General features: G+C 42.2%; 2 protein-coding genes across 3 annotated transcripts; one reads left to right on the plus strand and one right to left on the minus strand.

Annotated features, from left to right (window-relative positions):
* Positions 1-26,080: 26,080 nt before the first annotated feature.
* Positions 26,081-97,113, plus strand: gucy2g (guanylate cyclase 2g). The gene is made up of 22 exons (XM_065008035.1): positions 26,081-26,362; positions 46,236-46,584; positions 55,272-55,396; positions 60,448-60,630; positions 63,661-63,805; positions 64,483-64,618; positions 64,777-64,880; positions 66,558-66,724; positions 66,882-67,025; positions 67,364-67,447; positions 73,454-73,558; positions 74,657-74,728; positions 74,824-74,992; positions 75,475-75,630; positions 75,843-76,020; positions 83,063-83,203; positions 83,400-83,592; positions 86,529-86,703; positions 89,385-89,483; positions 90,232-90,323; positions 94,185-94,292; positions 96,330-97,113. The coding sequence occupies exons 1-22, from the start codon at positions 26,090-26,092 to the stop codon at positions 96,405-96,407; spliced, it is 3,276 nt and encodes a 1,091-aa protein (XP_064864107.1). The 5' UTR covers positions 26,081-26,089; the 3' UTR covers positions 96,408-97,113.
* On the minus strand, positions 96,806-113,763 carry tectb (tectorin beta). 2 transcript variants are annotated; one of them, XM_029629644.2, is made up of 11 exons: positions 113,666-113,763; positions 113,025-113,100; positions 112,722-112,912; positions 112,418-112,569; positions 112,237-112,309; positions 111,842-111,945; positions 103,107-103,190; positions 102,768-102,930; positions 99,276-99,354; positions 98,930-98,962; positions 96,806-98,752 (listed from the first exon to the last, which is right to left on the minus strand). In XM_029629644.2, exons 1-11 carry the CDS (start codon positions 113,666-113,668, stop codon positions 98,679-98,681), a joined length of 1,032 nt encoding a protein of 343 aa, XP_029485504.1. In that variant the 5' UTR covers positions 113,669-113,763; the 3' UTR covers positions 96,806-98,678. The 2 variants fall into 2 exon arrangements, with proteins under 2 accessions (XP_029485504.1, XP_029485503.1); XM_029629643.2 differs by having other exon boundaries at positions 112,237-112,339.
* Positions 113,764-143,765: the final 30,002 nt, after the last annotated feature.

Consider the following 143,765-nt stretch of genomic DNA (forward strand, 5'->3'; position numbering starts at 1 on the left):
TTGGTGACAAAACGGATTGCACTGTGATAGACTGCATCCAATTTGTTGAGTAGGGTATTGGAGGCTATTTTGTAAATGACATCGCCAAAGTCGAGGATTGGTAGGATGGTCAGTTTTACAAGAGTATGTTTGGCAGCATGAGTGAAGGATGCTTTGTTGCAAAATAGGAAGCCAATTCTAGATTTAACTTTGGATTGGAGATGTTTGATATGGGTCTGGAAGGAGAGTTTACAGTCTAACCAGACACCTAAGTATTTGTAGTCAGAGCCGTCCAGAGTAGTGATGTTGGACAGGCGGGTAGGTGCAGGTAGCGATCGGTTGAAGAGCATGCATTTAGTTTTACTTGTATTTAAGAGCAATTGGAGGCCACGGAAGGAGAGTTGTATGGCATTGAAGCTTGCCTGGAGGGTTGTTAACACAGTGTCCAAAGAAGGGCCGGAAGTATACAGAATGGTGTCGTCTGCGTAGAGGTGGATTAGAGACTCACCAGCAGCAAGAGCGACCTCATTGATGTATACAGAGAAGAGAGTCGGTCCAAGAATTGAACCCTGTGGCACCCCCATAGAGACTGCCAGAGGTCCGGACAGCAGACCCTCCGATTTGACACACTGAACTCTATCAGAAAAGTAGTTGGTGAACCAGGCGAGGCAATCATTTGAGAAACCAAGGCTGTAGAGTCTGCCGATGAGGATGTGGTGATTGACAGAGTAGAAAGCCTTGGCCAGATCAATGAATATGGCTGCACAGTAATGTTTCTTATCGATGGCGGTTAAGATATCATTTAGGACCTTGAGCGTGGCTGAGGTGCACCCATGACCAGCTCTGAAACCAGATTGCATAGCAGAGAAGGTATGGTGAGATTCGAAATGGTTGGTAATCTGTTTGTTGACTTGGCTTTCGAAGACCTTAGAAAGGCATGGTAGGATAGATATAGGTCTGTAGCAGTTTGGGTCAAGAGTGTCCCCCCCTTTGAAGAGGGGGATGACCGCAGCAGCTTTCCAATCTTTGGGAAACTCAGACGATAACGTCGGCAGTCCATGTGTCGGCATCGAGTAATTGTCTCTGGCCCCCTCGCAGTTAGGGGGAGTGATGAGCTCTACAGCAGAGTCTCACAACTCAATCGCTGGTTGAAAATTGATATCTGCCCCTGATGAATTTACTGTGTTAAATGAGGCCTCACCTCCTGGCTACACTAAATCAAATCAAATTTATTTATATAGCCCTTCGTACATCAGCGGATATCTCAAAGTGCTGTACAGAAACCCAGCCTAAAACCCCAAACAGCAAGCAATGCAGGTGTAGAAGCACGGTGGCTAGGAAAAACTCCCTAGAAAGGCCAAAACCTAGGAAGAAACCTAGAGAGGAACCAGGGTATGTGGGGTGGCCAGTCCTCTTCTGGCTGTGCCGGGTGGAGATTATAACAGAACATGGCCAAGATGTTCAAATGTTCATAAATGACCAGCATGGTCGAATAATAATAAGGCAGAACAGTTGAAACTGGAGCAGCAGCACAGTCAGGTGGACTGGGGACAGCAAGGAGTCATCATGTCAGGTAGTCCTGGGGCACGGTCCTAGGGCTCAGGTCCTCCGAGAGAGAGAAAGAAAGAGAGAATTAGAGAGAGCATGTGTGGGGTGGCCCGTCCTCTTCTGGCTGTGCCGGGTGGAGATTATAACAGAACATGGCCAAGATGTTCAAATGTTCATAAATGACCAGCATGGTCGAATAATAGTAAGGCAGAAAAGTTGAAACTGGAGCAGCAGCACGGCCAGGTGGACTGGGGACAGCAAGAGTCATCATGTCAGGTAGTCCTGGGGCATGGTCCTAGGGCTCAGGTCAGTTGAAACTGGAGCAGCAGCATGGCCAGGTGGACTGGGGACAGCAAGGAGTCATCATGTCAGGTAGTCCTGGGGCATGGTCCTAGGGCTCAGGTCCTCCGAGAGAGAGAAAGAAAGAGAGAAGGAGAGAATTAGAGAACGCACACTTAGATTCACACAGGACACCGAATAGGACAGGAGAAGTACTCCAGATATAACAAACTGACCCCAGGACCCCGACACATAAACTACTGCAGCATAAATACTGGAGGCTGAGACAGGAGGGGTCAGGAGACACTGTGGCCCCATCCGAGGACACCCCAGGACAGGGCCAAACAGGAAGGGTATAACCCCACCCACTTTGCCAAAGCACAGCCCCCACACCACTAGAGGGATATCTTCAACCACCAACTTACCATCCTGAGACAAGGCTGAGTATAGCCCACAAAGATCTCCGCCACGGCACAACCCAAGGGGGGCGCCAACCCAGATAGGATGACCACAACAGTGAATCAACCCACTCAGGTGACACACCCCCTCCAGGGACGGCATGAGAGAGCCCCAGCAAGCAAGTGACTCAGCCCCTGTAATAGGGTTAGAGGCAGAGAATCCCAGTGGAAAGAGGGGAACCGGCCAGGCAGAGACAGCAAGGACGGTTCGTTGCTCCAGAGCCTTTCCGTTCACCTTCCCACTCCTGGGCCAGACTACACTCAATCATATGACCCACTGAAGAGATGAGTCTTCTGTAAAGACTTAAAGGTTGAGACCGAGTTTGCGTCTCTGACATGGGTAGGCAGACCGTTCCATAAAAATTGAGCTCTATAGGAGAAAGCCCTGCCTCCAGCTGTTTGCTTAGAAATTCTAGGGACAATTAGGAGGCCTGCGTCTTGTGACCGTAGCGTACGTGTAGGTATGTACGGCAGGACCAAATCAGAGAGATAGGTAGGAGCAAGCCCATGTAATGCTTTGTAGGTTAGCAGTAAAACCTTGAAATCAGCCCTTGCTTTAACAGGAAGCCAGTGTAGAGAGGCTAGCACTGGAGTAATATGATCACATTTTTTGGTTCTAGTCAGGATTCTAGTAGCCGTATTTAGCACTAACTGAAGTTTATTTAGTGCTTTATCCGGGTAGCCGGAAAATAGAGCATTGCAGTAGTCTAACCTAGAAGTGACAAAAGCATGGATTAATTTTTCTGCATCATTTTTGGACAGAAAGTTTCAGATTTTTGCAATGTTACGTAGATGGAAAAAAGCTGTCCTCGAAATGGTCTTGATATGTTCTTCAAAAGAGAGATCAGGGTCCAGAGTAACGCCGAGGTCCTTCACAGTTTTATTTGAGACGACTGTACAACCATTAAGATTAATTGTCAGATTCAACAGAAGATCTCTTTGTTTCTTGGGACCTAGAACAAGCATCTCTGTTTTGTCCGAGTTTAATAGTAGAAAGTTTGCAGCCATCCACTTCCTTATGTCTGAAACACATGCTTCTAGCGAGGGCAATTTTGGGGCTTCACCATGTTTCATTGAAATGTACAGCTGTGTGTCATCCGCATAGCAGTGAAAGTTTACATTATGCTTTCGAATAACATCCCCAAGAGGTAAAATATATAGTGAAAACAATGGTGGTCCTAAAACGGAACCTTGAGGAACACCGAAATTTACAGTTGATTTGTCAGAGGACAAACCATCCACAGAGATAAACTGATATCTTTCTGACAGAATAGATCTATACCAGGCCAGAACTTGTCCGTGTAGACCAATTTAGGTTTCCAATCTCTCCAAAAGAATGTGGTGATCGATGGTATCAAAAGCAGCACTAAGGTCTAGGAGCATGAGAACAGATGCAGAGTCTTGGTCCGACGCCATTGAAATGTAATTTACCACCTTCGAGTGCAGTCTCACTGCCATGATCGGGTCTAAAACGAGACTGAAGTGTTTCGTATACATTGTTTGCCTTCAGGAAGGCAGTGAGTTGCTGCACAAAAAACTTTTTCAACATTTTGAGAGGAATGGGAGATTCGATATAGGCCGCTATTTAAAAAAAAAAATTCCGTGTCAAGGTTTGGCTTTTTCAAGGGAGGCTTTATTTTGTACATTTTTATCTCACCTTTATTTAACCAGGTAGGCAAGTTGAGAACAAGTTCTCATTTACAATTGCGACCTGACCAAGATAAAAGCAGTTCGACACATACAACACAGGGTTACACATGGAGTAAAACAAACATACAGTCAATAATACAGTAGAAAGAAGTCTTTATACTATGTCGAAAGCCTTGGCCAGGTCAATGAATATGGCTCAACAGTATTGTTTCTTATTGATGGCGGTTAAGATATCGTTTAGGACCTTGAGCGTGGCGGAGGTGCGCCCATGACCAGCTCTGAAACCAGATTGCATAGCGGAGAAGGTGTAGTGGATTTCAAAATGTTCGGTAATCTATTTGTTGACTTGGCTTTCGAAGTCCTTAGAAAGGTAGGGTAGGATAGATATAGGTCTGTAGCAGTTTGGGTCAAGAGTTTCCCCCCTTTGAAGAGGGGGATGACCACAGCTGCTTTCCAATCTTTGGGAATCTCAGACGACAACGAAAGAGAGGTTGGCAGATCTTTTGTTGGCAGATCATTTTAGAAAGAAATCAAATGTATTTATATAGCCCTTCGTACATCAGCGGATATCTCAAAGTGCTGTACAGAAACCCAGCCTAAAACCCCAAACAGCAAGCAATGCAGGTGTAGAAGCACGGTGGCTAGGAAAAACTCCCTAGAAAGGCCAAAACCTAGGAAGAAACCTAGAGAGGAACCAGGCTATGTGGGGTGGCCAGTCCTCTTCTGGCTGTGCCGGGTGGAGATTATAACAGAACATGGCCAAGATGTTCAAATGTTCATAAATGACCAGCATGGTCAAATAATAATAAGGCAGAACAGTTGAAACTGGAGCAGCAGCACGGTCAGGTGGACTGGGGACAGCAAGGAGTCAGCATGTCAGGTAGTCCTGGGGCATGGTCCTAGGGCTCAGGTCCTCCGAGAGAGAGAAAGAAAGAGAGAAGGAGAGAATTAGAGAACGCACACTTAGATTCACACAGGACACCGAATAGGACAGGAGAAGTACTCCAGATATAACAAACTGACCCTAGCCCCCCGACACATAAACTACTGCAGTATAAATACTGGAGGCTGAGACAGGAGGGGTCAGGAGACACTGTGGCCCCATCCGAGGACACCACCGGACAGGGCCAAACAGGAAGGATCCAGATAGGTCTAGCCCGGCTGATTTGTAGGGGTCCAGATTTTGCAGCTCTTTCAGAACATCAGCTGACTGGATTTGGGAGAAGGAGAAATGGGGAAGGCTTGGGCGAGTTGCAGTGGGCGGTACAGTGCTGTTGACTAGGGTAGGGGTAGCCAGGTGGAAAGCATAGCCAGCTGGAGAAAAATGCTTATTGAAAGTCTCAATTATATTGGATTTATCAGTGGTGACAGAGTTTCCTATCCTCAGTTCAGTGTGAAGCTGGGAGGAGGTGTTCTTATTCTCCATTGACTTTACGGTGTCCCGGAACTTTGAGTTTGTGTTGCAGGAAGCAAATTTCTGCTTGAAAAAGTAAGCCTTGGCTTTTCTAACACAGAAAATGTGCATATCACAGGGGGCTGTTCGATGCTAATGCAGAACGCCATAGGATGTTTTTGTGTTGGTTAATGGCAGTCAGGTTTGAAGAGAAACAACGGCTATATCTGTTCCTGGTTCTAAATTTTGTCAATGGGGCATGGATATTTAAGATGGTGAGGAAGGCATTTTAAAATAAATAACCAAGCATCCTCTGACGGGATGAGGTCAATATCCTTCCAGGATACCCGGGCCAGGTCGATTAGAAAGGCCTGCTCGCTAAAGTGTTTCAGAGAGCGTTTGACAGTGATGAGTGGAGGTCGCTTGACCGCTGACCCATTACGGATGCAGGCAATGAGGCAGTGATTGCTGAGATCTTGGTTGAAAACAGCAGAGGTGTATTTAGAGGGCAAGTTGGTTAGGATGATATCTATGAGGGTGCCCGTGTTTACGGCTTTGGGGTGGTACCTGGTAGGTTCATTGATAATTTGTGTGAGATTGAGGGCATCAAGCTTAGATTGTAGAATGGCTGGGGTGTTAAACATGTTCCAGTTTAGGTCACCTAGCAGCACGAGCTCTGAAGATAGCTGGGCGGCAATCAGTTCACATATGGTGTCCAGATCACAGCTTGGGGCAGAGGGTGGTCTATAGCAGGCAGCAATGGTGAGAGACTTGTTTTTAGAGGAAGTGAAAAGTAGATGTTCAAATTGTTTGGGTACAGACCTGGATAGTAGGACAGAACTCTGCAGGCTATGTCTGCAGTAGATTGCAACACCGCCCCCTTTGGCCGTTCTATCTTGTCTGAAAATGTTGTAGTTAGGGATGGAGATTTTAGAGTTTTTGGTGGTCTTCCTACGCCAGGATTCAGACACCGCTAGGACATCCGGGTTGGCATAGTGTGCTAAAGCAGTGAATAAAACAATCTTAGGGAGGAGGCTTCTAATGTTAACCTTTTGCGTGTAGGGGGCAGTATTTTCGTTTTTGGCAAAAAAAACGTACCCATTTGAAACTGCCCATTTCTCAGCCCCAGAAACTAGAATATGCATATAATTGTCAGATTAGTATAGAAAACTCTCAAATTTCCAAAACTGTAAAAATATTGTCTGTGAGTATAACATAACTGATATTGCAGGCGAAAACCTGAGGAAAATCCAATCAGCAAGTGCCTCTTATTTTGAAACCTCTGATCCTTTGCATGCCTATCCTCCATTTAAAGGGATATCAACCAGATTCCTTTTTCTATGGCTTCCCTATAAGGTGTCAGTCTTCAGACATAGTTTCAGGCTTTTATTTTGAAAAATGTGTGAAAGATCACATTGCGTAAGTGGATAGGTGGGGGCTCTCAGAGTGAGTTTTGCGCTACAGAGTAAAGCGGCCATTGTTTCTCCCGGTGTTATTGAAAAACCTACACACCCAGTTGATATATTATCTAATATATATTTTAAAAACAACCCGAGGATTGATTATAAAAACGTTTGACATGTTTCTGTGGACATTATGGATATTATTTGGAATATACGTCTGCGTTGTCGTGACCGCTCTTTCCTGTGGATTTCTGAACATAACGTGACAAACAAACGGAGGTATTTTGGGTATAAATATATCTTTATGGAACAAAAGGAATATTAGTTGTGTAACTGAGGGTCTTGTGAGTGAAAACATCCGAAGATCAAAGGTAAACGATTAATTTGATTGCTTTTCTGATTTGTGACCTAGCTACTTAAATGCTTAGTGTACATAATGTGTTCCTATGCTATCGATAAACTTACAAACGCTTGGATTGCTTTCGCTGTAAAGCATCATTTCAAAATCTGAGACGACAGGTGGATTAACAAAAGGCTAAGCTGTGTTTTGCAATATTGCACTTGTGATTTCATGAATATGAATATTCTTTAGTAATATTATTTGACTGTGGCGCTATGCTATTCAGCGGTTGCTGACGAAAATCATCCCGCTAATGGGATGGGTAGCGTCAAGAAAATAACTAGCATGAAACTAAGGCTATTACGGTTACAGAAGTCATCAAAAGAGAGCGCCTGGGAAATAGGAGTGGAGCTAGGCAATGCAGGGCCTGGATTTACCTCTACATCAGAGGAACAGAGGAGTAGGATAAGGGTACGGCTAAAAGCTATGAGAATTGGTCTTCTAGGACGTCCGGAACAGAGAGTAAAAGGAGGTTTCTGGGGGGCGACAAAATAGCTTCAAGGTATAATGTACAGACAAAGGTATGGTAGGATGTGAATACAGTGGAGGTAAACATAGGCATTGAGTGATGAGATATTGTCTCTAGAAACAATTGAAACCAGGTGATGTCATCACATGTGTGGGTGGTGGAACTGAAAGGTTGGATAAGGTATAATGAGCAGGGCTAGAAGCTCTACAGTGAAATAAGCCAATAAACATTAACCAGAACAGCAATGGACAAGGCATATTGACATTAAGGCGAGGCATGCTTAGCCGAGTGATCATAAGGGTCGAGTGAGTGGTGAGGTTGGTTGGGGGCCACTTTTAGTGAGTTTGGTACACTTCCGGTGGCTAGGGAGCCGTTTATTATTTGCAACATAGGAGGGCCAAGCACAGGAAGCAGCTCTTTCAGTAGTTTAGTTGGAATAGGGTCCAGTATGCAGCTTGAAGGTTTAGAGGCCATGACTATTTTCATCAATATGTCAAGAGATAGTATAAAAAAAAAAACTTGAGTGTCTCGCTTTATCCTAGGTCCTGGTTGTGTTGTGCAGACTCAGGACAACTGAGCTTTGGAGAAATACGCAGATTTAAAGAATCCGTCATTTGCTTTCTAATGATCATGATCTTTCCATCAAAGTTCATGAATTTATCACAGAAGTGAAAGCCATCCTCTTTTTTTTTTTTTTTTTTACCTTTATTTAACTAGGCAAGTCAGTTAAGAACAAATTCTTATTTTCAATGACGGCCTAGGCACAGTGGGTTAACTGCCTGTTCAGGGGCAGAATGACAGATTTGTACCTTGTCAGCTTGGGGGTTTGAACTTGCAACCTTCCGGTTACTAGTCCAACGCTCTAACCACTAGGCTACCCTGCCGGGGAATGCTGCTTTTTAGTTAGCTTTGCGATCGTATCAAAAATAAATGTTGGATTGTTCTAATTCTCCTCAATTAAGTTGGAAAAATAGGATGATCGAGCTGCAGTGAGGGCTCTTCGATACTGCACGGTACTGTCTTTCCAAGCTAGTCGAAAGACTTCAAGTTTGGTGTAGCCCCACTTCCGTTCCAATTTTCTGGAAGCTTGCTTCAGGGCTCAGGTATTTTCTGTATACCAGGGAGCTAGTTTCTTATGACAAATGTTTTTTGTTTTTAGGGGAGCGACTGCATCTAGGGTATTACAAAGTTACATTTAGTTTCTCAGTTAGGTGGTTAACTGATTTTTGTACTCTGATGTCCTTGGGCAGGTGGAGGGAGTCTGGAATGGCATCTAGGAATCTTTGGGTTGTTTGAGAATAATAGCATGGCTTTTCATGATCCTTGGTTGGGGTCTGAGCAGATTATTTGTTACGATTGCAAACTTTATAAAAGGGTGGTCCGATAGTCCAGGATTATGAGGAAAAACATTAAGAGCCACAATATTTGTTCCACGGGACAAAACTACGTCCAGAGTATGACTGAGGCAGTGAGAAGGTCCAGAGACATGTTGGACAAAACCCACTGAGTTGATGTCTCCGAAAGCCTTTTGGAGTGAGTCTGTGGACTTTTCCATGTGAATATTAAAGTCACCAAAAATGTGAAAAAGATTCAATAGGTATTCAGGGAACTGAATACGGCCCAGGAGGCATGTAAAACAGTAGCTATAAAAAGTGATTGAAGCTCAAAAGACGTGATTGAAGCTCAAGAGATGAAAACGCAGTCATTTCTTTTATGTAAATTTACCATTGCTATCGTAAATGTTAGCAACACCGCCGCCTTTGCGGGATGTGCAGGGGAGTAGTATAGTCACTATTGTAACCAGGAGGAGAGGCCTCATTTAAACACAGTAAATTCATCAGGTTTAAGCCATGTTTCAGTCAGGCCAATCACATCAAGATTATGATCGGTGATTAGTTCATTGACCATAACTGCCTTGGAAGTGAGGGATCTAACATTAAGTAGCCCTATTTTGAGATATCACAATCTCTTTCAATAATGACAGAAATGGAGGAGGTCTTTATTCCAGTGAGATTGCTAAGGCAAACACGGCCGTGTTTAGTTTTGCCCAACCTAGATTGAGGCACAGACATGGTCTCAATGGGGATTGAAGGCGGTTCACCTAGGGGTCATGATAGGGGCTGTACTAAATGGTTGATGTATTGTAGTAACTGATTATGCTTATGTTGTATTAATAGAAGGGGAGGGGTTATAAGACCCCTCCCTCTTCACATTTATAGGGTCCTAGACTACAGATTAACAATATATATATACACATGAGGTTTAATGTTGTTTCTCAGTACTTTTCTAGGCTCTCTGCCTCTAATGAACAAACTGTCTGAGAAATGTGTGACTGTGAAGACAGAACTCTACCGGGGAGTGTGAGAGATAAGTGATTAGTCAGACATTCCACTATAAATCAACTTGAACATTTACTGCTAAGCTTTTAGATAGCTATATAAACAAGAATTTTAGTGTTGAGTAGGCATGGTTTTGGTCTCAGGAGTAGAAGATAATGACGTACGCAGAGACATCACTGGGGCTGGACTTCGGGTTTAATAAAATAACTTGGGACCTTTTCTTTGATGCAGAGCTTACTCGGAAACATGGGTGCTATGTTCCTGGTGTCAACTTCTGTCTGCAATTGCATTAATAAAGGTTTTTGAATTATTTAATTAAAGACGTTGTCATAATGCTAATTTCACCAATGATTGACAAGGAACAAGGAAACAAACCCCAACAGGATAGCTGAGCTGACTACACTGACTGTGCTAGTGGCAGACTCCACTAAGCTGGCAGGCTGGCTAACAGCCTGCTGCCTGGCCTACACCCCATCTCATTGTGGAGCTAGGGGAGTTAGAGCCCTGTCTATGTTCATAAATAAGATGAGCACCATTCCAGGTAGGATGGAGTCAGTCACTCCTCAGCAGGCCAGGCTTTGTCCTGTTTGTGGGTGAGTCCCAGAAAGAGATCTTTTGGGAAGGGCAGAAAACAGGTTTCAACCAGCAATTGAGTTATGAGACTCTGCTGTAGAGCTCATCACTTCCCCTAACTGGGAGGTGCCCAGAGACAATTACTCGATGCCGACACATCCTTCTAGCTGATTTACACTCTGAAGCTATATTGCGCTTGGTGACTGTTTCAGCCTAACATCGTTGGTGCTGACGTGGATAATAATATCCCTATACTCTCTACACCGGCCACTTTTAGCCTTAGCCAGCACCATCTTCAGATTAGCCTTAACGTCTGTAGCCTTGCCCCCTGGTAAACAGTTTATGATCAATGGATGATTCTTTTTAAGTCTAATACTGCGGGTAATGAAGTCGCCAATGACTAGGGTTTTCAATGTGTCAGAGCTAATGGTGGGAAGCTTCGGCGTCTCAGACCCCGTAACGGGTGGAGGAGAGACCAGAGAAGGCTCGGCCTCTGACTCTGACTCGTTGCTTTAATGGGGAGAACCGGTTGAATATTTATGATGGCTGAATGCGCAACAACGGTTGAATATTTCTACAGCATTTCCTTCCATAAGCAATGAGAAAATGGTCAGGCTGCGGGGACCGTGCGAGGGATTTATACTACTATCTGTACTTATTGGTGGCACAGACGCTGTTTCATCCTTTCTTACACTTACATTACCCTTGCCTAATGATTACGTCTGAAGCTGGGCTTGCAGCACGGCTATCCTAACCGTAAGGCAATCGTTCCCCTGTATATTACAAGTACAGCGACTGTAATTAGAAGGCATAATGTTACTTAGCTTTGGCTGGTGGAGGTCCTGTAGAACCATGTCCCGATAAAGCGTCTGAGGTGAAAAAGTAATTAAAAAAGTGACCGGATTACTTGGGCTGTAATCCGTCAAACCTGAGGTTGGTGTGTTGTCGGTAAGTTTTTTTTGTATGATTATATTTCTCTTTTTTTCATTAGTAATGTAAAATTAACAGCTGTACAGAACTACAAAATTACAGAGGAGGAACTTCTTGATGCAATTAAAGCCTTTAAGTCCAGGAAAACTCCAGAGCTGGATGGCATACCAGGCCCATTCAGCATCGTTCACACCCTCTTAAGCTTTAGCCCCACCCATCTCTTTAAGGGTTGATCCGAGCATTCTATACTAACAGCAATCAAGCACCCAGGCAAACTTGCTAGCTACTTCCAGACACAAATGAGAGAAAAGTTCACTGAACATTACTCGCCCTAGCAGAGCTGGTTAGGCTGTTATATTATCAAGAGCGTTGGGGACAGCAACTGTGGTGTCAGATTGTCCATTTATAAATTCAGAGCGTTTCGCTCTTGTTCAGAGCGCACACTGGAAGCTCTGGCCAATGAGTAGGGTTGATCCGAACGTTTTGACCTCACAATTTAATAAATTTTTGGGCGATGTTTACTGACACTGGCCATATTCAACGGGTGTTGAGCGTTCATAAATTCACTAGTTATTCTGCCCTCTGGTACACTCAGACGAGAGTCTTTTGTTTAGACATGTAGCTAGCTAAACAATTAACCATAATCCCAACTTTAACTTGAAATTATAAGACTTTACGTCTAAATTAGAAACAAATCACTGCAACAACCTATCAACATTACCTAGACATAATGACGAGCTCAAATAAACAGAAGCGTGCTATATGGCAGACCAAGCCAAACTAGTCTCTCGGCATGTCCAGCCCACTCATTATCTCAGCCAATCATGGCTAGCAGGAAGGTTGCCCCTCTTTCTGTGGCTAAACCAACTAGGCTCGTAATTGAACAATTTAATTAGTATTTACAGATGGCATACACTTTTGTTATTAAGGCATATTAAAGTTCACATGTTCGATAAGACATTTCTTCCAACAGTGACCCGCGACATATGCCTAATTTCCTGAAACGGGTCACAAATAAGGCAAGTACTGGAAACAATGCAACACTATGACACATTTGGGAAACCAGGCCTGCTATTCATAACGGACTTTGAAAATGCTTTTGATGAAGTACGACTGGAGTTTATATATAAATACCTGGAACATTTCAATTTTGGAGAATCTCTTATAAAATTGGGGGAAAAATCATGTAAATAATGGCTACTTCTCAGAAAGATTTAAACTGTCAAGATTGTCCACTATCGGCATATCTATTTATTATGGCCATCGAAATGTTAGCTATTAAAGTCAGATCCAAAAATAATAAGGCATTAGGAGTCCAGGGCTTAAAAACAGAGGTGTCATTGTACACTGATGATACATGTTCTTTTAAATCCACAATTTGGATTATTCCACAGCCTCAGAGGGTTGGCAGGGTAGCCTAGTGGTTAGAGCGTTGGACTAGTAACCGGAAGGTTGCAAGGTCAAACCCCCGAGCTGACAAGGTACGAATCTGTTGTTCTGCCCCTGAACAGGAAGTTAACCTACTGTTCCTAGGCCATCATTGAAAATAAGAATTTGTTCTTAACTGACTTGCCTAGTTAAATAAAAGGTAAAATAAGAGGATCTAGATAATTTCTAACCTCTCTGGATTACAACCAAATTAATCCAGAAAAATACAACTTTTACATTACCATGTTGTAACAATCTTCATCTGAGGAGGAGTATGAAAGATCTGACCAAAACACAGCGTGGTAAGTGTCCATTTTAATGAAATATAACTGAACACTGAATATAAAATAACCAAAGTGAACCAATGAAAATCGAAACAGTTCTGTATGGTGAAACACAGAAAACAACTACTCACAACCCATAGTGGGAAAACAGGCTGCCTAAGTATGGTTCTCAATCAGAGACAATGACAGACAGCTGTCCCTGATTGAGAACCATACCCGCCAAAAACACAGAAATACAAAACATAGAAAAAAAGAACATGGAACCCTAGTCACACCCTGGCCTAACCAAAATAGAGAATAAAAAGCCTCTCTATGGCCAGGGCATGACACATGTAGTTTACCAATAAAATTGTCTGATGGGGATGTGGATATACTCGATATACATATCCCAAAATAAATAAATGATCTCACTCAAATACATTTTAATAGAAAGTTGCTACCATGGAATGGTGAATACCTGTCTATTTGTGGAAAAATACCCATGATTAACTCTTTAGTCATATCCCAGTTAACCTATTTGTATATGGTCTTACCTACAGCTAGCGAACAGTTTTTTAAATTATATGAGAAAAAAAAGATTAAATTTGATTTGGAACGGCAATCCAGACAAAATTAAATGTACCTATTTATATAAGGAATATGAATTTGGAGGGCAGAAATGATTAAATATTAAAGCATTAGACCTCTCACTAAAGGCTTCAGTCATTCAAAAGTTATACTTAAATCGGAACTGGTTCTCTAGAATATTAGTAAGAATGTCTCAACCTATGTTCAAGAATGTCCTTTTATCCTTTATTCAGATTACAACCTCTCACTTTCAGTTATTTGAAAAGGAAATCCTCTCCCAAATATCACAATTTGTAAAACAAGCCATAGAAAGTTGGTTACAATTTCAATTTAATCCAGCAGAAAAGACAGAACAAATAATGCAATAAATATTGTGGTTAAACTCAAATATACTAATTGATAAAAAAAACATTTATTTAGTTTTTTTGTTTAAAAAGGTTATAATCTTCGTAAATGATGTCAGAAATAGGACTGGTGGAATTATGTCACACATGCAGCTAACAAAAACTTATGGAAATATCTGCTCCACCCAAAATTACAACCAACTAATTGCAGCATTACCGCAAAAATGGAAGAGGAAAGCGGAAGGGGGAAAAAGTAAGGAACTTGTCTGTCGAACCTGCATTGAAGACCATAAATGGTTAAAGATAATTGTGATTAATATAAATGTATACCAGTTTAATCTAAGGACCAAAGAATTGACAGACGTGCCACAAAGATTGCAAAATAGCTGGGAAGAGATTTTTGACGTATCGATTACATGGCACATGGTTTATGAACTGATGCGCAAAACCACGGCAGATTCAAAACTTCACATTTTTTCAATTTGAATTATTATACTAAATTCTTGCAACCAATATCATTTTATGTACAGTTGAAGTCGGAAGTTTACAAACACCTTGTCCAAATACATTTAAACTCAGAATTTCACAATTCCTGACATTTAATCCTAGTAAAAATTCCCTGTTTTAGGTCAGTTAGGATCACCACTTTATTTTAAGAATGTGAAATGCCAGAATAATAGTAGAGAGAGTGATTTATTTCAGCTTTTATTTATTTCATCACATTCCCGGTGGGTCAGAAGTTTACATACTCTCAATTAGTATTTGGTAGCATTGCCTTTAAAAAGTTGAACTTGGGTCAAACGTATCGGGTAGCCTTCCACAACCTTCCCACAGTAAGATGGGTGAATTTTGTCCCATTCCTCCTGACAGAGCTTGTGTAACTGAGTCAAGTTTGTTAGGCCTCCTTGCTCGCACACGCTTTTTCAGTTCTGCCCACAAATGTTCTGTGGGATTGAGGTCAGGGCTTTGTGATGGCCACTCCAATACCTTGACCGTTGTCCTTAAGCCATTTTGCCACAACTTTGAACGTATGCTTGGGGTCAATGTCCATTTGGAAGGCCCATTTGCAACCAAGCTTTAACTTCCTGACTGATGTCTTGAGATGTTGCTTCAATATATCCACATAATTTTCTTCCCTCATGATGTCATCTATTTTGTGAAGTGCACCAGCTCCTCAAATCAAATCAAATGTATTTATATAGCTCTTCTTACATCAGCTGATATCTCAAAGTGCTGTACAGATATGGGTGCTGCCACCCCCGTGCTTCACGGTTGGGAGGGTGTTTTTTGGCTTGCAAGCCTCCCCCTTTTTACTCCAAACATATAGATGGTCAGTTCTATTTTTGTTTCATCAGACCAGAAGACATTTCTCCAAAAAGTACGATCTTTGTCTGTCCCCATGTGCAGTTGCAAATCGTAGTCTGTCTTTTATATGGCGGTTTTGGAGCAGTGGCTTCTTCCTTGCTGAGCGGCCTTTCAGGTTATGTTGATATAGGACTTGTTTTACTGTGGATATAGATACTTTTGTACCTGTTTCCTCCAGCATCTTCACAAGGTCCTTTGCTTTTGTTCTGGGATTGATTTGCACTCACCAATATACGTTAATTTCTAGGAGACAGAGCACACCGCCTTCCTGAGCGATATGATGGCTGCGTGTTCTCATGGTGGTTATACTTGCATACTATTATTTCTACAGATGATCGTGGTACCTTCAGGCATTTGGAAATTTCTCCCAAGGATGAACCAGATTTATGGAGGTCAACTATTTATTTTCTGAGGTCTTGGCTGATTTCTTTTGATTTTCCCATGATGTCAAGCAAAGAGGCACGGAATTTGAAGGTAGACCTTCATGATGTCAATGATGTCAATTAGCCTATCAGAAGCTTCTAAAGGCCATAACATAATTTTCTGGAATTTTCCAAGCTAGGCACAGTCAACTTAGTGTATGTAGACTTCTGACCCACCGGAATTGTGATACAGTGAATTATAAGTGAAATAATCTTTCTGTAAACAATTGTCGGAAGAATTGTCCTAACCGACTTGCAAACTATAGTTTGTTAACAAAGAATTTGTGGATTGGTTGAAAAATGAGTTTAAATGACTTCAACCTAAGTGTATGTAAACTTCTGACTTCAACAGTATATGGGAAATACAACCTTCCCAGCTCTGCTGATTTTTCTGCGATGAGATCATTTGTTTTGGTTCTGTCCATATGTAAATAGTTTTTGGTCACAGGTCCAGGAATGGCTGAATTATTGCAATATTTACCTGGAGCTAACCCTGCAGATAGCACTACTGGATGATCTGAAAAGTCATAGTCAATCGATCAATAATACCTTTAGAAAAAATATATATTTTCAATTTACAATCTGTAGAAACAATGAGAATAGAAAGATTCAGAAATGTTGTGAAACATCACAGCACAGTTGAAAATTATATGGCATTTAGAAATCCAATATGGATGGGGTTAAGAGATAGATGGGAGGGGTTGAATGGAGCTCAAGGTTGTGACTAATAACAACTCATCGCTGCTCTGGCCCCCCAATGGTGGAACAAACTCCCCCACGACGCCAGGACAGCGGAGTCAATCACCACCTTCCGGAGACACCTGAAACCCCACCTCTTTAAGGAATACCTAGGATAGGATAAAGTAATCCTTCTCACCCCCCCTTAAAAGACTTAGATGCACTATTGTAAAGTGGCTGTTCCACTGGATGTCATAAGGTGAAAGCACCAATTTGTAAGTCGCTCTGGATAAGAGCGTCTGCTAAATGACTTAAATGTAAATGTAAATGTCATGTAAACATACTGTGTCCGCAAAACGTATATAGGTTAAGAACTTTTGTGAAAGAGCACAGTTTGAAAGCTATGGCAAATAGAAATCAAACCGGATGCACATCAAAAATGGATGTGAGAGGTTAAGGGTAGAGGAAGCAGAGAAGTAAAAATATAACTATTGTAAAATAGGTTGTGTCCATAAAATGTATATAGTATGTATAAGCTGGAAGTAGAGGCCAAAGTGTTGTTGTTCAGTAGTTTACTCTGAATTAGGGGAGGGGTGGTTGGGTTAGAAAGTAATAACCCATCAGTTAGACCCATCAGTTGTGTTGTGGCAAGGTAGGGGTGGTATACAGAAGATAGCCCTATTTGGTACAAGACCAAGTCCATATTATGGCAAGAACGGCTCAAATAAGCAAAGCGAAATGACAGTCCATCACTACTTTAAGACATGAAGGCCAGTCAGTGCAGAACATTTCAAGAACCTTAAATGTTTCTTTGAGTGCAGTCGCAAAAACCATCAAGCGCTATAATGTAACTGGATCTCATGAGGACCACCACTGAAAAGGAAGACCTAGAGATACCTCTGCTGCAGAGGATAAGTTCATTAGATTTAACTTCACCTCGGATTGCAGCCCAAATAAATGCTTCACAGAGTTCAAGTAACAGACACATGTGAACATCAACTGTTCAGAGGAGACTGCGTGAATCAAGTCTTCATGTTCAAATTGCTGCAAAGAAACCACTACTAAAGGACACCAATAATAAGAAGAGACTTGCTTGAGCCAAGAAACACGAGCAGTGGACATTAGACCGGTGGAAATCTGTCCTTTGGTCTGATGAGTCCAAATTTGAGATTTTTGGATCCAACCACTGTGTCTTTGTGAGACGCAGAGTAGGTAAATGGATTGATCTCTTCATGTGTGGTTCCCACCGTGAAGCATGGAGGCGGAGATGTGATGTGGTGGGGTGCTTTGCTGTTTATACTGTCTGTAATTTATTTAGAATTCAAGGCACACTTAACCAGCAAAGATACCACACTATTCTGCAGCGATATGTGGGACTATCATTTGTTTTTCAAAAGGACAATGACCCAAAACATACCTCCAGGCTGTGTAAGGGCAATTTGACCAAGAAGGAGAGTGATGGAGTCCTGCATCAGATGACCTAGCCTCCACAATCACCCAATCTCTCAACCCAATTGAGATGGTTTGGGATGAGTTGGACCACAGAGTGAAGGAAAAGCAGCCAACAAGTGCTCAGCATTTGTGACTGACCGGCTCAAATCATTCTCATGTAGCAAAATTTGAAACTGGGTTTTTTACATTGGATAAAGGTAGAGACTCAGAGCTAGAAAATGGTTTACCATACAATGCATTTTTGAGGAACAATGGGAAAGTAATTCTGCTTTGAAAGTTGATAAACTTGTAAACTCACTTTTAACCTCTCTTGGGTAGGGGGCAGTATTTTCACATCTGGATGAAAAGCGTGCCCAAAGTAAACTGTCTGTTACTCAGGCCCAGAAGCTAAGATATGCATATAATTGATAGATTTTGAAAGAAAACACTTGAAAGTTTCTTAACCTCTCTAGGGTATGTGCAAATTGACCAAGAAGGAGAGTGATGGAGTGCTGCATCAGATGACCTGGCCTCCACAATCACCCAATCTCAACCCAATTGAGATGGTTTGGGATGAGTTGGACCACAGAGTGAAGGAATGAAGAAAAAGCAGCCAACAAGTGCTCACCATATGTGACTGACCGGCTCAAATCATTCTCATGTAGCAAGCTAGCGTCCCACATACCCTAGAGAGGTTAATAAACTTTAGAGTGTTTTCTATCAAAATCTATCAATTATATGCATATCTTAGCTTCTGGGCCTGAGTAACAGACAGTTTACTTTGGGCACGCTTTTCATCCAGACGTGAAAATACTGCCTCCTACCCTGGCCAACATCCAGTGAGATTGCAGTGCGGCAAATTCAAATACAGAAATACTAAATTAATTCAAGATGAACTTCTTGTGAATCCAACCACAGTGTCAGATTTCAAAAATGCTTTACGGCGAAAGCATACCTTACAATTATTTGAGAACATAGCCCAGCAGACAAATCATTACAAACAGCAACCAGCCAAGTAGAAGAGTTACACAAGTCAGAAATAGAGATAAAATGAATCACTTACCTTTGATGATCTTCATATGATTACACTCAGAAGACATTCATTTATTCAAAAAATGTTCCTTTTGTTCAATAAAGTCTCCCTTTATATCCGAAAATCTCCATTTTGTTCACGTGTTTTCTTCAGTAATCCACAGGCTCAAACGCAGTCACAACAGGCAGACAAAAAAAATCCAAATCGTATCCGTAAAGTTCATAGAAACATGTCAAACGATGTTTCTAATCAATCCTCAGGTTGTTTTTAGCCTAAATAATCGATAATATTTCAACCGGACAATAATGTAATATAATAATAATAGAAAAGGTAAACAATAAAGGCACTCTCTCGGTCGCACGCATGAAAAAGCTCTGTGATGGCAGGGTCCACTCATTCAGACTGCTCTTACTCCCTCATTTTTCAGAATACAAGCCTGGAACAATTTCTAAAGACTGTTGACATCTAGTGGAAGGCACAGGAACTGCAATTTGAGTCCTAAGTCAATGGATACTGTAATGGCATTGAAAACAAACAAAACAAAAAATCTAACTTCCTGAATGGATTTTTCTCCGGTTTTTGCCTGCCAAATCAGTTATACTCACAGACATTATTTTAACAGTTTTGGAAACTTTAGAGTGTTTTATCCAAATCTACTAATTATATGCATATCCTATCTTCTGGACCTGAATAGAAGGCAGTTTAATTTGGGCAATCTTTTCATCCAAATTCCAAATGCTGCCCCCTACCCTAGAGAAGTTAAACTGTTAAAATGTCTGTGAGTATAACAGAACTGATATGGCAGGCAAAACCCTGAGGACAAACCAACCCCCCCAAAAAATTCAGCCTACCACTGTTTTCAATGGATGTCACTTTTATTATAAGGCTAAATTCTCCCATATTGCAGTTCCTAGAACTTCCACTAGATGTCAACAGACTTTAGAAAGAGTGTCATGCTGGTTTTTGGAAAAATGAGCCAGAAATGGTACTTTTTCTAGGTGGCTCCCATTTTGGCTGTAGTGTTTCCCATCGCGTGGAAGAGAGTGCGTTCTTTGGTATTTTTCTTCGGTAAAGACAATAACGATTCTCCGTCTTAAATTTTATTGTTTACTTACGTATTAGGGTACCTAAGGTTTGATTATAAACGTTGTTTTACTTGTTTGGATTAATTTTGTATGCATTTTGATGAAGGGAAACTGGGTGGATTATTGACTTAAGCACGCCAGCTAAACATTATCGAACAAAAGGACCATTTGTGATGTATCTGGGACCTTTTGGAGTGCCACCAGAAGAAGATCAAAGGTAAGGCATTTTTATATCGCTATTTCTGACTTTCGTGGCGCACCTGCCTGGTATGAAATATGTTTTTCATGCTTTTGTATGCAGGGCACTGTCCTCAGATAATCACATGGTGTGCTTTCGCCATAAAGCCTTTTGAAATCTGACACAGCGGCTGGATTTACAAGAAGTTAAGCTTTATTTTGATGTATTACACTTGAGATTTTATGAAAGTTAAATATTTATAATTCTGTAGTTTATATTTCATGCTCTCCAATTTCACCGGATATTGGCCAGGTGGGACGGCCCATAAGAAGTTTTAAGAAAAGGGCATTTGAATGTTTTGGTACCTACTGGAGAGCTCTCCTTTGTCTACAGACATTCAGCATTGTTCACACCCTCTTAAACCAGCCCCACCCATCTCTTTAAGGATTCACAAAACAGTAAGTAGTGTAGTAAAGACTAAAAGTGGTAGTAGCCTACAATAGGTAAAAATTCCAGGTAAACAGAAAGTGTCCAGATAAAAATATTTTATAAATATTAGATGACGCTTACCCAGACACACTTGTCTAAATTGATGGGTCATGTGAAAGAAATGCTATAACCCCCAGCCACATCCAGTGGTGGAGAAAGTACTACATTGTCATACTTGAGGAAATGTATAGTTAATTTAAAAATTCTTATGTTAAACTAGATGGTTCAATATTGACGGATAGCCAGGGGCACACTCCAACACTCAGACATAATTTACAAAGCATTTGTGTATAGTGAGATGGGATGACCAGGGTTGTTCGGGTTAGTGTGATTTGGACATTTTTCCTGTCAAAATGTAACGAGTACTTTTTGGTGTCAGGGAAAATGTAAAAAGTAGTAAAAGTCAAAAGCCAAAAACATAAATAGTAAAGTAATGTACAGATACCCCCCAAAAATACTTAAGTAGTATTTTAAAGTATTTTTACTAAAGTTCTTTACACCACTGCCCAAATGTCTTCACACCAGTACATTAGCATACTTTATATTGTGGCGTATAGCAGGTCAGCAACCAGGTGGAGACTCACCGTTGCCTGGGGACAGAGTCTACATCATGAGGCGATGCCACATGGGGGAAGGGACTGGGGGAAGAGAAGTTATCAGTCCCAGGGATAATGGAGGGAGTTCAGTTTTGTTCCCCACAGGATACAGCAAGACCCGGAGCCCAGAAGTCTCCTGTGGAGACCTACGAGACAACGAGCGCCTACTGAATCGCATTCAAACCATTTTTTTTATCAAGCTAACGGAAGACGATAACATCGAAACATACCTCTGCATGTTTGAACAGACAGCATGAATGGCCAAGGCCGAAGTGGGCAAGTCTGCTGGCCCCGTTCCTCTCTGGGAACGCCCAAAAGGCTTATTGCGACCCTGACGACAAACAGGCGGCTTAACTACGACGGACTCAAACAGGAGATACTCAGCCGCCAAGGGTACAGCCTGGCCCATCGGGCCCAACTGTTCCACAACCAGAGGTTCGTGGCCGACGCACCCCCCCGAGCCCAGATGAGCGACCTACTGCACGTCACCAGGGCATGGCTCCTAACCGTCGTATCCACCCTCTCTATCCTAGACAAAGTGGTCCTGGATCACTTCTTAAGGGCGCAACCCCATAACATGAAGAGGACAGTGAGTCTATGTGTGTCGCAGACCTTGGAGGACCTCCTGGGATTAGTGGAGACACATCAGAACACTGAGGTCCTGCTGAGTGGGAGTCGAGTGGAGTCGTGGACCCGTCCGAGTGGACAGACGGACAGCCCCCCCGCTGTATACCCCAAACCGACGGTCGGCAGGGCCAAAGGGCCGCAGACCTGTGGAGAGACGGCTGGGGGAGAGCCGACCCGCCACCAACAACCCCAGGTAAATGGTAAATGGACACTAAAGGAGGTGTTTTGAGTGTGGCGCCCGGGGGAACCTTGCCTGGAATTTCCCAGCTCACGAGGAGTCAATGCCATGAGCAAGCCCCGGAGGCAAGGTGGGCTATGCAGTGAACTACGTTATTTCTTGTTGGACGACCCGTCGCCTGCACGGCCCGGAAGCAAGCGGTTGACAAACCCGTATCTATGGGTCCGGAGTAGGAGTCGGAGAGGGAGCCGGAACCCGACCCCACTGGTGAACCACTAGAGAAGGAGCCCATCCTCCCCCTCCTTGATTTCGAAGGGACCAGTCGAGACACCCGATGGGGGCCAACTGAGGGGACAATTCGGGACTGCCTAGTGGGAGGATCCGAACATGAAATCCGCCGCAGCCCGAGTGATAGCGTTGGATGGACAGCTACTTCCAGGGGTGAGTGAATTGCAATACCCCCATTTCCAAATCAAGTATAACTTTTTGTATCAGGTGTCGCGCCAGCAGGGGTAACTTTGACAGGTACTGTTGCTGCCCCGACGGTACATGGGAACTGTTCCACCCAGTATCCCGAGGCCATTCCACTACAGGCGGCAGTATCCAATGGAATCCAGGAGCTGTTCCACCTCTTTAGCTGGGTGGGAATCCCGAACTAGATCATGAAAGACCAAGGTACGGAGTTTATGTCCCGTCTAATGAAAGATTTGTGTGCTGTCCTGCAAATCAAACAGACCTGGACTTCCTTCTTTCACCCACAGAGAGATGGGCTCCTCGAGCGGTTAAATAAAATGCTCAAACAAATGCTGCAGAAGGTCATCGAGCAGGACGGGAAGCACTGGGACCAGCTACTACCCCACCAAATGTTCTTGATCCGAGAAGTACCCCAGTTCTCCACAAGTTTTTCCCCTTTTGATCTTGAACCCAGCCCAGAAGCAAACGCTCAGGGAGCTTGTCGATCGGAACACGGCGTTGTTCTCCGAGAAGCTAGGCCGCACGACCCTCATTGAACACAACGTCCGCATCTGGCACGGGAAATGGTACGAAAGTGGCCATATCTGATTCCCGAGGCCCGAAGGAAGGCTGTGAAGCAGGAAGTGGAGGCTATGTTGAGGATGGGGGTCGTCGAAGAGTCCCACAGCACATGGTGCAGGCCTATCAGGTTGGGACCCAAACCGGACGGTAACCTGCGCTTCTGTAATGATTACTGGGGTGTGAACGACATCAGCTTGTTCGACGCCTACCCAATGCCGAGGATGGACGAGCTCATTGACCGATTGGGAAAGTCCTGCTACATCAGTACCCTCGACCTGACAAAAGGATATTGGCAGGTACCGTTGGCAGCCTCCTCCCGGCCGGGAGAACACTGTTTTTCACACCAGACGGATTAACTATAGAGTACTAGCAATACAAACTGATTGTCATAGCTAGTTAAAGTTATAACTAGCCATGCGAAATGGCATTCTGAGAAAACATCACTAACGTTACACACAGTTCATACACGCTGATCGCCGTTTCATCCTCATCACTGTCCTCAGAAGACTCTACAATGTCTTCTTCAATGAACATGTTTTTAACTAAATCAGGGATTTCCTCATCGTCTGATTCATTTTTCAGAGTCAGAGAGACTCAGCATGGTATGATCGTCTTCCAGAAAGTAGTTCATCACAACTTTTTCCCACTGAAATTTGTCGATAGCGCCTGATAAATTCAGGGCAGCAATGTTATTGAGAGCAGTAGGACCATATTTGTTGTTCTCCATGATTAACGTTATATCTTTAAAAAAAACTGCAGTAGAAAGGATTATGTATGAATAACGAGCAGCTCATTTTATAGACACAAGATGCTACACCGCAGACCAATCTGAAACTCATCTCTCAGCATGTCCAGCCCACTCATTATCTCAGCCAATCATGGCTAGCAGCATGGTTCCTGTCTTTTCCTTAGGCTAAACCAACTAGGCTCATAAATTAACAACTTTATTCATATTTACAGATGGCATAAAAGTTTGTTATTATGGCACATGAAAATAGTAAAAATAAAGAAAAACCCTTGAATGAATAGGTGAGTCCAAACTTTTGACAAGTACTGTATGTACAGTGTAAGTGTGTAAATATGTGTATCTATGTATGTGTATCTACTAAAACTGTTTCAAGTTTTGAGGGAGCGTGCAATTGGTATGTTGACTGGAGGAATATCCACCAGAGCTGTTGCCAGATAATTGTATGTTAATTTCTCTACCATAAGCTGCCTCCAAAGTCATTTTAGAGAATTTGGCAGTACATCCAACAGGCCTCACAACTGCAGACCATGTGTAACAGTGTGAGTCCAGGACCTCCACATCCAGCTTCTTCTGAGACCAACCGAAGTCAGAGAAGCTCATTTGCGTAAGCTACAGAAAACAAACACAATTGGATTTTATCGATGGCAATTTGAATTCACAGAGATACTGTGACAAGATCCTGAGGCCCATTGTTGTGCCCTTCATCCGCCGCCATCACCTCATTTTCAGCATGATATTGGATGGCCCCATGTTGCAAGGATCTGTACACAATTCCTGGAAGCTGAAAATGTCCCAGTTCTTCCATGGCCTGCACACACACCAGACATGTCCCCCATTGACTGTGTTTGGGATGCTATTGATCAACGTCTACGACAGCATGTTTCAGGTCCTGCCAATATCCAGCAGCTTCGCACAGCCATTGAAGAGGAGTGGGACAACATTCCACAGGCCACAATTAACAGCCTGATCAACTCTATGCAAAGGGGATGTGTTGCGCTGCATGAGGCAAATGGAGGTCACACCAGATACTGACTGGTTTTCTGATCCACGCCCCTACCTTTTTCTTTAAGGTACAGTATCTGTGACCAACAGATGCATATCTGTATTCCCAGTCATGTGAAATCCATAGATTAGGGCTTACACTCTTCGAGAAAAAGGTGCTATCTAGAACATAAAAGGGTTCTTTGGCTGTCCCCATACAGTAGGAGAACTCTTTGTAACTCAGTCAAATCTTTTAAATTGTTGCATGTTGCGTTTTATATTTCTGTTCAGTGTATATTACCAGGGCCTGTATTCATAAAGCGTCTCAGAGTGTGAGTATAGGCAATCAATGTGAATAGGAAAGCAGTTTGTTATTTAAAAAGTTTGGTAACAACAATTCCTATGAATACCCTCCCCATAATGCATAGTAAAAGCATTTCTAAACCCTTATCTGCTTTCCATGATGCGTTATAATGCATAACATAGGCTCTAAACGGCTTATTAATGGCTTATTGATGTCTATAACTACATTATGTACATTATGCATGCTGCATACAGTTGTAAGAGTTACTATGTATTCAGCAATGTGGACTTACTGTAATTTCACCCTATACAGGTTTACACGATACATGGCTATGTAACTACTAGTTATTATAGGGATACTTATTGTAGCACAACCTGACATGACTGCAATGTTGTTTTGTGTGTAACCAACAATGGGAGAGAAAAAAAATGTAACCTTACTGTGCAACCTCAGTTTTCCATCATTCATTGAAAAGTCAGGAAGGAAAGGAAATGGGAGGAGAAAACAATTATGGCTAGAAGCATTTTGCACACTGAGATGTTTCATTTATATGAAATAAAAAGTAACATTTTTTTGGCTGCTCATTGGGATATAAACAACAGGTCAAAGTGTGTACATTGAGTGCTAACGACTCCCTCTTCACAGGTACTCTGAGAGGGTTCATCATTATTCCCCCTGTGAAGGTAGAGGAGCAATGTCAGAGGAGCGTCAGGGGTATTTAAACCTCTCACCATACAAGAGAGCATACTCTGCTTGTCCTAGAAGGACTAGGAGGATGACAGGGAGAATGCACACCCGTTTGCCTTTACCTCTCTGCAGCCTGAGCCATAGCTCCCTGTATTTGTCTCTGCTGCTGCTGCTGCTCATAGCTACTACCCCAGTTCTCTGCAATGGCATGAATGGGACCAACTCTTACCGGCTACTGATTGGCTTCCAGGCTCCCTGGAACGTGTCCTATCCCTTCAGTGCCCGCCGGTTAGGCTCCGCAATACAGATTGCTGTGGAAAAGGTCAATAGCAACCCATCATTTCTGGGGAACTACAGCCTGGATTTTGTATACGTGGACTCCGAGTGCGACGCCAAGGTTTCCATAAGAGCCTTCATTCAGCAGGTGTGGAAAGAAAACGTGTCGGCGGTCTTTGGTCCGGCTTGTCCCGAGGAGGCGGAGGTACAATTCAAATCAATTCAGTTCAGTTTAATAAATGTTATTTCATTTCAATGTACTTAAAAAACATTTTTTTGGTGATTATTTTATTAATTTGAATGCATATTTAGAGCTTACGTGTGCAAATTGGTAACACTTTGCTATTTAAGATTAATTTACAATTTACTATTATATAATATTACTATGTAGCGGACCATAGATATAATAAGTGAATACTTTTACATGCAGATATATGATAAGATAGATCATTATGATGGCCAAATAAAACAAAAAAATACTGTGTTAAAGGGACATTTAAATCAAAGTTTGTTTAAAATGTTCCGACCTCAATTATGGTTTTATATTAAGATAAGTCCACAGCCTAGGTCATTGTGTGTGTTGTGTATATCCAGCTACCCTAAATGACTGGAAAGGATAAGCACCACATCTCTTAGATCGTATTTGGTGCTTTCTTCCCGAAATTAATTTAAGGTCGACTCATTTCAACGAATCTACACAATCGTTGGTGTGAGACGTGGTTTAATCTTGAGATGTAGGCTATTTTTGAGGGGGGAGGGGGGGGGGGGGGGGTGATTGTGGAATTAATTTAAGATAATGATTACCACTATAGTAAATGTATTTTCACACCAAGTCCGATGCGTTTTCTCCCCACCTTTCAGAAATATTCATACATCAACAAACTAACCGTTGCTGCTGTGCTCATTCTCCTGCCTATTAGAAGGCAGTGTCAATGTAATATGTTGTTCAACGTGGCTAGAGAGGACGCTGTAATGATAGATTATTTATCTATGTTACTGAGTATATTACAAAATTGAAATCACGACAGGAGCATTTGCTTTAGTTGCGTCCCATTTAAGGTTGATACGAAATGCAAAACTGACACCTGTCGTCATTCCTTGCACATAAACTGTTCAACTGTTGTTTTTACAACAACTTATTGGCAGCCAGATACCTGTACGTTATCGTACAAAAATACGCAGTATATTACCATACAGTATTTTACAGTATCCAATACTGTTACTGTTATTAATTTACGGTACAACTAATAATACCTTAAGTCTTTTTACTACCAAATACTCCCACTGTAATCTATTGTATGGTACTAACACTGTTACTGTACTCTATTGTACATACTAATACAGTTACTGTAATATATTATATGGTACAAACAGTTACTGTTATCTCTTGTATGGTACTAACACAGTTACTGGTCATCTATTACCACTGCTGCGACTGTAGTCTATTTACAGTAACAGATCAATTACTTTGAGGAAAAGATGCCTTGAGTCAATCACAGAAGACAAGAGTCCCAATCCTTTTTCAAAAGATGCATTTATTATTCTCTGTACAAAGAACAAGAAGGGCTCCAGAGTGCGATCATTTAGTCCGGTCAAACAGTAGCATTAATATCCTGATTCCTGCATGAAAGTGTCTGCCCTGCCTTGCGCCTGTTTCTCACTGAGCCCTCCGAGAGGGAGAGAAGGAGAGGGAGAGAAGAATGCACAACATTTCAAAATGCAATCGCGGGAAAGACACATTTTTAGCCAATGTGATATTTGTACACAAAAATATGTATGCAAATGAATCTCTACTGAACAAAATAAATATTTTGAGAGTAAAATGTAGCACATAGCCTCATTATCAACCCAAATTCATGACAATCACTGGTTTAGGTAGCACATCAAAATATCTTGATCATGCTTGGACATGTTGGATGAAACTTATTTCTTGAAGCATACCATCTCAGTAGCACTGTGAATAACGATTAGTGAAAATGTAAAGTGCGCCCAGGGGAAAAGTTAGCCTGAACACGAGTCTGGACACTGACCCCTAAAAATAAAAGTGAATGATAGTCATCAATCAAAATACAGAAAGAGAGAGAAACAAGAGTGTGTATGAGGGAGAGGTGTGTGTGTGTGAGAAAGGGTATATTACTAGAAACATTTCAAGTTTACCAGCAAACTACCGGAAATTTGGTGTCTTTCAAGGATTTTATGTAATCTATAACAAGACAACTAGCGGCCCTTTGGGTACTTTAGATTATCACAGGTGTCTGTAATCATCTCTAGCCCTCCGTGTGGTCTTATCACAGGTAAAATACATGGAGTAAACCAAACATTAGGAACACTATATTAGGAACACCAAACATTAGGAACACAACTCAGTATTGAGTTGCAAGGCAGACCCCCATTTTGCTCTCAGAACAGCCTCAATTTGCCGGCGCATGGACTCCACAGGGATGCTGGCCCATGTTGACTCCAATGCTTCCCACAGTTGTGTCAAGTTGACTGTCCTTTGGGTGGTGGACCAATCTTGATACACATGGGAAATTGATGAGTGTGAATAACCCAGCAGCGTTGCAGTTCTTGACACAAACCATTATCACTAGTACATACAGTGGGGCAAAAAAGTATTTAGTCAGCCACCAATTGTGCAAGTTCTCCCACTTAAAAAGATGAGAGAGGCCTGTAATGTTCATCATAGATACACTTCAACTATGACAGACAAAATGAGAAAATAAAATCCAGAAAATCACATTGTAGGATTTTTAATGAATTTATTTGCAAATTACAGTGGAAAATAAGTATTTATGTAGGTCTGTCTACATAGCCTTGGTCTCCGGACCTAACAGAGAGTACAGTCGTCCCCGTGGCGGAGTGGTGCCTTGGAGAAGGTCAATCCCGCAGTCATAGGGTCAGTGCGGCGGAAGCGAAGTGGCCCGGGCCTTACTGAACACCTCCCGGAGGTCCTGGTGTTCCGTTTTAATAGCAGAGAGGTCCGGAGCAACTTCCGAGTCCCCAGGAAGACGTCCCGGGGCAGGCTGTGTCCCGAGCTCCATCCCATGATGGCACCAGCAGTCCAGTCTATGATGGGATTGTGTCGCTGGAGCCAAGAGAATCTCCATACCATGGGAACCTGAGGAGACTTAATGAGCGGCAATTGGACCGTCTGTGTTTCTCTGACACACAAAGGTTGATGGGATGGTATTGTGGGTGACCCAGCCTATAGAGCGCCCGTCCAGTGCTCTAATGTCCATGGGAATGGAAAGGAGCCGAGTGGGGATGCCCAGCTCGGACACCAGGGTAGCGTCCATAAAGCTCTCATCGACCCCAGAGTCGATGAGTGCCCAGAGAGATTTTGATTGGTTCCCCCACAGCAAAATGACATGAAAAGGGGTGTGAATAAGGGGAGAGGAAAAGTTCTCCATATGGCCCACCAGAGTACTCGCTCCTACCGGTGAGCCTGGTCTTTTAGTGGACAGGTGAAGACGAAATGACTAGTAGTCCTGCAATACAGGCAACTGTGAAGCCTGTATAACCGTTCGGCTGGAGACAGCCAAGCTCTGCCTAGTTGCATTGGCTCGGGAAGAGGTGAATCGGCAGACTTCATAGACTCTCGGGGGAGCTTGGGTAACCTCGGGTTCTCTCAGCAACAGAGCCGTCTGGGACTTCCGGCATGCCTCGGAGGCGAGGTGGAAACCTTGGGCGGGAAATCTCCTCTCCTTCCTTCGTTCCTGTAGTCGCCCATCAATACAAATGGTAAAGTCGATGAGCGAGTCGAGATCCGTCGGTAGTTCCTGGGCTGCGTCCTTTACTTCCTCAAAACTCTGTGCAGGAACATGTGAAATAGCGCTTCCGGGTTCTAAGCACTCTCAGCTGCCGACGTCCGGCAATCCACGGCATAGTCTGCCACACTGAGCGAGTCTTGCCGAAGCTAGAGTAACTTCCTGCCTCTCTTGGAGCATCAAAACTTTATTTGTCTCCGCCACAAACTCGTCCAGACTGAGGCATACTGTTGTTCCCATACGGCCGTTGCCCAGGCGAGAGCCCTCCCCGACATTAGCGTGATGAGGTATGCTATCTTAGAGCGGTTCGAGGAGAAGGAGGAGGGCAACCGCTCGATGATGAGGGAACACCGAGAGAAACGCCCAACAGGTGCCCGACTATCCATCGAAGCGCTCCGGGGAGGTAAGCAGGGTGGCCGGGGAGGCGGTAATGCTAACAGCCGGGTTACTGAGGGGTTTGGAGGTTGGTAGGCTGCCTAACAGACAACCACAGAATTGCTGTTCAATGCTCTGGCATGGAGTATGGTCAAGGTCTGGAACCCTTCCATAATACCACGAAGCAACTCCTTGTGCCTTCCAATGGTGGCTCCTTAGGAGGAGATGGCGTTGCGGAGTTTGTCCTAGTCTGCTGGGTCAGTCATGGCAAGTTCGTACTATCACGTTTTAGGGAAGTCCAAGATACAGACAGTATCGAAGTAACAAACGTTTGTTACTAGAACAGGGGGCAGGCAATACGACAGGTCAAGGGCAGGCAGAGGTCGGTAATCCAGTGTGATGTGACAAGGTACAGAATGGCAGGCAGGCTCAGGCTCAGGCTCAGGGTCAGGGCAGGCAGAATGGTTAAAACCGGGAAAACTAGAAAACAGGAAATAGAAACAGACAAGTGCAAGGGGAAAATGCTGGTAGGCTTGACAAACGAAATTAAATGGCAACAGAAAAACAGAGAACACAGGTATAAATACTCTGGGGAATAATGGGGAAGATGGGCGACTCAAGTAAAAGTCAGTCACAGTAAAATACTACTTGAGTAAAAGTCTAAAAGTATTTGTTTTTAAATATACTTAAGTATCAAAAGTAAACGCAAAAGTACAAATAATTTCATACTCCTTACATATATTAAGCAAACCAGATGGCACCATCCAACACATAGATATAATTTACAAACAAAGCGTGTGTATTTAGTGAGTCCGTCAGATCAGAGGCAGTAGGGATGACCAGGGATGTTCTCTTGATAAGCGCGTGAATTGGACCCTTTTCCTGTCCTGCTAAGCATTAGAAATGTAACGAGTACTTTTGTTTGTCAGGGAAAATGTATGGAGTAAAAAGTAAATTATTTTCATTAGGTATGTAGTGAAGTAAAAGTTGCCATAATAACAAAGCAATTTTAATAAAAAACAAAAAACATGATACCTTATTTACATAAGTATTCAGACCCTTTGCTATGAGACGCGAAATTGAGCTCAGGTACAACCTCTTTCCATTGATCATCCTTGAGATGTTTTTACAACTTCATTGGAGTCCACCTGTGGTAAAATAAATTGATTGGACATGATTTGGAAAGGCACCCACCTGTCTATATAAGGTCCCACAGTTGACAGTGCATGTCAGAGCAAAAACCAAGCCATGAGGTTGAAGGTATTGTCCCTGGAGCTACAAGACAGGATTGTGTCGTAGGCACAGATCTGGGGAAGGGTACCAAAAATGTTCCGCAGCATTGAAGGTCCCCAAGAACACAGTGTCCTCCAGGATCGAGGCAAAGATAAACGGATCAAAGTATAGAGAGTTCCTTGATGAAAACCTGCTCCAAAGCGCTCAGGACCTCAGACTGGGGCGAAGGTTCATCTTCCAACAGGACAATGACCCACAGCCAAGACCATGCAGGAGTGGCTTTGGGACAAGTCTCTGAATGTCTTTGAGTGGCCCAGCCAGAGCCCGGACTTGAACCCGATCGAACATCTCTAGAGAAACCTGAAAATAGCTATGATGCGTTGATCCCCATCCAATCTGACAGAGCTTGAGAAGATCTGCAGAGAAGAATGGGAGAAACTCCCCAAATACCGGTGTGCCAAGCTTGTAGCGTCATACCCAAGAAAGGCCATAGCTTTTTGAGTTCTTCTAAGCTCGGTGAAGGGCTTCCATTTATTGTGCAGTGCTGCTGTGCATATCTGCTGCTCAGACCACTGCACCATCGCAGTTCACTCTGTTGTGCATACGTGATCTGCATGAGCTCCTCCACTCTTTGGTCCGCACTTTTGGGGCGCCTCTCGTGAAAAGATATTGACCATCTCCATCCTCTTCCATGGTGTCAGACGTCTCTTCATAAGTCTGCCAGTTAATGCAGCCATACTGTAGCTGTCCTTTTAGGCACAATTTGAAGGTTTGGGCTAGATATCTTTAGTGTTAGTGCGCTTTTTTCTTTGGAGACGGGCAACCATATTAGTTCTGTTTTTGTTCTCTACTCATTTATTTTTTTGCATAAACAAAACCAATTCCCCCTCTTCTGTTTTGTCCTGAAAGCTGTCAGGGTGCTTTAGTATAATTGCCTTGGTAACTACTGCACACTGGTTGCGTGTAGGGTTCAAGCAAACCTTTTGGATTCCATTTACAATAACTCTAATCATGTGTAGTCTATCTTGCTTCTCTGGTCTTTACCCATTGTTATCCTGTCCCACGGGACATTGAAACTGTCCACCAACCAGACAGCAGCCTTGGGGAATAGATTGTGCCTGAGGCTGTCTGAGACAGCAGGGGATTACACACGGGGAGTTGGCTGCTGGCTTTCTTGAGCACCATTATCTAGAAAATAAGGGAAGTAGTAACAGGTCATAAAATATGAGGGAGCACAAACAGCAACTTCACAGGCTGTTTGTACCCCTCTGGTCTGGGCACAGAGTTCCAAAGTATTAAGTCCCAGACTATCAGGTTCAGAGTTCAGCCTATTCCCACATATAGTAGTGCACACAAATATTTGTGTACAACGGCAGTATTTGCTACTCTGACTTATTTATTTTACTTCTATCGCAAGCCTTTCCCTTGAAGGCATGGATCATTTAACTACAGTGAATTGGTGAGCTAATGCTTTTGATGTCCTCCTCTTAACAGAATACAGACCTTGTGGCTCTTCCACTCCAACTTTAGTTAGTTAATTTAATAAAGTCTGCAGTGACTCCTCCAGTTTTGGCAGCACCCTCTGTATGGCATTTTCAACAGTCTCCATTTCACCATGATATTTGTGCGTCTAACTTTCTCACTCATCATTCAGGACTATCTGTAATCATGGTAGCATCCACATTAATGTAGAAATGTTTAGAAACATATTCTATTCTTATTTACAATAAAAGTGACACAATACATTATTTGCTATTCATTTCTATTGGGCACAACATTATCTAAAACACATCCAAAACAAACAGCAAATGTGAGCAACAAGTTTGTAGAGTCACAAGCTTGATGTAATCATTGGGTGCTAGGAATATGGGACCAAATACTACACTTTTGACTACTTTAATACACATTTTGTACCAATACTTTTGGTCTCCTAAAATGGGGAGACCATGTACAAAAAGTGCTGTAATTTAAAAAATAAAAATATTGATCCCCGTTATTTTGTTTCAGTAGATTCTCTTTTGATAAGTCATTCATGATTTGTCTGATATCATTGTCTGAAGTGTTTGGTTTAGTCACTTTTTATAGTGCATGCCATACCAACATTATTTATTGGAACTCCTATATTATTGTTTGAATGGTGGTGGCCGATAACAGCATTTTAGCTTGTATTCTATGATTTAAATGATGATTCAAATATTCCTCATTGTCAAAGGAAACAAATGTGTCTTTTATCTCTACACCTGCACCCTCACAACTGTGCTTAGGCATGGTCTCAGTGTGATGCGGATTACCGCTACCTGTGGGCCTACCTCTATCCCCATAGTCAGGGTGCTCCACCAAGTATTTATGTTTTCTGCACAAATGTGATGTGAAAGATTTTTTGTCACATCCCTGATATGCCATTTCAGTGCTGGCAAAACATTGACAAAGTTGGGAGATATGAAAGTACACCCATCAAGTTGACATGTCAGATTCACATCCTCCATTTTTTCTCTATTTTGTGTTGTTATTGCTAGCTTGTGGTATCGACACACATGGGTTTTAAAGAGGCAAAGTTTTTAAAAGTGCAGAGGCTCTCAGACACCCCACAGACAAATATTTGTGTTTCTTCACATGCTTTATAAATGCCGGGGTAGAGTCTGTGGAGAAACCACACTGTTTGCACATCTGCAAAATTGTGGCAAGGCAAGGAGGCTGAAGACGTACGTATTTTCCAGACGTTGAAATCAGGCACATTTTTGGTTCTGAATGAAAGTTCGAAAGTAGACGTCTATGTTTGGGCCAAATCAAGGCTGGTCCAGACTGGACAAAATCTGAACCAAACATAGACAACTATGATTTGTTCAGATTTGGTCTGGACCAAACCAAAATAACACATATAGAATCATGTAGTAACCAAAAAAGTCTTAAACAAATCAAATATATTTTATATTTGAGATTCTTCAATGGCTATTTTCTGTTTACCATCCCTACCTTGTCACAACACAACTGATTGGCTCAAACGCATTAAAAAAGAATGAAATTCCACAAATTAAATTTTAACAAGGCACACCTGTTAATTGAAATGCATTCCAGGTGACTACCTCATGAAGCATGAATGCCAAGAGTGCAAAGCTGTTATCAAGTCCAGACCAAGTCCACCCTTTGCCTTGATGACAGCTTTGCACACTCTTGGCATTCTCTCAACCAGCTTCATGCTTCATGACCCTTGGTATCACATGAACACAAATAAGACATGGCAAAAAGTGTAGAATTGCAGGAAAAGAGCATTTAAAACTGTAAAATGTTCTCTCTTCCAACAACAGGGGTGTATAGTTTGGGATCACATGGGTTGCGTGGTGATGGTTTGTTACTATGCCAATAAACAACATTATCCATTCAGACCTTTGCCAGTTGTGAGTCGCACAGCTATTTTGTCATACAGTGGAGCATATTGTAAAATCTAAAAGCGTTACATTTTCCAAAGAATCCTAAGAATTTCACAGTTGTAAGAATGAAGAGGGAGAACAAGGGAGGCCTGCCTCTTACTGAAGGCCTCCTGGAGGTCGAAGTATTCGGGAGGGAGAGCAGAAAAGTCTTGGTCTTCAATGGATGCAGGAGGACACGGCGAGGCTCTTGGTGGGGTTCTTCTACATTTAGTCTGGCAGTCCTTACCCCAGTCCTAGTAGGTGTCCTGTGGACCAGGAAACTAGCGGGTTATGTAGTGCTAGCCAGGGGTACCCTAGGATAAGGGGGTTCCCGGAAGTAGTGATCAACAGAAAACGAGGAGTCTCTGAGTGGTTCAACACAACCTGCAGTAGAATGGGCTTGGTCTGATATTCCACCTGACCGGAGCCAATGGGGCATCCATCGAGGGCTTGAATCTGCAAAGGGATGGGACATTTCACGCAGGGGATCTGTAACTCTCTGGCGAAGTCTTGATCAATGAAATTATCCGCAGCCCCGGAGTCTACAAAGGTTTAAATCTGGTTCTGATGGTTGTCCCATTTGAGGGTTGCGGGTAGTAACAGACGGTGATTGTGTAGCCGGGAGGTAACTGCACAGCTCGTCAGGGTCTCCCCCTTTCCTGGTGAGCCCTGGCGTTTCCCGTCAGCTCTGGGCATGTAGAACGGAGATGGCCGAGACCTCCGCCGTAGAGGAAGCTACCTTCGAGCATTTGCCTGTCACTTTCCAGTGGACTCAGACGTATGCGACCCAGCTGCATGGGATCCTCCATGCTGGGCTCGGTGGACTTGCGGTGCTCAGGAAACTGGAATGCTGGAATGCTGTCTCACCCGTTCCCAGATGAGGTTGTCAACCTGATTTTCAGCGTTTTCAGGGACTAAAGGTCCTCTCACAGTTCCCAAGTGGCCAGTTCATCTTTGATGGAGTTAGACAGGCCCTGGTGGAAAGCGGTAACCAGTTCTTCCGTATTCCACCCACTTTCGGCGGCAAGGGTGCAGAACTCAACAGTGAAGTCAGCCAATGTTCTAGCTTCTCGTGCGCCGACTGGGTGGTCGAAGACGCATCGCAGCTCGGCAGTGACAGCTACTATGGATCTGCAAGATGGTGGCTGCTGTTCCCACACCGCCGTTTCCCACACCAGGGCCTTACCCAAGAGTAGAGAGATGATGTAGGCGATCATGGCCCGATCGGTGTGGAACGAGGAGGACTGTAGCTCGAACACCAGAGAACACTGAGTGATGAACCACTTGCATCCTCCCGGTTGGCCGTCATACCGCTTGGGGGCTGGTATCTTGGGTTCCCGGTGTTAGTTCCCTGTAGGAACCACAATAACGTCTGTAGCACTGGATGATGAGACCTGGGCATTGGCTCCTCCTGGGTTGGGGGCGTGCTGTAGTTGGAGGGACTCGGCAAGTTCCCGAAGGGTCCCGGGGATTTGGGAGTGCTGTTCTTGCTGCCGTCCTAACAGTGGGCTACCACATTCTGGACCTGGGTGATCTCTTCTGGGTCCATGTTGTGGCAGAAGCTTGCTGTGACATGGTATGGTTGGACCCAGGTGCAGAGAAGAGACCAGACGAGGAATCAGTGGTTAAGGATAAACATAATACTTTACTGAGATACGGTAGCCGCAGAATCACAGTATATGTGAAAAAACAGCAAACACTAAGTCTAGAAAACGAATTCAGGAAACGAATGCACACAGCTAACAATTCAAGCTTCTGCAAAGGACCAGAGAAAACACACCTCTTTTAACAGGGACACAATCATGAAATAAGACACACCTGAGGTCTCTGCTGCCCTCTGGTGAAAGGAGGAACCATGACAAAAGTTAATGAGTAAAAATGTGGTTATCAAGTCACATAATAAGTTGCATCGACTTACTCTGTGTGAAATAATGTCTAACATGACTTTTTAATGACTACCTCATCTCTGTATCCCCCACATACAATTATCTGACTTTGACTTCCGGCGCCGACAGAGATGGCCCGACAGAGATGGCCGCCTCGCTTCGCGTTCCTAGGAAACTATGCAGTTTTTTGTTTTTTTACGTGTTATTTCTTACATTGGTACCCCAGGTCATCTTAGGTTTCATTACATACAGCCGACAGCCGAGAAGAACTACTGAACATAAGAGCAGTGTCAACTCACCATCAGTACGACCAAGAATATGACTTTCGCGAAGCGGATCCTGCGTTCTGCCTTTCACCCAGGACAACGGAATGGATCCCAGCCGGTGACCCCAAAAAACGACTTCGAAAAAGTTGAAAACGAAGCGTTCTTCTGGTCAGACTCCGGAGACGGGCACATCGTGCACCACTCCCTAGCATTCTCCTCGCCAATGTCCAGTCTCTTGAAAACAAGGTTGATGAAATCCGAGCAAGGGTAGCATTCCAGAGGGACATCAGAGACTGTAACGTTCTTTGCTTCCCGGAAACATGGCTCACTGGAGAGACGCTATCGGAGACGGTGCAGCCAGCTGGTTTCTCCACGCATCACGCCGACAGAAACAAACATCTCTCTGGTAAGAAGAGGGGCGGGGGCGTATGCTTTATGGTTAACTTCTTGCGTGGAGCCATGCCGGATCCGGTAGCGTAATCATAGCCCCAAGCTCAATACCATAACGCAACGTTAACTATTCATGAAAATCGCAAATGAAATGAAATTAATCTATTTGCTCTCATGCTTAGCCTTTTGTTAACAACACTGTCATCTCAGATTTTCAAAAATATGCTTCTCAAGCATAGCAAACTAGCAAATGTGTAACAGTACTGATAGCTAGCGTATCATTTAGCGTTAGCATCAGCAGGAAACATTTTCACAAAAACCAGCAAAAACATTCAAATAAATCATTTACCTTTGAAGAACTTTGGATGTTTTCAATGAGGAGACTCTCAGTTAGATAGCAATGTTCAGTTTTTCCTGAAAGATTTTTTGTGCAGGAGAAATCGGTCCGTTTGGTGCATCACGTTTGGCTACCAAAAAAACACGAAAATTCAGTTATCCAAACGCCAAACTTTTTTCCAAATTAACTCCATAATATCGACTGAAACATGGCAAACGTTGTTTAGAACCAATCCTCAAGGTGTTTTTCACATATCTCTTCAATGATGCACACTTCCAGGAACGATACCTCTCTGTCTGTATCGCATGGTAAAATTATTGCCACTGAGAGTTACGCACCAACGTAGACAGAGGACACCGAACGGGCCCCTGGCAAATGTAGTCTCTTATGGCCAATCTTCCAATGATATGCCTACAAATACGCCACAATGCTGCAGACATCTTGGATGAACGGCAGAGCGCATAAGCTCGTTCACAGCATATTCACAGCCATATAAGGACACGTTAGTAAACACAGCGTCAAAAATCCTGTTCATTTCCTGTTTGATGTTTCATCTTGGTTTCGCCTGTATCATTAGTTCTGGGGCACTCACAGATAATATCTTTGCAGTTTTGGAGACGTCAGAGTTTTGTCTTTCCAAGGCTGTCAATTCCATGCATAGTCGAGCATCTTTTCGTGACAAAATATTGCGTTTTTTATCCAATAATGAAATAGCGCCCCCCTAGCTTCAACTGGTTAACGTGACGTGGTGTGGCCACAACAACATACAGGAACTCAAGTCCTTCTGTTCACCTGATTTAGAATTCCTCACAATCAAATGTAGACCGCATTATCTACCAAGGGAATTCTCTTCGATTATAATCACAGCCGTATATATTCCCCCCCAAGGAGACACATCGATGGCTCTGAACGAACTTTATTTGACTCTTTGCAAACTGGAATCCATATATCCAGAGGCTACATTCATTGTAGCTGGGGATTTTAATAAGGCTAATCTGAAAACAAGACTCCCTAAATTTTATCAGCATATCGATTGCGCAACCAGGGCTGGAAAAACCTTGGATCATTGCTATTCCAACTTCCGCGACGCATATAAGGCCCTGCCCCGCCCTCCTTTCGGAAAAGCTGACCACGACTCCATTTTGTTGATCCCCGCCTACAGACAGAAACTAAAACAAGAAGCTCCCGCTCTGAGGTCTGTTCAACGCTGGTCCGACCAATCTGATTCCACATTCCAAGACTGCTTCCATCACGTGGATTGGGATATGTTCCGTATTGCGTCAGACGACAACATTGACGAATACGCTGATTCGGTGTGCAAGTTCATTAGAACATGCGTTGAATATGTCGTTCCCATAGCAACGATTAAAACATTCCCAAACCAGAAACCGTGGATTGATGGCAGCATTCGCGTGAAACTGAAAGCGCGAACCACTGCTTTTAATCAGGGCAAGGTGACTGGAAACTTGACCTCAATTCAACGGCTCAGACACAAGAGGTATATGGCAGGCTCTACAGTCAATCACGGATTACAAAAAGAAAACCAGCACCGTCACGGACCAGGATGTCTTGCTCCCAGGCAGACTAAATAACTTTTTTGCCCGCTTTGAGGACAATACAATGCCACTGACACTGCCCGCAACTAAAACATGCGGACTCTCCTTCACTGCAGCCGACGTGAGGAAAACATTTAAACGTGTCAACCCTCGCAAGGCTGCAGGCCCAGACGGCATCCCCAGCCGCGCCCTCAGAGCATGCGCAGACCAGCTGGCTGGTGTGTTTACGGACATATTCAATCAATCCCTATCCCAGTCTGTTGTTCCCACATGCTTCAAGAGGGCCACCATTGTTCCTGTTCCCAAGAAAGCTAAGGTTACTGAGCTAAATGAGCACTCACTTCCGTCATCATGAAGTGCTTTGAGAGACTAGTCAAGGACCATATCACCTCCACCCTACCTGACACCCTAGACCCACTCCAATTTGCTTACCGCCCAAATAGGTCCACAGACGATGCAATCTCAACCACACTGCACACTGCCCTAACCCATCTGGACAAGAGGAATTCCTACGTGAGAATGCTGTTCATCGACTACAGCTCGGCATTTAACACCATAGTGCTCGTCATCAAGCTCGAGACCCTGGGTCTCGACCCCGCCCTGTGCAACTGGGTACTGGACTTCCTGACGGGCCGCCCCCAGGTGGTGAGGGTAGGCAACAACATCTCCACCCCGCTTCTCCTCAACACTGGGGCCCCACAAGGGTGCGTTCTGAGCCCTCTCCTGTACTCCCTGTTCACCCACGACTGCGTGGCCACGCACGCCTCCAACTCAATCATCAAGTTTGCGGACGACACAACAGTGGTAGGCTTGATTACCAACAACGACGAGACGGCCTACAGGGAGGAGGTGAGGGCCCTCGGAGTGTGGTGTCAGGAAAATAACCTCACACTCAATGTCAACAAAACTAAGGAGATGATTGTGGACATCAGGAAACAGCAGAGGGAACACCCCCCTATCCACATCGATGGCACAGTAGTGGAGAGGGTAGTAAGTTTTAAGTTCCTCGGCGTACACATCACAGACAAACTGAATTGGTCCACCCACACAGACAGCATCGTGAAGAAGGCGCAGCAGCGCCTCTTCAACCTCAGGAGGCTGAAGAAATTCGGCTTGTCACCAAAAGCACTCACAAACTTCTACAGATGCACAATCGAGAGCATCCTGTCGGGCTGTATCACCGCCTGGTACGGCAACTGCTCCGCCCACAACCGTAAGACTCTCCAGAGGGTAGTGAGGTCTGCACAACGCATCACTGGGGGAAAACTACCTGCCCTCCAGGACACCTACACCACCCGATGTCACAGGAAGGCCATAAAGATCATCAAGGACAACAACCACCCGAGCCACTACTTGTTCACCCCGCTATCATCCAGAAGGCGAGGTCAGTACAGGTGCATCAAAGCTGGCACCGAGAGACTGAAAAACAGCTTCTATCTCAAGGCCATCAGACTGTTAAATAGCCACCACTAACATTGAGTGGCTGCTGCCAACACACTGACTCAACTCCAGCCACTTTAATAATGGGAATTGATGGGAAATGATGTAAAATATATCACTAGCCACTTTAAACAATGCTACCTAATATAATGTTTACATACCCTACATTATTCATCTCATATGTATACGTATATACTGTACTCTATATCATCTACTGCATCCTTATGTAATACATGTATCACTAGCCACTTTAACTATGCCACTTTGTTTACATACTCATCTCATATGTATATACTGCACTCAATACCATCTACTGTATCTTGCCTATGCCGCTCTGTACCATCACTCATTCATATATCTTTATGTACATATTCTTTATCCCCTTACACTTGTGTCTATAAGATAGTAGTTTTTGGAATTGTTAGCTAGATGACTTGTTGGTTATTACTGCATTGTCGGATCTAGAAGCACAAGCATTTCGCTACACTCGCACTAACATCTGCTAACCATGAGTATGTGACAAATCAAATTTGATTTGATTTGATCTGTAAGTTCCCTCAGTTGAGCAGTACATTTAAAACACAGATTCAACCACAAATACAAGGGACGTTTTCCAATGCCTCGCAAAGAAGGGCACTTAGTGGTAGATGGGTAAAAATAATAAAAGCAGACATTTAATATCCCTTTGAGCATGGTGAAGTTATTAATTACACGTTGGCTGGTGTATTTATACACCCAGTCTCTACAAAGATACAGGCGTCTTTCATAACTGAGTTGCTAGAGCGGAAGGATACTGCTCAGGGATTTCACTATGAGGCCAATGGTGACTTTAAAACTGTTACAGAGTTTAATGGCTGTGATTGGTTATTATTGTGGAGTAACTGTAATCCTAAGTGACAGAGTGAAAAGAAGGAAGCCGGTACAGAATACAAATATTCGAAAACATGCATCCTGTTCACAACAAGGCACTAAAGTAATACTGCAAAAAAATATGGAAAAGCAAATATGCTTTTGTCCTGAATACAAAGTGTTATGTTTGGGGCAAATCCAATACAACACATTACTGAGTACCACTCTCCATATTTTCAAGCATAGTGGTGGCTGTATCATGTTATGGGTATGCTTTAATGAAATAATTAAGGAGTTTTTCAGAATAAAAAAGAAAATGAATGGAGCTAAGCACAGGCAAAATCCTAGAGGAAACCATGGTTCAGTCTGATTTCCCACAGACCACTGGGAGATAAATTCACCTTGCAGCAGAACAATAACCTAAAACTTAAGGCCAAATCTACACTGGAGTTGTTTACCAAGAAGACAGTGATGTTCCTGAGTGGCCGAGTTACAGTTTTGACTAAAATCTACTTGAAATATATGTCAAGACCTGAAAATGATTGTTTAGCTATGATCAACAACAAATTTAACAGAGTTTGAAGAATTTTGAAAATAATAAATGGTCAAACATTGCACAATCCAGGTGTGGAAAGCTCTTAGAGACTTACCCAGAAATACTCAGCTGTAATCGCTGCCAAAGGTGCTTCTACAAAGTGTTAACTCAGGGGTGAATACTTATGTAAATGAGATATTTCTGTCTAAAAACATGTTTTGACTTTGTCATTATGGGGTATTGTGTGTAGATGGGTGAGGGAAAAATATATTTAATACATTTTGTATTCAGGCTGTAACACAAAAAAAATTGGAATAAGTCTGAATAGTTTCTGAAGGCACTATAGTTAGTATCTATCTACAGTTTGGAATAGGGAACATTTGCTATGTAGTTGGCCAGTTATTTACTTAAACTTGCCAATTAGCTAGCACAATCTCTTTGGAGAGTAACATTTTGCTGGCTAACGTTAGCTAGAGCTAGCTATGGTCCGAGAAATCAAGACAGATGGACACCATCATATCAAGCTGCTTCAACTTGTGATATGATGGTGAAAGTTTTCCCATTTCTGCCCTAGCTGTTGTTAGCTAGCCAGGACAATACCAGCAACAATTGCAGTAGCTTTTATTTTTGCCTGAAAATAATAGCTTGTCTTCTTTGCTTGCACATTTTTCTTTACCCCTTTCTGCAAATGGTAGCTAATGGCTAGCTATTGTTCATCTTATTCAATGTCTACAAAGTCAATGATTTGCACTGCAGTTAGTCACTACAGTTAGTCACTACAGTAACTAGCTAGACAATGATGTAGCTATATATAATGTAGCTATAATTGGACATCATGCCTCACGGTACAGAAATAGGAGATAGCCAAGTCCCCCTTTATGTCACCCTAGCCAACAGCATGCCACTCACGGGTAGGTTTACACACGAAGAGGGGAATACAGTGAAATATGGAAAGGTTTATGGAAACAAGGTGTTCCTCAAATATTTCAAGAAGTAGTAGCAGAGGTGGTTTAGCTTAACAGCACCTACATGTATGCAAAAATGCCCTCTGTGTGGGCACTGACACCCACCATCCATCAGCAGCTGAAGCCACTGCAGGTGCCTGTGGCAATGCCTGCCGACTGGCATCATGGTCTCTCTCTCTCATATACTGCAGGAGGCAGAGAAGATAAATAAGGTGGCATATCTTCCAGAACGGTGCTGTGAATGACGACAGACAACAAAAGATCTCAGTGACCCAAGTCAGCTGGCCGCCACTCACACACAACGCTGCACTCAAATGGTTGTAGATCCCCAGGGTAAGACAAATATAGGCCAGTCAGCACCGGATGTCTGTGGACATTGAAATGAAGGCCGGCTGGGCCCGGGTCAAATCTCAACCAAACATAAATGTCTATGTTTGGACAAATCAAGCCCTGTACTGACCAGACCAAATCTGAAACAATTATACACGTCTTTGTTTGGCCCAAATAGACTGGACGTCTGTGGACGTTGAAATCAAGACCGGACCAAGTCTGAACCAAATATAGGCATCTATGATTGAATCAGATTTGGTCCGGTCCGGAGCGGCCTTGATGTGGCTAAAACACAGACCTCTATGATTGGTTTAGATTTGATCAGGTCCGGACCGTCCCGTAATCTGTTTTTTGGACCTAACTTGCTTGCCACTTTTTCCATGTGGTTTCTTCCTTCACAGAGCAGAACAAAAATCAAACCAAAAATATCGCCGGTCTGGACAGGACTAAAAAAATAAAAATAAAAAATCTGCCAGATGGTGAAGCGTGATTCATCACTCCAGCGAACAAGTTTCCACTGCTTCAGAGTCCAATGGCAGCGAGCTTTACACCACTCCAGCCTACGCTTGGCATTGTTCATTGTAATCCTAGGCTTGTGTGCGGCTGCTTGGCCATGGAACTCTTTTCATGAACAGTTATTGGAACTCGGGTACTGTTTGGAACTCGGTACTGAGTGATGCAACTGAGGACATTCCCAAAATCACTTCAATCTTTTGTCTTGCCCATTCACCCTCGGAATGGTACACATACACAATCCATGTCTCAATCGTCTCAAGGCTTTAAAATCCTTCTTTAGCCTGTCTCCTACCTTCATCTACACGGAGTGAAGTAGATTTAACAAGTGACATCAATAAGTAATCATAGCTTTCACCTGGATTCGCCTGGTCAGTCTATGTCATGGAAAGGGGGGGTAAATTCAGGCTAAGTGTCCTGCGTTTTACATGTAGCTCCTATGTGCTTGGTTTACTTTTAACAATGGAAATGATTAATTTGTGTGATGTACCTGTCAGAGCCATTTCGTTATGGTACGGAAAATGTATAGAAGAAATGTTGGTTGATATATGAATGTTTATAGAATGTATAGAAACTGTTTAGAAAACGCTTATTGTGTACAGAACTGCAGACGGATATATCGGTCCACTAATAAAGGACTATTAAAGGCTCGGTGTACTACTTATGTGAACAACCATTTTGATTGTCATTTTTTCATTCAGATTTTTCAGGGGGTGCTGCAACAACCCTTCCCGTGGCTATGCTCATAGATAGAACCTAACCATTCCATACAATATATACATAATATAATACAGTTCACAGTCAAAAATTATTCCTGGAGTTTGTTTAATTTTGCAGCAGACTAAATATTTACCAAAGACATCCTAAATCTATGGGCTTTTATGTTTTTCTTTGTAATATGTATAACGGCACAATCATGTTTTATCATTCTGGCATGGACACATGAAATATTTTTCATGTAGGAAGAACTCCGGTAGATTCAGGCTTGAATTTTGGGTTTATGTGTGTTTTGTAGTAATATCTAAAAAGCTTTGAATTAAAATGCACATTAGAGATTGCTGTCCATTACAGTAAGTCTACCATAGATAGTTGCCTAATGTGATTTGTCTGCTGAACATTGTGTTGGTAACTTTTTTTCTCATGCATTCCGGTACCTCTGAACCCCCAGGTCAACCCCTCTTGTGCTCACTTTGTGTTCCTGCACCTCCCAATTTACAAATGAAAGGTCCAGCACAGTAAAAATCTAGATTTACCTGTGTTTTATATATTTTTCCACACTATGAGGTTGGAATAATACTGTGAAATTGTGAAAATTATGATAATGCCCTTTAACTGTTTGAAAATAAAATAAATTTCAGCCTGTTTTGATGGGATGTAGTTTTGGCCAGCCTGGCGACATCACCAGGTTCAAAAACCTCTCTGCAAATAACAGCTAGTTTTCAGTATTCCCCTCCCCACTCAGACCACTCCCAAAAAGTCCACGCAAAATTCTTACTTGAGAAATTGTTCTTTGCTAAGAAGCTACTTTTGTTTCTTTTTGACCATTTGATTTTGCGATTAAACGGCTGCATTGGACTTGAATCGCACTGAATAGGCCTATAGTTTGGTCACTTATTTTGAGGAATTTTTAAAACTAAGACATACTCTTGTTTGTTGAATCTTTGGCAATGAACTGGCAGGGAAGTTTGAATGGCCAGAGTGTGTAGCTCTGGTGTAGGACAAATGTGATCATATAGGCTGGTGGTGATGCATTGGTACAGTACATTGCAGTACTGATGCATTATAAATGTAGCCTACATGAGAAACAGAGAAATTCATTAATTCAACAACGGACCTGTCGGTGACAGAACACTTGTCCCAGAGAACACTTTCTAATGGTCAAACCAAGGTACTGTATGCAAGTATATGGGTAAACTTGGCTAGGTTGGAATAAATTATATAGGAAAACCTGCAAAACTGTGAATTTTAAACCGGGGGAAAAATGCACATCCCTCCCCTGTACCCAAAAGAAAAACACGCAACCCTCCACAAAGTAAAAAAAACATGTTGCACCCCCCTACGCTATTTTGGACCCCTCCCCTTCCCCCCCCAGTAATTATCGAACAGTCCCTAATGACTATGTATTCACTTTTGGAGGCACTGTAGTATCTTTTAAAATGTATACATTTGCACGGGCAAACATGAACAATGTTTATGAATATAATAATAATTTTACTCTTTGTTTTACAGGTCACCGGTCTTATTGCATCTACTTGGAACATCCCGATGTTTGGCTTTGTCGGACAATCCTCCAAGATGGACAACACTGCCATTTACGATACCTACATCAAAGTTGTTCCCCCCCTTAAAAGAAGTGGAGAGGTCTTAGTTAGGACACTGCAATATTTTGGGTGGGACCATGTGGCTCTGATTGGAGGGGGGTTAGATTCAAACACGTGGGACAAAGTCGATGCTTTATGGAAGTCTGTCGAGGATCAGCTCAGAGCTCAACTCATTGTAACAGCAAGTGTTAAGTTTGACACCAGCAACATGGAACTTGTCCACAGGAATGTCAAGTACATCTCGACAGTGGCAAGAGGTAAGCAAACAAATGTTCATCCTCTATTTTCTTCAGTTACTTCAGTTAATCAGTTATATAGTGCTGTAGTGCTGTATTGTCATTTAATGTGGTAAGTGGGTTTGTATTGCAGATGGCCTGATGAACTATGCTTGCATGATGAGTAACCTTGCTATAGGCCTGAAGACTTGCATTATCTCCCTATTCTATTAGATAGGCATCCCTGCCATCATATTTAAGCCAATATGATGCCAATCTCAATCAAAAATTAGCAAATCAACTTGATTGGAGGTACACAATACACTCTCACCTCTGGTCATGAGCCATCCATCCATTACCCCGAACCGTATACTGAATTTTTAACAGGGCTGTTAGCATTACGCTTTGCAAAATAAATGTACACATACATGTTATTCAATTATTGCGCCCACACTGCTCGCGTGCGTCAGTGAGCGTCTGCGTAGCTGGGTGCTAAAATAGATCTTGGTTCTATTTGTGATGCTCAACGCGCTGCAAGTCTTGCCTCTCAAATCTTCTCATTGGTTTTTAGGAGCATATACCCCACATGGGTGATTAAAATATGAACTGAGGTCCACTCTCCAGTCGGTTGTGGTAATGCACCGTATAGTTGGTTGCCAACCACCATATAAAGTCCAAAGAAGAAAAAGAAGCCTGAAGGAAGGAGGAGAGATGACGAGGAATTAATTCAGTTTACCATTTTATCTGTGGATTAATTGTCGAAATAGAGGATCTTGTGCATTTCGGGTAAAATAACAAACCAATATTTATATCCCAGGACAAATGAGCTAGCAACAGCAAGCTAGCTAGCTAAATTGCCATAAATGCTTTTCGGCCTGTCCCCAAATTAATATAATTGGTTCAGAGTTCATTTTGATATTTTAACCCGTCATGATCGCGTCAGGTGTGGGGGGACAGAATCAACATATGCGCGAGCGGTGTGGTCAGCATGTTAGGGTTCTCAGACAACTTTGTGCACAGAATTAATTCAATGTTTAGGCATTGGATGAGAACGAGACTACAGCGTCCATAAGGTGACCATTAGACTTGCGGACCTTTCGGACCGAATACATTTGTAGGGGCAACAGATTTGATTAAATGTATAATTTATTGCTCTTACTTGCTCATTTCTGTCCATTAAGAAACAACGATGTGCTACCTTTTTGTAGCATTTCTGACAATGCTAACATCTTTTTTAGCCGAAGCTCAGAGTTCTAACACCGGGTCGGTTGCTCATCAACAACACAGCTGCTTTCACCAGGCTGCCAGTCATAAGAAGTGTATGCGAACAAACCTAGGCTACTGTAGATAGCTAGCTATATGGTTGTATTCAAGCTGAGGTAAATCAATAAATGCAAACAGATATTTTGATTAGCTAGGTAGCTAGTTAACGTTAGCTAATGTTAGCAAAGGCTTGTATAGCTAAACCAGCCTGTCGTTTCCAATGGCAACAAAGTAGTCATAGTGGGCAGAACAAGCAAGGAGGTGGGCAGAGCCAAGCACGATAAAAATAAAAATAAACTTTTGCAAAGGGTAAAGTCTACAAAACTCCACTCTGTTCATTTTGCAAAAAAAAAACTAAATTAAAAAATGAAATATCACATCTACATAAGTATTCAGACCCTTTACTCAGTACATTCTTGAAGCACCTTTGGCAGCGATTACAGCCTCGAGTCTTCTTGGGTATGACACTATAAGCTTGGCACACCCGTATTTGGGGAGTCTCAAGCTCTGTCAGTTTGGATGGGAGTGTCGCTGCACAGCTATTTTCAGGTCTCTCCAGAGATGTTAGATCGGGTTCAAATCTGGGCTCTGGCTGGGACACTCAAGGACATTCAGAGACCCGAAGCCACTCCTGAGTTGTCTTGCCTGTGTGTGTAGGTTCGTTGTCCTGTTGGAAGGTGAATCTTCACCCCATTCTGAAGTTCTGAGTGCTCTGGAGCAGGTTTTTATCGAGGATCTCTCTGTACTTTACTCCATTCATCTTTCCCTCGATCCTGACTAGTCTCCCAGTCGCTGCCTCTGAAAGACATCCCCACAGGATGATGTTGCTTCCACCATGCTTCACTTTAGGGATGGTGCCAGGTTTCCTCCAGATGCTTGGCATTTAGGCAAAATAGTTCAATCTTGGTTTCATCAGACCAGAGAATCTTCTTTCTCATGGTCAGAGTCATTTAGGTGACTCTTGGCAAACTCCAAGCGGGCTGGTATGTGCATTTTACTGAGGAGTGGCTTCCGTCTGGCCACTCTACCATAAAGGCCTGGTTTGTGAAGTGCTGCAGAGATGGTTGTCCTTCTGAATGTTTCTCCCATTTCCACAGGGGAACTCTGGAGCCATCCCTGACCAAGGCCCTTCTCCCCCGATTGCTCAGTTTGGCCGGGCGGCCAGCTATAGGAAGCGTCTTGGTGGTTCCAAACTTCTTCCACTTAAGAATGATGGAGGCCACTGTGTTATTGGGGACCTTTAATGCTATCTATATTTTTTGCTGTTTTACAATCCTGTCTCGGAGCTCGAACAAATCCTTCAACCTCATGGCTTGGTTTTTGCTCTGACATGCAATGACAACTGTGGGACCTTATATAGACAGGAGTGTGCCTTTCCAGATCACGTCCAAACAATTTAAATTGCCACAGGTGGACTCCAATAAAGAAACATGTCAGGATGATCAATGGAAACAGGATGCACCTGAGTATTACTTATGTAATAAGGTATTTCTGTTTTTATTTTTAAAAACATTTACAAACATTTCTAAAAACCTGTTTTCGCTTAGTCATTAAAGGTTATTGTGTGTAAATTGACAAGGAAAACATTTTATTTAATCAATTTTAGAATAAGGCTGTAACAACAAAATATGGAAAAGTCAAGGGGTCTGAATACTCTCTGAATGCACTGTACATGTACTTATCTGGAGTGCCTGAGGGTGGCGCTGTTACCCTGCCTCAGTGTGCTAATATATTACGTGGTGTCATGTTAAAAAGTAATACAAAGGAAAGCTCAACATTACAAAACATGGAACAAATGAGACCACCATCATGAACCTAGAGGGAAATTGGAGTGTGGATGCAGAAATTCAACCTTTATATCATCGCCAGTGGCATCTCAGAGAAATCCGAAAAAGTGAAATGTGCCACATTCCTGCCCGTAGCCGGAGAAGATGTAATCAATCTATTCAATTTTGACAGTGATGTAGATGACTTGGATGTATTAAAAGAGCGTTTACGAATGTGCTGTGAGCCAAGAAAAAAATTGACATACCTGAGGCATATATTTTTTTACAAGAGTGCAAGGACAGAGTCAATTGATGCTTGTGTGACTGATCTAAAAAAATAAAGCAAAATACTACGTTTTAACAACATACCGAGTCACTGATACAGGACAGAAATGTGTGTGGAATCACAAATGACCAAGTGTGAGGCAGATTACTCAGAGAACCAGATCTCCTGCCAGCTAGAGCAATATACATTTGCTGTGCTAGTGAAGTGAGCCAGAGACATTTGAGAATGCTTCATGAGTAAGTCGAGCTTCACAAATCGCATTAGCGAAAGAAAACACAGAAATGGCGAAGACAAAGACTGTGCACATAGTAAAAGAGAGATCACAGGGAGAATGCTCACGTTGTGGATACAAACATGAACCAAAAAAAGTGTCCAGCATATGGTCAGATATGCAAAGTATGTTACAGGAAAAAAATCATTGTGCCAAAAAGTGCTCCTCACGCACACACACACGGGCAGAAAACCAGAGGATTCACAGCATAGACAGGGGGATAACAGCAGGAAATGAGGACATGTTCATTGGGACAATTAAAGTGAAACAGAGTGAAGTGCAATGTGTAGCTCAGCTAGTGAATATCAATGAGAAAAATACTGAAAAAGAGCAGTGGACAGAAACAATGAAAAACAAAAAACAGAAACGTACTGTTAAGCTATGTACGGGAGCTGACTGTAACATCTTATCTCATCTGTGAGAGACTTGAAAACGCTGAAAGTGAAATTCAGTGTCGATTCCATGCAAAAATCCAACTGTAAGCGTGCGACGTATTCTGGCCACCAGAGGCTCTGATACCATAGGATCAGACTGCCAGGGAGAAGCTGTGGCCACTTATACAAAAGGCACGACAAGAGGGAAAGGAGGCTGGGTTCAAGGGCCCACAGACACGTTCATCAAAAGAAGAAAGATTACTGGTTAACGCTGATGACATGAACCACACTTGAACTGTGAGTACTGCCAAGAGTACATTTACTGTGGTGCCACGAGTAAATTTACCGCCTGAACTACAATTAAGGAACACTTGCCAACCAAAAAAAGAAAAAAAGAGATTTGTTATACTGTTAACCACCGCTACCTCAACTGAGCGTAGTTTTCCGTCGAAGTAGCGCTCTCAAGGTTTACTGTTTTTCTTTATTGTTCACATTACTACATCTGTTGTCTAGTTTGTGTCTCTTTCTTTTTTTTAATGCAGGAGTTTGTTTTCAACTCACTCAATATCGTTAGCCTGAATGCTTGGGGTTGGAGAGGTCCTGTAAAAAGGAAAGCCTTATTTTTATATTGTAACGCAATAACACAGATTTGATCCTTCTTCAGGAAACTCATTCATGTGAAAGTGACTTGAAATTTTGGAAGTCACAATGGGGAGACATGGCCTATTTCAGTCATGGATCAAACCATTCTTTTGGTGTTTTGATGCTTATCCACAAGTTTAAAGGCGACATTCTAAAATCCACATCTTCAAAGGATGGGAGATGGGTCACAGTAATTGTTAAACTTGACAATTCTACTTTCATCATCTGTAATGTGTATGGACATAAGTCACATGCTCCAAATAAGACCCTTTTTGCCAAATTTACCAGAAAATTACAGGATTGATGCAACAAATACTCAAATGTTTCTATCAGGGAATTTTAACGAAACACCTGATGACTCTACTGATCGTTTTCCACCTAGAATGAGTCAAAGCTCTCCGAATCATCACAACATTATACAAGGTTCTCTCTGTTGATGATGCCTGGTGTTATTTCAATCCATATGCAAAGGGTTACAGTTGAAGTCAGAAGTTTAAATATACCTTAGCCAAATACATTTAAACTCAGTTTTTCACAATTCCTGACATTTAATCTAAGTAAAATTTGGATTGCTTTCATCACATTCCCAGTGGGTCAGAAGTTTACATACACTCAATTAGTATTTGGTAGTATTGCCTTTATATTGTTTAACTTGGGTCAAACGTTTCGGGTAGCATGCCACAAGCTTCCCACAATAAGTTGGATGAATTTTGTAGAATTCCTCCTGACAGAGCTGGTGTAACTGAGTCAGGTTTGTAGGCCTCCTTGCTTGCACACGCTTTTTAAGTTCTGTCCACAAATGTTCTATAGGATTGAGGTTGGGCTTTGTGATACCTTGACTTTGTGATACCTTGACTTTTCAATACCTTGACTTTGTTGTCCTAAAGTCATTTTGCCACAACTTTGGGAGTATGCTTGGGGTCATTGTCCATTTGGAAGACCCATTTGCGACCAAGCTTTAACTTCCTGACTGATGTCTTGAGATGTTGCTTCAATATATCCACATAATTTCCCCCCTCATGATGCCATCTATTTTGTGAAGTGCACCAGTCCCTCCTGCATCAAAGCATCCCCACAACATGATGCTGCCACCCCTGTGCTTCCCGGTTGGGATGGTGTTCTTCGGCTTGCAATCATCTCCCTTTTCCCTCCAAACATAATGATGGTCATAATGGCCAAACAGTTCTATTTTTGTTTCATCAGACCAGAGGACATTTCTCCAAAAAGTATGGTCTTTGTCCCCGTGTTTAGTTGCAAACCGTAGTCTGGCTTTTTTATGGTGGTTTTGGAGCAGTGGCTTCTTCCTTCCTAAGCAGCCTTTCAGGTTATGTCGATATAGGACTCGTTTTTACTGTGGATATAGATACTTTTGTACCTGTTTCCTCCAGGATCTTCACAAGGTCCTATGCTGTTGTTCTGGGATTGATTTGTACTTTTCGCACCAAAGTACGTTCATCTCTAGGAGACAGAACGCGTCTCCTTCATGAGCGGATTGACGGCCGCGTGGTCCCATGGTGTTTATATTTGCGTATTATTGTTTGTACAGATGAACATGGTACCTTCAGGCGTTTGGAAATTTCTCCCAAGGATGAACCAGACTTGTGGAGTTCTACAAAAAAAATTCTGAGGTCTTGACTGATTTCTTTTGATTTTCCCATGATGTTAAGCAAAGAGGCACGGAATTTGAAGGTAGACCTTGAAATACATCCACAGGTACACCTCCAATTGACTCAAATTACGTCAGTTAGCATATCAGAAGCTTCTTAAGCCATGACATAATTTTCTGGAATTTTCCAAGCTGTTAAAAGCCACAGTCAACTTAGTGTATTTAAACTTCTGACCCACTAGAATTGTGATACAGTGAATTATAAGCAGAGGTGGGACAAAGTCATTGTTTTACAATTCACAAGTAAGTCACAAGTCTTAGCACTCAAGTCCCAAGACTCGGACTTGCCTGTCTTGATAAGTTTCAAGTCAAGACCGTCAAGTATCAAGTCTTAAACTTTGAGTTTAAGGTCCTAAACAAGTCATAATGTGCTTTTCACCAAATGTAATACCATTTCATATTTTTAACAAGAGTAATAGTTAATATATTACATTTACGCAAATCATGATTGCTTTTAAATTATATCTATATATTTATTACTTTCCAAATAAATGTTATATTTCCATGGAAATACATAGGTAGCCATGAGAAAGACCACCCCTCCCCTCCCAACAGTGATCAACTATCAAGGATGGCTATGGGGCGTGATCAGGCAATGTAGGCTTGTACACATTCGCCCAACCTTAACACACACACACACACTTTCTCTCTGTGTGGTTACAGTAGGCTAACGTATGTTAATGGTTTTAGTAACAGCAGTAACATCAGCCAGTTGTAGCTCAATCTTGGGTGCAATGATCACATTCCCTCACTGACTGACTGTGTGGAGGCTCATTGATTTAACGTTACGTTAGCCTAAATGATACACTAGTAAAGTAATAAAATAAATTTGCGCAGATTCAAATGTCGAACAAAGTTGTAAATTGTTGCGCCTCCGTCTGTAATTTTCTTCCCGCATGTTTTGCAAGTTGCAATACGTTTTTTGTTGATACAGCGTTGTCTTTATATCAGAAAATAATAATTGTGGATATCATCTTTCCAAGGGCTCCATCTGAATTCACCCACCGACGTTCCTCTGCACTGCCACGCACAACATTTTCTCAGCTGGCACAATTTGATTGGCTGCTGTCCAATTTGATTGGCTGCTGTCAAACTGTAATCCGTTAAATGAAGAGTTGATGCGCTGCACACTTTTTAAAATTGCATAATTTTTTATATTTGGGAAGGGAAAGGTATCAAGTCAGTTCGAGTCATAAGGCTCAAGTCCAAGTCAAGTCACGAGTCATTGGTGGTAAAGTCAAAGTCGAGTCTGACTCGAGTCCACACCTCTGATTATAAGTGAAATAATCTATCTGTAAACAATTGTTGGAAAAATTACTTGTGTCACACACACAGTAGATGTCCTAACCGACTTGACAAAACTTTTGGCTAGTAAGGTATATATGTTGGTACTGTCTTTCTAATTATGTGTAGGCAGGTTGCTTGGGATTCAAACCTTCTTGATATTAACAGCTGTTTTTCCAGAGGGAAGCGAAAAAACAGAAATTGTGTGGTGGTTGAAAAACGAGTTTTAATGACTCCAACCTGAGTGTATGTAAACTTTCAACTTCAACTGTATACCCGGACCAACAAAACTATGTAACAAAAATCTAGAATATATTTATTTCTAATTTCTACCTTTTCGTTGCAATTTGGTATACTGTATGTTAATGATATATTTCAATACATTTGTATAAATCTCTAAAAACATGTTTTCAATTTGTAATGGGGTACTGTGTATAAATGGGTGAGAAAAAAATCTGTTTATTCCATTTTGAATTCATGCTATAACACAACAAACTGTTAAATAATTCAAGGAGTATGAATATTTTCTGAATACACTGTAAATAGTTCATGTGTACATGTTGAGTATTTGTGTATATTCCAGGAGCTTGCTCAATTGTCTTTACTCCATGTTGGTTTAAATTGGTTTCTGTTTTTTCGCTTCCCTCGGGAAAAACAGCTGTTAATATCAAGAAGGTTTGAATCCCAAGCAACCTGCCTACACATAATTAGAAAGACAGTACCAACATATATACCTTACTAGCCAAAAGCTGTCTGCTGGAAAACCTTGGTAGATCATGGGTGGAATAGGCGTTGTGTGAGTTTGCTTTCTTTTTCGGCTTCAGACCAATGCCTACTTCACACAAAACGTAGTTTTTTGTTTTTAATTCGCTCTATGCACTGAAAATAATCAAGCACAGCTAAAGCAATTGAAAGTATTGACCTGGCATAATTTTACTCAGGTCTATTCATTTTGCGAGACGAAGCTCCTACACCAACCAGTTGTGGGCCGGTTTCCCAGAAACAGATTAATATTAGTCCTGAAGTAAAAAGCATGCTGAATGCATTCTGAATTCTGAATGAATTTCATTAAAAGCACTATTGAGTCCAGGACTAGGTTTTATCTGTCAAGGAAACTGGCCAAAAATGCTTACTGAAACCTGAGTTACCGAAACCATAATTTCCCATCTTCTCCTAGTGATTGTGGTGATGACCAACGCTGAGGATGCAATTAACCTTTTAATGGAGGCGGAGAGGCAAGACCTAATGGCTGGAGAGTATGTTTTTTTCCTTCTGCAGCATTTTGAGGTCAGTGGCAATTTGGTGAGTAAGCCTTTCTTAATTCAAGTTTCAAGTTGTTAATGTCACGTCCACAAATATAGTGCAATGTCTTTCTTGCAAGCTCCAAACCCAACAGTGCATTAATCAAAATCAATGTAGCATTAAAAATAACGTAAGGTAGAACAAAAATGAAGAAGAACACGAGAAAGTAAGAAGCTATATACAGGGTCAGTTCCAACACCATATTTGCAATGTGCATGGAGTGATTGAACTAGATATGTATAAGGGTAAGGTGACTAGGCATCAGGATATATGATAAACAGAGAAGCAGCAGCATAAATTATGATTGTATGCGAGTGTGTGTGTGTAGACATGGTCTGTGTTTCATGTAGGCTTTCCCTGAACGTGCATTTTTGATAACCACTCGAGTGTTGCTTTATCAGTATGCTTAGGGTCATTGTCTTGCTGGAAGTTGAACCTCCATCCCAGTCTCAAATGTCTGGAAAACTGAAACAGGTTTCCTTCAAGAATTTCCCTGTATTTAGCACCATCCATCATTCCTTCAACTCTGACCGGTTTCCCAGTCCCTGCCGATGGCCCAGTCCCTGGCCAAAAAGCTAAATTTTAGTCTCATCTGACCAGAGTACCTTCTTCCATATGTTTGTTGAGTCTCTCACATGCCTTTTGGCGAACACCAAACGTGTTTGCCTATTTTTTTTCTGTAAGCAATGGCTTATTTCTGGCCACTCTTCCATAAAGCTCAGCTCTGTGGAGTGTACGGCTTAAAGTCGTCCTATGGACAGATACTCCAATTTCCGCTGTGGAGCTTTTCAGCTCCTTCAGGGTTATCTGTGGTCTCTTTGTTGCCTCTCTGATTAATGCCCTCCTTGCCTGGTCTGTGAGTTTTGGTGCGCGGCCCTCTCTTGGCAGGTTTGTTGTGGTGCCATATTCTTAAAAAAAATAATAATAATGGATTTAATGGTGCTCTGTGGGATGTTCAAAAGTTTTCGACTTTTTTTTATAACCCAATCTGTACTTCTCCACAACTTTGTCCCTGACCTGTTTGGAGAGCTCCTTGGTCTTCATGGTGCCTCTTGCTTGGTGGCGCCACTTGCTTAGTGGTGTTGCAGAATATGGGGCCTTTCAGAACAGGTGTATATATACTGAGATCATGTGACACTTAGATTGCACACAGGTGGACGTTATTTAACTAATTATGTGACTTCTGAAGGTAATTGGTTGCACCAGATCTTATTTAAGGGCTTCATAGCAAAGGGGGTGAATACATATGCACGCACCACTTTTACATTTTGTAATTACAGGATGTAATGCATCAAAATTTGGAAAAATTTGAATACTTTTGCAAGGCACTAGTTAGGGTAGTTACAAGTCAAGTAGTGCTTGAAGTAGGCTACCCAACCCTCACCCACAGACACAAACAAACATTATCAAGAACGCCTAGCATCACCAACTAAGTTAGCTAGCTAGTTAACTAGCAAGCTAGACTGTTGGTTTATAAAAGTCAAAGAAAGTTAAACTCGTTTTTATTAGTTGCTCATGCATTTAAATGGCTAGACAAGTAAATGGCTAATTGTACCCATCTAGCCAGGCTAAGGTTGATATCTAGCTAACCATGAGCTAGCTAGCTAGATAACATGTATTGTGTAAATGTAAAGACAGTTCACAGAATTGTAAATTTAAACAAATGTAGACTATTGATTAATTGCTCAATTTAGCTAACATTAGATAGCTAATCCAGAGATTCTTACCTCTCATCCAGATCATCATGGCCCTGGTGAGTGATGTGAAGCTTGAGACAGGCATGTGTAGTTCTGTATGATAGCCACATTAGCAGCTAATTAGCTATTGGTTTTGGGGGATAAATATATTGATAAAAGTAAACCTGTCCGAAAGAGATTTACACAGTTATCAAAATGTCACACCAGGGTGAGTCTACACAAAACACAGCCCTTATTTGAAGTGTTTGAATGAATGGTGGAAAAACGATTGGAATCATTTCCGATCATTATTTTAACAAATAACAGATTAAAGCAAACATGTTGTTACGAGAGCACATATTATGTCGGTCTGCTCTGGTGGAATAGAACAGCATCTTTATCTCCCACTGAATTATTGATTCCTGCCATGTCAAAACACGTCATTTAAAAAATATATGTTTTATTTTATTTAGCCCTTTTTCTCCCCCAATTTTGTGATATCCAATTGGTAGTTACAGTCTTGTCCCATCGCTGCAACTCCCGTACGGACTCGGGATATGGTAAGGTTGAGAGCCATGCGTCCTCCAAAACACTGCCAAGCCACACTTCTTCTTGACACAGACGCACTAATGTGTGGGAGGAAACACTGTAGAACTGGCGACCGTGTGAGTGTGCATGCACCTGGCCCGACTGCTGCGTCAGTCGGGAGGCCCGTCAAAACACAAGTTTGTCCTTGTAACTGTCACGCCCTGACCTTAGTTATCTTTGTTTTCTTTGTTATTTTGGTTTGGTCAGGGTGTGACAATGGGTGGTTTGTTGTGTTTTGACCTGTCTAGGGTTTTTGTTTGTTTATGGGGTTGTTTTCTAGTCTAGGTGTTTTGTATGTCTATGGTTGCCTAGATTGGTTCTCAATTAGAGGCAGCTGTTTATCGTTGTCTCTGATTGGGAACCATATTTAGGCAGCTATATTCCTTGGGTAATTCGTGGGTGATTGTCAATGTTTAGTTACCTGTGTAGGCACTATTATTATTATAGCTTCACGTTCGTTTTGTTGTTTTTGTAAGTTTGCTTAAGTTTCTTCGTTTCATTAAAGAAGATGTATTCTCATCACGCTGTGCCTTTGTCTCATCGCTATAACGAACGTGACAGTAACCAGCTAGAAAAACCTAGCACTTCTCCCCTTTTTTCATATAATAGGGGAAGTGCATTCTAAATGCAATCAGTGTTTTAAATATTAAATAGGGTTAAATATCGGGGTTATGATCGATGATAGCACTATAAACTGAACAAAAATATGGAAACAACATGCAGCGATTTCAAAGATTTTACTGAGTTACAGTTCATAGAAGGAAATCATTCAATTTTAATAAATTCATTAGGCCCTAATCTATGGATTTCACATGACTGGGAAGGGGCGAAGCCAGGTGGGCCTGGGAGGGCATTGGCCAATCCAGAATGAGTTTTTCCCCAAAAAAGGGCTTTATTACAGACAGAAATACTCCTCAAATGAGAAATGCTCACTAACAGGGATGTAAACACATTTGTGCAAAAACATAGAGAAAACAAATATATATATATATACAGTTGAAGTCAGAAATTTAGATACACATAGGTTGGAGTAATTAAAACTCGTTTTTCAACCACTCCACACATTTCTTGTTAACAAACTATAGTTTTGGCAAGTCTGTTAGGACATCTACTTTGTGCATGACACAAGTAATTTTCCCAACAATTGTTGACAGAAAGATTATTTCACTTATAATTCACTGTATCACAATTCCAGTGGGCCAGAAGTTCACATACACTAAGTTGACGGTGCCTTTAAACAGCATGGAAAATTCCATAAAATGATGTCATGGCTTTAGAAGCTTCTGATTGGCTAATTGATGTCATTTGAGTCAATTGGAGGTGTACCTGTGGATGTATTTCAAGACCAACCTTCAAACTCAGTGACTCTTTGCTTGACATCATGGGAAAATCAAAAGAAATCAGCCAAGACCTCAGAAAAAAATGTAGACACCCACAAGTCTGGTTCATCCTTGGGAGCAATTGAAAAAAACGCCTGAAAGTACCACGTTCATCTGTACAAACAATAGTACGCAAGTATAAACACCATGGGACCATGCAGCCGTCATACCTCTCAGGATGGAGACGCGTTCTGTCTCCTAGAGATGAATGTACTTTGGTGCAAAAAGTGCAAATCAATCCCAGAACAACAGCGAAAGACCTTGTGAAGATGCTGGAGGAAACAGGTACAAAAGTATCTATATCCACAATAAAAACGAGTCCTATATCGACATATCCTGAAAGGCCGCTCAGCAAGGAAGAAGCCACTGCTCCAAAACCGCCATAAAAAAAGCCATACTACGATTTGCAACTGCACATGGGGACAAAGATCGTACTTTTTGGAGAAATGTCCTATGGTCTGATGACTCAAAAATAGAACTGTTTAGCCTTAATGACCATTGTTATGTTTGGAGGAAAAAGGGGAGACTTGCAAGCTGAAGAACACCATCCCAACCATGAAGCACGGGGGTGGCAGCATCATGTTGTTGGGGTGCTTTGCTGCAGGAGTGACTGGTGCACTTCACAAAATAGATGGCATCATGAGGTGGGGAAATGGTGTGGATATATAGAAGAAACATCTCAAGACATCAGTCAGGACGTTAAAGCTTGGTTGCAAATGGGTCTTCCAAATGGACAATGACCCCAAGCATATTTCCAAAGATGTGGCAAAATGGCTTAAGGACAACAAAGTCAATGTATTGGAGTGGCCATCACAATACCCTGATCTCAGTCCTATAGAACATTTGTGGGCAGAACTGAAAAAGGTGTGTGTGAGCAAGGAGGCCTACAAACCTGACTCAGTTACACCAGCTCTGTCAGGAGGAATGGAACCAAATTCGCCCAAATTATTGTGGGAAGCTTGTGGAAGGGTACCTGAAACGTTTCACCCGAGTTAAACAATATACAGGCAATACTACCAAATACCAATTTAGTGTATGTAAACTTCTGACCTACTGGGAATGTGATGAAAGCAATAAAAGCTGAAATAAATAATTCTCTCTACTATTATTCTGACATTTCACATTCTTCAAATAAAGTGGTGATCCTAACTTTTTACTAGGATTAAATGTCAGGAATTGTGAAAAACTGAGTTTAAATGTATTTGGCTAAGGTGTATGTAAACTTCCCAACTTCAACTGTATGTGTCGTTTGGTGTACGTCTCATACCGATAACCAGCTAAGTACTGACTTTACTTTACTCAAATTTGAGAGGTACGATAAACAAGAGCAGAGGAGAGGGGAACAACGTTTTACACTGGAATGCAGCCATAAAAACTCATCTTTGTCCACCACTTTTGGTTTGAACAGGACAACCTGTGGAAATATGCCATGACCAACAGGAAAAACCTGGCGACCATGAGGGCCTTCGACATGGCCTTTGTCATTGGTCAGAAGTCCAACGAGGGTTACGACTACTACGACTTCTTTGAGCAAGTCTATGAGAGGCTGAAGACGCACCCTTTTCACAGCAAACTTACATCAGAAAAAGAGGTGAGAGAAAAGAGGTTCTAATGTTACCAGTTTTTTTGCATAATCCATCATAATGGGTGCATTCGAGCGAATCACTTTTGTCAAATCGTCTTTCAACGTGTATTGCATTATGAAGCGTTGGTGTCAGTTGGGTATGGCAGTCTTAATACCCTAGCTCAAGACCAATAATGTTAAAGTAGGCTAAAAAACAGTAGACTAAAATCATTCCAATCCCAAATCAAATGTAAAGGCTCTTTTAGAGTTTTATTTGGCTGGCTTTAGGACCATGCAAAACATCGCTCGGAGAGAAACCTCCAGAGTGACCTCCTTTATCTCAAGTTAAGAAGGCAGAGAGTAGAGACAGTGACAGACAGTTTGCTGTGCCATTCAGCCGTTTAGCTAATGCACTGATTGCTTTGAATTTGATGTCGGCATTTGAAACATTCACGGCCAGTTGTATAAAAATAGTTGAAAAGATAATAACACGAGGAATAAATACACAATGAGTAACGATAACTTGGCTATATACATGGGGTATCAGTACAGAGTAGATGCAGCAATATGAGGTAGTTGAGGTAGGTATGTACATATAGGTGGGGGCAAAGTGACTAGGCAACAGGATAGATAATGAGCAGTAACAGCAGTGTATGTGATGAGTCAAATGGGGTCAATGCAGATTGTCCGGATAGCTATTAGGTTAACTATTTAGCAGTTATTTATTTAGAAGTTATTTAGCAGTTATTAACTATTTACAGTGCATTCGAAAACTATTCAGACCCCTTAACTTTATGCACACTTTTATTACATTACAGCCTTATTCTAAAATGTATAGCACCCCCCCTCAATCTACACACAATACCCCATAATGACAAAGCAAAAACAGGTTTGCAGAAAATTTTGCAAATTGATTTAAAAAAAATACAAAACTGAAATATCACATTTACATAGGTATTCAGACCTATTACTCAGTATTTTGTTGAAGCACCTTTGGAAGCGATTACAGCCTCAAGTCTTCTTGGGTATGACGCTACAAGCTTGGCACACCTGTATTTGGAGAGTTTCTCCCATTCCTCTCTGCAGATCCGCTCAAGCTTTGTCAGGTTGGATGGGGAGCGTCGCAGCATAGCTATTTTCAGGTTTCTCCAGAATTGTTCAATCGGGTTCAAGTCCGGGCTCTGGCTGGGTCACTCAAGGATATTCAGAGATTTGTCCTGAAGCCACTTCTGCGTTGTCTTGGCTTAGTGCTTAGGGTCGTTGTCATGTTTGAAGGTGAACCTTCGCCCTAGTCTGATGTCCTGAGTGCTCTGGAGCAGGTTTTCATCAAGGATCTCTCTGTACTTTGTTCCGTTCATCTTTCCCTCGATCCTGACTAGTCTCCCAGTCCCTGCTGCTGAAAAAACATCCCCACAACATGATGCTGCCACCACCATGCTTCACTTTAGGAATGGTGCCAGGTTTCCTCCAGACGTGGCGCTTGGCATTCAGGCCAAAGAGTCCAATCTTGGTTTCATCAGACCAGAGAATCTTGTTTCCCATGGTCTGAGAGTCCTTTAGGTGCCTTTTGGCAAACTCCAAGCAGGCTGTCATGTGCCTTTTAGTGAGCAGTGGCTTCTCTCTGGCCACTCTACCATAAAGGCCTGATTGGTGGAGTCTTACAGATACGGTTATAATTCTGGAAGGTTCTCTCATCTCCACAGAGGAGCTCTTGAGCTCTGTCAGAGTGACCATCGGGTTCTTAGTCACCTCCCTGACCAAGGCCCTTCTCCTCCGATTTCTCAGTTTGGCCTGGAGGCCAGCTCTAGGAAGAGTCTTGATGGTTCCAAACTTCTTCCATTAAGAATGATGGAGGCCACTGTGTTCTTAGGGCTTTCAATGCTGTAGAAATGTTTTGGTACCCTTCCCCTGCTCTGTGCCTCGACACAATACTGTCTCAGAGCTCAACTTACAATTCCTTTGTTCTCATGGCTTGGTTTTTGCTCTGACATGCACTGTCAACTGTGGAACCTTATATAGACAGGTGTGAGCCTGTCTAAATCATGTCCAATCAATTGAATGTACAACAGGTGGTACTTCATAACCTTTGATCACATGACGTTTGTAAAGTTCATGCAGTTGACATTTTTTGGGGACCACTTTTATCCCCATAACAGTGGCGTCAGTTCAGCTCATCTATGGCAAAGTGAGGTGCGTGGGGGTTGCATTGTGGCAGGCTCTATTGTAAACCGATCATTAGAGTTTTTGTTTGACTCACGGGAACATGACAGAAGACATGACTGGAACAGGAACCAACTTTGCCAAGATTTATAGCAGGCTACAGTGGATATTCAAATGAAAGTGATATTTTTGTCTCTCTCTCACTAATTGATTGTACAATGTACACACACATATATTTCAGTTTGTGAGTGTGTGATATGGGGTTAAACATTTTTGATTTAAACATTATAAAGAACAACTTTGATAAACAACGGAAACACTGCCATGTTAATCTGAGCCTTGCTGTTGGAAAACCACATTAGTGTCTGACTTCACTCCTCGACTTTCTTTGACAGTCAGTTGCATTAGTGTTACCACTCAAAAGCACCTAATATCTTTAAGGTAACACTTTACTTGATGAGTACCTACATAAGGACTTCCTAACACATTCATACCTCATACATATCACATACATGAGCATTTTAACAATATTCATTAGCAGTTTTTCAACTTAAGTTGATATTTCGTTATGTCTTGCAGATGTTGACAAATAAACATTGCATCACATCTCTCAACTAGTAAATTAGGACAGCTGAAGACAGGGTTTTTTACTAAAAACCTTTCAGATCAACATTACATTCACATGTGTGGTAAGATCACTTTAGTCTCAACTTTGACGCCCAAAACCATGCCCCCATTAACCCCTTGTAGCTTGGCAGAAAGTAACTCTGTATTGTATTGTATGTATTGCTTATGAATGGGTTGTGAATGCTTTATGAAGTCCCTTCAAGCAAGTCTTACCCTTTCCATGGAGATCTAGTAAATGCATGAGATTCTGCTGTGGGTGATGTGTTCCAGGTTAGCCCTTACTCTGCCTACTTGCATGATGCAGTCCTGCTTTACGCCATGGGACTGAAGGAAGTCCTCAAAGATGGCAAAGACCCCCATGACGGCAGTGAACTGCTCCAGAGACTGAAGAACAAGAACAACATCCACTTCTATGGTAGCTTCAATTCAGCTTCTATTCATTGATGGCTAGACAGAAAAAACTCCAGCACATTTATGTCTAGACTCTGGAATGTTCATTGTCCCTGTCAAATAAATTAAACCTATTACAATGCAGTGACATTCAGAAATCCAAGCCCTGAGCAGCTGTCTACACTCAAGTCTATGGGAAAGCATGATAATGGTGGCCAGGTAGCCTAGCAGTTAAGCTTGTTGGGCCAGTAACCGAAAGGTTGCTGGTTTGAATTCCTAAGCTGACAAGGGAATACATCTTTCAATGTGCCCCTGAGCAATGCACTTAAGCCTAATTGCTCCTGTAAGTCACTCTGGAGAAGAGCATATGCTAAATTGTATTATTTCATCCATTCATTTAAATGAATTTACCTGTTCACAGATTTTTTTCTGTTGAGAAGCAGCTGCCATTGTCAAGAATAAAACTAGCTGAAACGAGCCACCTACAATTCCCCACGTGGCAGCTGCTTGTCATTATTCCTAGCTGGCCATCATAACAACACACTGCCTTCTGCCCCATTGAAGCGTGCACATTGTTTTTCGTGACGTTGTCAGCTAACCCATTTACAGAGTATTAATAATGGGAGTTGCACTGCTATGGGGGATTTATAAAAGAGTGTAATGTAAGCATAATCGTTGTATGTGGGGACCTGTGTATTACAGGAGCCTCTGGACTGGTCCACTTTGATGAGGAGGGTGAGAGGAACTTGGACTACTCCATTTTTGATCTGCAGCATACTGATGACAGCACCGCCTTTGTGCCCATCCTTCATTTTGACAGCCACACCAAATCTATCAGGTGACACAATGTAGAAGTTCATTTAAAAATATATTGCCATTTTACCGTGTAATTTCTTTGTAAATACCTGACCATTTCTGTATCGTACAAATAATTGGGCCCGCCATGAATATTGGATAGTAGGTTTATAGAATACATGTCATGTTGTTCCTTTGCAGACCGACCCCAAAGTTTGTATCTGTGATCTGGCCAAAGGGCAAGCCTCCGACTGATAACCCTGACTGTGGCTTTGACAACAAGCTTTGTCAATGGCTCTCCAATGGTAATTCCCAATATCACCATGCAACAATAATCTACACTAGTGGCATCCCACCCTACAGGCGGTAAATCATTGGATCTGATTATTAAAATTCAATGCAGTTCACTCTGAGGACTGCATCCATAGAAATACTATTTATACACTGTCAATTTGCTGTGCAACTTGGGACATGTAATATGCAACTTGGGACATGTAAATAATTATTAAGCTACTCATTTTGAATCTACCAGTGGCACCTTGTGTGACAATAAGAAGTTTTGTTTACAAAAATGACTGACCCTTTACTATAGAAATAGGATGACTATTGTGATGCACAGTAAAATCAGTTACTGGCCTGCCCTACATCATAGAAGGCCCTTCACCATATAAATATAATTACAATTGTGATACAAAATTGCCATCGTAATTTGGAATGTTCAGTCACTGAGCATTATGGGTAATGTAGTCATTCTACAATTTCCAAATTGTCCTACAAATGCATACATCAAAAACTGGGAAAATAAACAAAAATCCAAAAGACAGCAGAATATAGAGTGGCCAGTGACACACTTTTTTGCCTAAAATTAAGAATATCTGTGCAAAAAATTGTAGTAGAAGATCATATAGATCGTATTAAAAAATGTAATGTCATAAACCTTCAAAGTTCCATAATGGGGTGCAAATGGCAGACATATTGGTCACGGGGAAATCCAAATCAGTCTAATTGGAATGAATGGCAGTAAGACATATCAGAAATTGTGTAATAGAATTATTATCAAGCTATAATATTATCATATAATTATAAATACAGTTTATACAGGTCTTATAAAAAAATCTGTATAAATAGCCTCAAAAATAAATGTAAACAGACCATATTATTTATTTATTATCCTCTAAAATGTAAATATTATAATTACCAACATAGAAACTAATTGTACACAGTTTCTTACCTTAATGTTGTCATCCTGATCTCAAAAGCAGAGCTGTCAAAGTTGTGAGAAACCTTTCAGGTCCAGTGGAGGCGAGGCACTTCCTCCTGGTGGCAGCATTCACTTTCAGTCACGGTGCTAAACCTCACAATTTGGTCAAGCCTACCAATGACACATTGGCAACAGTCGTTACTATGTAAATTCAAGATGGTGCTACCCATACCTCTAATAAACCATTGTTCAAGCTCAAAATGTTAAAAATAGAGATGTTTCTATGTAAAAGTGCACGTTTAATATTAGTGGATTGATTGTACCTCCTAAAGTGTTTCCATTTCACTATAACAGTATTATAATATACATATGCTCATTTTAATGTATATATACACAGCTGTACATTGTGGTCTTGCTGTTAAAGGGACATTACACTCCATAATCAAAGATGACCAAATGTTTTTAAATCTCAAAAATATTCTAACATCAAAATGAATCCACGTCCCATGTCTTTGATTCTGTGTATCAATCCAGCTATATGCCTCAATCTGAAATTAATGGAAAAGATCAGCTCAGAATAAAATCAGGAAATTATATGGTGCTTATGTTTTACATGTATTTAAGATAGAAACATAAGTGTGTCTACACACCAGATGACCTGGGACGTGGTAGTATCTCAATATTAGTCTACAATTGATGTCTGAAAATATCTGGAAACTTTTATGTTGAATTGTCCCTTAAATGGTCACTTTAAAGCGAAACCTGGGCTTTTTTAAAACAGATATATCCCTGGTGATCTTGCTGGTGGTGTCCCCTCTCATCGGTGTGTCAGCCCTGGTCTTCATTGGCCTCCTTATGCTGCAGAAGTTCCGGCTGCAGACCAGGCTAGACGGCTCCTGCTGGTGTATTATCAACTACAATGAGATCACTATTATCAAAGAGCCTAAAGTATGAGCCAATTCAAAAATGGACATGTCTGAGATTCCTCTCGTCTGAAACATTGCGTATCAATGGAAACCAAAGGGAAAGGGGATACCTAGTCACTTGTCTAACTGAATGTATTCAAAGTATGTATGTAACTAACAAAAATATGGTTAACGTCTAGGGAGTGCCGGCCCTATCTCTGAGCACGACAGCCAGTAAGACTGGAAGTGGAGGCTCCTATCAGACCATCCTCTCCTCCACTAGCTACGGACTGAGAGACAATGCAGGGAAAGAGCACATCTACTCCACTATAGGTCTTTTTCAGGTATACATAGACAGAATACAATCAATATACTCTACAGCAGGATGACTCTGCTGGTTAAATGAACATGCTGTTCCACAGCCATGTCATAAATTACATAGATGTTAGCATGAAAGCCGTTAGGAATGTTGAAGCAAAACTCATGTTTTGAACTGTTTATCATGTCAGGTGTTATGAATGCATAATGTATACCGCTTTCAAATAAAGTGTTATCCATAAAGGCCCCTACCTGCAACTGATACAATCTAACAGATTAGAATAGAATATATGTTTCAACTGCCTCTGTGTGCCTGCCAATGTGTTACTGACACTGTGTTACTACCTACCTCTATTTTGTTCAGGGAAATCAAGTGGCCATCAAATACATGCAGAATCAATCTGTCAGCGATATCAGGAAGCCGTCCATCATCGCAGAGTTCAACATGGTAAAGTTGGGTTTCACTAGACTGAAGCCCTTTTGTGGCATTTTCAAACGACACAACATTACATTTTAGTACAATGCCTTTTTAACTTCTAACCATTTCTACAGTATAAATCCAACAAACACATGGTTAGTACATTTAGAAAGGTAAAAACTGAGCTTTTGAATGGTCGGCTTATGTAAAAAAAAAAATATATGGTATATATATATATACAGTGGGGCAAAAAAGTATTTAGTCAGCCACCAATTTGGCAAGTTCTCCCATTTAAAAGGATGAGAGAGGCCTGTAATGAAAATTCCCTCCAAAGAACTCCCTCCAAAGATTTTCTATGGGGTTGAGATCTGGAGAATGGCTAGTCCACTCAAGGACCTTGAAATGCTTCTTACGAAGCCACTCCTTCGTTGCCTGGGCGGTGTGTTTGGGATCATTGTCATGCTGAAAGACCCAGCCACGTTTCATCTTCAATGCCCTTGCTGATGGAAGGAGGCTTTCACTCAAAATCTCACAATACATGGCCCCATTCATTCTTTCCTTTACACGGATCAGTCGTCCTGGTCCCTTTGCAGAAAAACAGCCCCAAAACATGATGTTTCCACCCCCATGCTTCACAGTAGGTATGGTGTTCTTTGGATGCAACTCAGCATTCTTTGTCCTCCAAACACGACGATTTGAGTTTTTACCAAAAAGTTATATTTTGGTTTCATCTGACCATATGACATTCTCGCAATCTTCTTCTGGATCATCCAAATGCTCTCTAGCAAACTTCAGACGGGCCTGGACATGTACTGGCTTAAGTGGGAGGACACGTCTGGCACTGCAGGATTTGAGTCCCTGGCGGCGTAGTGTGTTACTGATGGTAGGCTTTGTTACTTTGGTCCCAGCTCTCTGCAGGTCATTCACTAGGTCCCCCTGTGTGGTTCTGGGATTTTTGCTCACCGTTCTTGTGATCATTTTGACCCCACGGGGTGAGATCTTGCGTGGAGCCCCAGATCGAGGGAGATTATCAGTGGTCTTGTATGTCTTCCATTTCCTAATAATTGCTTCCACAGTTGATTTCATCAAACCAAGCTGCTTACCTATTGCAGATTCAGTCTTCCCAGCCTGGTGCAGGTCTACAATTTTGTTTCTGGTGTCCTTTGACAGCTCTTTGGTCTTGGCCATAGTGGAGTTTGGAGTATGACTGTTTGAGGTTGTGGACAGGTGTCTTTTATACTGATAACAAGTTCAAACATGTGCCATTAATACAGGTAACGAGTAGAGGACAGAGGAGCCTCTTAAAGAAGAAGTTACAGGTCTGTGAGAGCCAGAAATCTTGCTTGTTTGTAGGTGACCAAATACTTATTTTCCACCATAAATTGCAAATAAATTCATTAAAAAGCCTACAATGTGATTTTCTTGATTTTTTTTCTCATTTTGTCTGTCATAGTTGAAGTGTACCTATGATAAAAATTACAGGCCTCTCTCAACCTTTTAAGTGGGAGAACTTGCACAATTGGTGGCTGACTAAATACTTTTTTGCCCCACTGTATATACAGTATATACTGTATATTTTAGGGCAGACCAGGGGTTTGATCAAGACGTTTACACAGATCAGACACGGACAGAATTGGATTAGCTCGGTTTCAAGGATGTTTATTTTAAAAACAAACACAAACAAAATAATTATCTGGGATACTGTCTTCTGGGCTCTGGACCTTCCTCTCCTGGGGCTAGTTTGCATTTCTTTGGGTTCGGTGTCAACCTGGCTTGCCTGAGCGCATCCAGCACTGCCTGTGGATGATGATATCATCCAAATAGGCCGCTGCGTACTGTTGGTGGGGTCGAAGTACTTTGTCCATCAGGTGCTGGAATGTGGGTGGGGCTCCGTGGAGACGGAATGGGAGCACCCGGTACCAATATGGTCTCTTTTATACCGTTTCTCCGGGCCGGCCGATATGGCCTCTTGTACCATTTACCCGGGCCAGATGCGGATGTGGTGTTCAATGAGGGTCGTGCGGCCTTGCTTTTCAAAGAACACCGCCATGTTCTGATCGACGAGCTCCCTGAGCGCTTGCTTTTGGGTCCTCATTGCTCGGGACCACCACTGGTATCGTTGGCGTCTTGGGTCCCGACCATAACACGGCCAAGGCTGTCCTATGGTGTCACTTCTTCAACAGGCTTACATGGTGAATCTGTTGGGGTTTCTGTCTCCATGGCTGCCGTGCGCGGTAATTGACGGGTCCCAGCTTCTCTATCACCTCGTACGACCCACTCCATGTTGCCAGGAACTTGCTTTCGGCCGTCGGGATTAAGCCCAACACCTTGTCTCCCATCTGGAATTCTCTGGGCTGGGTTCCCCGATTGTAGACCTGGGTTTGGGCATGTTGGGCCTTCTCCATATGTTCCCTTACCACTGGCCATAGGGCTATCATCCGCTCCTTCATCATTTCCACGTGTTCTACCATGCTGCGTAAGGGGGTCGGTTGGGCTTCCCACATCTCCTTGGTGAAGTCCAGTAGGCCGCATGGCCTCCTCCCGTAGATGAGTTTGAAAGGGGAAAAACCGGTGGAGGACTGGGATATTTCTCAGATAGAGAACATTAGGTGAGGTCGTAGCTGGTCCCAGTTCTTGTCGTCCTGCTCGATGACCTTTCACAGCATTTGTTTGAGCATTTTATTGAACCGCTTGATGAGCCCATCCGTCTGCGGGTTAAAGACGGAGTTCCGGATCTGCTTAATGCAGGAGAGCACTCAAATCTTTCATTAGACGGGACATAAACTCAGTTCCTTGGTCTGTCAGGATCTCGTTTGGGATGCCCACCCGGCTAAAGCGGTGGAACAGCTCCTGGGCGATTCCCTTGGATATCGCCACCCAAAAGGGAATGTCCTCGGGATACCGGGTGGCATAATCTACTAATACCAGGATGTACCGGTGTCCTCATGCTGCTTTTACCAGGGGTACCACTATGTCCATGGTGATGCATTCAAAGGGCACACCGATAATTGGTAGGGGGGACCAGCGGGTTTTGGAAGTGTGCTATTGGGGCAGTGATTTGACACTCTGGGCAGCTGCGACAATAGTCTTCCATGGCCCTCCTCATACAGTGGAACCGGTTAGCGATCCGTTCTTGGGTCTTCTCCATTCCCAGGTGCGCCCCCAACAGGTGGGTGTGGGCAAGCTGAAGTACGGTTCCCATGTACCGTCGGAGCAGCAACAGTACCTCTTGAAATTATCCCTGTTGGCGCAACACCTGATACAAAAGGTTATTCTTCATTTGGAAATGGGGGTATCGCCTGTCACTCACCCCTGGAAGTTGCTTTCTATCCACTGCTATCACTTGGGCTGCAGCGGCTTTCAAGTTCGGATCCTCCCACTGGGCAGTCCCAGATTTTCCGCTCAGTTGGCCCCCAGCGAGTGTCTCGACTGGTCCCCCGAATCCGATAGGGAGGATGGGCTTCTCCTCCAGTGGTTCACTTTGGCCCTGCCGACTGTCGGTTCGGGATGTACAGCGGTGGGGCTGTCCTTCTGTCTGCTCGGACGGGTCCTCGGCCCGGCTCCCACTCAGCTGGGACTCAGTGTTCTGATGCGTCCCCACTGCTCCCAGGAGGCCCTCCAAGGTCTGGGGCTAGCATAGACTCGCTGCACTCTTCATGGCGTTGGGGTAGCGCCCGTAGGAAGCGATCCAGGTCCACTTTGACTAGGATGAAGAGGATGGATACGTCGAATAGGAGCCATGCCGTGGTGACGCGCATCTGGGCTCCAGGGGATGTGTCGGCCACGAACCTCCAGTTGTGGAACAGTTGAGCCCGATGGGCCAGGCTGTGCCCATAGCGGCTGAGTATCTCCTGTTTGAGTCTGTTGTAGTTAGCCGCCTGTTCGTCGTTAAGGTCCCAATATGCCTTTTGGGCATTCCCGGAGAGGAACGGGGCCTGCAGACTTGCCCATTTCGGCCTTGGCTATCCTTCCCGTAGTGCTGTCTGTTCAAACGTGCAGGTAGTATGTTTTGATGATGTCGTCTTCCGTTTGGGTGCGATTCAGTAGGCGCTCCTCCTTGTAGCTTCCTGATTTCCTCAACGAGGCGGACATTTTGTAGCTGCTGTTCCTCCAGCGTTCATTCCTGAATCGCCTGTTGTGCTTGTTGGGCCTGGACAAACTGAGCTATAAACTCGTCCCTGCTGATGCTGTGTAAACATCAACCCTGATCTGACCACATTATCAGATTGCCCGCATTCTCCACCACTTGTGGCAGACCAGGGAGTCTATTTTCTACATTGTGGAATAATAGTGAAGACATCAAAACTATGAAATAACACATATGGAATCATGTACTAACCAAAAAAGTGATAAACAAATCAAAATATATTTTATATTAGTAAGTAGCAACCCTTTGCCTTGATGACAGCTTTACACACTCTTGGCATTCTCTCAACCAGCTTCATGAGGTAGTCACCTGGAATGCATTTCAACAGGTGTGCCTTGTTAAAAGTTCATTTGTGGCAATTCTTTCCTTCTTAATGCGTTTGAGCCAATCATTTGTGTTGTGACTTGGTAATAAGACCAAGTCCATATTATGGCCAGAACAGCTCAAATCAAAGAGAAACAACCGTCCATCATTACATTAAGACGTTTAGAGAACTTTGAACGTTTTTTCAAGTGCAGTTGCATAAACCTTCAAGTGCTATGATGAAACTGGCTCTCATGAGGACCCCCACAGGAAAGGAAGTTACCTCTGCTGCAGAGGATAGGTTCATTAGAGTTACCAGCCCCAGAAATTGCAGCCCCAATAAATGCTTCACAGAGTTCAATAACAGACACATCTCAACATCAACTGTTCAGAGGAGACTGCGTGAATCAGGCCTTCATGGTCAAATTTCTGCAAAGAAACAACTACTAAAGGACACCAATGAGAAGAAGAGACTTGCCTGGGCCAAGACATACGAGCAATGGACATTAGACCATTGGACATTTGGTTTTTGGTCTGGAGTCCAAATTTGAGATTTTTGGTTCCAACCGCCGTGTCTTTGGGAGACACAGTGTGGGTGAACGGATGATCTCCGTATATTTATTTCTCACCGTAAGGCATGGAGAAGGAGGTGTGATGCTGTGGGGGTGCTTTACTAGTGACACTGTCAGTGATTTATTCAGAATACAGGGTACACTTAACCAGCATGGCTACCACAGCATTCTGCAGTGATACGCGATCCCATCTGGTTTGTGCTTAGTGGGACTATTATTTGTTTTTCAACAGGACATTGACCCAACACACCTCCAGGCTGTGTAAGGGCTATTTGACCAAGGAGAGTGATGGAGTGCTGCATGAAATGACCTATATTTTGATTTGTTTAACACTTTTTTGATTACTATTTGATTCCATATGTGTTATTTCATAGTTTTGATGTCTTCACTATTATTCTACAATGTAGAAATTAGTAAAAATAAGGATAAGCCCTTGAAAGTCCAAACTTTTGACTGGTACTGTATGTATATATATGTATGTATATATATATATATATATGTATGTATATATATACATATATATATATATATATATATATATATATATGTATATATATATATATATATATATATATATATATATATATATATATATATATATATATATATGTATGTATATATATATATATGTGTATATGTATATATATATATATATATATATATATATATATATATATATATATATATATATATACACAAACTTCAACTCCCATCAATTGTTTTGGACTCAATATTGTAAATCAATTATGTAAATAATAAATCAATGATGTGTGTATATATATATATATATATACATAATTGATTTATTATTTACATAATTGATTTACAATATTGAGTCCAAAACAATTGCTGGGAGTTGAAGTTTGTATGCTTATGATTATTCCGTTTTTTTTTTAAAAATTGCACAATGAATTCAAAAAATGATCTTAATATTTATTAATAATTAATTATTATTGAAAAGCCCATTTGTAAGTATTTTTGTAAATAATGCTCTGTACTCCTTTTATAAAACAGTTGAGAGAGATGAAGCATGAAAACTTGGTGCAGTTCTTTGGGGTTTGCATTGACCCTCCAAAGGTCTGTATGGTCATGCAGTACTGCAAGAAAGGCAGCCTGAAGGTAACAGCATAGGACTGTGAAGGTCCTGATTTAAATGACAACAAGTTTAATTAATGAGGCCGCCATAAACTATTTATAAGTCCTTCGTAGATGCTTTACAAATAAACAAATTCACACTATATAAACTCTGTATATAGAATGCTATTTGTCAAACATCTGTGAATGCCATATAAACAGTTCATAAAGGCTTCATAAAGTTTTTAACCCATCTCTTATGTTCCGGGTCAATTTGACTCATTTTTTAAAACATTTTTATCACTGACATACTTAATCTACTCTCCTAGGTATGAGTCTCAAACTTGTAAAACGCGTAATGTACACACAATAAAACCCTACCCGGTACAAGAAAAGTGACATCCATGATGTTCTGTGTCAATTTGACCCGGAATTTGACCGTGAGCTTGGTCTATATATCTCTTGAACACTATGTCCTAGAAACAAGCTGCTTTCTGCACAGGAATGGTGCAACCATGCTGATCACAGTATTTTTTTTCCTATGACGCTCAATGGCTGAGCAACAAAGATCTGAAGTCAATTTGACCCGCAATTTGACCCTTGAACTTGACCATTTTCTAACTCTTGAGGCTGAGCAACACTGATCTGAGCAACAAAACTGAGTTTTGACAAATTAGGATTATACGATTTTACGGATTTATGACTTTTTACATGCATCAAACATTTGGGTCTAAGTTTAGAAAGGTTGGAGCTATCAACCCATGGGGGAAAAAATCTGAAAGGTGACATTCTCAGCAACATTTAGATGAGGGGAACTGTACTTACCGTACCTTTTGTGTTCACTGTACCGAATCAAACTGACCCAGAACATACCTTGTGTATAGCCGAAACGAACCTAAGAGAAGGGTTCAAGTTGATGTTCATTTAAAGTGGTACCACTGCTGCTTTTCTTGTATCACTCTGTATGAGGTATTATATTATGTGGTGCGTTGTGTTTAGTAAAAAAATGAAAGTTCAGGTAGTACTTTCTCATTTATCTCCGTTTCCCAAAAAACCCTCCCTAATGGAAAAGACTCAGATGTCAATCATTGGGTTGTAAAGGATTGCTACAAAATGTATCCTTTTTGTTGTTTGTGACTGCAGGATGTTCTAAAATGCACTGACATTGAGCTGGATTGGATGTTTAAACTGTCCTTTGCATACGATATTGTTAATGTGAGTAACAAAATCCCTTTAGACTGGTACGTCCTTTATGTGAACAGGGCTAGACTTTTTCCCGGTTTAGTTTGACACTGTTGATTTACTTGCAGGGGATGGAGTACATCCACAAGAGTAGCCTGAAGTCCCATGGCAACTTGAAACCCAGCACGTGTCTGGTGGACAGCAGACTTCAGGTCAAACTCTCTGGCTTTGGACTGTGGGAATTCAAATACGGCACTAAACACAAAGTCATCCCTCTGGATAATCCCAAATTTGAAGGTTAATAGTTCAATTGATCATGGGAGTAGAACTGAATAGTTTGATGTAATCACTATTCAGGCCAGTGTTTGGAGATGTTTATGAGGCCTTCCTCTATATGACCTTTATAGATGCTTCAGAAAGCATTCATAAGCAAATATCATGCTATATAAAGTAGGGCAAGAGTTATTCCGCATTTGGCAAAGCAACAGATGTAGTGACCTTTTATATTAACCATTATGTAGTATTAATTTGCTTAAAATAATTTGTGAAGCATCTATGTAGGGCTTATGAAGACTAATGAACGCCCTATGATGCCTTTATCAATTGTTGTTTGTGGGACCTTAAATGGACATAAATAATATCAATGTTATATTAAACGTCATGAAATCCATTACGAATGTTGAGACAGAGCTCATGAATGTGTTTATCAATGTATGCCCCTCTCAAGTAAAGTCTTACCACAAGTCGAATTAACCATAGTTTGATGCCACTTTGTCCAGAGATGTACTGGACGGCTCCAGAACTTCTGAGGCAAGACCAGCTCACGTTCAATGGCACACCCAAGGGGGACATCTACAGCTTTGCAATGATTATGCGTGAGCTGATCTATAGCTCAGAGGTGGGTCCATACAACGATATCCAGCTGGAGCCAAAAGGTGCGTTGTTAATTCATTCTAGAAGGTCCTCACCACAAATAACACCAAAATAATTATGTAAAGTAGTAAAACGTTGGATTTGAGCTACCTGAAGTAGATCTAAGAATGTGTGAAATCTGTATCAAGTCCATTAGATACTGGGAAATGGTCGTTTTGTTGTACTTGGTATCACGTTGTGTAGAAAGTGTTTGTGTCTCATTGGTTTTCTCCAGAGATTATCAAGCAATTGCGGGTCCCTCTCTTAGGGGAGCCCCTCAGGCCGACCGTGTGCCCCCAGATGTGCAACGAGGGGCTGGTCGACCTTCTGAAGGCCTGCTGGAGTGAGAACCCTGACTACAGACCCCCTTTTGGCTCCATCAGAATACAGCTGAAGGAGACCAGCCCAGAAAGGTCTGTCGTGGAGAGACCAGCCCAGACTGGGACAGACTTGCCCAGACAGGAGGAGACCAACATGTTGACTGCACCGAGCTGTCTGTCTAAACTACCGGCACACAGCTCGGACACCCATACATACCCCACAAGACATGCCACAAGAGGTCTCTTCACAGTCCCGAAGTCCAGAACAGACTATGGGAGGCACACAGTACTACATAGAGCCATGACTACATGGAACTCTACTCCACATCAAGTAACTGATGCAAGCAGTAAAATTTGATTTAAAATAACAGACAAAAAATACCTTATGGAACAGTGGGGACTGTGAAGAAACACAAACATTGGCACAGACACATGCATACACACACACACACACACACGATAACATACGCACTATAGATACACACGGCTTTAGTACTGTAGATATGTGGTCGTGGTGGAGTAGGGGCCTGAAGGCACACAGTGTGTTGTGAAATCTGTGAATGTATTGTAATGTTTTTGCCTTAATTTCGCTGGACTCCAGGAAGAGTAGCTGCTGCTTTGGCAGCATGGTGATCCATAATAAATACAAATACAAATACAAACCTAGACAGGGAGAGACCTGCCAGCCCAGACAGGTAGAGACCAACCTAGACATGAACGGACCAGCCCAGGCAACCCAGACATTTCTTATATGGTGGGCTGGCATGTACAAAACAATCTTCTTGAGTTCCAGAAGGTTCCATGTTGTAGCTGAAAGGTTTGTCTGCCTGGTTGAGTGATTATCCTGTAAGGGCCAGACAAATTGGTATTCAGCTTATGTCCTCTCAGTGATCTCTTTACCTAGACACAATCTCCAACTTGAAGTGAGGGATCCTCCTTTACATTGTTACTTTTGTTGTAGTACTTATTTTGAGCATCCTGATATTTCTGTACCTCTGTCATTAGCTTTTCGTCATCAGGTGGTTTGTCAGCCACGAACGGTGGAAGGACTGTATCCAGCGGGACTGTCCAGGTTCTTTCAATCAGGAGCTCGACAGGTGTTTTTTCCGTCAGATAACTGTTTTCCTTCTTGGAGCAGGGCACGAAGACAATACTTCAGGACTTCGTTAAACCTCTCTACACCTGTGTTGGCTAATGGATAGTAACAGGGTCTTCTGGTGCACCATTCCATCTTTTTCTTTGTAGGACGTGAAGTCAGCTTGAAATTGTGGGCCATTATCAGTCACTAGAACTTGAGGCATTGTTGTGTGAACAGATCTTAAAGTCAGTTGATCACAGTTGCTGTGGTCACATTGCTTGTGTCTATGACTTCAGGCCTTTTACTGTACAGGTCTGTCACAACAATCAGGTACTTCTGGTGAGCTAGAGCTGCTTGTAGTTCTCCGAAGATATCTACTTGAATATTTTCCCAAGGTTCTTCAGGTCATGGTATTGGTTGTAGTGGTGGTTTCTCAGGTCTGAGCAATTTGTCACTCAGTGCGCATGGCACACAGTTTTTCAAAAAGTTGGTGACGTTGTCCATCTTTGGCCAACATACTTTTCTGCAAAGGAACTGCTTTCTTGTTGCTGGGTGTCCTTCATGTGCTCCGGTGAGCACATTCTCTAGGTGGACCTTTCCATCCTTTTTGCATCTAGGGTAGCACTTCACTTAGTACAGGATCTTGTAGCGCCTCTTGAGTGCCTTTCAAGTGTGATGGCTGCTTGTAACTTCTCAATGAAGGTATGTTGACAGTAACCCACCCCCCCTAGGGGCACCACCCAGCGTCCCACCTGGGTGAGCCTGACAAGCCGGCCGAGGCATAGAAGCCCGACGAGCTGGCTGAGGCGTGGGAGCCTGACGATCCGGCTGAAGCATGAAACCTGACGATTCTTCTGAGGCGTGGAAGCCTGACGAGTCAGCTGAGGCACCCCCGGTTCCATCGGCGGCGGCATCCGGACCCAACGTCCCCACCAAAAACAAAAACACGAACTCCCTGATGCTTCAAATAGGGGTGTCAGTATTCTGTAATGACATACGCTGGAGATGAGACGCAAGTACAGGGAGTGAACATTTAATAAAATAAGAACAGCATCTGGACAGGGGGAACAAAACGACATTATGACAATAATGCTGACACGGGGAACCAACCGAGGAACAGAAAGATATAGAGGGGCAATCAACAATGTGAAGGAGTCCAGGTGAGTCCAATGAGCGCTAATGCGCATAATGATGATGACAGGTGTGCGTAATGATAGGTGGGCTGGCCTCCTCGAGCGCCAGTGAGGGCGAGCGGGAGCAGGTGTTACACATGGGCTACTAAAGCATTGCAGGTAATGAACATAATTCGACCTGGGTGGAAGTAATCCAGAACAGGTGGTTCTGCTATTGTAGGCACCTTGTCTCTCTTTCTTTCTCTCTCTCTCTCGGATGACCTGAGCCCTAGGACCATGCCTCAGGACTACCTGGCATGATGACTCCATGCTGTCTCCAGTCCACCTGGCAGTGCTGCTGCTCCAGTTTCAACTGTTCTGCCTGCGGCTATGGAACCCTGACCTGTTCACCGGACATGCTACCTGTCCCAGAACTGCTGTTTTCAACTCTCTAGAGACAGCAGGAGCGGTAGAGATACTCTTAATGATCGGCTATGAAAAGCCAACTGACATTTACTCCTGAAGTGCTAACTTGCTGCACCCTCGACAACTACTGTGATTATTATTATTTGACCATGCTGGTCATTTATGAACATTTTAACATCTTGGCCATGTTCTGTTATAATCTCCACCCGGCACAGCCAGAAGAGGACTGGCCACCCCTCATAGCCTGGTTCCTCTAGATTTCTTCCTAGGTTTTGGCATTTCTAGGGAGTTTTTCCTAGCCACCGTGCTTCTACACCTGCATTGCTTGCTGTTTGGGGTTTTAGGCTGGGTTTCTGTACAGCACTTTGAGATATCAGCTGATGTAAGAAGGGCTATATACATTTACATTTACATTTAAGTCATTTAGCAGACGCTCTTATCCAGAGCGACTTACAAATTGGTGCATTCACCTTATGACATCCAGTGGAACAGTAGTGCATCTAAATCTTTTAAGGGGGAGGGGGGGTGAGAGGGATTACTTTATCCTATCCTAGGTATTCCTTAAAGAGGTGGGGTTTCAGGTGTCTCCGGAAGGTGGTGATTGACTCCGCTGTCCTGGCGTCATGAGGGAGTTTGTTCCACCATTGGGGGGCCAGAGCAGCGAACAGTTTTGACTGGGCTGAGCGGGAACTGTACTTCCTCAGTGGTAGGGAGGCGAGCAGGCCAGAGGTGGATGAACGCAGTGCCCTTGTTTGGGTGTAGGGCCTGATCAGAGCCTGGAGGTACTGAGGTGCCGTTCCCCTCACAGCTCCGTAGGCAAGTACCATGGTCTTGTAGCGGATGCGAGCTTCAACTGGAAGCCAGTGGAGGGAGCGGAGGAGCGGGGTGACGTGAGAGAACTTGGGAAGGTTGAACACCAGACGGGCTGCGGCGTTCTGGATGAGTTGTAGGGGTTTAATGGCACAGGCAGGGAGCCCAGCCAACAGCGAGTTTCAGTATTCCAGACGGGAGATGACAAGTGCCTGGATTAGGACCTGCGCCGCTTCCTGTGTGAGGCAGGGTCGTACTCTGCGGATGTTGTAGAGCATGAACCTACAGGAACGGGCCACCGCCTTGATGTTAGTTGAGAACGACAGGGTGTTGTCCAGGATCACGCCAAGGTTCTTAGCGCTCTGGGAGGAGGACACAATGGAGTTGTCAACCGTGATGGCGAGATCATGGAACGGGCAGTCCTTCCCTGGGAGGAAGAGCAGCTCCGTCTTGCCGAGGTTCAGCTTGAGGTGGTGATCCGTCATCCACACTGATATGTCTGCCAGACCTGCAGAGATGCGATTCGCCACCTGGTCATCAGAAGGGGGAAAGGAGAAGATTAATTGTGTGTCGTCTGCATAGCAATGATAGGAGAGACCATGTGAGGTTATGACAGAGCCAAGTGACTTGGTGTATAGCGAGAATAGGAGAGGGCCTAGAACAGAGCCCTGGGGGACACCAGTGGTGAGAGCACGTGGTGTGGAGACGGATTCTCGCCACGCCACCTGGTAGGAGCGACCTGTCAGGTAGGACGCAATCCAAGCGTGGGCCGCGCCGGAGATGCCCAACTCGGAGAGGGTGGAGAGGAGGATCTGATGGTTCACAGTATCGAAGGCAGCCGATAGGTCTAGAAGGATGAGAGCAGAGGAGAGAGAGTTAGCTTTAGCAGTGCGGAGGGCCTCCGTGATACAGAGAAGAGCAGTCTCAGTTGAATGACTAGTCTTGAAACCTGACTGATTTGGATCAAGAAGGTCATTCTGAGAGAGATAGCGGGAGAGCTGGCCAAGGACGGCACGTTCAAGAGTTTTGGAGAGAAAAGAAAGAAGGGATACTGGTCTGTAGTTGTTGACATCGGAGGGATCGAGTGTAGGTTTTTTCAGAAGGGGTGCAACTCTCGCTCTCTTGAAGACGGAAGGGACGTAGCCAGCGGTCAGGGATGAGTTGATGAGCGAGGTGAGGTAAGGGAGAAGGTCTCCGGAAATGGTCTGGAGAAGAGAGGAGGGGATAGGGTCAAGCGGGCAGGTTGTTGGGCGGCCGGCCGTCACAAGACGCGAGATTTCATCTGGAGAGAGAGGGGAGAAAGAGGTCAGAGCACAGGGTAGGGCAGTGTGAGCAGAACCAGCGGTGTCGTTTGACTTAGCAAACGAGGATCGGATGTCGTCGACCTTCTTTTCAAAATGGTTGACGAAGTCATCTGCAGAGAGGGAGGAGGGGGGGGGAGGGGGAGGAGGATTCAGGAGGGAGGAGAAGGTTGCAAAGAGCTTCCTAGGGTTAGAGGCAGATGCTTGGAATTTAGAGTGGTAGAAAGTGGCTTTAGCAGCAGCAGTCTTAAAATGAGGCACATGAATCCAGTTTACAATGGGTGTAGAGCCTAATTGGCATGAGTTTCAACTTTTGTGGAAGATCATTTTCATCCTAAACATGTCGATCGATATTTAGCCTGACGAAAAGTAAATGTGGACGGAATTGAGCTATCTGAGAGAGCCATGAGAGTGAGAGGTGCTTCAGAGAAATCAGCCTGGAGAAGGGAATTATAATTATTTTATTCAGCCCAAGGGTACAACGGCCTATTCAAGGCATTAGCAAGTGCGTGTCAAATTATGAATGAGAGATGAAAGGATGTGCAGCCTGTGCAAATAACAATGCAGAGCTCATGCCTTTCATAGGACTTTCTTTTCAAATCATTATTGGAGTCGCATCATGCACACTTAAATTGTATTGTATACAAACGTTGGGCTATATGTTTTGATCACAACTAAAGTTGCATAAATAACTCTATATCAAGCATATAGGAAGACCTGTTTCTTTGTTAACAGCTCAACACAGAATAGCCGCATGTGCGCACTCACTCAGAAATCTTTTGGAGAAAATACCTTTCTACAGTATTTTATTCAGCTTACGTTCAATTGTAATCTTCATACTACAAAATAATATCAAATAATGCCGCGGAATTCTAAGCAAATCTTGTCTGCTAAATGAACTAGTGTAGCCCACAGACATATGGCATAGCCAGACCAGGGCCTAACATCAGGACAAAGAGTATGCTATTCTGTTCTTCTGAAATAGACTACATTTTCTTCATGTTATGTTTCTTCAGACCTATCTAAAATACATAATGGACTGATTGTGATGGTGTAGGCTATGGATTTATTATACCCCCCAAAAAATGTAGATGTTCCAAAAGTCTGCGTCAGGGGCTTGTAGGCTATGTGTGGAAGCCAGGTGACGCTAAAGGTGTTTATGTTAAGTAAAGATCAATTACCGTGAGACCGGCAGTTATTTGCTTGACAATCACTGGGCTGACTACATTTAATGACTGCCACAGCCCTAGACAAGAGAAAGCGGTTGAAGCTCCCTCAGCTGGAAGAGTAGGGGACACCAACCCCTCAGAAGAAGGTGTCTCCTCGATGGTGTTAGGTTCTTATTATCAGAGTAAGAACTCAACGGACACTATGAAAGCTTAAACCAAGTTTATTCGCCCATTTGGTCAAAACAGCTGCATCAGACAAAAGACATATTCACACAAGCGCTGACATGTAAACCCCTTTCTCCTATGCTGAGTCTCCTCCTACACATCTCAACAGCCAAAGCATCTCTGTTGCTAGACAGAACCTTAGTGATAGCAGCACTTCCTCACTTCATCTGACTTGACCTCTGCCCCAAAGTGCTCGCTCCTCCCCAACTCGCGGCTGTCATATTCACTCGTACCAGACGGTGTCTTTCCTTCTCCCAGAGGATCCCTGATGGCTAACAATAACATATCCTGACATAATGTAAATGTTATAAATCATCCTCTCTCCCTCAGTGAAAGGAATAAGTATATTTCATGATTTCATAAGTCAAGAAATCAGAACCCAACAATGGAAACCAGAGCCTCAGACGGCTCCAGCTGCAGGTCTGAAATGCCAGGAACTGGGGTGGCACACTCACAATCAAGCAGGTGGCGCCACCTCCTAAAAACTCCAGGAGAAACAACTGCACTTGGTGGTACTCCTCCTCACATGGCAAATCAGTAGGGTAGGACTTACACCAACCCGGCCGTGATGAATGGCAGGACTGGCTGAGTAACTCAATGATGACAGCTGTAGCGTAGATGGTGTCTTCCTCCCCTCGCAGCCACTCCCACCAGGTCTCAGCCAATTCACATTACAATGGCCATACTTAACTCATTAATGCAAACAAAGGTTATAATTAGCATAAACATTAACATTCAGTTAGTCACTCCTTAATGTCAGAAGGGCTGGTCCATTTTTTGCTTAGTGGGCCTGTCTGACTTGTTGTTTTTGTTGCACAAAATTATAATTATCTGGCTAATAATGGGGACTCAATGAATAAAAGGGGCTGGTGTGTTAGCAATGCAAGAGGTGGTCTTTGGTCCCAGGCATCCCTTGCCTAAGCTAATGATGTTTTCACTATGATTATTGTTTTCCTCACCTCACGCAATATCAGTCTATACCGTGTATCAACTCATCTATTTTATACTTCTCAGTCATGCGAATATCCTTGACAACATGGTGAACAAGTTGGAGAGCTATGCCAACCACCTGGAGGAGGTGGTTGAAGAGAGAACCAAACAGCTTACAGCAGAGAAGACCCGGTCAGACAAGCTTCTCTCCAGTATGTTACCAAGGTAACACAGGCCTTGTACCTACATTATGTAAAAATAAACGTTCCAAGATAATTACGCTACAAATATTGAGATTTATAAGATATTATTTTCGCAAAATTCTGTGCTGCTTTGTGAACAGAAACTTGTGGACAGAACATTGGTGTAACATATCCTGAATATGTATTTAATCCACTCCATTGACTGGCTTGACTGACAGGTACATAGCGGACCATCTGATGGCTGGGAAGTCGGTGGAGCCTCAGGGTTATGACATGGTGACAATCTTTTTCTCGGACATCGTTGGCTTCACCACCATGTGCTCCATTAGCTCCGCCCTGGAGGTGGTCACCGTCCTCAATGACCTCTACAGTCTCTTTGATGAGATCATCAAGCTCTACGATGTCTACAAGGTACATAATAATTGTCTACAAGGTACATAATAATTTTCAAGCGTTAGACAGACCCCAGTGTTTTGGGGTACCACTTCACCTCAAGTGACACCATTAACTTATGTAGTTATTAGGGCATGGTAAAACTTTATTGAAGGTTACCTACATAAGGAATTCATAACCCCTACATAATGCATAAGCAGTAAATACGCATTTGAATAAATAACTTATGAAATGCTGATGTAGGCTACTGTTTATGAATACATTATGGGTTCTGCATGTGCCTACTGCATGTGCCTACACCCCTTGACCTTTCCCCCAAAAATTGTGTTGCCGCCTGAATTTAAAATAGATTAAATTTAGATTACTGTCACTCGTCTACACACAATACAACATAGTGTCAAAGTGGAATAATGTCTTGAGTCAAAAAGTATTCAACCCCATTGTTATGGGAAGCCTAAATGAGTTCAGTATTAAAAATGTGCTAAACAAGTTGCATAATACGTTGCCTGGACTCACTCTGTGTGCAAAAATAGTGTTTAACATGATTTTTCAATGACTACCTCATCTCTTTACCCCACACATACAATTATCTGTAATTTAACCTTTATTTAACTAGGCAAGTCATTTAAGAACAAATTCTTATTTACAATGACGGCCTACCCCACCAAACCCTAACGACGCTGGGCCAATTGTGCACCCCCCTATGGTTCTCCCAATCAGGGCCTGTTGTGATGCAGCCTGGTATCAAACCAGTGTCTGTAGTGACGCCTCTAGCACTGAGATGCAGTGCCTTATACCGCTGCACCACTCAAGAGCACCCAGTAAGGTGTGGTGGTAATTCTAACCAAGTGAGAGAGACTTTGTTATTTATTCAAACAATCAATCTTTATTATCAATTAAGAATTGAAATAATGAAGCTGGTCAATGACCACCCATCGGTAATAGTTAAGAGCCCAACAAGAATATTTGAGTTACAGCCCTTTATAGCAAAGTACATCCTTCTGAATGTTCATGACAAACAACAGATGTGTATAATTATACAAAGGTACATTATGCTATCAAGCAACAGACAGCGAAATTTACATTGTGCCAGGTTTCTGTCTCTAGGTCATTTACTGCTCGTTTACACAGGGTTATATTCTCCTTAACACACAGATACAAATCATTCAATGGAATGCAGGCTGTAGGTTCTATCACCAAGCCATCATAAATCAATTGCTAGCGCCAAGCCCCAGAGGCCTAACGAAGTCCCACAGACATAGATGAGAGAGTACTGAGAAACCTTATTTGATGCATCAACAGAATTAAACATAATCTTGTAGTTTTGGATGGTGTATCAATACAGCCAGTCACAGCAAAGATACAGGCATCCTTCCTAACTCAGTTGCCGGAGAGAAAGGTAACCGCTCAGGGATTATGAGGCCAATGATTATGAGGCCAATGGTGACTTTAAAACAGTTACAGAGTTTATTGGCTGTGATAGGAGAAAACTGAGGATGGACCAACAACATTGTAGTTACTCCACAATAGTAACCTAATTGACATAGTGAAAAGAAGGAAGCATCCTGTGTGCAAAAACATGCATCCATGCATCCTCTGTGCAACAAGGCACAAAAGTAATACTGCAAAAGATTTTGCAAAGCAATTCATTTTTTTGTCCTGAATACAAAGTGTTATGTTTTGGCCAAATCCAATACAACACATTACATATTACCACTCATCACATTTTCAAGCATAGTGGTGGCAGCATCATGTTATGGGTATGCTTGTAATCGTTAAGGACTGGGGAGTTTTTCAGGATAAAAAATAAATGGAATGGAGCTAAGCGCAGGCAAAATCCTGGCCGAAAACCTGGTTCAGTCTACTTTGAACCAGAAACTGGGAGATGAAATCACCTTTCAGCAGGACAACAACCTAAAACACAAGACCAAATCTACACTGCAGTTGCTTACCAAGAAGACAGTGATTATTTCTGAGTGGCCGAGTTACAGTTTTCACTTAAATCTGCTTGAAAATCTATGGCAAGATTTGAAAATGGTTGTCTAGCAATGATCAACAACCAATTTGACAGAGCTTAAAGAATTTTGAAAACTATAATTGGCAAATGTTGCACAATCCAGGTGTGGAATTGTAATCGGGTCAACTGTTATCGGGTCAATCTCATAATAAAAAAACTAAAAAAACGTCAATAACAAATATATCATAAAATTATCAGACTTTTTCCCAATTTGAGCTCTTTAGCTGTTTCAGTAATGAGAAGGCCAAGTGAGGTGAAGGGGGTGTTTGAGAATTAGAACCTCATTCTGAAGGCATATAAGTGAATAAATTGACTTAATTTGTGCTCATCTAAGCAATACTCCTGTAGATAATTGGCTGGGGTAAGCCATCAATGTAAAATAAGAATTTTCTCTTAATTGACTTGCCTAGTTAAATAAAGGTAAAATAAATTATAATAATGCATAATACTGTGTTTTATTCAAATATGTTTGTTTTTTCAAAAAAAAAAATGGGAAAAAAATTTGGTAAATGAGAATGTGTGTTAAAAATGTTCAAAATTGTGGTGAAATTTAAAATAAGACGTTTTCCCAAAAATTAAAGATCTTATTCCTCAGAATTATAGTTGATTTTTGCAGATGCATCATGGTTTTATAACACAATTTGCTACAGACATTTTAAAACTAGTTTCATGAGAATCACCCAATATCTGCCAAAAGTGATTCTAACATGTATTTCTTCCACTTTGACATTACAAAGTATTTCTTGTAGATCATTGACAGAAACGGACAATTAAATACATTATAATCCCACTTTGAACACAACGAAATGTGTAAAAAGTCAAGGGGTGTGAATACTTTCTGAAGGCACTGTACAGTAGGTAGCCTTGTAAAATTTACAGTGTATATTGTAAAAATACCCGGTGTATATTGTGGCCATTTATGTGTATGGTGTATCAGGTGGAGACTATAGGGGATGCGTACATGGTAGCTAGTGGGCTACCCATCAGTAACGGCATGAAGCACGCATCTGAGATTTCTACAATGGCTCTTCACTTCCTGTGTGCCATCAAGCTCTTCAAGATTCGTCACTTGCCCAATCAGAGCTTGTCTCTCCGCATCGGGATCAACTCAGGTCAGTACGTACGAACAATCTGTCAAATCGATTACCCAGACAGCGGCTGTCAGTCATGAAATAATGAATCCTAACTCGAGATCTGTGTGTATAATTTAAAGGGTGACTGCATTTCCTGATTTGGCACAAAAACAGTGTCTACCTATGTGAAAACAGCACGTTTCTATGATCTGTGGTTAAAAAGATAAGGTCAAAGGAATTGGTCAAATGGTCAAGGTCAAATGGTCATAAGGTCAAATGACATTAAAAATTAATGAGTTTCTAGCCCAAGGAAAGGTATTTTCTTGCTCCCCACATCACCTTGAATCTCATAGTGTTTAAAAATCACAGTTTTTAACTCAAAGATTTTTCTACGAAACATAGAAATGCGCCATTTTCACATATTTTTTACACTGGTTTGTGCTAGAGATAATGAAAATGATGTTGAAAAGTAATGGAGTTGCCCATGAAGAAATGCTAGCAGCCATGACGGATGGCAAACGAGAGTTGTCTTGGGGGTGTGGAATAATGTGGAAGTTTCTTGGGTGTTTTTTTGCCATTCAATCACAAAACAAGAAAGCCAGTAGTGAGTACGGCGAGGTAAGCTAAGCTAGCTTCGCTGTAGAGAGAACAAAGTTTTGAAGTTGAGGACTTCTCTCCCCCTGATTGACTTACCATCTCAAGATGGTCAGCTAATTCCGTTCTATGTGTAGGCTAAAGCCTGCGCTGACCTTGTGTTTAGCCAAGCTGACAACAGCTAGCTAGCATAGCTTGGTGATAGCTGCAGCTGGCCATCCTATCTAGCTGATATTTCATTGCTAAATCAGTTATGGCAAGATAACAAGAGCCAGTGTCGAATGTGTTTTATAAGACACTCGTTCTATAACACCTCGCTACAAAAGTAGCTTGCAACTTAGTTTCAACGTTTCATCATATCATGTAAATACATGTTACTGTGGAAACTGTATCAACTGTGAGTTGTATGCCTGGTCTTGAGTCAAATCAGTTGTCCTACAACACAATATGCTAGAACTGGCTAGTTTTGTCTATTGTCATCTCTCCTTATGTCTGCTTTAAGGTCTTTCCCAGGGGACATATCTCAGAACTACTGATATCCCTACAACAGGTGTAGGCTACATGTGGACATTGCTCAAACGTCGCCCAGCTTGAGTGTAGATACATTTATCAACAACAACAAAAATCGATGAGTGTGTTTATGATACAAAGACAAAACATTCTGTGCTGTAAATATCATATTGATGTGCTTATAAAGACAGTACACCTACACCTATCTAGCAAATAAAAACAAGTTGTGTGTAGAGTACAACTTCAGCTGTCTAACCAGAACTAGAATTTGGCAGTCTAACCACACACTGACATGCACCCCACTGGGCACAGACGTTAGTTCAACGTCTAGATTTGATTTACATTTGGATGAGTTGTCAACTAGCATGAATTCAACGTGAAATCAACCAAAAATGTCACAATGTAGTTATTTAATCCAGCAGGCAGAATTAAATAACTACAGGCAGATGTGAGATGCAGGAGGGTGGCACTCTTCTCATACCCCTCTGTAGGCTACTGACCGATGCAAAGCTATCTCCAGGAGGAAGCTTTGCATCGGTCAGTAGCCTACAGAGAAATATGAAGAGAGTGCAGTTGCTAATTTATGAAGATATTCTAAACTAAGGTTTCTATTCAATCCGTATCGCGGAAATTCACCGTTACAGCGTGATTGAAATTTAAAGGCAACGTTCCCGTATTAGCAGAGTCTGCATTCATGGTAAATGCTGCATATGTCGCCTCAATGAGCCATCTATGCAATGGTGGTTAGGTGAATTCCAGGACAGATAGTATTTTGACCATTGACCAGATCAAATGCCAATGGGCTACAGTTAGCTGTTGTTATAACTAACTTCCATCTTCTCTAGTGTGTTCATAACTTTCAAGTGTAATATAACAAAGTGACCTGCTACATCACATTACATGTTCGCTTGATGTATTTAGCTAGCTACAGTATCATTCCCCTTTCATCTGTGGTATCATAGCTAGCTAGCCTGGTTCGCTAGCATTGTCAAATAATGTTGCATAATCAAAAGTAGCTACTAGCTAGCTAGTACCACCTATTTACTTACCTAATGTACTCACCAACACCAGTGGTTTGACGGTTGACGGGCATTAGAAGGGACCGTGTTGTATGTAATTCATTCCTGGCCATCTGTCAATATTGTTGACATGCATTGGAAGTTTGCACCAACTTTATGGAAGGCCATTTTCACTCCGATTTGCCAAGGGAAATGTGCGTGCGTTGCACCCATATTCAGAATTGACAACAAATGTCCACATGGCAGCTGGGGATGGACCACAACGTGTTGTCTCTGGGCAATCGCGCATCATTTGCAAAAGTGGCATTCAAATAATCCATACCCAACCTGCCAGTAAGTCGCGACAAACTCACTTACAAAAATCAGTTTTGGATGAGAATTACTTTATTCATTTTGACACTATAATTAATGTTTCGGACTCATATCTATGCCACATAGGCCGTTTAAAACCATAGAAGTTGGTTCTAAGGGGCAGTTAACCTTTAACTTGGACTGTTGCAGGAATCACACATTGATGTCAATGGGACATTTGTGCCAAAAATCTGCAAGTTACTGATGTGTGTGTGTGTGTGTGTGTGTGCCTGTGCACGAGTGCAGGTCCAGTAGTTGCTGGAGTGGTGGGCACAACCATGCCTCGCTACTGTCTGTTTGGTGACACAGTGAACACTGCTTCCAGGATGGAGAGCAACAGCCTGCGTGAGTTCCATACACCTGCTCCTGAAACCTAATGGAAAGCTATTGATGTCAATTCAAGTGATACTACATAATTTTTCAAATATTAATTAATTTATTTCACCTTTATTTAACCAGGTAGGCTAGTTGAGAACAAGTTCTCATTTGCAACCGAGATACCAAGATAAAGCAAAGCAGTTTGACACATACAACAACACAGAGTTACACATGGAGTAAACAAACATACAATGAATAATACAGCAGGAAAATCTATATAAAGCATGTGCAAATGACGTAGGATAAGAGAGGTAAGGCAATAAATAGGCCATGGTGGCAAAGTATAGCAAATAAACACTGGAATGGTAGGATGTGCAGAGGATGAATGTGCAAGTTGAGATACTAGGGTGCAAAGGAGCAAGATAAAAAAATAAATACAGTATGGGGATGAGGTAGATTGGATGGGATATTTACAGATGAGCTATGTACAGGTACAGTGAACATCTTAACCACATTATATTGTGTTTCATTTTGTTCAAATTCATAGTTGCCCAACAGGGATCGATAAAGTCATATCAAATTGAATTGAATGTAATTGAATTTCCTCAAACATAGTTTGTGTGTGTGAATAGTGTTGTTTCATCCCAAATCCACTTAGCTGTAGCTCCAGTTTATACTATTGTGCATTCTCCATACATTGGTAATGATCTTGTTGTATTAGCTACATTACAATAGTTTTTCCCTCCTATTGATTTGATCTGTATATATTCCACAGCCCTGAAAATCCACATATCCCAGAGCACAGCTGAGATCCTCACTCAGATAGGCTCCTTTGAGCTGGAGGAGAGAGGAGACATTGAGATAAAGGTGAACATTTGACCGTTCTGTTTTGTCTCGTGGGTTTCATAACCACGCTTTATAACAATGAAATAATGATGAGACGGGAATTAGTTCAACCATTTATCTGAACGTGCTCATCTCAACACGTATTACTCATGATGCTCTGCTTATACAACTATGGTAAGTGCAAATGGTACAACCTTAATTAATACACAACAACTACATGAACTGTAGGGAGAAACAGTTCTAAAAGTCCAAGCTTCTAGGTTCACGCCACTTGTAGGGTAACAGTGGTCAAACTGACTCCCAACAACAATGTCACAAACTTGTGTGGGTGCGATTGAGTCAGTGTCCTGAGGACGTAACTGTGAGCTCCTAGGTATTCAACCAATGATTGTAAGAATGCACATTTGTCCTTACAAACTCCCAGTCCATAGTCATTCAATCTCTGTGAGGTCACATCCAAGTTCTGGAGATGGTCATTTTCATTTTTCCAGTCACGAGGATGTCATCCAGGTAGCATTGCACTCCTGGCAATCCACTCAAGAGCTCGTCCATCGCCCTTTGGAACAACGTTGCACACTTGTGATTCCAAACGGTAAACAATAGTACCTGAAGAGCCTCTTGTGTGTTACGACGATCAGCAGCTCCTTTGACTTTGTCATCCATGTGCACCTTCAAGTAGGCTTGGCTGAGGTGGATTTTGCTGAACTTTTGACCCCCCGCTAAACCCACAAAAGGGTTGTTGATGTGTTATAGCAGATGCTGCTCTGTGGACAACACAAGGTTAACTGTGACTTTAAAGTCTCCACATATCCTGATTCTACCATCCTTCTTAATTAAGGACTGGTATTATGGGTGTCGCTAATTCACTCACGCTGACTGGCATCAACTTTTGCTCTGATAGCATACGGTATGCTTTCAGAAACTTTGGTTTACTGCCTGGCTTAATGCTAAGCTTCACTGTAATATATTTCATGTTACCCAGCTCTCCATTAAAGACTTATCCATGTTTCTATAAGATGGAGGGTAGGCTTGTGTCTCCGCGTGTCATTGTACGCCAGTCCAGTGGGATTTTCTCCAGCCACGAACATCCCAGTAGTGACGGATAGTCTCTTTTCACGACGTAGTGGCAGCTTTTCAGTATGTCCGTTTAACTGAAGTGTGACCCCAGTGATGCTTATCACGGCGACAGCTTCACCTGTGTAAGTCTTTAACACGATGTGTGCTGGCTGAAGTGGAACGTATTTCAGTGTCTTTTTTGTAGACTGTGCCTGACACAAGAGCTACAGCTGCCCCAGTGTCAATCTCCATACGCACCGGCTGCCCCTCTAGCAAGGGAGAGACATAGTAGCCGTGCGGCTCTCCAGCAACGGTCAGTATATTCAGTGGGACTTCCTTGTCTGATAAGTCACTCACCTCAGTGTTCTCCAGATCAATAGTGTGAACTTGTCTCTTTCTTTTGTTGGAATGTCTCTTTCTTGTATTTCGTCTTTGATGTTTTCTCTGAGTTCTTTTTGTTGCCCTTTTTACCACAAGCTAGGCAATCCATGTCCTTACACCAGCATGTAGACGCCTGATCTCCCGAAACATGTACCTTGATTTCCCTGTCTCTGTGCACTTTTCCCAATGAACTCAACTGCTTGAGCCTCTTTAGCAGCTAGTTCCCTGGACACTCTGACTTCAATAGCCTTTGCCAAGGTCAGGTTACTTTCAATCAATAGTCTCTTTTGTGTAGCTTCACTGCGTATCCCACATACTAGTCTGTCTCTAATGGTGTCATTTAGAACATAATTAAACTCACAGTGCTCTGATAGGTTTTGGCTCCACAGAAGAAATCAGGAAGAGGGAGAATCAGGGACAATGTTTGCTGCTGCATTAAATACACTTTCAGCAATAACTAGTGGTTTTGGTGAAAAGTGGCCTTTCAGTATTTCCACAACATCCCAATATGTCTTATTACCTGGCCTGTCTGGCTGTAGCAGGCTGCGTATTAAATGAAATTGGCACCATTACACCAAACAATGTAGGTACAATTTTGTCCTCATCGGTAGCTAGGTTCCCATCCAATTGGCGACAGATTTTTATGCGAATATTATAGAATATGCATAAAGAAAATATGTACATTTTCCCACCAGTGGTACTGTATGTTTCCACCAAATGGACTTGTTACAGATATACATTTGTGAGTGATGAGGTTTTCATGTACCGAATAAAAATCGAAAGTTTTGTCACAAAAACTAAATAGTAAATGTGCCTACTCTGGTCTTGCCACCTGCGCTCTAGCTAACAGCTGGCAGATACAGTGTGGGTAAGCTGTGAGGGTTGTGTAGTCTACATGATGAGATTATTATTGATATTTGTATTTGTCAAATGGCAGTCAAGCATCGATCATCATGTCACCAGAATAAGACCCTCGACATTTATTGGAAAGCAGTATCAAGCTCATCACCTTGCACTTTCACCACCAATGAAGTTCATCATAACTTATTTCATCTGTAGCCTAATAAACTGGATGGTTTCCTGAGTCATAGTGGGAGGACCACACACCACATCATCGCGAGATTTCAAATTGACTTCGATATGATGGTTATTATATTAATATTTGCAGAAAGGCATTTCCCCCGACATTTCCCGCATGATTCATTTTACAGACACAAAAAATCCCACCATGTCAAACAAACAAATGATCTGCCGGCATTTATAAAATTACACCGAAACATCACAGCTGTCATGATTTGTTTTCATATGATTTGACTTTACTCACATAAAAACTTTGGATGGAAACGTGGTTAGTGTCATTTGCAAGAACAAAATATTTAAACCGTTCTGCATACGAGTTCCACAGCTCAATAATTTCATCAAACTGTCCAATGTAACAACCAATTCCAGCCATTTTTCTTTTCTCATTAGCCACGTGATTGTCACTCACTTCAATATTGTCCTCAACCACAGCAATGTTTTCCTCACTCACATGATCTTCATTCACTTCACTCACTGACGTTATATCATCAAGTTCCTTCGTTTAGCAGTTTTTATTTCCAAAGTTCGTCTTCACAGTTTAATCAATGTCCTTTCCTTTACTAACTGTATATTTATTCCTCCTTTTTTAATCACGTTTTCTGCTGGCCATGACGATGCTAACTCTTTTTCTAGGTAGCTCGACTATGCACTTGCCTCTGCTAGCAATACACTGTGCTAACATTAGCCTAGACTTTACCACAGAAAATAACAGTTCTAAACTTGTAAAACCAACTTCTTCTAGACAGAATAGTAACCGTAGGTTCAAACTTACTCTTGGCAAATCTTTTGTTATGTCTCGTGGTTTCATAACCAGGTCTTTGTAACAATTCAATAATGATAAACAGGAGACGGGAGTAAGTTCAATCATTTATCTGAGCGTGCTGATCTCAACACATATTACCCATGATGCTCTGCGTATACAACTACAGTAAGTATGGAGATGCAAATGGTACAACCCTAATGGTTGGAGGTAAGTATGGAGGTGCAAATGGTACAACCCTAATGGTTGGAGGTAAGTATGGAGGTGCAAATGGTACAACCCTAATGGTTGGAGGTAAGTATGGAGGTGCAAATGGTACAACCCTAATGGTTGGAGGTAAGTATGGAGGTGCAAATGGTACAACCCTACACAACACCTTAATGTTTTGTTATCTATATCTACAAATGTTATAGGAAGACATGACGCAAATATTAACTTGTGGTTGTTGACATAAGTTGGCATAAGTATAATTAATGCTTATTTGGCTTATGAATGGATTATAAATTGTGTTATGTTCAGATGTAGGTACCCTTCAAATACAGTGTTACCTCAATGTAATGTGTGTGAGTGGCACAAACTCTGTGTATATCCATCCATGCCATAAGGGAAAGGGCTGTCAGAAGACCTTCTGGCTGTTGGGTAAAGAAGGCTTCAACCCTCCTCTACCAGTCCACACCTCTCCCCCAGCTTCATGTCTCAAACCACCAACTGAGGTACTTGCAAATTGATTCCTCTGCTTGCTTTTCAACAGAATACAGAATACTCTGCAGGTCTCTAAAGTGGACCAATTTATTTTGCACCTGGTTTTAATTTGGGAAATTTGGTGAAAATCCAATATTTCGTTTTTGTTGATAATTGTTGTAACGATAAGGCTTCGCTGTACAATTGTTACCCAAGCACAGATTTGTTCGCGTCACACTTGCACCATTAATACAATGAAAACCGCTTGTTGCTAACCCAAACAGTTCAAAAGATCTGACGCATATTATCGGCACAATTATTTTTGAATTCTGAATTCTGTCACTGATTGGAGGGGGGCACATTTTACATTCATAAATCATGTTCTAAAACTACTTGCAGTCCTCATTTGTTTTACACCTTGTTCAGTCATATTTGTCACGTCACTAGCTAGCTAGTTAACAACCTGGTAACTTTACCAGTATATCCAGAATGAAAGGAAAAGGGATAGCTTCTTCAGGAGATCAATGATCATAGCAATGAATGAATGACCAATATCTTGTGTAGTCGTCACAAACTTGACACTCTTACAGATGCAGTGTACAATTTTCAATGTAATGCATTGCAATTGGAAAATAGTTCATTTACATAATCGACAACCTAATATTCCACATATGACTTTAATTTCAATGACAGGTACTGCACCCCCCCCCCCTCTCCGAGTTCTTTAATAATTTGCTACTTTTTGTTTCTTTTTTGGGGGGGTATTTTCTTAAAACTCTATTGTTTGTTAAGGGCTTGTAAGTAAGCATTTCACTGTAAGGTGTTACCCCCCCTGTTGTATTCGGCGCATGTGACAAATAACATTTGATTTGATTTACATAGTAGTTTCTAGGGCACAACATGTGCTTCAGAAGTAGCTATAATTCATAGAGCCTAAATCTCAATCAATTTAAGATATCGTATTTTCTGGTGCTCATAAATGTTATTTTGTGCTCCTAACTTTTTACATTTGGGAGCACTAGTGCTTTTAGGTTAATAACCTAAAACACATGGCCAAATATACACTGGAGTTGCTTACCAAGATGACATTGAATTTTCCTGGCATACTTAGTTTTGACTTAAATCAACTTGAAAATCTATTTCAAGACTTGAAAATGGCTGTCTAGCAATGATCAACAACCAACTTGACAGAATTTTTAAAATAATTTTTTAAAGAATAATGTGCAAATGTTCTACAATAATAGACTTACCCAGAAAGACACACAGCTGTAATCGATGCCAAAGGTGATTCTAACATGTATTCACTCACGGTGTTGAATACTTATGTAATTAAGAGATTAGTGTTTTATTTTTCATGATTTGTGTTACAATTTTTTTCACCCATTTTGACATCCGAGTATTTTGTGTAGATCATTGACAAGAAAATGACAATTAAATACATTTTATCTGACCTTGTAACTAAACAAAATGTGGGAAAAGTCAAGGGGTGTGAATCCTTTCTGAAGGCAGTGTAGCTGTTATTGGCAGAGAGGTTTGGTACTCTCGTTGTTATTTACCGCATGGTGATGTCACCATGGAAAGCCAAAACTCCCGTCCTGCAAACCTGCTGATTAGAAGGTCCTGTGTAGATTGTATTTTCAACCAGCAACTATCAGGAAATAACACGGATCAAATTTCCTCACACTTTTACAGTATTAGTTTCATCAGCTGTTGTACAATATGATACAAAACACAGAACAAATATAATTTTTACTGCACTGTGCCTTTAAGTCCATGTTTAAGGCAACTTATCTCCGGTCTGAAAAGGTCCCTAGTGACCACACATGATGATTATAGGAAATGTTATGGTAACACCTTTCTTGAGTAAATGTAGATGTTTGATGTGAACCAAATTAAATAAGCATATGGTGATAATCCTGGGGTGTGTTCAATGATGTGAATTTGAAATGTAATGAATAGAGCTAACATGATTCCCGATAAAGATGTTCTACACAATACAGTTCTATGATATCTAAATGCTTTGTAACATTACATCCTTCTAAACAGAGCCCTGGTCATTTCTTTGTTAGGTCAAACCAGCAACATCCAAAGACCAAGAGAGCAAAGCGAGGGGAAGAGGACAGAGAACTCTGACCACTTTCACATGACCAAGGCACGCACGCTGACGGCAGGGAGAGGACGACCTACAGGCGAACTCAGGCCACACTGAAAGTCTTTCTTTTTCTTTGCCAACATGGTTGTTAATGGCAGCTATTTTTCTAGTAATGATCTTGTTTAGTACATTAATACAAAGATGAATTAGTCAACACATTACTGGTTTCTGGATTTGTTCACATGACAACTGGTCATTTCTTAGCAGAATAATTTATTTGCAGAAAGCGCATTTTACATGTTTTCAGACATGTTTTTGATCTTTGTTGTCACATGCCTTTGTTATACGAGGTTTGAATGGAATGTAGTTACATGTAAATTAATGTATGTGGAGATGTGTACTTTTTGTCAACAAGGTTAGAATTAATTTAATATATAAAATAGACTAATGGGGAACAATTATTGTACTTTTTTATTATTTTGAAACAGGATACTTGTACTGCAGGTTACAATAAACATGAATATTGTTAGAATTGTAAAAGTATGTACTGATAACTAGAAGCGATGAGAACATGGGTGGATGTTACTGTAATGTCACTGTGAATGTACTGCACAGTTTGTAAAGCTTAATACAGTATGGAATGTGTACGTACACTCCCTGAGACCTGATGAGCATGTGTGCATGTATGTTTCTTTGTTTCCACGTGTGATAGCACTTAAATACACTACCGGTCAAAAGTTTTAGAACACCTACTCATTCAAGGGTATTTCTTTATTTTTACTATTTTCAACATTGTAGAATGATAGTGAAGGCATCAACACCATGAAATATAACATATGGAATCAAGTAGTAACCAAAATAGTGTGAAACAAATCAAAAATCAATTTCATATTTGAGATTCTTCAAAAAGACACCACTCTTGGCATTCTCTCAACCAGATTCATGAGGTAGTCACCTGGAATGCATTTCAGTTAACAGGTGTTAATTTGTGTAATTTCTTTCCTTAATGCATTTGAGCCAATCAGTTGTGTTGTGACAAGGTAGAGGGGTATACAGTAGATAGCCCTATTTGGTAAAAGACCAAATCCACATTATGGCAAGAACAGCTCAAAAAAGCAAAGAGAAGTGACAGTCCATCATTACTTTAAGACATGAAGGTCAGTCATTTCAATAACTTTGAATGTTTCTTCAAGTGCAGTCGCAAAAACCATCAAGCGCTATGATGAAACTGGCTCTCATGAGGATTGGCACAGGAATGTAAGACTCAGAGTTACCTCTGCTGCAGAGGGCAAGTTCATTAGAGTTACCAGCCTCAGAAATTGAAGCCCAAATAAATGCTTCACACAGTTCAAGTCACAGACACATCTCAAAATCAACTGTTCAGACTGCGTGAATCAGGCCTCCATAGTCGAATTGCTGCAAAGAAACCACTACTAAAGAACACCAATGAGAAGAGACTTGTCTGGGCCAAGAAATACGAGAAATTGACATTAGACCAGTGGAAATTTGTTGTTTGGTCTGGAGTCCAAATTGGCGATTTTTGGTTCAACCGCCGTGTCTTTGTGAGTCGCAGTGTGGGTGAACAAATGATCTCCGCCTGTGTATTTCCCACCATAAGGCATGGGGGAGTTATCATGGTGTAAGGGTGCTTTGATGGTGACACTGTGATTTATTTAGAATTCAAGGCACACTTAACCAGCATGGCTACCACAGCATTCTGCAGTGATACGCCATCCCATCTGGTTTGGGCTTAGTGGGACTATCATTTGCTTTTCAACACCTCCAGGCTGTGTAAGGGCTATTTTACCAAGAAGAGAGTGATGGAGTGCTACATCAGATGACCTGGCCTCCACAATCCCCCGACCTCAACCAAATTGAGATTGTTTGGGATGAGTCGGACCGCAGACTGAAGGAAAAGGAGCCAACAAGTGCTCTGCATATGTGGGAACGCCTTCAAGACTGTTGGGAAAAACATTCCAGGTGAAGCTGGTTGATAGAATGCCAAGAGCGTGCAAAGCTGTCATCAAGGCAAAGGGTGGCTATTGGAGAATCTCATATATAAAATATATTTTGATTTGTTTAACACTTTTTTGTAACTACATGATTCCTTATGTCTTATTTCATAGCTTTGATGTCTTTACTATTATTCTACAATGTAGAAAATAGTCAAATAAAGAAAAACCCTTGAATGAGTAGGTGTATCCAAACTTTAGACCGGTAGTGTATATTCTTGTCAGTATATGTGTCCAGCATGTCTATATAGTTTCATATCCTCTCAAAGTGTAGTAGTTTGTCCACACATACAGTTCTAATGCATTTATATATTCTACATTTTGGGTAGATTCACACAACCCAACAGTGTGTTTACCAAGACTATACACAGGATACATAGAGACGTGCCTGGGAGAAACAGGAAAGAGACAGGGTAGAAACAGGAAATAGATAAGAGAAACACAAATTGGAGAACATCATTAATGGACTTACAATACACTACAATAGTACATGTCAACTGATTGAAAATCGGCCATATAGATTTTTATTGTAATTATGCCATGTGATAAGCTCTTAGATAATTACCTGTGATGTGTTCATTATTGGAAGATTCATTAGCTGTGGGAAACAGTGAGACATAGTAGAAAGACAGACAGCAAATTATGATGGAAGTCAAACGTTACACCATACAGCACAAGCAAGACCTTGGCACCTTGCTGGTGTTAAAAACATTGAAAATAATTATACATTTATTAACTGATTTTCAATTATTAAAAAATAAAAAGGTGAAACAAAGACAAAAAGGAGCCTCTAATGCTATGTTACATTATATTGCATGTTTTGACTATACCACCCCTTAGTTGTTACATAGGCAAAGGGGAACCACAAGTGATTGGTCAGGAAATGTTACATCAAGATGAAAAAGACATACCTTTAAGGTGGAACTCTGTGGTGAGGATACCGCCACTTGGCTCTGCTTCAGAAGGGAGGCTTCTGGCAGTGCACGGGCCCTTAAAAAAGATTAGAAGATAGTGTTTAATGACCTCTTTGCTGATCAGAGCTGTATACAACCAACTCCTGATAAATGTGTGTTGTGAATGCACTAAACTGGAATATGCAGATAAGTAAAAAGTATGCATTTTAATAGGACAGTGAGTAGAAGGCATTGCACTTAAGCAGTTTTTAGGTGCAATGACAGAGTTTGCATTCATGGGTCATTCTATAAATTAAGGGGCCAACGTCAGCGTCAACATTTCAAAATGGTTGGATATTCATTTAAATATGATTTTCTTGCAGCTTCACATGTGTAGTTACAGGAATAAGAGTCTAGATAAGCACAATGATGCAATAACTCCACCTAGCAACAACAAAATATTCAAAAGGTCACATGAAACATGGACACCACATGTTTCTTTGCCTATTAGCCAGGTCTGTTTGTGCTTTAGTCAACTTCTCTTATCATTTATAGCCATGCTAAACATTGCTTTAGAATGGATATGATCAACAGCATTTATGTTTTAGTTAATATAACAATGTAATACAATGGGTTCTGTCAGGAAAATCATTGACAATAACCAATAATGAAATCATTAAAATCAGTAAACTCTTCAATATTGTGTTTGGACATGTTTTAACTATTCTTGTGGGGACCAGAAGACCCCACAAGAATTGTAAACTAACAAACATTTGACCAACTGGGGACATTGTTAGTACCCATGAGGTCAAATGCTATTTATCGGGGGTTTGCGGTTAAGGTTAGAATTAGTGTTAGGGTTAGAATTACATTAAGGGTTGGGTTAGTTTTAGGGTTCGTGTTAGGCTTTTGGGTTAGGGTAAGTGTACTGGTTAGGGTTGGGTTTAGCGGTTAGGGAAAATAGGATTTTGAATGGGACTGAATTGTGTGTCCCCACAAGGTTAGCTGTACAAGCCTGTCTGTGTAGTGTGAGTGAGTCTGTATCTGAAAACTAACCATCAAATTCTTGCTTCCTCTGTCTTTTTCCAATACTCCTTGCCTCTCCTTGAAAGTGCATTGGAGCCCGAGGGGAGGAACCTTTAGTTCTCTCCCACAATGTACTTTGAGAGGGAGGTGAGGAATGGAGGGAACAAGGGAAGAATCTAAATTGCATTTCCTTGATTCCTCACATTACTCTCTCCTCGCCTCCCTCTCAAAACCCATTAGATAAGACGTTGAGGGGAGGGGCCTCTGACCTTGTCATCCAATGGATTTTGAGAAGGAGACGAGGAGCGAGGGCGCAATGAATCATGTAATTGAGATTCTCAAGGACAGAGGATGCAAGTAGTTGACAGCTGTTCATATTTTTAGACAGTGTCAGACTGACTGAGAGACGGAGCTACCCCTATCCCCTCAACATCTGCTCTGTACAACTGTCTGCAAGAGGTTAAGTCTTGGCTGCAGAACAACTCCAATTCGTCAGCAGCAAGACAGAGGCAATGATTGTAGGCACCCCCAGCAGATCACCAACTCCTGCATCATCTGCCCTGCTATCGATGGCCACATCATTCCCCTCTCCTCAGTCATCACCAACCTTGGCGTTAAATTCGACCCTGCACTCTCCTTCAATGCCCACGTTAGTCACGTCTGTGAAACAATTTTCACCTGAAGTACATCTCCCGCCTAAGAACCTCTCTCAGCGCTTCTGATGCAGAAAAGCTTATCCATGCATTCGTCTTCTCCAGAATTGATTATGGGAATGTAGTACTTGGGGGGGGCCTACCTGCAAACTCAATTAATACATTACAGCTCATTCAAAAAACAGTGCTGCAAGGATTCTGTCAAACAAAAAAGTCTGCCAACATCACCCCTATCCTTGTTGACCTCCATTGGAAACCTGTCCCTCAAATAATGTCTAAATAGCATTGAACCTGCGTCCCGGTCAGATCTACTCTCCTCCTATGAACCTCCATGCACCCTTTTTTAAATATATATATTTTTTTAGTTCACCTTTATTTAACCAGATAAGCTGATTGAGAACAAGTTGTCATTTACATTTGCGACCTGGCCAAGAAAAAGCAAAGCAGTGCGACACAAACAACACAAGCGGAATAAACAAGTGTACAGTCAATAACACAACGGTTGAGGGTCAAGCCACGCCAAACGGCTTCATGCACCCAGGACCTATCTCCAAACTATGGGTGGACTTTTCTCCCCATGTACCACTATTTGGTCCGCCCACACTCTTACCTAGTGTGCATAGACATAGTACATACTACGAGTATGTGTGCTCGCAGGCCTCTTGCCTAAGCACTCCCAATGTGCCTTGCCCCCCCCCCCCCCAGGAACAAATGAAACCGAGTAATACAAACTTAAAGTGAACAATAAGGTAAGTAAGGTAGGAGAGGGGTCTCTTTAACTAACTTTTTTGCTTCCGTCCAGCCCATTTTCCACAAATTACCTTGTGAAGGAAATAAATTCCCTGTAAATGGTAATATATTCTGCCTCATCCTTACCCGCATCTGCAGTCACCTACCTCTTTCACTCCACAGGGAGTTGCATGTAGCAGGGTGTTGCGTTCCCTCAAAGAGGCGTGTGTAACTTTTATATGCAGAAAATTGAAAAATAAGACATCTTACCTCAGGAATCTTGACCTAATTTTGCCTATGATATAGACTATCTTGACCGCCTAACATAGACACCAAAATGTTCTGTCAATCCTCGAGATCCATGTTAATTCCCTCACTTTGGCTGTTGTTCAAAACATGTGCAGTATCACACAAGCTCTTTATCACTTGACTGTCATTCATAAAATCCTTTCCTGAATCAACTGGTATTGTGCAATAATGTCCCCACACAACTAAACAGCTAGACAACTACTATGCGTGATTATTGAAGAACCCCCTTAATGACAGTACAGAATTTTTTTTTATTAGTCATGTTAAAGTTACTCGTTCTGTTAAAAGCATTCAATTTTGAAATCGCATAATTATTTGGAATATGTGTGCCCATGAAAACCGAGTCCAACAGCAATATCCAGGAATGTTACAGTATCAAGTTCAATGTGTAATTTAATTCTTAAATGATTAGTATATGAAATAACAACAAACAGTATCATAAATGCAAGGACAGAAAGTTAATGTTTTGTCACATATTTGCCAAATCTGTGAAGACGCCAAGCATGAGAAAGGTTTTGATTTAACTCATGAATTAAAATGAATGTATCCATGTTCCCCCTTTATATCTTAATGTATTCAAATGAATTTGTTTAGCTAATTATTATTGACTTTGTAACAGTTCTAAGCAGTTGTCCACAACAAGAAATGCTCACTGGTACCCTAGTTTATGGAAAGAACCTTATCCAGTATCGACTTCCTGGCGACTACGCAAATGTAATGACTCCGTTAGTTTTGCTTATTTATCACAAATGTTCCATGTTACATATGTAGGATGGTAAAATGTCATACTTACTGGCTGACATGATAGTTTTTCCCCGTCACAAACCCCAACCTCGCAGTGAAGCCAAACAGTGGACACCTTCTCCTGGCGCTGGAAGCGGAAGGAGTTGAACTTGAACATGGAGCGGCTGTCTTTGGCGTTCTCGAAAATGGTCACAGTTTTGTCATACGAGCAGCTGTGAATGAGAGACCTCAATTGATTGAATGTTTGATCAAATGTTTGAAAAATATAGGAACAGCTGTATCACCTGTACGAAAGATCAATGCAATTCAGTATGAATTAGTTTATTCCACAAAGTTGGGTTTTGGGTTCGGCAAGCAGTGCGAATTAGGTTGGTTACCACTGAAATACCTGTTGATGATGAGATTCCACCTCTTCTTGTCTATTGAGTAAGGAGTGGGTGTTGCCCAGCAGTTGCTTATCACCACTTTGAATCTGGGGGAGCAAAGAATGTTGGACAATTATATTCAAGAGAGGGGGATCCGGGGCACCTCCCCCTGTTTTGTGTTTTGAATTATCATCCGCTTCTATTTCTTCATTTCTATCCAGAGAAGTGATCTCTTTAAGGATGAATGGATGTTACATGATACAAATACAGTGCTTTCAGAAGTTATTCACACCCCTTGACTTTTTCCACATTTTGTTGTGTTACAGACTGAATTTAAAATTGCCCTACACACAATACCCCATAATGTCAACGTGGAATTATGTTTAGAACTTTTTAACAAATCAATTAAATGTGAAAAGCGGAGATGAAGGAAACCGCTCAGAGATATCACCATGAGGCCAATTGTCACGTTGTATAAAGGAATTGAGACAGGCGCAGGAATACGTAATAGAGGGTTTTAATACCCCAAAATACAACATGCCATTGAAAGCCACGGGGACAAAGCCCAAAACAAACACGTATAGAAAACAGGTATGTAACCCAAACAAAAGAGCGAGGTTAAACCGCAAATACACGGGACGAGACCTGGAATAACGTACAACAGCACAGGACCAACGGACGTAACAATAACCGACAAAACAATGGTTAACAGAGGGCATGTATACAACTACTAATCAGGGGGAATGGGACGCAGGTGTGCATAATAAAACAAGTTCAGCGATGCCTAGAGGCCGGTGACATAGACCTCCGGAGCTGGTGCACGGAATGAGCAGCAGTACCGGGGGAATCCTTGACACCAGTGGTGACTTTAATAGAGTTACAGAGTTTACTGAGTGTGATAGGATAAAACAACTACATTGTAGTTACTCCACAATACTAACATAATTGACGGAGTATAAAGGAGGAAGCCTGTAACAGAATACAAATATTCATTAACAAGCATCCTGTTTGCAACAAGCCACTAAAGTAATAGTGCAAAAAAAATTGTCCAAGAAATTAACTTTTTTGTCCTGAATACAAAGTGTTGTTTGTGGAAAATACAATACTATAAGGGCACAGGGCGAGACCCAGATGCAGACACAGGAGGCAGATCGTTCGAGTCTCTGATATTTATTAGTATCCAAGGGGCAGGCAAGATAATGGTCGTGGACAGGCAAAACATCATAACAAGGTCAGAGTCCAGGAGGTACATAGTGACAGGAAGGCTCTAGGGCAGGCATTATGGTCAGGCAGGTGGGTTCAGAGTCAAGGCAGGCTTGGGTCAATACCAGGAGGACTAGCAAAAAACAGAGAAAAGGGAAAAGCAGGAGCACGGAGTAACACGCTGGTTGACTTGACAAAACAAGACGAACTGGCACAGACACAAGTATAAAAACCCAGGGGAGAATGGGGAAGATGGGTGACACCTGGAGGGGGTAGAGACAAGCACAAGGATAGGTGAAACAGATCAGGGTGTGACAGCAGTGGAACGATGGACTCTAGAGATGGGGAAAGGGCCAATGAAACAGTGCTGGAGTCCGGCAGCGGACCGCTTGTCGACGATACCTGGAGTTGGTCTTGAGAAGCGCCACCCGGGCTCTTCTCCAGGTACACCGACAGCGGCTGATGAACATCTGGGCCAAGGGTATGTTGACTTCTTGCTCTTGTTCTGGGAAGAGTGAAGGCTTGTACTCCATGGAGCACTCGAAAGGTGAAAGTCCCGTGGTCGAACAGGCAAGAGTGTTCTGGGTATACTCCACCCAGACCATTTGTCGGATCCAGGTAGTGGGTTTGGTTGAGATGAGGCATCTTAAGGTTGTTTCCAGGTCTTGGTTTGCTCGCTCGACTGGCCATTGGATTGGGAATGGAATCCGGAGGACAGGCTGGCCGACAACCCAATAAGGGTGCAGAACACCTTCCACAACTGAGATGAGAACTGAGGACCCCGGTTGGAGACCATGTCTACCGGGAGTCCGTGGATCCTGAAGACGTGCTGCACCATGAGCTGGGCCATCTCTTTGGCAGAGAGTGGTTCGGGGAGAGGGATGAAATGGGCGGCATTGGAAAACAGATCCACTACCATCAGAATGATGGTGTTGCCATCAGACGCAGGAGTGGGGAGTGGGGAGACATGGGACCAGGGATGATGAGGGACAGGTTGTGGCTGAAGGAGGCCGGAAGGGGCTTGCCACTGAGTCTTATTCTTAGCACAAACGGTGCACACGGCGACGAAGGCAGAAGCATCAGGAACCATTGTGAGCCACCAGAGATGTTGTCGGAGAGAGGCCAGGGTTCGACGGGAACCCAGATGACAGGTAAGCCTGGAGGAATGAGCCCATTCCAGGATTGAACTGGGGACGAACAACCGGTTAGCCGGGCCCCCTCCAGGGGCAGGCTGGGAATGTTGTGCCTTGCAGGCCAGGGTCCAAGCACATGAGGTAGTGAGGATGGTCTCTGAGTCAGAGGATGTGGCAGCGGGACTGTACCGGTGAGAGAGGGTGTCAGGTTTAACATTCTTGGACCCTGGACAATAGGAAATGGTGAAGTTGAACCTGGTGAATAACAGAGCCCACCGGGCCTGCCTGGAGTTAAGGCACTTGGCTGTACGGAGATATTAGAAATTCTTGTGGTCGGTCCAAACCAAAAACAGACGTTCTGCTCCCTCCAGCCAGTGTCTCCACTCCTCCAGTGCCATCTTGATCGCCAGTTCTCAGTTACCCACGTTGTAGTTTCTTTCTGCAGAGTTGAGACGATGGGACATGAAGGCACAGGGATGGTCCTGGACGGATCGCTGGGATAGGATAGCCCCCATTCCAACATCAGAAGCATCGACCTCAACCACAAACTGACAGGACAGGCCCGGATGGACGAGGATGGGGCTGTAGTGAACCGATCCACTGGCAGTATTGAAGGCTGCTTTCCACACATCGCCTTTGTGTATCCGAACCAGGTGGTAGGCATTCTGAAGGTCCAGCTTGGAGAAGATGGTAGCCCACAGAGAGGTTCGAAAGCCGAGGAGAGGAGTGGTAGGGGGTAACGATTATTGATCATTATGTCATTAAGGCCCTCTTTTCCACAAAGAAAAACCCTGCGCCGGCAGGGGATGCAGAAGGACGGATGCCTCCAGCAGCCAGAGAGTCCTCAATATACTCCTCCATGGCCTGGGTTTCCAGGCCGGATAGGGAATATAGCTGACCACGAGGCGTTGTGGTGCCTGGGAGAAGGTCAATGGCAGAATCGTAGGGACGATGCAGGGGAAGAGAAGTAGTTTGTGCCTTCCTGAAGACCTCCAGGAGTTCATGGTGCTCTGCGGGGACAGAAGAGAAATCAGTGACTTGACTTAAGCCCTGAGGAGGCTGTCTCGGGGAAGGCTGCGCTGCTTTGAGGCAATGGCAGAACGGACTCCAACCCAGGTTTGAATTTTTGGTCCAGTCAAAAACAGGGTTGGATTTTTGGAGCCAAGAAAATTCCAACACAACAGAAACATGGGGGGACTCAATGAGGAGAAGCTGTGTAGATTTCCTGAAACCGGCATATTAACAGCCGTCCAGTGCACTAGCGTCCATGGGAACAGAGAGGAGTTGAGTTGGGATATCTAATTCAGAAACTATGGTAGCGTCCATAAAACTCTCATCCGCCCCAGAGTTAATGAGCACCCGGATAGACAGACTGGTCTCCCCACAGCAGTATCACAAAAAAGGGAGTGTGTTTGATGGGAATTAGAGGATTCCCAGTCTGGCTCACCAGAGTACTTGTACCTACTAAAGAAATAGGTCTCTTAACCGGGCAGGTGGCTATATAATTCCACGCAGCCCCACAGTACAGACAACTGTTGGAACTTAGCCTATGTGAAGGTTCCCTAGGCGATAATCTAGCTCTGCCCAGTTGCATAGGTTCCGGTGTATCTGACTCACCCGTTGCCGATGATTCTCGAGGGAACTCAGGTGGCTTCAGGTCTTCTCGGAAATACAGCCTTTGGGGACTTCCGGATTCCTTCGGATATGTACGAGCAGCAGCAGATGAACAAGTGTGTCCAAGACCAGCACGGATTGTAGGCAAGTTACTGGGCGGTTGGGAGGTCTCAGAGGCGGCAGGCTGCCTATGAGCTAACTCACTGATTTGCTCTGTAATAGCCTTGAACCCTTGGTCGTGGGGTTCTGTCAGTGAACGAAACCCTTCTAAAAGCTCCAGCAGTAGGTCCTCATGCCTCGCAATGGTGGCTACCTGCAGGGAAGACCTCGTGGCGGAGCTGGTCCAAGTCTGCTGGGTCTGTCATGGCCAGTTCGTACCATAAGGGCACAGGGCGAGACACAGATGCAGACATGGGAGGCAGATGGTTAGAGTCTCTGATATTTATTAGTATCCAAGGGTCAGGCAATATAATGTTCATGGACAGGCAAAATATCATAACAAGGTCCGAGTCCAGGAGGTAAATAGTGACAGGCTCTAGGTCAGGGCAGGCAGTATGGTCAGGCAGGCAGTTTCAGAGTCAAGATGGGCTAGGGTCAAAACCGGGAGTACTAGCAAAAAACTGAGAAAAGGAAAAAAGCAGGAGCACGGAGTAACACGAAGGTTGACTTGACAAAACAAGACGAACTGGCACAGACAGACAGAAAACACAGGTATAAATACCCAGGGGATAACGGGGAAGATAGGTGACACCTGGAGGGGGTGGAGACAAGCACAAGGACAGGTGAAACAGATCAGGATGTGACACAATACAACACATTACCTCACTCCATATTTTCAAGCATAGTGGTGGCTGCATCATGTTATGGGTATGCTTGTAATTGATACAAACTGGGGAGTTTTTCAGGATAAAAAAGAAACGGAATGAATCTAAGCACAGTCAAAATCCTAGAGGAAAACCTGAATCAGTCTGCTTTCCACCAGGCACTGGGAAAAGAATTCACCTTTCAGCAGGACAATAACCTAAATCACAAGGCCAAATATACAGTATACTGGAGTTGCTTACCAAGACAACATTAAATGTTCCTGAGTGGCCTGGTTACAGTTTTGACTTAAATCGACTTGAAAATCTATGGCAGGACTTGATAATGTCTGTCTAACAATTTTCAAAACAAGCTTGGAGAATTTAAAAAAAAGTAATTTGCAATTATTGTACAATCCAGGTGTGCAAAGCTCTTAGAGACTTACCCATAAAGACCAAAGATGATTCTAGCATGTATTGACTCAGTGGTGTGAATCCCTATGTAAATCAGATACGATATTTCTGTATTTAATTTTCAATAAATTTGCCAACCTTTCTAAAAACATATTTTAATGTTGTCATTATGGGGAATTGTGTGTAAGTGTGTGTAAATGGGTGAGAGAAAATGTATAAATTTAATCAATTTTGCATTCTGGCTGTAACACAACAAAATGTGGAATCAGTTTAAGGGGTGTAAAAACTTTCCAAAGACACTGTTTGTCTCCAACACCTACAGTTGAAGTCAAAAGCTTACATACACTTACGTTGGAGTCATTAAAACTCGTTTTATAACCACTCCACAAATGTCTTGTTAACAAACTATAGTTTTGGCAGGTCGGTTAGGGCATCTACTTTGTGCATGACACGAGTCATTTTTCAAAAAATTGTTTACAGACAGATTATTTAACTTATAATTCACTGTATCACAATTCCAGTGGGTCAGAATTGACATACTCTAGGTTGACTGTGCCTTTAAACTGCTTGGAAAATTCCAGAAAATGACATCATTGCTTTAGAAGTTTCTGATATGCTAATTTACATTAGTTGAGTCAATTGGAGGTGTACCTGTGGATGTATTTCAAGGCCTACCTTGAAACTCAGTGCCTCTTTGCTTGACATCATAGGAAAATCAAAAGAAATCAGTCAAAACCTCAGATTTTTTTTGTAGAACTCCACAAGTCTGATTCATCCTTGGGAGAAATTTCCAAATGCCTGAAGGTACCACGTTCATCTGTACAAACAATAGCACTCAAGTATAAACACCATGGCACCACACATCCGTCATACCGCTCAGGAAGGAGACGAGCTCTGTCACCTAGAGATGAAAGTACTTCGGTGGAAAAGTGCAAATCAATCCCAGAACAACAGCAAAGGACCTTGTGAAGATGCTGGTGGAAACAGGTACAAAAGTATCTATATCCACAGTAAAATGAGTCCTATATCGACATAACCTGAAAGGCCGCAATGCAAGGAAGAAGCCACTGCTCCAAAACTTCCATAAAAAAGCCAGACTACGGGTTGCAACTGCACATGGGGACAAAGATCGTACTTTTTAGAAAAAATGTCCTCTGGTCTGATGAAACAAAAATAGAACTGTTTGGCTATTATGACCATCGTTATGTTTGGAGGAAAAGTGGGGAGGCTTGTAAGACGAAGAACACCATCCCAACCGTGAAGCACGGGGGTGGCAGTATCATGGTGTGGGGGTGCTTTGATGCAGGAGGGACTGGTGCACTTCACAAAATAGATGGCATCATGAGGCGGGAAATTGTGTGGATATTTTGAAGCAACATCTCAAGACATCAGTCAGGAAGTTAAAGCTTGGTTGCAAATGGGTCTTCCAAATGGACAATGACCCGAAGCATACTTCCAAAGTTGTGGCAAAATGGCTTAAGGACAACAAAGTCAAGGTATTGGAGTGGCCATCACAAAGCCCTGACCTCCATCCTATAGAAAATTTGTGGGCAGAACTGAAAAAGCGTGTGCGAGCAAGGAGGCCTACAAACCTAACTCAGTTACACCAGCTCTGTCAGGAGGAATGGGCCAAAATTCACCCAACTTATTGTGGGAAGCTTGTGGAAGGCTCCCCGATACGTTTGACCCAAGTTAAACAATTTAAAGGCAATGCTACCAAATACTAATTGAGTGTATGTAAACGTCTGACCCACTGGGAATGTGATAAAGGAAATAATAATCTGAAATAAATCATTCTCTCTACTATTATTCTGACATTTCACATCCTTAAAATAAAGTGGTGATCCTAACTGACCTAAGACAGGGAATTTGGTACTAGGATTAAATGTCAGAAATTGTGAAAAACTGAGTTTAAATGTATTTGGCTAAGGTGTATGTAAACCTCCGACTTCAACTGTATCCCCCCCCCACTTTCACATATTGTCGTATTTGGTCACGTGTATTTGATTTATGCAGGGCGAGGAATATCTATACTGAACAAATATATAAACGCAACATGCATAGTGTTGGTCCCATGAGCTGAAATAAAAGATCCCAGGAATGTTCCATATGCAAAAAAAGCTTATTTCTCTCCAATTTTGTGCACACATTTGATTACATCCCTGTTAGTGAGCATTTCTCTTTTTCCAAGATAATCCATCCACCTGACAGGTGTGGCATATCAAGAAGCTGATGAAACAGCATGATCATTACAGAGGTGCACCTTGTGCTGGGGACAATAAAAGGCCACTCTAAAATGTACTGTTTTGTCCACTAGAGCTGTTGCCAGAGAATTTCATGTTAATGTCTATACCATAAGTCGCCTCCAACATTGTTCTAGAGAATTTGGCAGCACCTCCAACCGGCCTCACAACTGCACACCACATGTAACCACTCCAGCTCAGGACCTCTGTATCTGGCTTATTCACCTGTGGGATCATCTGAGACCAGCCACCCCAGACAGGTAATGGAACTGAGGAGTATTTCTCTCTGTAATAAAGCCCTTCTGTGCGGAAAAACTCAATCTGATTGGCTGGGCCTGGCTCCCCCAGTGGGTGGGCCTATTCCTTCCCAGGCCCCCCATGGCTGCCCAGTCATTTAAAATCCATAGATTAGGGCCTAATGAATGTATTTAAATTGACTGATTTCCTTATATGAACTGTAAATTGTTGCATAATGCTTTCATATTTTTGTTCAGTATAAATTAACATTTGCTAAATATATATACATACAGTTGAAGTCGGAAATGTATATACAACTCAGCAAAATACATTTAAACTCAGTTTTTCACAATTTCTGACATTTAATCCAAGTAAAAATGAGTTAGGATCACTTTATTTTCAGGTTATGTCAATATAGGACTGTGAATATAGATACTTCTGTACCTGTTTCCTCCAGCATCTTCACAAGGTCCTTTGCTGTTTTCGCACCAAAGTATGTTCATCTCTAGGAGACAGAACGTGTCTCCTTCCTGAGCGGTATGATGGCTGCGTGGTCCCATGGTGTTAATACTTGAGTGCTATTGTTTGTACAGATGAACGTGCTACATTCAGGCATTTGGAAATTTCTCACAAGGATGAACCAGACTTGTGGAGGTAAACACATTTTTTTCTGAGGTCTTGGCTGATTTCTTCTGATTTTCCCATAATGTCAAGCAAAGAAGCACTGAGTTTCAAGGTAGGCCTTGAAATACATCCAAAGGTACACCTCCAAATGACTCAAATTATGTCAATTAGCATATCAGAAGCTTCTAAAGCCATGACATCATTTTCTGGAATATTCCAAGCTGTTTAAAGGCACAGTCAATTTAGTGTATGTAAACTTCTGACCCACTGGAATTGTGATACAGTGAATTATAAGTGAAATAATCTGTCTGTAAACATGTTTTTTTAATTACCTGTGTCATGCACAAAGTAGAAGTCCTAACCGACTTGCCAAAACTATAGTTTGTTAACAAGAAATTTGTGGAGTGGTAGAAAAACTAGTTTTAATGACTCCAACCTAAGTTTATGTAAACTTCTGACTTCAACTGTATATACTGTATATTTTGAGTACCTGTTGCTGAGTCCTTTGGCTTCCATCCCAATGAACACTTCAGAGCCAATCTCTGATGTGTCAATCACATAGGGGGCGTCTTTGGCATACAGGAACTTGGAATTCTAAAGACATGAACACAGGTTAGTCAGTTATATTTATATTCACATTAAGTTGACTTTTACGACTTGAGTGATCCTTACAAGTAATGGACACATTTTTATCTCCATAATATTACAAAACTCATGTTAGCATTACGTTTTACACTCAGCAGCTAAGAACCTGTTTCGCGGGGCCAGACTAAGCCTATTCCTGGACTAAAAAGCATGCTTTATGGATAATCTCCATTTAATGTCCAAGACTAGGCTTAATCTGTGTCCGGGAAGTTGATGAGAACCTAAACTTGAGGTACTCACCGTGAACACGTTCATAGACAACTGTGAACTAAAAGTGCCTAAACTCCCGTTGTTGACAAAAACTGTAGCCACTCTGGAAGAAGCAAAGGGTTTAGTAAAAACGCTGAAAGTCATTGGGTTAGAATGCAAACGCTTTCCAGAAGGTACCGGCGGTGACCTAAATGCCAGGATCGGTGCTTACCTTTGGCTGAAGACGGCGTTGTTGACCAAGTAGGCGGCCCGGTACGTGCAGCTGAACGTGTAGTTGACCGGCTGGTTTCTGACTGTTAGTGAAGTGTCATTGGACACAATGGAGTTGTAGAAGACATACTTGGGGTCTTTACCACCAATATACTGGGAAAAAATAGCAGACACGCCAAAGAATGAGGATGGGTTGTTGATTCTTTAGGCCTCTCGCTTTGCATTTAGCTGGAATACCTTGCTCAGACCTGCAACTCTTCATGTCTCAGGCATGCTTACCCCCTCCATTAAAAGTACTTTCTCACCTCGGCGTGAGTGCCACAGTACGAGTTGTTTTTGGGCGTCAGGTCAGGGATGGTGAAGCGAAAGTACCCTGGGCTGTTGACACCGCTGTAACACAGCCCCCCTAGGGACAGCTGGCCGATCTCCCAGCCGTAGGGACACTCCGGGACGTTAGCAATGATGGCATTGGGGAAACACGACACCATCACATAGTCTGATAAACAACCAGCACAGAGAAAAGACGATCTTAGAGGATGCTGATAGAACCTGTTCCATAGTGTCATATGGATAGCGATTCCACTCTCTTTAAGGGAAAAAATACTCACCTGCTTTCTGGGGGGCACAAGTCCACGCTACCGGCAGTAGAAGTAGTAGAGCGCTTACAGCAGCCATTGTCAAAGGCTGAAAATAAATATCAGAGATAAATTGTAACACATTGATATGATAAAGTCAATAACAACTTAAAATCGTATATTCTCCCCATATATAATACGGTTTATTTGAGCTTGTACACATGCATGCACAGCTAAAAGCTGAATTTCAGTGTACAAACAAAAAGGAAAGAAAAATAAGAAGATTTTAGGGTGAAATTAAGTTCGGGACTGCAGTGGAGGGATGAAGCATCGTTGGTCTCTGAGCGGAGGGGGGATCACAATAGCAGCCAGGGGAGTCAGATCCCAAGCCATTGTTTTGTTTCATCATGGTTTAATAACCAGCCACTCCTTCACAACCGCTGCACAGTCACAGACAGACATGACCAGTACATAGTTCTAGTATTAATTGGCATGAGCTGATAACGTCCGTTCCCGTCAGGATTTCTACATGGTCTAAAAATGCTCTCAGGGAGATGTCGGATGTTTAAAAATATATATATAATTTAAGAGACTTAAAAATTGAATGAAATGACAACACTTTAGGTAAGGCCTAAATAAGGTTAAACCTAAGTGAACCATCTCTTTAACCTTACCATAGAAGATTCATGAAGGGTAGGCGGCTAGTTCTAGTCTGGCTAGGTTTCCGTCAGAGGGTCTTCGTGGTCTGTATAGACTGACTGGGAACTATAGCCACCACTGACAGCTAGACAGCCAAGAGGATGGATTTTATACTTTTACCGGTAAGAGGAACCCCTCCCCCACCCCCCCACCCCGCTCACCTCTCCTCTATCTCAAGTACCCTTACTTGGCAGTGCCAAATTGGTAGCCCTATTGTGGAGCTACTCACAAAAGCTCTCTGTGAAGTAAACGACATTGACTTTCAAATGACTAACTTCTCAGGGGATCACTGCAGCACACTCAACATTGCGTTAGTCTTTAACATTCCTTTAATGCCTTACTCTACTCTGATACTTCTATGTTATATTCGATAATCAAGGGTTGAGCATGACTATGTTGCGTCCCCAGACATATTTGAATCAGTATTGTGTTGATTCTAAGCATGCTCTCAGCTTAAAGATTCTATGCAAGTTAGATGCTCTGAAAGGGAGAGGTTCCCTCACTCACTCACTCGTTCGCACGCAGGCACGCGCACACACACACACACACACACACACACTGTCACTCTTCCTAGCTCTTTGTAGATCACCTAGCATGTTTTTCGCGACTGGAAGTGTGGGATGCCAACCTTACATAACATGATGGAATCTGGGGGCTTCTCATTGTTAGCATGGCTAAAGAGCTGTAACTCTACCTGTCCCCTGACGCTTCCTCTGATTTGTATCTTCCATCAATCTCCCTCCAAGAATTCCCCAATGCTCTATTCTGATGCTAATACTAATGCTATGCAGCCAGCTATTCCTCTTCAATAGCACTGTAATGTTTAGAAACTGGTATATGAATGACAGGAGTGTCTCGATCTGCTCCTATCATTTTACACTTGATTAGTGGAAATGGCCTATTCTGTCAGACCGGACGATAGTTGTTCAGAATAGGATTTTTAATTGATGTAGCGTTTCATTACCATGGGTAAAAGGGACATTATCTATCATGTAGTCATCTCATTTCAAGTCCACAACACAAGGCATCGGTTGTGTGGATCCAGCTATGTCTCGATCCCACATTATATATAACATATGCCATTTTAGCAGACCCTTTTATCCAAAGCATACATTTTTTACAAATGAGTGACCCAGAAATTGAACCCACCATGCTGGTGTTGTAAGCACTGTGCTCTATCAACTGAGCCATACAGGACCTTCAACAATTAGACATTCGACTGCTTTTGAAGTATTAAAACATTTGACAAACGTCATGTTATGACCAAGGTTGGGGTTAATTCTACGAATTCCATTTGAATTAAATTCCCTCTCACTCTAAATTCCATTGAATCCAATTCAAATTGCAGGTCAGTCATGTTAGGTAAATTCCAATAGTTCAATTCCCAATTCAATATTATCCTCAACAATTTCACAAATTCAAATTCAATTACCTCCACCTTTCAGGCTGATCGTGTCACTGTTCAGACAGCCTAGCTGGAAATATAGAAATTCAAGTTGAAATTATTTAAAACAAAGTTTTATACAAAATGCATGAATTCCATTACCTGGGAAATGCATAAATATTGAATTCCAATACCATTCAATTTCAAATGTTTTTACAAATCCAATGCAATTCTAATTCTAACAGTCTAATTTCAATAAAAATGTCATAACTTGAAGATTTTGGTAATAAAAAATGTATTCAACGTCATATTGTATTCAAGAATTGAATTGGAATGTCAAACCCTGTAAGGAGCATGGTATGGGCTGCATGGTATGGGCTGCATGGTAGTATGGGCTGCATGGTATGGGCTGCATGGTATGGGCTGCATGGTATGGGCCATCATAATAGCTGACTAAATATGAATGGAGAGAGGGGTCAATTAGGACACTTTCCCCCAGTTCCTCTGTCCTCATACATACAAGAAAGGGACACCAGACAAGGGACAAAAGCTGCCTCGATCTCATTGTGTCCCACTGGGCTCTGTGAAACCCTATATCTCTGAATGATGTGAAATGTCTGTGAAACAAAGTCTCCCATCTCATCTCCACTTTGGAACACTCATTGGTAGTGTGTCTTGTCTTATCAGAGCCTCCATCACAGTTCAGGGATATCCATACATGCCTGTTTGCAGTGTTGTGCCGCTAAGATGGTGTTCTGTTCCCGATACCTTTTAAAGATTCCTCAAATAATGACGATGTCATTATTGTGTGGCGGTCCCTGCTTTTCTCGTGTTTGGTTCAATGAGAGGTACCGATCACTATCAGTCTGTCCGAGTCGGTGACTTGACAGGAATGCTGAAAGGTCTGTACTTTGACATCCTCAGGTATACAGTGTGTACAGTATGTTCCATTAAATCTATGTTCACATAAAATGAGCATTATTTGCATGGTCTAAGATAAATGGGTCCGTTCCAGAGTCAAAGGTAATTCCGGTCTGTATGGGGAACACACATTGTGAAATGTTGCATCTTGATTGAGCAGGCAGCATGAAGTAGAGGCAATTTTCAAACATTTAATTTTAGGACATGGTTTTCTTCATGAAACATTCCAATCCAGTTCCGAACACCAGTGGTTTGTTCGTTCTGCAGCTTTTGCTTTGCATTCGCGTTTGTCAGTTACTCTATTGCCATTCGGCTTTTACTTTAAAAACCACGCTAGTTAAAATCCCAAACATACTGTACAAAACACACAGAAAACAAAAAGGGACACAGGAAGTGTGTGTCTTGCAGGCATATGGACATTTTGTTTCATCATTCAACTAAGCACAAACTGTAATGTGCTCTCACCAAACAAGCTGCTATGTTAGCTCTGCACTAAGGATCCGCTTGGAACATTAGGGCCGTGCTCCACTGCTCAGGCATTGGATTGCATCAACCAATGGGTGAACCTCTGCCAGTTCATGCTGGGTTCATAGATGAAAAAAGTGTCCCAGCTGTCTGTGTCACTGCTCGTGTCGCTGAAATGGCCGCACCCTGCAAAGCGCTGTAGTAGCTCTCCACTGCCTGGCTCAAGCAGCAACACTGCTCTACAAACTCCAGCTCAGAGTGTTATGCTTGTTAATGCCCTCTACACAGGAGGTGTGAATTGCAGGAAATTACCATGTGCCATGTGCTAAGGTAGAAGTCATTAGCCATAGCCATTAGCCCAACAAAGAGAGCATGTTTCAAAGTTCAGGTATACTAGTTTTCAGGTATACTTATTTAATATTTTTCTATTTGAGTTATTTAGCAGATGCTCTTATCCAGAGTGACTTACAGTTAGTTCATTCATCTTAAGATAACTAGTTGGGACAACCACATATCACAGTCTGAGTAATTGTCCTCATTAAAGTAGCTATCAGAAAAGCTATAAGCAAAGTCAGAGCTAGTTAGGGCTATTTAAGATACTCTTTGAAGAGGTAGGGTTTCAGATGTTTTTCGGAAGATGGGCAGGAAAGCTGGTTCCACCACTGGGGTACCAGGAAAGAGAAGAGCTTGGACTGGGCTGAGCGGGAGCTGCCCTCCCATAAGGGGTGGGAGGACCAAGTGACCAGAGGCGGCATAACCGGTTGGGGTATAGAGTTTGAGCAGAGCCTGAAGGTAGGCAGGGGCAGTTCCTCTTGCTGCTCCGTAGGCAAGTACCATGGTCTTGCAGTGGATGCGATCTTCAACTTGAAGCCAGTGGAGTGTGTGGGGAGAACGACAAGGTGTTGTATAGAGAATGACAGGCTGTTGTCCAGGGTCACACCAAGGTTCTTTGAACTCTGGAAGGGGGACACCGTGGAGTTGTCAACTGTGATGGAGAGGTCTTGGAGTGGGCAGGCCTTCCCCGGGAGGAAGAGCAGCTCTGTCTTGTTGAGGATGTGCTTGAGGCGGTGGGCCGACATCCAAGCTGAGATATCTGCCGGTGACGCAGAAAGAGAAAGTAGTTGAGTGTCATCCGCATAGCAATGAAAGGAGAGACAACGTGAGGATGTGATGGAGCCGAGTGACTTGGTGTATAGAGAGAAGAGGGGACAGATAGAACTGAGCCCTGGGGAACACTAGTAGTGAGAATACGTGACACAAAGAAGAGCAGTCTTGGTTGAGTGACCAGTCTTGAAGCCTGACTGGTTAGGGTCAAGAAGATCGTTCTGACAGAGATAGTCAGAGAGAGTTGGTCAGAGAAAAAAGACAAATAAAGAAGTGATACCGGTCTTTGACACATATTACATCAGCACCCGTCATGAATCTCCTTCTTCCTGAGTCCAACCTCATCCAACCCTCTGATATATTGCTGGAAAAACCAGACATTTTGAATCTCTGCTTGGTTTTGTGGGGATGCCTGCAGTAACTTCAAAACGGTTCTAGCCGTCGGATTTTGCTCTGCATAAATATTCTCAATAGCCTCTTTCCTCTGGAAAGTTTGTGGCAGCACTTCTCTTGCAGCATCCAACATATTATCAAGAGCATACTTTGGCTTCTGAAGGAGTTATTTATGTGCTACCTGTAAAGCACAGCTCTTGGGTTAGGTACTGTACACCCCCCCCATGCTGTCCAGGAGATCAATCAACTTGTCTTGATCTTCGATCTTTAGATCTGTAAGGGTTTTCTTCTGGTGATAGAGAGGCGGACCAAAATGCAGCGTGGTGGTTATTCATGTTTTTAATAAAGACGACTATACATGAACAGACTATACAAAACAAGAAAAGTGCAAACCTAAACAGTCCTATCTGGTGCAAACACAGAGACAGGAACAATCACCCACAAAACCCAACACAAAACAGGCTACCTAAATATGGTTCCCAATCAGAGACAATGACTAACACCTGCCTCTGATTGAGAACCATATCAGGCCAAACATAGAAATAGACAAACCAGACACACAACATAGAATGCCCACCCAGCTCACGTCCTGACCAACACTAAAACAAGGAAAACACATACGAACGATGGACAGAACGTGACAAGATCCTCTTTAAGGGCTTTAACAACAAGATCTCTCTCAGAATGACTTAAATATTGTAGGAAGGAATCAAACAAGTGCTCAGTAGACACTAAATGCTCTCCAAAAATGAGTGCCTCAGTAAAGGCAGATGCAAGTCGGTTCAGCGAAATAGCCATTACCTTTCGATCCCTTTGCCAGTACTCTGCCGATAGATTGCCATTCATCTTCTTGCCATCTCAGGATGAGGGATGGGACCCTCATATCCTCGCCATCAGCCGCAACGTCAAAAAATTCAGACCCAAAAAATCTAGAGTTAACATCCCTTGAAACACCTTGTGCATGATCTCCTTTCTCATCAACCAAGGTGAACTTTACAAGGAGATCGACAATTTTGGGATTTTTTAATAGCGAATTGATCTCTATAAGTAGATTGACTCTATGTATTTTTATTGTGGCATGATCTCTGTTGCCTGGAGGGGTTGTGGCTTGACCTTTGACGTCTGGATGGGTTGTGGCGTGAACTCCAATGTCTGGAGGGGTTGTGGTGTGACCTCTGATGTCCGGGGGGTTGTGGAAGGACTTCTGACATCTGGAGGGGTTGTGGCGTGAACTCCAATGTCTGGAGGGGTTGTGGTGTGACCTCTGATGCCCAGGGGGGGGGGGGGGGGGTTGTCGAGTGACTTCTGACATCTGGGGGGCTTGTAGCATGACCTCTGTTTTCTGGAAGAGTTGTGGCGTGACCTATGACATCCGGAGGGTTTTGGCATGCCTTCTTAAGTCTGGAGGGGTTGTGGCGTGACTTCTGTCTTCTGCAGGGCAAAGCAATCAGGTGGCAAGGTGTAAACACCACTGTGTAATCCAGCTGATACGAAAGGAGTTCTCACAGGTGTGGTGCAAACTGTATCTCTGATATGTCTGATAGGTCTGAGAGACAGCTAACATCAATCCCTTCAGTGTTGATTAAAGTGACAGCAAATGTAACTCATTTTACATTATGAACAATTTCCTGTTTCAGCTCCTTGGTGATAAGGTAACATCTCAACACCCCACATTTCTTATATTCCCACTGTGGGAAAAACTGTTATTTTGCATGACACAAAAGTTCATTTTTACTGAAAGTTTTTGGTACATTGATAACTCTGGTCCCCCCCAAAACACAGTTTCCTAACTTTGTTTCCCCTCGTGTATCCACCTTAATTAAATTGTTCTTGGGTTTCCTTCAGTAAGCTAGTTGCTCCTCAAGTACGCCCTTGAACTTTTGGAATGCGGCTCTACAGTGTCCTCTGATGCTGTGGGTTCTTTAGCCCCTTTAGATCACAGTTCACTACCTTTCTCAGTTTTTCAAAAAGGACAGTTCTTTGCTCTGATAACTGAAAGTACTGTGTTCATTTGGGAACAGGAGAAGGGACAGGAGGGAAAATACCTCATAGTCAGGGCTTTTCTGTTGAAAAACCTTTTCTGTACGCTATTCTTGCATGACTTTGGACCTTTGATATTTGGATGGGTTGTGGCGTGAAGGTTGTTCCTTGCCAGTGTCTGCTTTCCCAAATGTGAAAATGACACTATTCAAATGGCTAGTCTTAAAATATACAGTAGCCTAACTTTAAGGAATAAGATTCAACAATGTTTGACAGAGCTCCAGAGTTCCTCTCTGGAGATGAGAGAACTTTCCAGAAGGACAAACATTTCTGCAGCACTCCCAATCAGGCCTTTATGGAAGATTGGCCAGACGGAAGCCATTCCTCAGTAAAAGGCACATGACAGCCCTCTTGTGGTTTGCAAAGAGGCACCTAAATGACTCAGACCATGAGAAACAAGATGCCCTGGTCTAATGAAACTAAGATTGAACTCTTTGGCTTGAATGCCAAGCGTCACATCTGGAGGAAACCTGACACCATCCCTACGGTGAAGCGTGGTGGTGGCAGCATCATGCTGTGGGGATGTTTTTCAGCAGCAGGGACTGGGAGACTAGTCAGGATCGAGGGAAATATGAATGTAGAAAAGTATAGAGAGATCTTTGATGAAAATGTGCTCCAGAGCACTCAGGACCTCTGACTGGGGCGAAGGTTCACCTTCCAACAGGACAACGACCCTAAGCACACAGCCAAGACAACGCAGGAGTGAGTGGCTTCGGTATAAGTCTCTGAATGTCCTTGAGTGGCCCAGCCACAGCCCGGACTTGAACCCCATTGAAAAATACAGCATTTGTGCTCCATCAGTTGCAATCAGCGGTGGACACAATAATTGCTGCTACAGTGCCTTGCAAAAGTATTCATCCCCCTTGGCATTTTTCCTATTTTGTTGCATTACAACCTATAATTTAAACAGATTTTTATTTGGATTTCATGTAATGGACATACACAAAATAGTCCAAATTGGTGAAATTTAAAAAAATAATAATTGAAAAGTGGCGCATGCATATGTATTCACCCCCTTGCTATGAAGCACCTAAATAAGATATGGTGCAACTAATAACCAGAAGTCACATAATTAGTTAAATAAAGTCCACCTGCGTGCAATCTAAGTGTCACATGATCTCAGTATATATACACCTGTTCTGAAAGGCCCCAGAGTCTGCAACACCACTAAGCAAGGGGCACCACCAAGCAAGTGGCACCATTAAGACCAAGGAGCTCTCCAAACAGGTCAGGGACAAAGTTGTGGAGAAGTACAGATCAGGGCTGGGTTATAAAAAAATATCAGAAACTTTAAACATTCCACGGAGCACCATTAAATCCATTATTAAAACATTGAAAGAATATGGCACCACAACAAACCTGCCAAGAGAGGGCCACCCACCAAAACTCACAGACCAGGCAAGAAGGGCATTAATCAGAAAGGGCAACAAAGAGACCAAAGATAACCCTGAAGGAGCTGCAAAGTTCCACAGTGGATATTGGAGTATCTGTCCATAGGACCACTTTAAGCCATACACTCCACAGAGCTGGGCTTTATGGAAGAGTGGCCAGAAATAAGCTATTGCTTAACTTCTTCGAGATAGGGGGCGCTCTTTTGGATAAAAAACATTCCCGTTTTAAACAAGATATTTTGTCACGAAAAGATGCTCGACTATGCATGTAATTGACAGCTTTGGAAAGAAAAAACTCTGACGTTTCCAAAACTGCAAAGATATTATCTGTGAGTGCCCCAGAACTAATGCTACAGGCGAAACCAAGATGAAGTTTCATACAGGAAATGCCCCAGATTCTGAAGGCGCTGTGTTCCAATGTCTCCTTATATGGCTGTGAATGCGCCAGGAATGAGCCTGCCCTTTCTGTCGTTTCTCCAAGGTGTCTGCAGCATTGTGATGTATTTGTAGGCATATCATTGGAAGATTGACCATAAGAGACTACATTTACCAGGTATCCGCCCGGTGTCCTGTGTCGAAATTATTGCGTAATCTCTAGGTCCATGCGCGTTCCATTTCTTCAGAAGAGAAAGTCAACTGCCACAAAGGATTTATCATCGATAGATATGTGAAAAACACCTTGAGGATTGATTCTAAACATCGTTTGCCATGTTTCTGTCGATATTATGGAGTTAATTTGGAAAAAAGTTCGCGTTTTAATGACTTAATTTTCGTTTTTTTTCTTACCCAAACGTGATGAAGAATTTGTCAACACAAATAATCTTTTTGTAAAAACTGAACATTTGCTATCTAACTAAGAGTCTCCTCATTGAAAACATCTGAAGTTCTTCAAAGGTAAATGATTTTATTTGAATGCTTTTCTGGTTTTTGTGAAAATGTTGCATGCTGAATGCCAGGCATAATCCTATGCTAGGCTATCAATACTGTTACACAAATGCTTGTTTTGCTATGGTTTGAGAAGCATATTTTTAAAATCTGAGATGACAGTGTTGTTAACAAAAGGCTAATAAGCTTGAGAGCAAATAGATTTATTTCATTTCATTTGCGATTTTCATGAATAGTTAACGTTGCGTTATGCTAATGAGCTTGCGGATAGATTTACACAATCCTGGATACAGGTTTTTTTCGTAGCTAAACGTGACGCAGAAAACGGAGCGATTTGTCCTAAACAAATAATCTTTCAGGAAAAACTGAACATTTGCTATCTAACTGAGAGTCTCCTCATTGAAAACATCCGAAGTTCTTCAAAGGTAAATTATTTTATTTGAATGCTTTTCTGGTTTTTGTGAAAATGTTGCCTGCTGAATGCTAACGCTAAATGCTACGCTAAATGCTACGCTAGCTATCAATACTGTTACACAAATGCTTGTTTTGCTATGGTTGAGAAGCATATTTTGAAAATCTGAGATGACAGTGTTGTTAACAAAAGGCTAAGCTTGAGAGCTAGCGTATTGATTTCATTTCATTTGCGATTTTCATGAATAGTTAACGTTGTGTTATGCTAACCTGTTAGTCCTATAGGGGCAGTATTTCATTTTTGGATAAAAAGACGTGCCCGTTTTAAGCGCAATATTTTGTCACGAAAAGATGCTCGAATATGCTTGGAATTGATAGCTTTGGAAAGAAGACAGTCTTACGTTTCCAGAAATGCAAAGATTTTCACTGTGAGTCCCTTAGAACAAATGTTTCGGGCAAAACCAAGATGTATGACCGACCAGGAAATGCACAGGATTTCTGAGGCTACGTTTTCCATGATCGCTTTATATGGCTGTGAATGCGACAGGAATGAACGGACTCTTTCTCTTGTTTCCCCAAGGTCTCTGCAGCATTGTGACGTATTTGTAGGCATATCATTGGAAGATTGACCATAAGAGACTACATTTACCAGGTGTCCCGCTAGGTGTCTGCGTGGCAATTGGTGCGCAAAAGTCAGGTCCCGGTATTTTTCCATTCAAATCTCAGAACAAACCAGGCTACAAGGACGGTGCTTTCAATGGAGAGAAATATGACAAACCACCTTCAGGATTGATTCAAACAACGTTTTCCATGTTTCAGTCGATATTATGGAGTTAATTCGGAAAAAAGTTCGACATGTAGGTGACTGAATTTTCGGTTAGTTTCGGTAGCCATATGCATAGTAACAAAAGGGAACGATGTGTCCTACACAAGAATCTTTCAGGAAAAACTGGACATCTGCTATGTAACTGAGAGTCTCCTCATTGAAACATCTGAAGTTCTTCAAAGGTAAATTATTTTATTTGATTCGTTGGCTGGTTTTTGTGAATATGTTGCGTGCTAAATGCTAATGCTAACGCTAAGCTAGCTATCACCACTCTTACACAAATTAGTGATTTTCTCTGGTTCTAAAGCATATTTTGAAAATCTGAGACGACAGGATTGTTAAGAAAAGGATAAGCTTGAGAACAGGCATATTTATTTCGTTTCATTTGCGATTTTTAAAAATCGCTAATGTTGCGTTATGCTAATGAGCTTGAGGCTGTAGTAACGATACCGCATGCGGGATGGGGCGGACTAAGAGGCTAATGAGCTTGCGGATAGATTTACACAATCCTGGATACAGGTTTTTTTCATAGCTAAACGTGACGCAGAAAACGGAGCGATTTGTCCTAAACAAATAATCTTTCAGGAAAAACTGAACATTTGCTATCTAACTGTGAGTCTCCTCATTGAAAACATCCGAAGTTCTTCAAAGGTAAATTATTTTATTTGAATGCTTTTCTGGTTTTTGTGAAAATGTTGCCTGCTGAATGCTAACGCTAAATGCTACGCTAAATGCTACGCTAGCTATCAATACTGTTACACAAATGCTTGTTTTGCTATGGTTGAGAAGCATATTTTGAAAATCTGAGATGACAGTGTTGTTAACAAAAGGCTAAGCTTGAGAGCTAGCGTATTGATTTCATTTCATTTGCGATTTTCATGAATAGTTAACATTGCGTTGTGGTAATGGGCTTGAGGCTGTACTCACGATCCCGGATCCGGGATGGCTCGACGCAAGAAATTAAAGAAAAAAATAAGCAAACACATTTGGTGTTCGCCAAAAGCCATGTGGGAGTCTCCCCAAACATATGGAAGAAGGTACTCTGGTTCATGGAGACTCAAATGTTTTGGCCATCAAGGAAAATGCTATGCCTGGCGCAAACCCAACATGTCTCATCAACCTCTCATCAAAGAACACCATCCCCACAGTGAAACATTTAAATATCTTGGAATGGCCTAATCAAAGCCCAGACCTCAATCCAATTGAGAATCTGTGGTGTGACCTAAAGATTGTGGTACACCAGTGGAACCCATCCAACTTGAAGGAGCTGGAGTAGTTTGCCTTGAAGAATGGACAAAAATCCCAGTGGCTAGATGTGCCAAGCTTATAGAGATATACCACAAGAGACTTGCAGCTGTAATTGCTGCCAAAGGTGACTCCACAAAGTATTGACTTTTTGGGGGTGAGTAGTTATGCACGCTCAAGTTTGCAGTTTTTTTGTCTTGTTTCTTGTTTGTTTCACAATAACAAAATATGTTGCATCTTCAAAGTGGTAGGCATGTTGTATAAATCAAATGATACAACCCCCCCCAAAAAATCTATTTTAATTCCAGGTTGGAAGGCAACAAAATAGGAAAAATGCCAAGGGGGGTGAATACTTTCGTAAGCCACTGTATAGTCTACATTCAAATGCCGTGGCTAAAGTGCGTGCATTGAATAAAATAAGAATATATTTAATAGGGAGACCATAGAGAAGTATGATTCATACATCTAACCCTGTCTAGAACCTTAAAGGGTTCTTCGGCTGTCCCCATAGGAGAACACTTTGAATAACCCTTTTGGTTCCAGGTAGACATAAACCATTGAAAAACACTGCATCCAGATGACAGTTATGCTACGTTGTGGCTTTCTTGAGGTTGCACAGTCACAACACACTTTCTGTTCAGAGGCTGCTAACGAACAGCAAGCAGTACGTCAGTCTACAACTTCTACAATGAACAAGCTCAAACAAATTTGGCAAAACAAATAGATCACAAACCCGGACCGGCATTCTCCCTCACTGACTGTTGCAATAATCCAAGATTAGGTGCATTTCCCCCTTTCAGGGTGTGCTAATGAACACACCCTGGCTTTACTGACTTTTCCCCCTGGATTTATGGCCTGCCTTTATACATGAATGACTAACGGTACTGTGAAGAAGTAGCATGCAAAATCTCCCAAATTCACATGTCTGAATTTGCATGATTGCATCATGGCCATGCAGGTCTTGTTCAGTTATGATATATTGTTTGGCTACTTAATAGTTTGTTATAGGCCCTATTGGCATATAGGCCCTATTGGCATATAGGCCCTATTGGCATATAGGCCCTATTGGCATTGGGCTTTAGCCTATTGAAATGTTCGGCTATAGCCTAATAAAGTGGTCTTTATCGTAATAATGATATATTTCTCTTACGAACAATATTTTTTATTTGTTCTTATCTCATAATAATTATATACAAATATATATATATTATGAGTGGCAGCAATAATCCACTATAATTTTGTTATCAAAGCTTGAGTTTTGAAATAGTATTTTATTTTATTTTTATTTATATTTATTTTTTTCACCTTTATTTAACCAGGTAGGCTAGTTGAGAACAAGTTCTCATTTGCAACTGCGACCTGGCCAAGATAAAGCATAGCAGTGTGAACAGACAACAACACAGAGTTACACATGGAGTAAACAATTAACAAGTCAATAACACAGTAGAAAAAAAAGACAAAAAAAGAGAGTCTATATACATTGTGTGCAAAAGGCATGAGGAGGTAGGCGAATAATTACAATTTTGCAGATTAACACTGGAGTGATAAATGATCAGATGGTCATGTACAGGTAGAGATATTGGTGTGCAAAAGAGCAGAAAAGTAAATAAATATAAACAGTATGGGGAAGAGGTAGGTACAATTGGGTTGGCTATTTACCGATAGACTATGTACAGCTGCAGCGATCGGTTAGCTGCTCAGATAGCAGATGTTTGAAGTTGGTGAGGGAGATAAAAGTCTCCAACTTCAGCGATTTTTGCAATTCGTTCCAGTCACAGGCAGCAGAGAACTGGAACGAAAGGCGGCCAAATGAGGTGTTGGCTTTAGGGATGATCAGTGAGATACACCTGCTGGAGCGTGTGTTACGGGTGGGTGTTGCCATCGTGACCAGTGAACTGAGATAAGGCGGAGCTTTACCTAGCATGGACTTGTAGATGACCTGGAGCCAGTGGGTCTGGCGACGAATATGTAGCGAGGGCCAGCCGACTAGAGCATAGAGGTCGCAGTGGTGGGTGGTATAAGGTGCTTTAGTAACAAAACAGATGGCACTGTGATAAACTGCATCCAGTTTGCTGAGTAGAGTATTGGAAGCCATTTTGTAGATGACATCGCCGAAGTCGAGGATCGGTAGGATAGTCAGTTTTACTAGGGTAAGTTTGGCGGCGTGAGTGAAGGAGGCTTTGTTGCGGAATAGAAAGCCGACTCTAGATTTGATTTTAGATTGGAGATGTTTGATATGAGTCTGGAAGGAGAGTTTACAGTCTAGCCAGACACCTAGGTACTTATAGATATCCACATATTCTAGGTCGGAACCATCCAGGGTGGTGATGCTAGTCGGGCGTGCGGGTGCAGGCAGCGAACGGTTGAAAAGCATGCATTTGGTTTTACTAGCGTTTAAGAGCAGTTGGAGGCCACGGAAGGAGTGTTGTATGGCATTGAAGCTCGTTTGGAGGTTAGATAGCACAGTGTCCAAGGACGGGCCGGAAGTATACAGAATGGTGTCGTCTGCGTAGAGGTGGATCAGGGAATCGCCCGCAGCAAGGGCAACATCATTGATATATATGGTTTGATAAGAACAATATTGGCAGGCCAGGCATAAATCTATTATCCTGTGATAATGTATTAGTCCTACTGCCCAAACCTCATTCCTAGAGAACTGTTTTTATTAGGTTAATGTTACATTTTTTAAGAGATATTTTTACTTTTTTTATCTGAGTGGTAAAGCTCAGCTTGCTTTTTGATCACTTTGAAAGTGATCTTGACTCAGAAAAGGTTGGTGACCATTGCTGTAGACCAAGGGTCTCCAACAGGTCGATCGCAAACTCCCAGGAGCTCGCAGCCCACCTATGAGTGGCTCGCCAATCACGCAAACTGTCATAAACAAATCTCACAAGTATCCGACACTGTGCTCCCAGCTACTATCCAATCAAAATAAAATTGACATTATCACACCCCTGTTAAGTGACAATTGGCTTAAAAAGCCAAACGTAACACAATATCTGCCAATACGTTTCCAGCAATATCGCCCCTGTCTGTGTGGTGTGCCATCTATCATTTTGTGTAGCCAGTTGGATGGTAGACAGAAAGACTACCTGGCAGAAGTATTTGTGTCAATCAGTATGCCTCCGGAAGTAGGGGTGCTGAGGGTGCTGCAGCATCCTCTGAAAAATCTGAATTAAAACCATTTTAAAAAAATGAAAATGGAAACAAAGTGTGCACTGGGCCTTTACTAGTCCTGTATTAGCAGACTGATATATAAACACATCAATGACCTGGGGAAGAGTTGCAGGTGAGATGAGAAGAAAAGAGTATGCCTATTTGAAAGCTAGAAGAAAAATTGTAGGTCGGGACATGTTCTTTTTTTTTAAGTAGAAAAGGCTGGAGAACCCTCTAGAACATTACGTTACTTACATTTGCTCTCCACTAGAAAGCGGCAAAGTCTCTCTTTGACACTGTCTGTCCTTATCTGTTGTCAGACCAGTGTTGATGACCCTCAGTCATTAATTTAACTGTACCACTAACAACATACACATATCTCAATGCTAGACGCAGTAAACTTTACAAAGGACACAATAGAAATATAAACCTCCCAAATGAGCCCATTATGATGTAAGTATTGAAAGCAGCCAACGATCATCATAGGCTGCTTATGACCTCTACATAATGGCATCGTAGCAGGTTGTGAAAGGTTATGTCTTGTCAACTTTTAATGGATATGTGTACTTTGATGGTGTCCTAACATGGATAGTGTAAATGTAAGAGCTGTGTAGTGTGACAATCAGAGAAAAAGAAAACAAATCACCCATACAAAATAACAGCTTTTATTTGAGCATTTATTTCGTCAGATGACATTGTCTGACATGACCAGATGGCGCGAATTCGATTTTAATAACGATTTACTTTGACAAGAAAACCGTGATGATAATTGGCCTCGCTAAACAGTGCATTTGTTAAAATATACCAAATGGCAACAAATGTAATTTTTTTTTTTAAAAGACAGCCTATTTGTTGATATTTACATTATAGTACATACAGTCATATCGGTATACACACGATACTGACATAATAAATAACTGGTTAATCAGTGTTCATCAAGGCTTTGGGGCTTGACAGGTCCAACTTGTAGTGTCAGGGTGGTAGAAAAACCCCTTCCTGGAGAAACAAGGGGAAAAAATGTGGTCAGAATCTGTCTAACATCATGCCATAAACGACATAGATCATGGGTTGTAAATTATTACTGTACGACCATCGATGTTGTAATGATTTAGATAGTCCTCTGCTGCACAGGAGGCTACTGAGGGGAGAACAGTTCATACGAATGGCTGGAACGAAGCAAATGGAATGGCATCAAACACCTTGGAAACCAATGTGTTTGGAGTATTTGATATCATTCCACAGCAGTCATTTACCACAAGCCCATTCTCCCCAATGAAGGTACCAGCAACCTCCTGTGCTCTGCTGCCATTCTTAAGTCTTTTATTGTGTACTCACTCTCTCCATTTGGGCTCAACAGCGCCACGACACAGCAGGCCTTCATCACATGGGCAGATCTGGTTGATGCTGAACGCTAGGCCGCCTTCGGGAACGAAGCAGCTCTCATCTCGCAGCAGATGCCGCTTGCACAACTGCTCACCGTGATGACGGGCACAGCACATAGACTCGCCGCAGTCCCTGTCTACTTTACACCTAGCACCTAGACAAGACAGAACCAAACAGTGAATCATTTCATGAAAGTGAATAATAATTAAATGAATGAATTAGTTAATGAAGGCATGAATTATACAAATCACTACTTGATCAATTAGTCAGTAAACATCCTGTCACCCTGTGGTCATCATGAAACCTGTCTCCCTTGTATTATTATTTGTAATGTAGACAGGTCCCTCCCTTAGTGCCAGCACTCAGTATAGCAAAAAAAAAAGTAGCACAGCGTTTTTAAATGATTATTTTTTTTTTAAATCACCATGAGATACATTTACTTCAATCAACTGTACTGTGTCCACCACAAATGTTCAAGTGAGTCGCAATGACCTTGTCACTTAGCCTACCCTCTTGTCCCTCAGAAATGCGCCGGTGGCACTTCCCAAACATGCAGCTGAGTCCTCGGACACACTGGGCATCTCTCCTGCAGTACTGGCCCTCCCCACGGAGAGGAAAACACAGGCCAAAGTGACGGTCACAGGAGAAGCTTCGACCACAGGCGCGGTCATGGTCACACACACCCTGAAAAACAAAGCAAGAGCATAGAAACTGTGATAATGATGATACACACCCATAAGCAAATCATTGCATTCACATCTGGTATAACATATACTCTCTTGAAACAAATATTAAAATAATGGTATTTGTCATGTTTTATGGGAAATAAAGTGAAAATGAGTTGTGTTATTAAAGACTGAGCGAGATGCCGTTGCGATGAGCAGCACCGCAGCTATTGAGATGGGCCCGATGCAAGATCGCTCTCACAGAGTAACTGTGCATGTGCGCTTCACGCTGGTAAAAAAGTGTTAGTATTGGGAGCAAAACAGCGGAGAAGTTTAGCCTAAGGCTTCAAGGCTCTGAAATCGTGTTCACTTCATGCACGCAACTTCATTGTGCTGAGTCTACATTTAGGTTTGCTTAACTGGATTTGAGCTCGTTGAAACCAATGAAGAAAACCAAGAAAGGAAACCAAGGAAGATCAATGATGATACACTGAGAACCATCTAAGTAAATAAACCATTCAGAGTGTTGCTGCCCATTTACTGCTGCTGTGATTGAGAGCCATTATCAGTCGAAGATTGGTGCTCTAAGGTCCTAATTTTTTCTAACCACTTCCAACACAATACAAACAGAGAAAGCTACTGGAATAGAGTAGCGCCGTCACTAACATGCTAATGTGCCATTTACAACTCTGGAGTATTGACAATGGTTCAGCTACTACTGAATACATCCAGCCTTTATGCTTGACTAAGCTACTTCCCGAATCTTGAAATGTGTGTGGTTTTTATCTGGACAAACAGATAGAGACAATGTGTCGTTGACTTTTAGCAAATTGCATTCTTCGACCAGATTGACCATGTGAAAATGCTACAAAAGCAGATACACATGTGTGTCAATTCAAGCTCAGGTAAAATAGCAAGAGATTACCACTTCATTAATTAGGAAAATCAAAAACATTTCAGAACTCCTTCAGTAGGACAAAACCTGTTTAAGCAAACAAGATGCTTTCAAACACAATAAAATGATGATCTGGGTCTTACCGAGGATCCTTTGGTGTTGACTGGAGGGGTGCTCTCCATGAGAGCCATGGGTCCTTTTTGGGGGGGACTGTGGGGCATGTTGAGCATCCAGGCCCAGATACGGCCCTGGGCCAAGGGCATACACAGCCAGAGAGACAGGAGCCACAGAATCTTGGTTGACATCATCTCCACAAAACGTGTTATTAGGTAGGAAAAGAGAGAACGAGAGAGGAAGAGAGAAAAAAAATGAGCTTGTCCGAATGGAGTTGAAGAGGTATTGAGACAGAGAGAGAAGAGAGTTTCCAAAACGGAGGGTCTCAGCCGATATAGATGTCCTGTGTGTACAGTCTAGGCAGGAGGGTTTGATATCAAGCTCCTCTTGTGCCCCATGGCTTATAAAGGCTCTGGAGGCCCCTCTCTCTCCCCCTGCTATGCTGTTTGTTCAAGCCACAATGTGGGAGTAGACAATTAGTGGTTAATGGCTTAACTAAATTGACTGAGACACCCCCTACGACCAGAAAAGGATGGCAGAATTATCAGCTGTGGAGGCAGAAAGGGGGAGAGTAGGGGTGTTGGTCCAGGGGTGGGGTAATGGGCTTGATGGATTGACAACATTGACAACAGGGGCCACACAATGGAGCAAGACAGGCACCTTCAAGGCTTATCTCACTCAGACAAACAAGGTGGGGAGTGTGAAGACAAAAGCAGACAGAAACGACATGTCACAGATTCATGGCCTGGGTCGTTGAGTGGCAGCCCCACAGGGCCAACGCAGTTGACCCTAGCTAGTGGCCCTCTGTGCTGGACAAGGGCCCCACACTGGGAGTAATTTGCTTCAGTGCACACTGCAGACAACCCCCAGATCTCATTAAACGTAATTATCATCAGGGAGGTTGGAATACAAACTCTGGCGGGACGGCTCGCTTTCTCAAGCTGCCATTTAATAGATGTTGGTCCTCTTGTGTCTTCCTCCTAACTTTTTACACATTTCCAGAGTTAGGACACTAATCATACTAATTTGGTTATTGTATATGATCAAACTTCAAAATAATATTGTTGATTCAAATGACCCCCCCCAAAATAAGCAACTGACAAACAAAGATTTTTTTTAAAAGAGGTCTCCTGATGAAGACCAAAGAGTAGAGATGTTGTGTTACAAAAGGACACAGTTTTGTCTACTACTAATTGCCTTAAAGATGATGGGCAGTTGTGGTTGCCTTGCATAACAGAGGCAAAACTCTCATGTATAATAACCACAAATGTCAAAATCATCAAAAAATATTTTCTAATACTTGTTTTGTTTCAATAGCTCAACCAAGCACACCTTAAATGACTTAAAAAATGTTTTTTGTCACTCGGGAGAGCCATGACAATGAAGTATGACCTACTTGATTCACTATCTCAGCAATTCTAGTTAGCTAAAGATGTTGTGTGTCCAACCTTAAGCCCTCTGTTTGGAAAAAAGACTGACATTTAATATATGTGTATTTTAAATTGATAAAAGTTTTCTTTGTCTGTTTACAACCTTTTTTTCCCCCATCTTACAGATTCCCTTTCTTGACTTTTGATGCAGCAATCTTCAGACCAAAGTAGGTCTAATTTACAATGAGCTTTGCAGCATGGCTACTTGGAGTGAGTTGCTGTCTGTTTCTTTAACATCTGGTCTTTTTCGTTTTGCTAGGGCCCAACTCTGGTTACCTAAGCTAACAGATGCGGATGTTGCTGACTATATTATCTGCTCTGTGGGTGACAGTATCAATCTATGTGTTACTCACATATCTGTCACAACTTTAATTACGTATTTGGAAAGACTGGAATACAGAGTTTGGCAAAAACTTGACTGTAACATGATTACCATACTCAATATTTATTACACCCTTTACAGTGTAGAGCAGAGATGTATCCTTTCACCCTGACTCCCCTTACTCTCCCTGTCCCACTCTTTCTTTCCCTACCCTCCTGTCTTTCCCCATCATTCCATCTTCTAGAGACAGTGCAGTCGATCTCGCCTCATCTGTTCTGGTTTTGGAGGTGGCAGTTAATGAGGGACACTCAGCATGCCTGTGTTTGGCCGTTTAGCACTAAATGGATAACATCACTAAATCCCCAGTCGTTGGTGCACCAGAGCTTACTGCCTGGCCCCAGAGGCCCGGGAGGAGCCTTTATGTGGAGCTCTAACTCCCACCTCATTTAGGGAGTCAATTATACTGAACAAAAATACACTGAACAAAAATATAAACGCAACATGTAAAGTACTGGTCCCATGTTTCATGAGCTGAAATAAAAGATCCCAGAAATGTTCCATACCCACAAAAAGCTTATTTCTCTCACATTTTGTGTACAAATGTAATTGCATGTCTCATGTTTCAGCATGATAATGCACGGCCCCATGTCGCTATTCCTGGAAGCTGAAAGTGTCCCAGTTCTTCCATAGCCTGCATACTCAGCAGACGTGTCACCCATTGAGCATGTTTGGGATGCTCTGGATCGACATGTACACCAATATGAGGCAACTTCACACAGCCATTGAAGAGGAGTGGGACAACATTCCACAGGCCACAAACAACAGCCTGATCAATGTGGCAAATGGTGGTCACACCAGATACTGACTGGTTTTTGGATCCACACCCCTACATTAAAAAAAAGGTATGACCAACATATGCATATCTGTATTCTCAGTCATGTGAAATCCATAGATCAGGGCCTAATGAATCTATTTCAATTGACTGATGTCCTTATATGAACAGTAAATCAGTAAAATGGTTAAAATTGTTGCATGTTGCGTTTATTTTGTTTGGTATAAATAAAAACAAGCAAAATCAAGTATGAAAACTAACTGAAATAAAACAGAATAATTTTTTTTTTTAAATGAATAAATGAACTGTAATAACCTTGGTGTCAGCATAACCACCCATTGATTCAATGGCAGATCTTTAGGCTTTGGACAGGTTGCATGATGTTTATATGTTTCTAGTGGTTGTCAGTTTCATCTTCATCATAGACTACCATTGCACAGTTGTCTCTCTTCAAACTTTCCTTGTCAATTCATTTGATAGACTAGGCCTACGTTGTTTTAGCTTCATCCTAGGCCTAATGCAGCTTTTTGATAGCCAGGATTTGAAGGTGGGCCTACACTCTAAAGGGGTTGTCTTGAATTTGACAGTATCTTCCAGGCAGCTCGCTGGCGGGTGAAATGCTCTCGTTCATACTACAGTACACCTACTGTAATATAAATAGCACCAAAGCAAGTACCGTGTAAAGACACAGTGCAATACCGTAGAATTGACTGTAGAAAAGTTCATGCTACCGCAATAGGAATTAATGAATGAATGAGGGATTGGTGCAAGCAGGTTGGCTGCTAAGTAAATTGTTTACACATTACAGAATTGAAATGAATATTTGGTATTTTATATCACTTGCACTTCTAGAGGCTTTACCAAAGGCTTCCAAACTGGCAGCAACTACAGGACAAAACAGACCAGGACAAGGCACAATGCTCAACAATTCAAGGTTTAAGACTTGCCGCCACTCCAATATGTCCCCGAAACACTTTACATTTCATGGGGCACTATAACCACATAGGAGTTAAATTAGTTACATTAGTACAGCATTCACACTCATTGGTGCAATAGCCTCTTACAAGATATGCCTCAAATATGTTAATGAGCCAGAAACAACAATACCACAAGTGGTCAAAAGGTTTCTGGAGCTCCAAAGATATGATACTATGAGGTGGATTTACAGTAACATTCGAAATACAGCAATTTTCACACAATAAATGTACAGCATTCCGCAGTAACATGTCTTTTTGGTGTTGATAGTACCAAAAATGACCTTATAAATGACAGTTTTCCGTTACTGTGTAGGCTTTAAATACGATTCTGGGAAAGGAGAAATGTGATTTGCTTATGTGTCTGAGATGTTCCGGTGGCTTTGATTGACAGGTCCTTTAATGTGTGTGTGTGTGTGTGGGGGGGGGGGGCTCCATCTCTTTAATCAGAAAGAAAGAAGGACTGGTAAAACTGAAATGAGCATAACAAAAAGTGTCATGATGATCAGCATATGTGTGAGGGTTAGGAATGACGACAGATGCCAGTTTTGTGTTTCCTCTCTCATTAAATGAGATGCAACTGAAGAAAAGGTTGTTCCTTTCATAATTGAATCATCTTAGAATATTTTCAGTAGCTTAAGCTATATTTTTTAGTTCTCTTTATGGCGTAGCCAACTCTCTAGCCACTTTAAACAACTCATTGCCAGTGCCACTGCCTTCTCGGAAGCAAGAGAATGACCACAGAAGCAGGCACTTGTGACATTATGCGAATATTAAAAAGTGGGGGGGAAACACATCGGACTTGGTGTGAATGGTTTTGCGCTTCGAAATCAGAATTCAGATTTTTTTTAAACAACCCAGTTGGTGGGAAAAGGCCTTTACTTGATTTCTCATCCTTGGTGGTTACCAGGTTTGTCATTACCCTCCAAACATTAAACAATGTTATTATAATACTGTTGTTGTAGGTTTAATGTAACACTTGTATAATATTGTATGACTTTTTATTTATTGTTGACAGAAATCTGTAAATGGTTCAGTTGGCAAGTGAAAATTACCCCCCCCCCCCCCCCACTGGGAACACATTGGTTGAATCCATGTTGTTTCCACGTCAATTTCAATTAAATCACGCTGAACCAACGTGGAATACACGTTGAATTAACGTCTGTGCCCAGTGGGCGACTCTTGAAAAGTGGACTGCGTACAATCAGTCAAATGTGAACACAGTTCGAGACACCTTGTCAGTTTGGTGACGTGTAGGAATCCATTTTGATTTGATTTGTCCCATGCGCCGAATACAACGGGTGTGGACTTTACTGTGAAATGCTCACTTAGGAGCCCTTCCCTACGATGCAGAGTAAAACAATTAACAATAGTAACACAAAAGGGATACAATATACAAGAATTAAGCTATATACAGGGAGTACCAGTAACAGATCAATGTGCAGGGGTACGAGGTATTTGAGGTAGATATGTACATGAAGGCAGGGTAAAGTGACTAGACATCAGAATAGATCATAATACAAGTAAGAATAAAGGACAGAGTCGCAGCAGCATATGTTGAGTGTGAAAGTGTGTGTATGTGTGTGTTTTGTGCGTATGTCGTGGTTGATAACCAATTGCAAGTAACTTTAGCGAAACAATTCACTTATTTACAGTTAGTTACTGTGGCTGCTGCGTCAGTCTTTACTCCAAACATAATGCCGCCTCCCACAAATGTATGTTTTTTCCACTTACAAACACCGAAATAAAAATGTCAAAAATGTTTTCATTTTGATGTTTGCAACAGCTCTACTTTCCAAGCATTTGGGCTGCAAGACTTATAGCCTATAGACACATTTTCAGTCGAGGTCATGTTTATTTTTTTTATGTTGCAGCCTTTCTCTATGTAGCTCATATCTGAAAGTGTTTTCGGTCTCTGCTTCTGGCAGTCAAGCATTTATCGAAACACAATGGCGCAGCCTCCCTCTATCCCTTCTCTTCCTCTCTCACTATATCTATCTCTATATCTCTCTACCTCTAATGAGTTGGTCATATCTGTCAATATTTGGAAAGGTCTGGGCCTGATCTTATCAGTGGGCTGTTTTGCACACAAACAAGGGCGACTCAACAATGGAATTACTAGCCTTACTACGACTCCCACTCCCCTCCTCTATCACGTCTCTCCACGCACACAAATCTGATATAGCCACCCTCACCAGCTATATTATGTCTACACTCAGGCACACACACACACACACACACACACACACACACACACACACACACACACACACACACACACACACACACACACACACACACACACACACACACACACACACACACACACACACACACACTTGTTGAGTTATTCCCAATCTCCAACCAGATAATTGTCTCCAAACAATCTCAGCGTCATCTCCCCCCACCTTTCTCCTCCCTCCCCAGCGTTAATGACCATGTTAATGGGGTTCGTAATGAACGTGGTTGCTGTCACAATCAACACTGGGGTCGCACTCCCAATTAGGCAATAACAAATAGAGCCAGGCAGGGTGATTTGTCCATTGTAATGTACCTTGACCCCTGGGGGGAGAACTAAATGGCACGGGCATGTGTGTATTCAGCATTGAAATGAATGGTAAATCATGTATTGTGTCATTTTGGAGTCACTTTTATTGTAATTAAGAATAGAATATGTTTCTAAACACTTCTACACTAATGTGGATGCAACAATGACTGCGGATAGTTCCTGAATAAATAGTGAATAATGATGAGTGAGAAAGTTACAGACCATACACCCAAGACATGCTAACCTCTCACCATTACAATAACAGGGGAGGATAGCCTTTTTTGGGGGGGACTATCTGTAATCACGGTAGTATCCACATGAATGTATTAGTGTTTAGAAACATATTCTATTCTTATTTACAATAAAAGTGACTCCAAAAGTTCACAAAACAATTTTTACCATTAATTTCGATTGGACACAAAATAATCTGAAACACAACCAAAGCAAACAGCAAATGCATCCAACAAGTTTGTAGATTCACAAGCTTGATGTAATCATTGCGTGCTAGGAATATGGGACCAAATACTAAACCTTTCACTAATTTAATACACATATAAAATGGGGGGACTATGTACAAAAAGTGTTGTAATTTCTAAAAGGATCACCCGAAATGGGTGAAAATACCCTTTTGGAGCTCACAATATACAGTACCAGTCAAAGGTTCGGACACACCTAGTAATTCAAGGGTTTTTCTTTATTTTTTAAAACTATTTTCTACATTGTAGAATAACAGTGAAGACATCAAAACGATGAAATAACAAGTAGTAACCAAAAAAGTGTTAAACAAATCTAAATGTATTTTATATTTGAGATTCTTCAAAGTAGCCACCCTTTTCCTTGATGACAGCTTTGCACACGCTTGGCATTCTCTCAACCAGCTTCATGAGGTAGTCACCTGGAAAGCATTTTAAGTAACAGGTGTGTCTTGTTAAAAGTGAATTTGTGGAATATCTTTCCTTCTTAATGTGTTTGAGTTTATCAGTTGTGTTGTGACAAGGTAGGGGTGGTATACAGAAGATATTTGGTAAAAGACCAAGTCCATATTATGGCAAGAACAGCTCAAATAAACAAAGATAAATAACAGTCCATCATTACTTTAAGACATGAAGTCAATGCGGAACATTTCAATAACTTTTAAAGTTTCTTCAAGTGCAGTCGCAAAAACCATCAAGCCCTATGATGAAACTGGCTCTCATGAGGACCGCCACAGGAAAGGAAGACCCAGAGTTACCTCTGCTGCAGAGGATAAGTTAGAGTTGACTGCACCTCAGATTACAGCCCAAATAAATGCATCACAGAGTTCAAGTAACAGACACGTCTCAACATCAACTGTTCCAGAGGAGACTGTGTGAATCAGAAGAAGATACTTGCTTGGGCCAAGAAACATGAGCAATGGACATTAAACAGGTGGAAATCTGTCCTTTGGTCTGATGAGTCCAAATTTGAGATTTTTGGTTCAAACCGCCGTGTCTTTGTGCGAAGCAGAGTAGGAGAACGGATGATCTCCGCATGTGTGGTTCCCACCGTGAAGCATGGACGAGGATGTGTGATGGTTTGGGGGTGCTTTTCTGGTGACACTATCAGTAAATTATTTACAAATCAAGGCACACTTAACCAGCATGGCTACAGGATCATTCTGCTGCGGTCTGGTTTGCGCTTTGTGGGACAAACATTTGTCTTTCAACAGGACAATGACACAACACACCTCCAGGCCGTGTAAGGGCTATTTGACCAAGAAGGAGAATGATGGAGTTATGCAACAGATGACCTGGCCTCCACAATCACCCAACCTCAACTCGATTGAGATGGTTTGGGATGAGTTGGACAGCAGAGTGAAAAGCATGATTATGTATGTGTTATTTCATAGTTTTGATGGCCTCACTATTATTCTTCAATGTATAAACTAGTCAAAATAAAGAAAAACCCTTGAATGTGTCACGTTCTGACCTTTATTTCCTTTGTTTTGTCGTTCTATGTTTGTTTTTCTATGTTTTGGGGTATTTCTACGTTTCGGCCTAGTATGGTTCTCAATCAGAGGCAGGTGTCATTAGTTGTCTCTGATTGAGAATCATACTTAGGTAGCCTGGGTTTCACTGTGTGTTTGTGGGTGATTGTTCCTGTCTCTGTGTTTTGCACCAGATAGGGCTGTTTTTTTTGGTTTTCCACGTTTATTGTTTTGTAGTGTTCATGTTTATCTGTTTTTATTAAACATGAATCAATATAACCACGCTGCGTTTTGGTCCTCCTCTACTTCACCACAGGAAAACCAGTAAGGTGTGTCCAAACCTTTGACTGGTACTGTATATATATATATATATATATATATATATATATATATATATATATATTTGTTTATATGTATGTCTTGGGATTAATAGATTATTTATTTGTATGTGTTGGGCTTTGGCCGAGATTATACTTTACAAAGTCATTATATTTGTCCAAGGCTCAATAGTTCCTTGACCAGCTGCATTCCTTCTCGCTGTCGATAATTCTATACTGTAACTTCTAAAAGCAACTGTATCCGCCGGCGAATTGGGAGAGAGTTTGGTGAATAAAATCTAAGAGCCAACATCTTTTTGCGTCAGTGTTGCCTGCCAGTAGTCATCGCCTCTGATTGAGATTCAAGGAGCTTTTATCGTTAAGTAACATAGTGGGTGCAATGCATTAAATATGCACTTCAGCATGAATTTTGTAACTTTGTCCCAGAAGCATTTAAATGCAAGGCACTTCCACATTAGTATGAAGGAATGTGCATACCTTATTTAGGGGACACAGTGAACAGTTGGGAGTTGGGGACAATTTCATCGTAAAACTTTTTCTTGGTGTTATATCTAGTCTGTGAACAAACTTAAGGTCATATTTTTCCATATTCTGTTCCAGTTACATGGTTGTTCAGGCCCTTTTTTTCTCAATTTCTGCCTGAATGATGCGCCAAAAGTAAACTGCCTGTTGCCAAGGCGCTGAAGCCAGGATATGAATATAATTGATACCATTGGAAAGAAAACACTTTGACGTTTGTAGAAATGTTCAAATAATGTAGGAGAATATAATACAATAGATATGGTAGGAGAAAATCCAAAGAAAAAACAGCCAGAATTTTTTTAACAGAAAGACCATCCTCTTAGAAAGGCAAGTAAAAGGTCACATTGAAAATTCGCTCCCTGTATGCAATGCATATGGCTTCCACAGGGTGTCAGCAGTCTATGTTCAAGGTTTTAAGCTTGTAGCTTCAAAAACAAATAAGAAATATCGGTTTTAGTACAGGGACACAGTCTTGGAAATTCGTGTTTGCGCGCGCCAGTTCCCCTTTGGGAACTCACCCGTTCCCCCTTTGGGAACTCACCCCACCCCCCCTGAGCTGTAATGTGGCGCAGGGAACGCAAGAAATAATCCTAAAAATATTTAACCTCCACAGAATCGCTTGAAAAATGGCTCAAATGAAAGATAAAGAAGTTATTTATCTACCCAGCAAGTCAGATTTCTAAAATGTTTTACGGCGAAAACATAGCACATATTTATGTCCAACCACCACTGCATACATACCTCATTAGCTTAGCCAAGTAGGAAAAAATATGCAATCAACAAACGCAGGATTAAAAGAAAAATAATTTCACTAACCTTTTGAAATCTTCATCAGATGACAGTAATATAACATGTTACACAGTACATTCATTTTTTTTTCAATAATATGCAATATATATCCATAAATCTCTGTTTACAATTATGCATCGTTCAAAAAATGCTACTGCAATGTCAGGAGAAATAAATAGCTCCGGCAGATAACGTCAGCTAAACTTTGACTAAATATGCATGTTTTACATATGTATGGCAAGATAAACTTCTTCTAAATGCAATTGCTATGTTACAATTATTTTTAACGTTACATTTGGCGTTTACTAGGCTATAATAGAGTCGGCGCTCTCATTTAGCATGCTGACTCCTCTATCATGGAGTCGGCAGAAACCCAAAATGAAGACGTAAATATTCCCTTACCATGGCTGTTCTTGCTTCAGAAGACGTGGAAGGGTTAATACTCACCAAGTTAGCATTCAGTTTGCAAGTCTGTGTCTTTCCGTTCTCAAACTAGACACTTTTCGGTCGAAATGTATGCAAATTTCAAGTGGCTGCGCACCAAAACGTCGAAAGTATACATTATATTTCGAGTAAACTTGTCAAACTATGTTTATAATTAAGCCTTAGCATGTTATAAAGGTCTACAGCAATCGTGAGGGCGAACAGATTAGCACACGTTGTTCAGTCTGTCCTGGGAGATCTCACCAATCTCCCATTGGTGAAACTTTTTTTTTGCGTCACCGGGACGTTTGGTCACGCTGAACGTCTCGTGAGCACGTGATTCTCACAGTTACAGGCCTCATCGAAAGCAGGCTTCACGCTGAAGACATAGAACGTGTTTCCATGGTTATAGCTGTTTGGGAAGTGTGTATACAATGACGTCAAAGTGATGGCAACTTTTCCCATTACAAGAGAGACTTTGGGAGAATGCATGCCCTGAGACTTCTGCTTTAGCTAGAGACAAAATTTAAACGGTTTTATAAGCTTTAGAGTGTTTCCTATTCGATAACAATTTTTAATTGCATATATTAGCAACTTTTGACAAAAATTTATCATGGTTTATATGGGTGCCGAATTCCTCCAGAAGGGGCAGTATTCAGGGCTAGCCCTAACAGGTTTTAAGACAGGACGCACCTGCTAAAATCGGTTTCCTATTGAACATACTTCTTTTCGTAAGAAATATTATAGTTTGATTACATTTTAGGGTATCTGAGGAGTAAATTGGAATGTATTTTGTCTTGTTGAAATAAAGTTTAGGGGTAGATCTTTGGATTCCTTTCTCTGCAAGTCGAACGAGTGGATTACTCAAATCGATGGTGCCAACTAAACAGACTTTAGTAGGACGCCTATCCCTAATTAATGCCTAGCTCAGAAGACAAGCTTTCCAGTACTAAAACCGATATTTCTTATTTGTTTTTGAAGCTACAAGCTTAAAACCTTGAACATAGACTGCTGACACCCTGTGGAAGCCATATGCATTGCATACAGGGAGCGAATTTTCAATGTGACGCTCCACACCGCGTGGCCGCGGCCACCCTAATCTGGTGGTCCCAGCGCGCACGACCCACGTGGAGTTCCAGGTCTCCGGTAGCCTCTGGAACTGCCGATCTGCGGCCAACAAGGCAGAGTTCATCTCAGCCTATGTCTCCCTCCAGTCCCTCGACTTCTTGGCACTGACCGAAACATGGATCACCACAGACAACACTGCTACTCCTACTGCTCTCTCTTCGTCTGCCCACGTGTTCTCGCACACCCCGAGAGCTTCTGGTCAGCGGGGTGGTGGCACCGGATCCTCATCTCTCCCAAGTGGTCATTCTCTCTTTCTCCCCTTACCCATCTGTCTATCGCCTCCTTTGAATTCCATGCTGTCACAGTTACCAGCCCTTTCAAGCTTAACATCCTTATCATTTATCGCCCTCCAGGTTCCCTCGGAGAGTTCATCAATGAGCTTGATGCCTTGATAAGCTCCTTTCCTGAGGACGGCTCACCTCTCACAGTTCTGGGCGACTTTAACCTCCCCACGTCTACCTTTGACTCATTCCTCTCTGCCTCCTTCTTTCCACTCCTCTCCTCTTTTGACCTCACCCTCTCACCTTCCCCCCTACTCACAAGGCAGGAAATACGCTCGACCTCATCTTTACTAGATGCTGTTCTTCCACTAACCTCGTTGCAACTCCCCTCCAAGTCTCCGACCACTACCTTGTATCCTTTTCCCTCTCGCTCTCATCCAACACTTCCCACACTGCCCCTACTCGGATGGTATCGCGCCGTCCCAACCTTCGCTCTCTCTCCCCCGCTACTCTCTCCTCTTCCATCCTATCATCTCTTCCCTCTGCTCAAACCTTCTCCAACCTATCTCCTGATTCTGCCTCCTCAACCCTCCTCTCCTCCCTTTCTGCATCCTTTGACTCTCTATGTCCCCTATCCTCCAGGCCGGCTCGGTCCTCCCCTCCCGCTCCGTGGCTCGACGACTCATTGCGAGCTCACAGAACAGGGCTCCGGGCAGCCGAGCGGAAATGGAGGAAAACTCTCCTCCCTGCGGACCTGACATCCTTTCACTCCCTCCTCTCTACATTTTCCTCTTCTCTCTCTGCTGCTAAAGCCACTTTCTACCACTCTAAATTCCAAGCATCTGCCTCTAACCCTAGGAAGCTCTTTGCAACCTTCTCCTCCCTCCTGAATCCTCCTCCCCCTCCCCCTCCTCCCTCTCTGCAGATGACTTCGTCAACCATTTTGAAAAGAAGGTCAACGACATCCGATCCTCGTTTGCTAAGTCAAACGACACCGCTGGTTCTGCTCACACTGCCCTACCCTGTGCTCTGACCTCTTTCTCCCCTCTCTCTCCAGATGAAATCTCGCGTCTTGTGACGGCCGGCCGCCCAACAACCTGACCGCTTGACCCTATCCCCTCCTCTCTTCTCCAGACCATTTCCGGAGACCTTCTCCCTTACCTCACCTCGCTCATCAACTCATCCCTGACCGCTGGCTACGTCCCTTCCGTCTTCAAGAGAGCGAGAGTTGCACCCCTTCTGAAAACCTACACTCGATCCCTCCGATGTCAACAACTACAGACCAGTATCCCTTCTTTCTTTTCTCTCCAACTCTTGAACGTGTC

The sequence above is a fragment of the Oncorhynchus nerka genome, linkage group LG23, assembly GCF_034236695.1.
Source record: "Oncorhynchus nerka isolate Pitt River linkage group LG23, Oner_Uvic_2.0, whole genome shotgun sequence".
In the NCBI taxonomy this organism is placed as follows: Eukaryota; Metazoa; Chordata; class Actinopteri; order Salmoniformes; family Salmonidae; genus Oncorhynchus; species Oncorhynchus nerka.

Coding starts and splice junctions, on each gene's coding strand:
- gucy2g (XM_065008035.1), top strand. CDS start 26,090: ATGAATGGGACCAACTCTTACCGGCTACTGATTGGCTTCCAGGCTCCC. Junction 67,026..67,363: donor CCACTATAGGTCTTTTTCAG/GTATACATAGAC, acceptor TATTTTGTTCAG/GGAAATCAAGTGGCCATCAA. Junction 76,021..83,062: donor AAGGAGACCAGCCCAGAAAG/GTCTGTCGTGGA, acceptor TATACTTCTCAG/TCATGCGAATATCCTTGACA.
- tectb (XM_029629643.2), bottom strand. Junction 111,946..112,236: donor TGTCTATGAACGTGTTCACG/GTGAGTACCTCA, acceptor TCATGTCTTTAG/AATTCCAAGTTCCTGTATGC. Junction 98,963..99,275: donor CACAGAGTTCCACCTTAAAG/GTATGTCTTTTT, acceptor TGTTTCCCACAG/CTAATGAATCTTCCAATAAT.